This window comes from Seriola aureovittata, chromosome 21, assembly GCF_021018895.1.
Source record: "Seriola aureovittata isolate HTS-2021-v1 ecotype China chromosome 21, ASM2101889v1, whole genome shotgun sequence".
NCBI lineage: Eukaryota > Metazoa > Chordata > Actinopteri > Carangiformes > Carangidae > Seriola > Seriola aureovittata.
This window is the reverse complement of record NC_079384.1, coordinates 5,443,690-5,557,410: the sequence shown is the minus strand read 5'-3', so window position 1 is coordinate 5,557,410 and position 113,721 is coordinate 5,443,690. Positions and strand designations below refer to the sequence as shown.

Genomic DNA, 113,721 nt, shown 5'->3' with positions numbered 1-113,721 from the left:
TAGGAGAAAACACTTGGTTTTGGCTGCAAGAGGCACATTCCTCCAGCGGAGCAAAGAGGATTTGCACCCATGTTTCCTCTCTAATTAGCAGATCAAGGGAGGAACCTTTGTTCATTAATCACAAATCACTGGGAATAAATCCAAGTTCCTGTGTTACATGCTCGTATGTGCTATTTTCCATTTGAACAGCCTCCTGATGACAGTTTGCTTAATGAATGGGCCCTCTTACTGATTCTACCATATGTTCAGCAGAGCCAGTTCAATAAGGTTTGGAATTGTGTCGCATCCAAGATGTTTGGTGGTTCAGTCATTTAACGTTCGGGAAAAGAAGGAGACGGAGAAAGTGGAGAAACAGCCAGGAGAAAAGATAAAAAAAAAGCTGGATTTAATAAGCTTTGTTAATGCTGTTAGAGAACAGGTTGTCTTTCAATATAAAAAAGATGCTGAGTTAAGAAAAAAAAAACAGGGTGGACAGCAGAGTAGATAACTTGCCCTCAGGGAGGGTCATTAACACCTAATGAAGCCGACCCCACAGTGGGTATCTATGGCTGCCCTTTGACCCTTAAAGTGCATGTCGAGTTCCCCAAACACGCAAATTCTTAGAGACAGGCTAGTAGTCCTTCTGGGATTATGCAGTTATTTTTGATAATGAACTATTAATCATGAATAATTTATTGCTAATTATTCATGATTATGTAAAATTGTAGAATAATTGCATGAAAAACAAAGTAAAAAAATCATTTTTAAAAAAGATAATAAGGCTATTCTCTATGATATGTTTAACATACTGTACATAAAAGAAAATGTTCACAGTCTGAAACCAAAACCATAAAAAAACAACAAAAAACAAAAATAGTGTTAACCTAATATTATTTTAAGTATTAACTTAAGTTTTGTTAAAGAGATAATTGATAATTAATTGATTTAATTGTTAGAATTTATTGAGAAAAAATAATTTTGTTGATTCTTTCATTTTGATTAATTTGATTACATTTTAAATACATTATTAAAGTTCTTATGTTCTCTTTTGGAGTAAACATCAGAATTAAAATTGACCCTAAACTTTAGTTTGCTCAGTGTTCATTCGCTGCTGTGTCGGTGTGTGACTCCGTGTGAGGGACCTGCCATCGAACAGCTGTTTCTGGATCCTGTGCTCTGACAAACCAACAGCCTGCGCGCTTCACTTCACTCTACAAACAACCTGGGAGATTCATTCATTTCTTTTAGTCAGTACACACACAGCAAAATGCACTCATGTTGTAATCTGTGGTATTTCATTCGTTGCATGTTATTAATTTGACAGGATCCTTGGTGCCAAGTGCTCATTGCATTTGAGATTCTGCACTGCAGATCTGACTGTGTGGGCTACACTGTGATGACTTGTCTTTGAATGTATGATCTGTTGCTGACGTTTTCTTCTTTTTCTCTGTGCAATCATGGTATTAGCTCTGTCAGTATTTCTTGTCAAATATGATTTAAAAAGTGCATCACTTCCTGTGCGGTTTAAATCACTATTTGCCTTCATTTATATGTAAAAAAAAAATGTCACAGACAGATGTGACTGCATGTATTAGGCAGAAGCGAAAATAGATAAACACACACAAACTTCAACCTTAATTCTATACTTCCCTTCCATCTCCCTCCCTCCCTCTCAGCCTTTGTTTTCCCCTCTGCACCAAAAGGTAAATTAGATGCCATTCCACATAACAGATGTCTGGGGAGTAGTGTATACTAGAGTCCCCCTTAGGTCAGATGGAGTTTCTTCATGCTCCCGCTGAGGTGAAGGAGGACGTCTTCAGGGACCCGATCGTCTTTCAGCTGCGAGGGGGAGAGAGGAAAAGCAGAAACTTATGGTCATATGGAAACAACAAATAGCGTTTTATTCGACCTACTCATCAATATTATTGCTGCTGCTGTGGCTGTTGTTTAGTTCTTTTTAGTTTATTGGACAAGCGATCCGTGATTTGCAACTTTTTCTTCATGTAATGAAGCTGAGTGTGAGGTAATCTAAGCAACATGTTTGTCCTGGCAGGTCACAGTACTGCAGACTGTGGTTAGACAGATATATTAGTTTGCCGATACTGCTCTTCTTCTTTTTTTCAGTGTTTAATATCCACAGTACATTAAAGGTTATGTTATAACCTAGAAAATATCTGAGATCCAACAGTAAATGCGATTAAATAACAGTTAACTGTTTTTGCTGGGCGGGTTTTGTTGTTGTATTTGTTTTATTATTTTCACTAAATATGTTTGTATAAAACTTTTTTTTTTTTAATTATTATTAATGATTTTTTATTTTATTTATTCATTTTTTGTTTCAGTGGATGGATTTGGATTAATGCTGACAAGCCCCAAAACTGAGAGAATCTATTAAAGAATTAAAATGGAGATTAAAGAAGAAGCAGGTTACAAGGGAAAAGAAATTAGCTTTAAACTCCAATGTGATATTTTCCCCCCTAATTTAAAAAAAAAAATTTTATTAATTTTTAACAGCAGTGGACCAGTCGAGGGGAGCGTGTGGTCAGATGGCTGAGTGGAAACACCACTCTAGCTAAAAGCAGTTAGCATTAGCTTTTTCAGCTTTTAGCTGAAGCTAACTTGTCATAAAACTGCACCAACCAGTGCATTTAATGTTAATCATCTATATAATATCTTTACTGCTGTTGTAGCGTCAGTTCATACATTCTTTCACAGTAGCTTTAACAGTAGCTAAAGCTTTTATGCCATATATACGTTAGCTTGCTTGGTCTAAGCAAATATTATCCATCAGTATGAGAAAAGATCATCAAGCTTTATTATCTCCAGTGATTACCCGAGCACATTGGAGACAGTGTCCTCTTCCTGTGTACTGCTGGGAGCCAGGCTACAGTTAATTCCCACTATGGAGCCAGAGATGGGAACAATATCACATCTCATCCCTCGCGGGGGTCTGACAGAGGACCAGATCACCTCCCCGACTCTCATTATTTAATATCAGAGCGCTTTACTCAGAGGCTGCGAGGAGGTCAGAGATTTATGGTCAGTGTTCAACGAGAAGCATGTCACACAAATGAGAAAACACAAACACACACACACACACACACACACACACACACACACGCCAGCCTAGGATTTACAGACACTGGTTTTGCTGCAGAGAGTGGAAAGAGATACGGAGGTAAAGAGACAGATTGATGCAGATTCAGAAAGGACAGATGGGTAAAGGCTGATGGGGAAAGAGAGGGAGAGCAAAAAGATGAAATGAGGGTGATTAGACAAGGATGGAGACAGAAGGAATGAGTCCAGTGTGCAGGTCAGGCCTTCAACGCCGGGGAGAGAAATGAGACGAGAAGTCCCAAGAAAAATAGAAATCGCTGGCCACACACATTTTCCATATTTCTTTTCCCTTTCGCTTCATGATAGGAAACACACAAGAACATCACCAGCCATAACTACAAACAGATGTAGTTATCATTCACAATTTAAATCATCAATAAAAATTATATGGTATGTATGCACTGACAATAAAAGTCATAATTACTCTTCATCTCCTGCGAAATGTCACATTGTTCTCTGACCATAATGGCCCTACTGTGAGGTTTTGCTATTTCTGTCACTCCGAGGTAGGTGCTCAGACATCGGGCTGACATCCTTTGGTTTGGGGGCTAAGACAAACCAGACATTATCGAAAAAGAAAAATTACATGTCCATTATTTTTGCCATTAGTACCAATGACTTTAAGTAGCGCTCGGTAGATGAGAGAATGTTGGAAAGACAAACATTACTACTGATCATTAGTTTTTAATTTTATGAAATGACTGATGTTACTGATGTTCCTCATGGTCAACTCGGACAACTAATTCATCAGTAGGCCCATTGCACTGTCTAGAATTTTTAAATAGGGGTAATATAATCACTAATACAGCTGAACATGCTCCACAATGAAGGTTCATTTTCGTACTCGAAGATAAGTAATTGATGTAAGAGTCTGGCATCATCCCGAGGTGAACTTTCACTTCTTGGCAACAGACGATAAGCTATGCAGGAGTGGACTGAAATACCACACCAATATTGGACCTTTTAATAAAAACTGAAGTCACTGTTATTCCTCACTGATGAGAGTAGGTTAAGATTTTGTTTTCCTCATTCAGCTTCTTGGATCCATGAAGCACTCACTCTGTCAGGAGTTATCCAAAATAAAGAATTTAATCTACACAGTCTGGTTTCAGTGAACAGTTGTCAAACATAATGTTCAGAGGTTGTTCCACATTGTAATATGTACTTTCTACCATTTTATTAGTGTGACGGGATACTAAGTGCAAAGTGTACGGTTATGTTCTCTATGTAGGGCCCTGAAGCCATGAAAAACATGTAGCATTGATGCTAGCAATGTCAGTTGGCTGGTCGGTCCACTACTTTCATCAAGTTGAAATATCACACTGGATAAAACGTTGTGACGTTCATGGTCCCCAGCAGACGAACCTGGCTTTTCATCAAGTGCCATCATTTTCGGGTTCTTACGAAAATGACGTCTCAACAACTGCTGGATGGATTACCGTGAAATCTGGTGTTCAACTTCATGTTCCCGCGCAGGATGAATTATAATCACTTTGGTAGTAACCCAACATTTCATGTAGCACCATCACCAGCTCCTACTTTTAGTTCAGGTTAGGTCGTTTTTTTTCAACCCTCTGATATGACTGTTTTGTGAAAGTTAGCATGCTAAGAAGCTAAACAAAGGTGGTTAACATAGTGAATTTTAATTGTAAACAGGTTAGCATGCTGACATATATGGACACATGAAGCTGCAACTGTCAGTGATGGTGCAAAACAACAGTGATTATAAGTGTCTAAAATTGTAATTTACAGCTCGCTATTGAGTATTTGTGTGAATAGCGAATGAGCTAACAAGGGAGTAATTTTGGACACAGATATAATCTGTGTTGTTTTTGGTATTGTAATGGATAATTTAAAACATACTAGATATTAGAATTGAATACCGCCTTAACTACAAAACCATCACTTTCAGTATTTTAGTAACCTTTTGGAAATCCATACTGTTCAAAACCTAATCCATACATTCTATCCAGGCCACCATGACGTGCTCCATATGCCATAAGGCTGAGACAGAGACACTTCACATGCCCAGAGATCAATAGGCAGCATGGGCAACCATAATCCCCCCACTCCCCCAACCCTCCCATGATGCACAGTCAATCCCACCTCCTTGATGTGAGAAGCCGACACTAACGCACAGGTAATAGAGCACATCGTAACCAGAGCATGAACAACCACTGCAGGCATGATCAATAGGCAGCTAAAGGAACAGGTAATATGATATTGATGGAGCCACATTTACAAGGACGGTGAGCAGATGCATGTGATTTTATGTCCGTGTGCATGTGTGTGTGTCTGCAACCGCCCATGCACGCATGTGTGCCTGAGTTAATGTATCTTTTTTTAACGCAAATGTATCTTCGGCCAACTTGACATGCCTTTGCATTCGTAGCAGCCACTCTCCAGGCCGCAGCTCGCCGGCTTTGCTCAGTCTGACGCAGCGGAGCAGTCGTGAGGCCTAAAGGAAATCAATTACACAGAGACTATTTTATTAATATCAGGACTGCATTGGCACTTATTCATGAATGAGTCCCCATTTACACATTTATCAAGTGTTATTGAAAAATAAACAAGCAGGGAAATTTCCCAGATGATGTTTTAAAGATGAATTAGCTTTCAAGTCATTAATATGAGGAAATAACCCTTTTTATATGACCATCTATGACTATTACTATAATCTATGACTATGCCTGTAAATCATCCGTATCATTTTATTAAACAGCGTGCAGTAGCATTTGAGTTAACCAATGCCGCTGACAGAAATGAGCAGCAATGAGTTCTTTCAGTGAAAATCCTTCTAGATGTAATTATTCCTACATATAGGTATGTAAATCTGACGCTAGAGTGAAATACCAGAAGTCCAACTCCGGTGGTCCAGAGTATAACGTCACTGACAGTAAAGGGGAAAACGACTTAGAGGTCAAAATAAATGTCCCAAAAAGAGAGCAGCGGAGCGAATCGGGCGAGCTGGTGTCTTCTAATCCAAATATAACAGACGTCTATGTAGGTTCAATAAAACAGACCTGTTTTAAAGACAGACAGAGACGGTGAGCTGGCATGGAGGTCAGTATCAAGTCACCAAACACAGTCAAAGGGTGAAGGAGCCAGAAGCAAAACAGTTGAATTTAAGCTCCAATATAACCTAAAGGCCAGACGGTCACTGGCCAAGCATAAGTCTGCTGCCTTCACAGACTTAATCACGGGCAGATGCTGATACAGTGTCATACAGGTCAAATTCACAGGATGAAATATAACATACAGACAGTACACTCGTCCTGATGGAGCCATTAGGATTCGCTCCGTGCTGTAGGTCTGAACTAACCTGTCATCTCCTGCGCTGGCAGCTGATCTAAGGACAGACATGTCACCGCATACAGGGCTGAAGGTTAGGGCCGGGTCTGCCCACCCACGAAGCACCAGCACCCACTTTCACTGCCAACTGCTCCGCTCGTGTCTTCGTCTGCTCCGTCAGTCTCTTAATCAGGCCTGATTGACTTCTCACATTTACATAAATAGACAAGAGGCAATACGGTCATCAAGACGGCGATCGCAGGGGTTAAACTCCGAGGTGGTCTCAGCGGGGGTTGAGACCCCCATGAAAAGGTGAAATATCAGGGTGAGGTTCCCCGTAAGTGTCAAAGACAACTATGTCAAATAAAATGAAATGAATTAACGATTATGTCCAGAACGAGCCACCTGACATTACTGTATATCACAGTGAGAAATGCAGCTGCATGAGCCATATTATGTCGAATGTTGCAGTATGTCAGCTGTAATAGATGTCTGACTTTCACCTTTTTAATTTGAGTTTTCAAGCTGCTGTAAGACAGTAGTAGTAAGTACAAAGATGCCAGATATTTATCACTGTCATAATTTGCTAAATTAACTTGTCTTATACGGACAGCGCCTCATAAATCATGATAAAATGTTGCGAACAACATGTGGAAAACTGCAATAGTCACATGACAGAGTGGTTACATGTAGACTTTTACCTAACACAAATGAAATGCAATTAACAACAATTACGTTTTAATACCACAAACTAGATTTACTAAACGGGTATTTACTGCATGGCTTTTTAATTATATTGTGGGATGTTTCCAATTATTTTGTCTACCTCACTTGTGAGTAGCCAAACTGCCATATAAAGCTTTTTTTATTCAGATGTCACAGTATTATTTTATTTTACCAATAAGTAGGGCAAGCACTCTCAATTTTACTTCATGCATTTTTCTTTTTATTAAAAAAACAAAACAGCAACAGTCCTCTTACACATAGAGACGAGGAAGCAACACACACTGAGGAAGGCAGAGCAAGGAACATCTGTGTGTCTAAGTGGACTAGAAAACTTGCGAGTGCTTGTCCTACTTACGTGTGACTTAAAATAATTCTTAAAGATGTGAATATGTATGTTCCTGTCCCATTTTTTGAGTGAAAGTGGATTGTTGCTGTTGATTTAGTCAAGAAAATTGTGAGATGAAGTTTTTGTTCTCACCTTACTGCAGTTGTATGTGAATTTATTTAACCCTCACAGCAGCGCTAAGCAGTGGTTTTCAACATTTTATGCAATATCTACATATCATTATCATCACATGTTTAGCAGCTTTTATTAAAGGTTCCCTGTAAGTTTTATTCTTACCACTGGGCCCCGGTTTTGTTTGAATTGTGCATGTTTATGAGAAGCACATGCCCCCCCACACATGATTCGCATCCTGTTATTGGCTTCACACTGTTCCCACAATAAATATTTGGTGGCAGAAATTCACCAAGACAACAAAGGCGAGGAAGAAGATTGCTAACAAACAAAAATGGATGTAAACAAAGCAGACTTGCCAATGTTCCTATGGTAACTGTGTGTAATGTTAACATAACTTGTGTTATGTTATGCACACCTTAAACCAAGTAATTTTCTCCTTTGGAACTGTTAAATTTGAATAATTTTTAGAGGTGAAAAAAGGTGGAACTAGGCTTTATTTTTTGCTGATAATATAGAAAATTCTGAAATAAATGAATTTTGTGTTGTAGAGCATTTTTGCTCAACACCACAGATTGGGCGTCGCTGTTCTAAAAGACTTTATTTTGAGTCACTAACTTTAGGAATCATTCAGTAAGTCAATCATTCGCCTTCAGTCTAATTTCTCTCGTCTCCACTGTTAAATCCTCAAAGCTCTCCATCTCTCTATTATCCTCTCATTCTCAGTGGCTTCTTCCCTGTTAAATCCCCACAGACTCCCTGCATTCCCATTTATTCACTTATTTAGCTGAGCTTGACATATTCTTACTTCCACTCTAATCAGGACTCGGCTTGACGTCCTTTGTCAAACTGCAGTTGACGTCCCATTACGTCCCTCTGCAGAGCCGCAGCCTTCCTCTCTATACATCTCTTTTTTGTGCTCCCCCTTCTGTCCCACAGCATCGAAACCCAAGAGCTGGGCTGGTTACTGCTGGGAAGCTTGGCCCTTTACCCACTCACATTCCCCCCTTCTCTCTCTGTCATCCCTCCCAGTCTCTGCTGGTCTGGACTGGCTGCCGAGGCCCCGCTAATGCGCTTCAGAACATGATGGCCCTGGCTGGGATGGGGCCATAATTCGTTCCATTCCTTTTTATTAAACCCATAGCCACACTGTTATTAGTTCTTGGTGAGGAGAGCTGCTCTGTAAAAGCATGATGTCTTCCATATGTGATGTTACTACCATCCCATGGAGAGAGGACTGGGAGAGACAGATGAGACGGAGCCTTTTCCCTCTAATGGCAGTTTGGTTTGAAGAAGGCCTAAGTGACATCCAATAGGGTTTAGAGGGGCATGGCTCGCTCTTACAGGCGTCTAATGCATCAGTGAAGCACTGCAATGCAGGATTCATTATGGTCATTTCTGCCACGGTATTGTAGAAAGCCTTTGATACATTTCTCCTGCATCTGCCTTATAACTGTGTTGAATACAATTTGTTCTTCAGTATTAGCAAAACAGAACCGCCTCCCAGCGTCTCGATAACTCGCTCCTACAGAATCTATTACAGCATCTGGTGGCTTTTCCCTGTTACTTCTTTTAGTAGGGGAGATTTTCATACTGTCTGTGGGGGGAAAAAAATTACAAGCAGCCATTGATCAAACAGTAAAAATCAAAGAGTTTGATTAGAAGATCGATAAGACTCTCATGTCTGTATGCTAAATATGAAGCTACAGCCAGCAGCTGGTTAGCCTAGCATAAATTCACTTTCACTTTCTTACAGAGAGTTAGCAGAGAAGATCAATACCACTCACGTTATGGTCCCCTGAATATGAAACTACAGCCAGCAGAGGGTTGTTCTGTCTTAGCTTAAAGACTGGGTGCAGGGGGGACAGCTGGCCATACATATACATCATTGTGACGATCTGAACAAAAAACAAAGCGTAAAGGCAACAAGTTGTGGTTTTATAGTGGCTTATGTGGGACACTAGCAAGAGGTGTTTATCCTCTAAACTTGACAAGAGAGTGAAAAAAATGATTTCCCAAAATGTCAAACTGTTCATTTATTATTTCATTCTCTTTTAATCCATTGTCCTGTGGTGACTTTTCAGAGGGTCACTTGAGATTGGAGAGAATAATCTCAGGAAATACAAATCAGATTTGTATGGGCGGGGATGATTGTGGTAGATTAATGAGTTTCTGTGTGAGAAAGCAACAGAGAAACTTCACGACCCTTCTCAAAAATCCTCAGAGAGCAGAGATCTCCTGTTAATGAGCTGAATAACCTTGAGATCATGAGAAATCCCAGCAACAATGGCTCTGGTTGTCTCTGTTATTCTGCATATTAAACCCTTCAGTAAACAGATCATAACTACAGTAAGTAAAAGGGAAAGAGCAAGGAAGAGAAAAACAGAGACACTTACAACCACACGAGGAGCATAAATAATGGATAGCTATGCATCGAAATACAGATCTGATATTAATTTAATATTGTTACACTGAGATTCTTCAACCTCCACTGAGCATTTCTAACCATAGAAAATTCCAGTGTGTTCGTTCTTGGAGGGGGGGGGGGGGGGGGTTACAAATGATTCATGACTATTCATGCTATAAGATCAATAATACACCATAATGAGTTTCAGATTCGAAACAGTAAGTATTTTTACTAGACTTGATGTCACTGTTATTCGAACACGGCATATTTAACTCGCTAATGAAACTCTCCTGACGTTATATTCCATTGTGAATGATAGAACAGCAGTTTGTCTGCATATGTGGAGGCCATACAGATGCTGTTTTACACAGACCATCAGTCCCACATGCCGTAAAATCAGCACCTTAACAAAGCAACACTGAACAATCAGTTCATAAATGCCATTATTGTCATATAGCGTGAAACTGTGTCCTGCTTTGTACCATTTTTAGGGCCCGATGCTCCAGAATATAATGATTTCATTGTTCGGCCGAACACATGCGGCAAAGAAATGAAAGCTTCTGTTTCATATATCACTCAGTTATAATTGAAGAAATGTGTTTCTCCCCTCATTTGGGGGAAAGAAAAAAAACACTTCAAGGATTTTTTTTTTTTCTTAATTTGGAAAAAATACACTTGGGGTTGAGATATTTTTGTCAGCGCTTGTCAGAGGGGAACTACCTAACCAGTGGATGCAGTGAAGACGTTTGTGATAGACTGGGACAGCGAGATAGACTTTGATGTAGCTGAAATACAACCCTGGGTCTTTCCACAGTTAAAATGATGAATGGATGAAAATGTCTCTGGGTAACATTAAATCGACAGTGGCAGTATATCAGGAGGGATTTTTGTCCTAGCGGATAAAAAGTTTTAAACTGAGTGATGCTTGATAGTAAAAACCATGTATAGATACACACACACAGACACATTTAAATACACAGTGGATGACCGAACGCACACACACACTACAAATCATACAACTTGCACACAGAATATCAAATTCAGGATGCATAAAACAATAGTCCACTGTTGTCCATACTAAAATATCTCATACCAGACATCATGTATCTTCCAAAGTCCGATCAGAAAGTTATATATGGGGAGCAGATGAGTATGTGTGTGTGCATGTAGAAAGTATATGAAAAAAACAAGAGCCACAGTTTTTAGCTAAAAGCTCTGGGGATGGTAATGCTGTGTGTCTTGGTTGGTCGCTTCCACCACTTTGGTCCAGACCGAAGCATTTCAACATCTATTGGATGGATTACCATGAAGTCTGGTGCACACATTCATCTTCCCCTTGGAAAGATTTATAATCGCTTTGGTATTCCCAAGACTTTTTATCTGGTGTCGTCATGAGGTTAAAATTTCAATTTGTCCAATAATTAGGTTTATGATCAAATACTTCCAAAACTAATGTCATCAATAAGCTACCATCCTCAGCTCTACTTTGTGTTTAGTGCCATTAAGGGAATGTTAGCATGCTAACATGCTCAAGATGGTAAACATCGTACATTTTGCATGCTTAACATCATCATGTTAGCTTTGTCATTAGCCAAGTTTCCGCTCAGCTGTAGCACAGATTTGAACAGAAATTCAAGAAAAGACGAATTACACAAATACAGATATTAGGAGTTGGTTTATCAAGAAACATGTGGTGGTGCTAATTTTCCAGTCAGGTGCCATTAAACTATTATAAAAGCAGATGGCGCAAAGAGGTGACGTAAAGAAAAGAGCGCTGGTCACACTTCAAACACAGAACAATAAAGTAAAAATGTGATGGAATAAAGGCATTTCTGTTTGTTTCATGTACTGAGGAAGTTTCCAGTCTCCTCATCACCCCACACAGATCTGATATTTAATTTTATCTTTCTGTCATTATCTTAGCAAACCCCATACACAACTCCACCTCCATGATGGCACCACCAATGCCTGGAGGGGGATTTGTGAGGCTAACTGCATTCCTCCAACAATCCCCTGTAGGCGAGCGCTCCACACATTTGGATTAAGGCCAAATCCAGAGAGCATGAAGATAGACAACATGCTGGGTGTGTGTAGCTGGTGGTACCTGTTTTGTGTAGAAGGTGACATAAAAGCATCCAAACTGCAGCTGAATCAAAACAAGATGTATGTTTAACGTTCAGTAACAGCATGGAAATATTCACTGGAAAAACACTGCGAATGAAAAGACTTTATGTTTCAGTTTCCCCCTTATTTTCTTTTCATTTCTTAATGTCATGTAATGTAATGTTTCCGGTCTAAACAAGAGTTTCGTGGAGTTTGAGCTGCAAAAAAAAAAGAGAAGTCTTTAAAACAGCTAATAGCACATCAAACAGTCAGTCATAGCAAAAACATGACCATTGCGACAGTGTTCCTCCCATTACCTCAACATGGTGGCATAATGATGGGAGCTGACATCATGCATGCCACTGATTTCTTCCTCCGTGCTGCTTTTCAACAGCACGTTATTAACATCATTTAAGGTTTCCTCCACAGCCATATACCCCCGTCTCACTGGACACGGGGATGAAGAGACAGAGTGCATTGTTCCACCAGAGCCCAGCTGGATTCAGTGGCTGTGAGCAGTGCTGCAGCAGCTACAGTATATTCAGTCACACAGGTGGCAGGGAAATTACAGTGTACACATACTTGTAGTTTGGACGTCTTCCACTTCTGGAAGCCAATAAAGACTGCTCAGGCTGCTGCCAGTGACTGCAAAAGCTATCCTTGGATGTAGATGCTTGGGCCATGCCAAGATATTGCTCACGTCCATGCACGGCGCACACGGCACAATATGTTTTAATGATCAGATTCAATAAAATAATGATGATTGGTTCCATTAGATCCCGACAGAATATCTCTTTCAGGAGTTGGTGCACTGAAACAACTTATTTCATTCTTAACAATAGCTCTATTGTCTTTGCATACGTGCACCATGCATATGTGTGCCTGCTTGCATGTGAACTTCAACCCTTTTGGTTCACCAAGCTAAATGCTACAACTTGTCTACCCACATCCTGTGCAGCCTTTTACATCGACATCTATACAGATATAGAGAAAACATCAGTTCATAGACTTCCTGATCACAAATAGTAATTTAGATCAAACCAGGAGTCTGCACAGTTCCGTTGTTAGACAAAGAACACACAGACAACTTCAGAGGATGTATGCAGCTGTCACATACTTGCAATTCATCCAGCCCTTAAAGGACTTGGGTTTGGGTTTGGGTTTGTGTTGTCTTTGTGCTGCCGTGCCTCTGAGCAGTCGCTGGTGTCTTTACTTCCACCTCTGTTCTCATGTTTTATACAGATTGAGCAGTTTAACCACAAATCTCCTGTCTGGTGCCATCGTGGAGGTCCAGTGGACAGCTGCGAAATTAGAACAGTGGTGGAATAAAATATTCTGATCTTTTACTTTAGTAAAAGTACCATATTGTAAAAATACTCAATACAAAATGTACTTAAAGTCTGGTGGCCGATACAGAATGGCTCCTGTCAGTGTTTATAGTTTCATATCATATTATTGGAGTATTACGTGGTTTTACTGCTGATGTATGACACTGATGTATTTTAATGTTGTAGCTGGTTAGGGTGGAGTTAATATGGCTATTCATAGAGTTATATAGCTGCTTAGTTGTTAAATGTTATATATAAGAATGAATCATGTTTTATATGCTCATATTTTGCAAAGTAATTAGCAGATATAGCTGTTAACCAATAAATAAAGTACAATATTTGCTCCAGTGTCTTTACATACAGTGTTTGAGTAAATATGAATATGAATGGGCAGGAAAAAGAGAAAAAAATCCTGTAAAACTGAGCTTTTTAGTGTGTGTGTGTGTGTGTGTGTGTGTGTGTGTGTGTGCGCGTTATACTTGCTTTCTATCAACCAGATTGAAAATGTGAAGAAAAAAAAAAGACAAGACCTCTGGAGCCCACTCCTCATCTCTGCTTGAGGCTAGAGACCTGCGGCTACATTAGCCACTACTAGCATGACACACCTGTAACTGAAGTGTCAGCGGTGGAGTTGCATTGTGGGTAATGTATGCACCTAAGATATGTTTTGCCAATTTCAACTAAAAAGCATTAGAAAAAAGTTAAATACTCTTTTTGAACAGCCCTGTGTTCATTGCGCATTTCTGGCAGTAAATATGGTAGATATACACGCGACACAACCCTACTGTATGCAGTCATGCATGCAGAGGAAACAACACACACACACACACACACACACACACACACACACACACACACAAACACAAAGAGTGAGATGATAGATTAATAGTGGAGGAGTGGTCAGACGGCTGCAGACCCTCCAGGGAGCCGACCTGAGGCAGAGAGGCCACCCAATCACAGCACATTCCTGCAGCCACTGTGTTTGCAGCCCTGCAGATGCTCTGCCCTGAACAAAGTCATGATGCCATCAGAAGCGACAAGCAACCCTCACATGACTGCTAATCATAAAGACATTCAAATAGTTATTAAAATCACTTCAAAAGATCCCACTGAATATTGGATCAAAGTATGATTGATGACAGATTAACAGAGACTATGAATTCATTATGAATAAATCATTGAACCAAAAGCAAGTTTCACTTGATTTATCTGATGGTGCTTTACAGTGCCGCTGTGATTAATGGACTCACAAACTGTAGTCTGAAAAACCTAATGAAATTAGAATTTGAAATTTTGTTTCATTTGAATAGCCAGCCACTGGTGTGAATTGCAAATCGATTCCTCTGCGTAGGTAAATGTTCAATGTATTTAATCAGTCCAGTTTTACATTATACAACATTATAAATCCATCAATACATTGATGAAACATAAAACATCAGGCTGTCTGCTAAAAAGTCATCTCACCATGTTGTGTTATTGTTTTCTAAAATGCCTTTATGTCTGCTACTATACGTTGTTTTTGTCAGAGATTAAGAACTGTAGAATCACATCACCAGACATATTACAGCCCGAAAATCAACATTAGTCACAGGGAGGAGACATATCTGATCCAAAAGCCCGACCATGAGGATTAGTCACTGTGGTAGAGGAACAAGGCTGCGTGCAGCTGAATGAGGGTTTAATGTTTCACCTTTTGATTCCTGCTTAAGTGCATAAGACAGTATCACATGTCAAATTCAGCTTTGTGCTATCAAAACAAAACCAGGAAACTGTCAAATTCATCTCAGCAAAGCTGTCTGAGAGCAAATCCCACGCTGTGTATGATGACTGAGATGGATTACCAAGGCAATATCAAAGTCTGAGATGCAGGGATACCTTTCACAGTGGAGACTTTTGAAGACATGACTCATACAGTGTACAAATAAATGTGTGTGTGAAAGTGTGTATAACTGAAAGCTTCCAGTCAATTGATCCGACCCACTGTATTGTTCAGTCCCATTTCACTGCATGTTTGCTCAGCTATAGATGTTTACTGTGCTGAAAGTGTGTTGAAACTGTAGATTTCATCCAAGGAAACATCATTAAACTCTATCTCAACATCAGGTGAATAGACCCAGGTCTCTATTCATAACAGCCCTGTGTAAAATGTGTAATTAAACGAAGCTTTTTGTTGATCACAGTTAGTAAAATTCAAATATTTTTGAGCAAATGAGGAATCAATGAAGTGGGCGTTTTAAACTGAATATATTTATTTGATATTCTTATCAGGATGTGATTGCAAGTGTGAAATTATTCTTTAAGGGGGATAAATATAATAATATAATATAATATAATTTACCTTTTCATACAAGGGAATATTACCAAATACAACAAAATATTTTCTCCTTTAAGATGAACATCAAAAAAGGGTGGCACACACAGACATGTTGCATTGTAACCTTCAAGTGCTACTCGTAAATTTCTTAATCCATGACTGAACATCAGCACGCAGCTTGAACAATAAGGAACTGGAGGTGAATGTTTTATTTTACTGTTGTCTAAAAAAAAGATTTGTTTTTCTGATTGTCTATCTGATATGTATTTTATATATAAAAGAAACGGTGTACAGTAGTTGAATAAATTTACCAGGCAGTTGAATTATTTTTGACCTGTTATTTTCGGTAGAAGGTGTTTTTTCTGATATTTCCGACTGCATGTGAAGGCAGCACTTCAGTGTTGTCTCGTTAAAAAGAAAAAACTTTGCCGCGAAAAAACGTTTTAAACGGTCAGGAAAACAGACCCAGGTAAAGAAAATACTCATTAAAACAGCAAAATGTCTGAGGTATACCTGAAATTAGGCTGTTGTTATCAAATTAGGCGAAATGAGAAAAGTTAAAAAATAAAAACAGCGAACAAGTGACAGTGGGCCTGTTCCCCTGTTAGCTAATGTTAGCTAGTTAACCAGCAATTAACTCTTATTTATTAGTTTTATGCTAATGTTTCTGCTATAAGCTGGTGTTACAAAAATGGGAAATTCTTATATATATATATATAATTTTTTTTTTATCCCAGTGTAATTTAAAATATGTTCCCTTATTGTTTTATTTGTTTTACTTTATTTCAAAGAGTCTGTAAATGTGATGAAACTGAACTGGACTGGGTGTATGAATAACAAAATGGCTGCTGAGACAATCATTGCCATCTCTGAGCTGCATCCCAATTTTTCTCATCCGGTGAGTTCAGATGCCTTTCAACCAATTACAGCAATTTAATATCTCTCTGTTGTAGCAACAGCCCTTGAACAAAATCAGCAAGAACTTGTCAATTCAATGATTGATTTTGTTGTGAAGTTGTGTTGAACTGTTAAAATAAACAAGTCTACACCATGTAATTACCCTAGTAATGTTTTGTTTTCCCAGAAAGTGGCCGGAATCATCATTGGGAAAACTGATGTAAAAAGCTTCCCTGACAGAAAAAGTTGGTATCTTCTTTATATTAGTGCATTGTTTATTTTTAAAGACACATTCTTCTAAAAGCACCGTACCTTAGTTTGTTGTACACCAGCCCCCTCTTCTGGATAGATGAATAAATATCTTTTTTTTTCTTTCACTCTTTTTCAGTGAACTGCAACACTAACCGAACCTATATGTCTGAATTTCAGATATTGGCACAGACAGATTCACTTTCAGCTTCACCATTAGAGACTCACCTGACTTCTTCATTAATGTGACATCCTGGGGAAATGGCGGCTACATCAACGGGCTCTCCAACAGCTTCAGCATTGGAGACTGTGGTGAGGATGTTACTCTTCCTGTTAAAGTTTCCATAAGCCTTAAAAATACTTTTTGTAAAAATAAATATTTTTTCATTAGTTATACGAAATGCATCAGAGGTGCTTAAAGTTTTTTAAATCAATGTGTAGTTTCCAATTTCATCAAAATAGTTGTAATAGTCATGTCCAGCTTTGACTAGTGTCTTATTTACTCCAAAACCTGCTAATTTCAAGGCTAGAAAGTCAAAGCTCCTTATTGTTAAATTATTGATAAATTATTGAGTAGAATGAAAATCAAGCATTACAAGAACAAAATTATTGCAACCATATTTTTTTTTTTTTAAATAAAAGTTAAATACTTATCCATAGAAATTAGAACATGTACACAGTGAAATGTCTATGAACAAAATAGTTTATTATTTTTTCCAGTCACCATTGAAAATTCTTTGGTTACCAACAAAGACCCAGAGAAAGGCGACCGATTCTGTCCTACAACACCGAGGTAATTAACGCGTAACTCTTAGTCATATTCTTCGTGTGGTGTTTTTAAGAAGCTGGAGGATGAGAACGTCGCTAGGCTGTAATGCTGTGTAAAATATGATGTAACAGTGTGTAAAGCCTCACTGGTTCAGAGGCCTGTATCTGCTGTCTCAGCCACTACAGGCTGCTGGTGACAGAGGCTCATTCCCAGGTGAATCTGTGTGCTGACACGGACACCGTCGACAGGTTGCTGCCAATGATTCACCTGCCGGTGAAGGACTCAACAGATTTCTACTCTCTGGGGGACATAGAGGCCAATGGCCAGCGCCTGGACGGCTCAGTGATAAATATACTGGCTGCAGTGAAATCGGTAAAGCCACAGTCTTTCAAAAGTTCACTTTTACATGCCCTCTCTCTTTATATATCAGTTTAGGAATTACTTTTTATATTGACATTGCGTTATTTATTTATTTTATTAACTTGTTTGGTGTGCCACATTTCCATCAACCTGCCTCATGGACTTCTGCTTATGCTATTAATTAACTTCTTTTCCCATAATGCTTTTTAGTATTACATGGAAAGAGTGGAATGATGGTTAGAAAAATGCCAGTGTTTTTCCAGTGAAGTAAAATGTAAAAGTCTGAGACAGTAAAGAGGATCTCTTGCCAAGAGTTAGATGAAAAGTCTGATGCCATTTTCTTGTCCGTCTGTTAAATATTAAGTTACCACCAGTAGCTTATTATTTCGAATGCCACTCTTGGTGGAAAGTCACACTTGATGGAGAAAAAGGCATCTGCTTTTCTTCTGTAACTGTTTTAATTAACTGAAAAAATAAATCACAAAAAAGTGGTGCGTGTACTTTGATCCAGAAGGACTGACAAGGTTGATAGGAGGTGGAGTAAGTAATATAAATCATGTTACTTTGTTCATGTTTGGCCTATAAATGATCAGAATATGGCTGAAAGCTGCCTCTTTTTTAGGGTGGATGTTTCCTTTAAGAACATGTGAACTGAGATCATCAGTTTGAATCCTGGGAAGGGAAGGTCGTAATGTGCTCTCAAAATAAGTGTTTGTTGTTGAATCAATCACAGTTCAAACTGCTCATGAAATTTTTGGGATATTACTAATTTTTTAGAGTTGTTTTCTAGGGAATATGTGGGGTATTAATATTCCACATTAAATTCAAATAATATTGTAAATTTTTTTACTAATAATTCACTCTACAGGAATAAAGAGGAATGTATTTTCCAACGTTTTCCACACACTGATTGCATTAGATTGTGGTTTTACAGCTGTCTTTTTCTCCAGCTCAACTATGGTGGAAAATAGGCTGTTAAAGTTTCCTGAGCTGAAAAACAACGTTAACAAGGAGGGAAGGGTTGTTAAAGAGTGCCCCGATGTAACCTTATGAAAGTCGGTCGTGGAAAAGTCATGGAACCTGTCACTGAGGCCGCGGTGGGGTGCCTGATAAGCTTGATTCAGGACATTTTTGACATTGATCGAAGATGCTGAGCAAATAATAACAAGTTTGAAAATGAGACAGGTGAAAATTTTCAAAATTTGCTGAATTCATATCTTATAAATTGCCTAATAGACAACACTGTGTCAGTTTTGTCTTCATGGTTACATGGTAGTATCCTTGTTGTTTGCTTGGAACATACCAACTTACCATAATGGCTCTGAAGATGAGTTCACAAAAAGGCCAGATGCTGTATGTAATATCACTATATTCTTTTTCATGGAGGGAAGATAATGTGATAGGAACTTCAGATGATTCTGTTTACTTTTTCAGATCGGAGAGCCAAAGCAGTTCACCACTTCAGATGGTCGCAAAGGGCAGAGACTGGAAGTGAAGCTCTTTGATGACTCTGTCTCTTCCTTCCCCCTCGTCTGGTGCGTCATCACCATTTAGTAATCTGGAAAATGAATAAATATTTATTACTTATGGTGCTTTTGTGCCATATTCCATCTTATTGGCCGCTGTGTATCTTTAAATTTACTGTGGTGACATGAAGCTTTAGATTAACCCGCTGAACTGCATGTGTGTTTGATTTTCACTGTGCTCTCCCTGACCTCTGTTTCACTCACAGCTGGGACAGAGAAGTCATTCAGCTTGTGCAAACTTGGATACCCAAGGAGACGGGTAGGTTGACGGCTGCTGCTCATTCTCAGCCACAAAAGGAATCTTTATTGAACTGTTATTCCAGCCTGTCATGTCCTATTAACATACTTTACTGAAGAGAAACATGGAAGTGGATATCTGAGATGTGATTGTGTGTTTGTGTTTAAGATAACTTACTGTTATTTTAACTTTTATTCTTCATTCAAAGTTCTCTTCATAGCTGATGCAAAGATTGGCTTTGACAGCTTTCGCAGTTGCATGGCAGCAACCGTTAACTCGAAAACCATTATCACTGTCAACCCTGGTAAGATATTACATTTATACAACAGAGGATCTGATACAACCATTCATTGTGCAATTCAACAAAAAGACAACTGAAACACTGTTTTGGAAAACCAACCAACCAGCTCTGGCGTACATTTTCTTGCTGCTGTGTAGAATATTTTCAGTGAGGACTACATGTCAAAGTCAATCATAATTTGCTCTCAGACACCAGGGAGGCCAGCCTGCTGTTCAGCTATGCTAAACAAGTGTCTGAGTCTGGAGCTCTGGATCAAGATGAGAAGCCAGAGGATGTACCTGGTGGGTTATAGTGAAGAACTCCCCTCACTCCGATGCTGTCAGTTTTATAATGAGTCTCTCTGGACCATGATGTAAAATGCTCTTTCTATTTCAGGTCTCAGCTTTTATTTCTCATACTTTTTCTTTTCTTCCTCTCTTTTAAAGTTATTCTTGGATTATACTTTAATAGAAAGTGCTATATATAATAAAATTGCACTCCTTGACGCAGGTTACTTGTAAAAACTGTAAAAAAAAAAGTAAGTGTACAAATCTGACCACACTACATACGTAATGATCAAGTTCTGAGCCCAAACTGGCAGAGATCATATTTTTGTGCTTTAAAAGGATAGGTCTTGTGATATTCTATGTTTTTCTTACCGCCATCAAATCTGAGGAGAAGACCAAAACTAACAGTGAATTGACCCTACGACAAGTTCTGCCTGTGTGGCCTGTGTAGCCTATTCCTCTGTTCCATGGACCTCCATTATAGTCCAAAAACAATGAGCCTCACTGTTGCACAGGCTGACATGTCTCTTCTTGAAAATGAACACAAGGAGTTTTAAAAGGGCTACGCATTTGAATTTCTTCACTGTCCAGATGTTTTCGTTTATTACTAAAAATTTTATATAAATGAAATTATATATTAGTGAGCCATTTTAAGTAGAATAAGACATTGTTGGATTTGGTCTTTTTTCATGGGTTTTATTGACAATGACAAAGATATAGTATAACACCACCCTGTCGTTTATTTTCTCCTATTGTAAATCATCAAACTATCAGTAGTCAAGTACAGCCTCTGTCACTGGCTGTTTTCCAATGAGAGAGGCCGCAGACATGGATATGTGGTGCTGCTACTGTCTCTGCAGTGGATTCCATCAACGATGTGTACACGGTGAGCCAGCTGAAGCAGAAGGCCTGGGAGAATCCTGAGGCTTTCTTTGGCATCACATACAGCTTCATCTCCAGACTCGACCTCGATTCCTCTGTTTCAAAAGTTATCAGGACACAGTGGTGAGTTCAACACACGTGGATGGAATGGGTGAATTGTTAAAATAATGATCTGTATGCCACTCCAGTCAATAAACAATTCCTGGGTTGGTCCTGGGTTTCTCTTCTGCCTCAGCTCCAGGTGTAAGATACAGGTGAGTGAGGACGCGCAGAGCTGCGTCAACGAGCTGTGTCCAGGGAGGGATCAGGCCTTGTCAACCACCACAGGCTTCTACCTGCTGGTGGACTTCACGGACCACACCGGCACCCTGCATGCCTGCACCCTCAGGAGTCCAGTGGCAGAGAAGACACTTGGCTGCACAGTCAGTACCACTTTACAGAAAGATGATTATTCATCCTCAATAATAAATGTATCAGCCCCTATATTCGGCAATTAAGGAACATAAGAATAGAGATATGGATACTGGGACATGTTAAAAATGTATTCTGTTTGTCTCCAACTAAGCTGTTTTTGAAATTCAGTGCGGGTTGGGAAAGTCAGGAAATATTTGCTGTTGGCTGAATTTATTAATTCCACCACATCAAACGTTTAGCATCTGTGCTTCAGCAGAGATGAACAGCATTTCCATTTCATCTGTTGCAGACAGACGAGTTCACCAGTTTGACTGATGACGAGCGAACTATGATGAAGTGGAAATTTCTTTTGGAGAGATGCAAAATATACGTGAAGGTACTGAAGCCGTTGGTTCAATGCTTTGTCCATAAGTTATAAAAACAAATAACATGTTTGAAAATTCTTACAATATGTTGCAGATCCTCCCTTCCACTAAGATGAGGAGTGGGATCAGGGGGGTGGTCATGGCCTGCTCCCTGGCTGACCCAGGGGAGGTGAAACAGCACATGTCTGCCCTGTTGTAGTGCCTGTGATCAGCACACACACCAACCAAGCAAGCAGGAAAACACATGTTGCAGTCACAGTTGTCTGCTGGTATTGTTCTAATTAAGATGTTAACAAGCAAAATTTACACATGTGCTTTATTTTTTTGCAGATAGAGATTCTCTGCATTATTTATTTATTTAACTTATTTATTTAAATATATATATATATTTATCTAAGAATGTACTGTTGTTTGTTTAAAGCTGTTGAATAAACTTACTTTAAAAAAAACAGTTATATGTCCATATGTAATGTGTCAAGCATGTAAAGCAACTGATATTGTTCCATTATTGAAATGTAATGAGCAACCAGAGTTTAAAAACAAACTCACAGGTAACACTATTCTCTAATTGAAGTTTTGTAATTAAAGTATATTTTGACTAAAATAAGGACTTACGCAATGTTGGCGCCATGTCTCCATTGATAAACTGGATTTAAATAAACAGCTTTTTACGTTTACTGTCGTCCGCTCTTCTTGCCATGACCAAAAGCAGGTTTGGTCAGTAGATGGCAGCACTGCGCTGGTGCTGAAGAACACGGAACGTTCAAAACACAATCGTATGTTTCTAGGGGACACATTGTAGGGACGTACAGACATCAACACAAACAACTGAAGGTAATCATAACGTTTCGTATTTCTTCTGATAAGAGGTTGAAACTGTTATAAATGAAGTCCTACAGTGAAATGACGTCACAACCGCAGGGCGTTAGTGTGTAGCAGAAACGTTAGCTAACTGTCTGAATTGCATAGCCTTTAAACCAAGCTAGGCTACTTTTTGCTAACGTTAGCCTGCACGTTTCAAAATAAATGTTTGTTTTTTTTTTCCCCACAGTGTGACAATAACTGAACCTTGTTCCTGTAAACACGTGACTTGTAACGATATTAAGAAAACTACAGCAGCTAGCTGACCTCCTACATTTCCATACAGTGTCATACTCGCTTCAGTCCGAGCGGTGACGAGCACCAGTCAAGCATGAATGTGAACCAGGGGACGGTGGGCAGCGACCCGGTCATTCTGGCCACGGCTGGATACGACCACACCGTCCGTTTCTGGCAGGCCCACAGCGGGATCTGCACCAGGACAGTCCAGCACCAGGACTCTGTATCCTTTACTCTGACTGGCATGCTGTGAAAGATATTTATAATATCATAATTGAGCTGACATTTGATCATTTGACTTTTGCATTTGAGTTGATCAAACGACTGCTATTACCAGTACACCTGTGTTTAACATGTTCTACTGACCCATATCTCAGTCAAACCAACATGTTTCTGTCAGAAGCTGTTCATTGTGTTTGAAGCAGCTCCAGGATTTGTCTGTGGATGAGATCTTCACAGCGGTGTGTCCCCTCTGCTTTAGAGAAACTTGTTCAACTTCACAAATCAGAACCTTGCTGTAAAATGTTATAGACATGACCCAAACAAACCACTTCCTTAACGTTTGCTTCCAGCAAGTAAATTCACTTGAGGTCACACCTGACAGGAGTATGATTGCGGCTGCAGGTTGGTAAATCCTTTGCTTCATTAGTCAATTAATATCATGCTGGGACTGCAAAATTAAACTCATCTCTGCTATATTTCACATTAAGTTTGCACTCTGCTTTCTAGGTTATCAGCACATCCGCATGTACGACCTGAATTCCAACAACCCCAACCCGGTGATCAACTATGACGGAGTTAGCAAGAACATCACGTCTGTGGGCTTTCATGAAGATGGACGCTGGATGTACACAGGAGGAGAGGACTGCATGGCTCGCATCTGGGATCTGAGGTACTGCAGGGCAAGCTCACCGACCTGTGTTATATTTACTTTGTGATCAACAAACTAAACTTTTATCCTTGCTCCTCTTACAGGTCAAGAAATCTGCAGTGTCAGAGGATTTTCCAAGTCAATGCTCCAATCAACTGTGTGTGCCTGCACCCTAACCAGGTAAGTGGTTTATTAATATTGGTTGCTTGTTATTTTGGTGGTGCAAGATATGTCTGTTTAATCTAATGTTACTGTAGGTCAATTACAGTGTGTGCTTACTGCCTGCAAATGTCAGTAAACGATCAGTATTGTTTTTCAGGCAGAGCTGATTGTTGGAGACCAGAGTGGAGTGATTCATATCTGGGATCTGAAGACTGACCACAATGAACAGCTGATTCCTGAGCCAGAGGTCTCAATCAACTCAGTTCACATTGACCCAGATGCAAGTTACATGGCAGCAGTCAACAGCTCGGTCGGTACCCAAACAGTCTGGAAAGCGCCGATACTGTGTTGAGTGTTAAGTTAAATTCTACGACTAAAACAGCCTCCTTTGTTCTCCTTGACAGGGAAACTGTTATGTGTGGAACCTCGCTGGAGGCATTGGAGATGAAGTGACTCAGCTCATTCCCAAAACTAAGATCCCTGCCCACAACCGCTACTCTCTCCGCTGCAAGTTCAGCCCAGATTCAACGTGAGTGACCTTCTCCTCTACAAAACCTAATCTGTCCAATAACAAATAATGCTACTGTAGCTTGGAAAACGTACAGTCGATTTTAAACATGTCTGCCCTGTTGGATACTGTTGGATACTTTAATGAGATGCTGTTGTGCTCTAAAAATCTGATTTGCAAATTGAAGTTTCCATTTGGGATGTTTTGAAGTTGAAGATAATGACTTTTTTGTGTCTGTCGTCATCTGCAGACTTTTGGCCACATGCTCAGCAGATCAGACCTGTAAGATCTGGAGAACGACCAACTTCTCACTTATGACTGAACTCAGCATCAAGAGCAACAATCCTGGAGAGACGTCGAGAGGTTGGATGTGGGACTGTGCCTTCTCTGGAGACTCCCAGTATATTGTAACTGGTCAGTACATGAGCCCTGGTAGCACTTTTTTGAGTTGGTAATTCATGTGTTCTGTCACGTTTTACACTATCAGTTTTGTTTATCCTGGTCGCACTGTGTAGTATTCATAACAAAAGAAGCTACAATTCCTTTTTACGGAGAAAATCCACCGATTCTGTTCTCTAGAAAAGATTTAAAAACCTATGAAAGATCTGCGATGTTCCCTGAGATACCACACCTCAAAACAAAAAGAAAAACTACTAGTTGTGTGTGATTCAAATGCATTTTTGAATTTGTGAGGGTGACATATGTTGAAGCTAAAACTGAGTGATTAAGATTTAATTTGCCTTGCGGTGAATTTAAGGTTGTGTTTTCTATCACAGCGTCCTCTGACAACCTGGCTCGCCTGTGGTGTGTGGAAACCGGCGAGATCAAGAGGGAATACAGCGGCCACCAGAAGGCCGTGGTGTGTCTGGCCTTCAATGACAGTGTGCTGGGCTGAGGAGGAGGAGGAGGAGGAGGGGGAAGAAAGAGATGAAGATGAAGTGAAAAGAGGTGGCGGTCAGTCACTGCAAAGGAAGCATAAGGACTCTTAAGAAGATGTGAGTGAATTCTCAGAGGGTGTGTGTCCGTCGGCGTCAGTGGGAATTTTTTAAAAGTTTAAAAGTTCTCCCTGAAATTATAATCTTGAGAAAGCAGAGGCTTGTGTTTGAACATAATGACGGTTCTTCTGCCAGATGCCTGTAAGTATTCAAATATAGAAATAAGTCTGAGTTGAATGAAAATACATGGTAGTGTTTATAAACTACCCTACACAGTTTTAACTTCATCATTCTGTGCACAAACCAGACCAATTTCAAGTCTTCGTTTTTATAGTACACCATATTTATTGTACGAAAAGGACCACGTTATTTACAGTAACTTTGTGTTTGGACGGGCCATGGAATTGATTAACCTCTCATGTGTGATTTATGTATGATTCATTTGATACTCTTCATTCAGAGTCGAGTTGTAAGGTGTACTATTCTTAATGACCCTGTGTGGATTAGAGAGTAAATGAAGGTTGAGATTCCACAGTAAAGACAAGTCTGTACTCTGTGAGTTCTGTCAGTCTCCTTTCAATTTTCACTCTGATGAAGAAAAATCAGACAAAAATACCCAACAGTCTTTTATTGGGCAGATCAAAACACTCACATCGCAACAGGAATGGTTACACATAATTACACTGCAGTAGTGGGTTACAGGAAATACAATTAGAGGTGTATACAAAAAAAAAAAAAGGGATCTTTCTTCTGTAATCTCTGAAGTGTGCCACCAGAGGGTATTAGACATGAAGGGAGTGACGATGGGGCTTTGGCGATAACCGTGACAGTCTGTCTCCATCTCTTCTCTCTCGGAAGGATGGAAACAGACTGGAAGGACTGGCTGCTTCACTGGTTAACTGGCGGCTGTATGGCACAAAGGAAACAGTCAAAGCTGTTTTTTTTTCTTGTAGAAGGAGAGCTATAAAGATAACTTTGCTTCCCTGATCTTTTGCCGGGAGGAGAAGAATTGAATACACACAGTCACTCTGGCAGGTAGTAGAAACAGACAGACACGCAGATGTTGCTGGGGAAGCAGATGTCGATGCAGAAGTAGACCAGCCTCTGTTTGCCCGGGCCTGAGAAACAGGGAGAGAGAGAGAGAGAGAGAGAGAGAGAGAGAGAGAGAGAGAGAGGGTGACGCATTAAAATACATGACAAAGCTGTTTAGAGCCTTTATAATGGAGACGGATCAGAACTCTCCTGGCATTGAACCAGTCACGAAATAGGTCACTGTCACAAACAGTCGATGGTTTAAAAGCAGCCTGATAAGTGTGTGATATTTACACTACTAAAGATATGTCAAATGTGCCAGCAGCACGACAGGTACTAGGTTGTTGAGTGACTATGCAGTTAAGTACGTAGTGTTTTTTTTTTTTCAGCCTGCCATTTACGGCCACAGTGGAAAGGTCACTGCGAGTAGATCGGGGGTTGAGTTTCAGCCTGACACTTTGCTTCGTCATGGAGTTGCCGGCTGACTAATTTTAAATACTGCCCGTGCACAGCCTCTGTGAGTCCTGACAAATGTATCCTGAACTCAGCTTGTGTACTTTGCTGATTTTTTTAAGCTAACATCTTAATTGACTCTATTAGCAAATAATGGCAACGTTTCAGTGAAGTTTTTGATCTATTTTGATAATTGATTAACCACAAATGCCAAAAAATAGTTTAGTTTCAGCTTCTAAAATGTGAGGAATTGTTGCTTTTCTTTGTCATTTACGGCAGTAATCATTGGGTTTTGGACAAAGACAAATATGAAGATGTCATCCTGGGCTCTGGGAGATTATATAATATTATTTCACTATTTCCTGACATTTCACTGACAAAACAATGAATCAAGGAAATAATCGTCAGGATTACTCGGTTGTCTGTCGGCAGGGGAAATTCTGGATTCATAAATCAGTAGTTAAGCTGAAACCACATGTGGTTTCCTTAATTTATTGTAAGCCCAGGATTTAAAGGTTCAGGCTGGAGTAATCTATATTTTTGCGTTGATAAATCGTGTGAAAAATCCAGAACCAACAATCTTCTCTGACTTGTCTTCCGTGTCTGCAGAGTGAGTCTGATGCCCATTCATTTCTCCTAAATCTTCTGGGCGCTGTAGTTTATAGCAAATGTTACTCAAACAGGATCCCACCAGTGAAAGACACATGACATCATTTGATGTTTATGTAAAAACAATCCTTTGGTTTCTAAAGTTTGACTGTTCTGACCTTTGGCCCTCTTGGTCCAGTGGACAGACCTGTCCCGACACAGAGCCTGCAGAGGCTCCTCAAGCGTGGACACGTCCACCTGATTGGCTGCCAGCACCCCCAGGAACTCTGTGTGCCTCTGGGTCTCATTCCCAGACAGCTGGAAGTGACTCTGCGGAGGACAGTATCACAGTATCTCAACAGAAAACCCACAACGGACAAAGAGTTTTGTCCTCTGCAGAAAGGAGTATAAAACTCCCGAGCTGGAGCGTCATTCAGTTGCTATCACAGTGTCAAGGTCGTTTGAATACATTTGAGAGAAAGCGGTGGAGATATGAAGAGGGAAACCAAGGCTGAAACTCGAGCCGCTATTAGGCCGATATCTTCGCCGATGAGGTCAACGCGGCTGCACATTCACGCTCTTCTTCGCCGCAAAGGCTCTGTGTAATTGCACCACTTACTCCTCCGATAGTGAACCACTCGGACTACTGTCATGCTTGAGTGGGTCACATAACAACCACTTTTCCTCTGCTGCATGAGACCAAGACGACCATTGTGCCTCAACACAGAGACGAACCACATCCACTCTCCATCCAAACGAGCCTTTCCCGCCTATCATAGATTAAATGACGACGATCAACAGCTAGGTTTGAATGCGGAGGGGCAGTGTGAGACATGTGACACCACAAAAATGCTCAGAGACTCAACTGCAGCTTTTGATGCGTGGAAATGGGCTATTGTGCAAGAAGATAAGGCAGAGAACCAGAATTTGCTCTCAGTTTACCTGCAAGGTCCCATTTACCTACAGCATGGCCATTCACCTGCTCATATTGTCACATTACAATTAGGATTCACATGGTTCCCTACAAATCATATGAGGGCAACAGGGCTGAATTCACAGTGACAGTCAGGCGTCAAGGTTGTGTACCAGTCAGGTATTTGCCACCGGGCAGATACACATGGCCCTCCCCTGACTACCCAGTGCATCAGGCTGTATTTTAATCCAAGAGGAGTCTTAAAAGCTAAAGAGCCCTCACACAGAGCGGCCATTGTGCCCCGCTCCAGGGCTTGGGCTCGCTCCCGTAGCCTCCTGTAAGAAGATCCAGGGCGCGCTGAGGGGGCTGGAGGGATCAGATGTGCTGAGGAATTCAGCCGTGGAGGCGAGAGAGGGAGACTCTTATGGGCTCTTCAAGGCCCTTGTATGCTTCACATCTTTCTCTGTACGGAGTGGCGAGGAAGTCATGCAAAACAAATGAAACCCAGCGGGTCCTGGCTCAGTGGATAAAGCTATGAGTCGCAGACAGAAATGCCAGTTCACACATTAGTGAGGCTGATACTTCAGAAACAGCTGGCAGAGCTAAAAGGGCAGCCCCCGGCTTTCTTTTTCTTAATAAGCGTTTTGCAGTCTCACATATCCTGAACGCAGCGAGGGAAATCCTGTTATATAACTCGACTGTTCAGTTCTCACGTGTTGAAATGTCACTGCCTGTTACCTTGTGTGTTGACTCATGAAGGAGGGAGTGCACGTTGTCATAATCGGACGGCTCCATCTTTCGCAGGAGGCAGCTGTCCTGCTCGACTGGTTTGTAACAAATCAAACCCTGCAACACAACAGCAGACAGTCGGCCGCTTGCATTACTTTCCATTTCTCTCAGCTGGAATGTAAATCACATTGTGAACACTGTCAGGAAAAGGAAGGAAAAAAAAAAAAAAAAAAGCCAAATGTGTGAATGACAACAATGCAAATCATCTGTACGCACATGTTTGATATCAAACAGCACAGTGGACGTCTGATTTGCTGGTGAGGTCACGGAAAAGGTCACCAGGTCGTTCTGCTGGTCCACAACGGCCGACTGATTGATCAGAGCTCCAGTCTGATCTGGAGCTGCGATTCTCACAATCTGTAAAGACTGCAGAAACACGTTCTGATTATTGGAGGTAGAAAAACAAACAAACAAACAAAAATAAAAAACCCCAGTGGGACAACATGGAGGTTACGGTGGGTGAGGTGTGCGTCATACCTGAGAGTGGGGTTGCGACATCCCGAGGTACCCCGTCAAACCGAGGGTAATGACAACCAGGAGCAGAGAGGCTGAGAGGCTGACCCAGAATGCCTTGTGTGGGAAGTGGGACTGGGGGGACGCAGCAGAGCCCCCATCCTGAAGAGATGTCACCGCACACAAGAAACAATGACGAGCTATTTCAAAAAGTACTCGACATCTCGGTACAGGGCCATAAACCACCAGCCGTATTCATGTGATTGTTACTGTTTTGCTGCTGAAATTTGGAGTTAAATGAACATCTGGAAGTCCCATCCTCCTCTACAAATGATTCTTGCTGGTAATGTAGAAAAGTGGTAAAATCTTTCCTCAGTCAATATGGAATAAATGTCTTCTACTTACCGTGCACTGTGCTTCCTCCAAACGGTTTTCTGAATGTTTCCAGCACCTCACCATCCTGTGTCCCTTGACGGCTCCTCACTCAGTCTGCTCCCTTCTCGTGGCTATCGGCATGGAGCTGTGGTCATGACCAGCGCTGACTGAGACTCGCTTCACCTGGCCAGCTTCTCTTTGTCCCCACAGACCTCAGACCTCCCCTCTTCTTCTTCCTCCTCCTCCTCCTCCTCCTCCTTTGGTCTCACTGTTTCCCTCCCAAAACAGTCACCCACTTTCACACAAAGCTCTGCATCTTGCCAGTTTTCAAGTTTGGTCTTCCTGCAATTTCCTCCCTTTTTTTTTAATGTCTTCCCTGTCTGATATGACTTAATATGCCGCTCTTAACATTATCCATCTTTGTACCTACTCTGCCCCCCACCCCCCTCATTCAAACATACACTTACAGGAGAGGAATTGGCCGCCCTCCCCGGGCCACACAAAGGACAAAGAGGTGAGGCAGGCGCAGGTTGGAAAGTCTCTCTCATCAGGTGAGAGGTGATATGCGCTTCTAACTGCTGCTGCTGCATCCAGCCGCTGACAGCCCAAGGTGACTTTAAGCGCAGTATTCAGAGGGAAGTTTGCTGTGTTCACTTTGAACTTAAAGCCACAGAGAGCAGAGGCTGATTTAGTGAAGATAGTTTTATGTTTTATTACAGACTTCAGCATTGCTTTGGAGGCAGAAGTGATGCTGTTACTGAAGACAAGTCAGAAAGTGGATGGTAAAAGGAAGATTGAAATACATCTGAAACATTAATGTCATTCTGTTTCAATAATAGTTCACGTAACAGACATAAACGACAGGACTGGATATCATTGCACCTTCCCATGAGTCTTAATTGCAGATATGAGAACATTCTGTTGAGGTGTTAAAATACACAAAGAAACACAAAGCTCAAATACCCGTTTTGTGCAATTTAGCCCCATTCTCTGCCTCTACCTGAACACACATATATTACCAAACTGTTGACTGTCTTTTTGTGTGCTTATTTCCCCTCTTGAGTTTGACTACTTGTTGCTTAAGGGGCGATTGCACCACAGACAGGATAAGCCCTTTAAAGTAAACTCACCTCTTACTCAAAAAAAGGAACATACACTCCTCTGCTTTAGCCACACTCTTTAACACTTAAATTACATTGAAACAATACTGGAAATTGTTGTTCTTGTGTTAATAATCAAACATTTAAATCATTTAAAATAAGCAGGTTTTAATAATGGTTTAGTATAAGACAAAAGTGCTGATAAAATCTGGATAGTGTCTCTAGAGTCTTTGTGTCCTCTATCACACGACAGCTGTGACTTTGTTATAGAGATGATTTGAATCTTTGTGAAAATATTCCCTTTTTAGAAGACAGTGAACCCTGGCATGTGACAGGCTACCCAAATTCCTCAGGTTTACAGTAGCTAGGCTATCACGTAGCTACTCTTCAGTCTCATCCCTGCAGAGCTGGAAGGAGGTCTGCGATGCTCTCCACGTAATAATCCGGCACCATCCCCTGCTTTTCCGCGCAACCGCTCTTCTGATGAGCCTCAGCATCCGCCACGGTGCTGACCCCCGTGAGGGTGAGGAGGGTCTTCAGACCGCAGTTGGAGCCCAGCATGATGTCCGTGTCGAGGCGGTCGCCCACCATCAGGCAGCGCTCGCGGTCCACGCCGAACTGCGAGGCCACGCAGTCGAACATGAAGTGGTTGGGTTTGCCCACCGTCTGGGCCTGGCGCTGGGCGGCTGTCTCGACGGCCTGCAGCAGGCAGCCTGTACCTGAGGGGGAGTTGAGGTGACCTTTTACTTAATGCCACTACAGATCACAGCAAATCTATTTAATTCCCTGTGCCATCAACTGATAATTTAGCTCGACAAAGGAAAGCGAGAGTTCCTGTGGCCCTTGCAGCTCATTGAAGGAGCACTCCAGCATCTGAGCCTTAAACTTCCATTAAAAAAAGGATAGTCAAAATAAAAGCTGTAGTATGATGACTTTAAGTCCTAGAGTCCAATCCAATCCATCATTAGAGTTATTTTTCTAAGACTTGACGAAGCTCATCCAGAGCCACAGAACACATGAAACAACTGTGCCCCTTTTTAAAAAAAATCTGTAAATTTGGTTATTGCTTGTTTTTTTCTTGAGGTCGCAGCATCTGCACCAGCTTTTTGACAAAGTTCCCACTCTTAACTCAACTCTTAAAAATGTATGGGTAATGTACAGTCTGGCTTTGTTTTACAGTTAAAGTGTCTAAAGAGAGTATTTCAATACTTCTGGCATTTGATGGACTTCAGAGCAGATGGGAGGAACAGGGTCAGACAGGTATGAGCCAAAACCTCTATTATATTTGCATACCTACCACAGGCCTTTACACATAACTGTGTGTCCTGGACTTTCCAGGAAGTAGACTTTTTTACATACACATAAGAACATTAAAGTTCTGCATCTTTCATGTGTGTTATTTTAAGCATGATTCAGTATCCAGCACGTTTCTCTTGAGAATGTATAGGTCTGTGAGTGATAAGTCTCTTTTTTTACTGACATGAAAAATGTATGTCAAGACCTGTCAAATTCAAAAAATGAAGCCTTATTTTCACCACACAAAACAAAAATTGTGTGAGTGTGAGAGCTCAACGTGTGTCAACAGCTTCACTTTGTGTGTTAATCTGCTCTAAGCCTCTTTAATGTGTCCGGTGTAGTATCCCTACCTGGCACAGCCTTGCCCCCCTCCAGGGGCAGCCTGGTGTCCCTGTTGGTTCCCACAAACAGACAGTCCTGCTGGGTCAGGTACTGCAAGGCTCTGTTCAGCTTCATGTAACTGAAATGTTCGTCAAAGCCGACCACCACCGCCTTCACCTCGGGGTCCAGAGGCACGTTGGCCCAGTCGATCTGCTTCCCGGAGATGTGGTCTGGTCCCACCCCGGTCTGCTGGATCCCCACGGCCTCCAGCTCCTGCTTCATCGCGTTGCTGCCTATCAGGTACACTTTGCCCTCCAGCTTGCAGACATTCTTCAGGTACATGGCGGAGCAGTACGCCGTCCCAAACACCTCGTCTTCCGTCACGTTGAACCCCAGCGTTGTCATTTTATCGGCGTACATCTTCCTCGTCTTGCTGCTGTTGTTGGTGACGAAGAAAACCTTCTTCCCATTTTTCTTGAGCAGGTTTATGACTTCAGCGGCGCCGGGGATGGCCTGGTCCCCCCGCCAGATGACCCCGTCGCAGTCAAACAGGACGCTGTCCACCGACTCCAGCACTTGTTTCACCAGCGCTCCGCTCAGCCGTGTGCATTTGGACCCAGACATCGCGGAGGACGGGAGTGATACCGAACCGTTACTCGCTGGCTGGTTTAAAATGAAACGCCTCAGATCTCTGGTAGCGTAGTTACCGCACTTTGCTTTCCCCGCACCGACCGAAGTCACGGACGTTACGGCATAAACTTCTGCAGCACAGTATGTAAAAAAAAAAAAAAAAAAACGCCCAGTTTTGTCTTTGTGTTGAGTAATAAACTGGTTTGGTTTTAAAAGCGTAATATTAAAACTCACGAGAGAGGAGATCTGACCGGACCTGACCTTCTTCCTCTGAGCGTTGCTTCAATTCTGCGAGTTACTTCCGCACCGGCTTAAAGGGGCAGGAACAACACGCGAAGAAGTCCAGCCCCGCTTCCGGTTCAGTCCTAGTTTGTGTCAGTCAGGGCTGAAACTAAATTTTCATAAACAAAACTTGTAATAATATACTTTAATAATATAAATATTATTCCCATGATTAATAGATTATAATAATAAGCATTAGAAAATCATAATATATCATATATAGTGCACACGAGATGCACAAGATCATACATGTCTTGCATTGTCCAACAGTCCAAAACCCCCAAATATTAAGTTTAATATAAGATAAGGTCAACCTAAATTCTTAGGAATCATCAAATGTTTGACATGTTTGCTTAATAATAACTATCAAGGAAACAATTAATTGATTACCAAAAGAGTTGCAGATTAATTTCCATTCAATCAACTGATCGATCAATCATTGCAGCTCTGATTACCATTACATCGAAGACACAGAGTTAAGCATCAGACTCTCTGAAAAATGGAAACTGCTGTCTTTGAAAAACTCAAGATGTTATTTTAACACCAGACAGACACCAGAAGCCATGCAGAAATCATTAACGTAAACTTTATTTCTCCAGTCAGAAGGCGTTCTTAGAAACAGTAAATGTGAACGAACGAACAGTAAATGCAGCATAACAAAACAAGGGCAATATCATTTTTCAGTTGTCTTTTTTCTGAACAGGTTTTGGAGGGAAGAAAATCTCCCCCAGGTTTTTGAGAGGCCCTCGGCTGTAGTAGTATCTTTTAGAGTGGTCTGGCGCGGGGCTACAGAGATGGTCTGCTGTTGTAGTTGGGTGACAATGCTGACAAACATAACCTCGACTTTTGTACCACTCGTTGGAGGTCTGGTTGACCAGAGCCAGGTAGGAATGGAACAGGGCATAACCCGCCAGCAGGAAGAAGACGAAGACCAGAAAGCCCAACATGAAGATGACTCGGGGGAAGGTCAGGAACAGATGCTGGAGGGACAGAGGGAAAAAGAAAATGATTCGACTTGGAAATAAACATGGCTGTAACATATGTTTAGAAAGGGGTCAGCAGTACTGAGACTTGCCTGTACGACAAACAGAGGCCCCGCCGGCTGCTGCTCGCCATATTCATCTATATAACTGGCCCTCAGAAGTCCTGAGTGCAGTACGGCATGAAGCAGCATGTCTGCTGTTAGTAAGGCCATGTCGCCTGCCATGGCACAGACGCTGAAGAGGTAAAGCAGGAAGTAACGTGTGTTCTGAGCACCGATACAGTTGTTCACCCAGACACAGTGGTGGTCGAAACGCTGGACACACCTGTTGCAGACCCCTGAAATACAGACAGGTGTTAACGGTCAGCACTAAATGAGATTTCTATTTCCTTTTTAGCCCGGAGGGAAAAGAACAGCACGAGTCTATAACACAGTACTCACTGCAATGTTTGGAGCGAGCTGGTTTGACAAGCTGGCAGGTCGGACAGGAGACCCCCGGGTGAAACAATCTCCTGTCATACGGATAGATGTGCAGCTGGGCGGCGACTTTCCTCTTTGTCACCGTGCCTGGCAGATGGAGAGTCAAGAGGAGGAGAGTGTAATAATCCTACAACTACTCTGTGATTTTCTCTGGCTATTCTTGTAAAAACACCGGCTAAAATTAGCTAAATGAGGCCTTAAAACCAGTGGTAAGGTAGAGCAGCATCACTCTTTAGGACCAGATAGAATGAACAGAGAATGATCCTTTAGGAACAATGAAATTTCAAAATAGTGCATCCAAGAGGGTTTGGTGACAAGACATGGACCCACATGAGGATGCGGTATTTTTGCCTGTTTTACTGCACTAAGGGTGATGCTGTGTAGCCAGTCCCTTGATTACCAAACTCCCTAAGAAAACAGATTTACCCTCCAGATTACAAAATGAAATTACTGATGTATGTAATTACCAACCTCCTAGTTATTACACATAAGAAGACATAATTTGTCAGCACACTGATAAAGAATGAATCTCTGTCATGTTGGGAAGTGTTAAGGTTAGCTTGTCAGTTGCACTTCCTCTGCAACATACAGCAGCTAATAGAAAATTAACCTGGGTCTCTCTTGATGCAGAGGTAGAAAAAGAAGGTCTTGACGGCCAGCAGGATGTAAGGCACAGACAGGCTGGTCAGAGTGGTGTCCATCTCCCTGCAGAAGCCAAACACCTCGAAGGTGAACTCTGCGTACACAGCGCACTCCAGAAGGACATGCAGATAGATGAACATGTTGTTCCTGCAGTTAAAAGCAGACAGCACAAACTGAAGGCTACAGAATTGCTTCACACAAAAACGAAAGGCAGAATTTGGCTGATAAGACCCAATCAAATATATTATGAGAACAGATTTTTACATGAGGACATTATTACTACAAACCTTTGATGAAACAGCCTGTGCATGGTCCACTGTGAAAACCTCTGGAGCCATTTTGGTGTAATTGGAGCAACTACCTGTGAAGATTATTGGCAACAGTTCTAAACGCAGTAGGCATGTCATTGCACTTCAAGATAATAGTGCAACAGCGCCACCAAGTGTCCGTTTATGAGAATAACAGTTAGTTTCAAGGCTATTCCTTCTTACCTTTACCACAGAGTTGAACAGTATGTTAAAGGGAGTTTGCTGCTGCCCTGAGTATTTGCAGACCAGGACTATACATGTCAGCACCACGACGACGTAGATAGCGAACAGAGTGAGGAAATCCATGTCTCACCTGGCTGCTTCACAGAGACAAAACAACAGGTGCTTATAGTACAAACTGACCACCAACAGGTAGCAAACTCAACAAGACGCTATAGCCATGTCACTGTTAAGTTTTTGTTGTTTATTTTTGTTCAAACATGGGTGAGACTTGTAGACGAAATAAAGCAGGGCGTGTCTTCTGAAATTAAAAGCACGTTCCTGCAAAAACCGACTCGGATGAGTTTACGTTAGCATGCTAACCTGCGTCAGTACCTGACGTTAGCGAACCAGCATATCGATTCTCTAAAGCCGTTAAATAATTAATTTCTCCCTTACCTTCTCGTCTAATCACACATAGCTGCCTCTCAGTGTTTTATCTCACGTCAACATAGCTGGTTTGGCTTTCACTATGGCCACCAGCTTCACTTTTGGTCCATGCTCATGTTACTGTAAACAATGCTATTTCCTTAGCATCGATGTAGCTAACTTCCAAGCTAGTAGCTGACCCGCTGAGGCTGATGGTGCTGAATAAGGTGGGCTGTCTGCTGATATAAATGTGAACTTTGTCCACATATTCATAGTTTGCCGTCTACATATTGTTAATAAAATGATAAAATCTAAAGCTTAATATTAAATATAGTCGACATTCAAATAAGAACATAACTTTAAACTCAAAATAAAAATACATCATTACAAGTAAAAGTCCTGCATTCAAAGTGTAAGAGTAAAAGTATGTAAGCACAATCAAGAAAATGTATTTAAAATATTAAAAGTTAAAGCACTCAAGCAGACAAATCCCCTTAGCTGTGAGTGTTATAGTATTATATATTATATTATTATTAATCAGGAATTCATGTGTAAGCACCATCTTAATGTTGCTGCATGTGTGGAGCTAATCTGAACTATTATGTATGGGACTGCAACTAATGATTATTTTCATTATTGATCATTCTGCAGATTATTTTCTTGTTTAATTGATTGGTTTATAAAAACGTTAGCAAAAGTTAATGTTAGCAAAAGCGAAATTTAGCAATTAATCTTCTGTCAATCGACTATTTTATTTATTAATTGTATCAGCTAAACTTTAACATATTATTAGCAGTTTAATAAGAGAGCATCATAATTTGTAAAGTTAATAGTAAGAAAAGATAGTAAAAGTAAAGTTAAAAGTATAAATTTGTCTCTGAAATGTTGAGGAATAGAAGTATCAGCAAATAGAAATACTCAAAGTAAAGTACAAGTACCTCAAAATTGTACTTAAGTACAGTACTTAATTAAATGGCAAGGAGAACATTCCTTCTTCAAAGTCAGACTCCGAATTAAGATGTTTTATTCCAGTGCTTACATAAATAACTAACTCAGAGTTACTTAGTATTGTTATCTCTCTCTTACTGTCATCCAGTGCTCCACACAACAACAACAACAAGGCATAACAAGACACCTGTTGGATCTGGTTGCGGACATGGCCCAACACTCATGTTACAGCTCACAGTGCTGGAGAGGGGAGTCTTACTCAGGAGCTGTGTGTGCGCGTCTATGGATGTTGTTTAAAAAGGTAAGGGATGTGTGGTTGTGCTGGACTTTTGATGTGCTGTTCTGGTGTGTTTGTCACTTTGAATGTTTCTGATAATAGATAAGTAATCAGTCACAATGCACTGAATGTATTTGCAGTTATAGTTTAGGGTCGAGAAGTCTTTCTTAGTATTTTCCGCGCCATTTATGACTTGACTAATGACTCCCAGTTTTGTTTGTCTTAAAGATAAATCCGTTGCCTTGTATCTTAAGACAAAAACAAAACTTAAAGTATAATATAGACATGCTCAAATGTATGATTTCAGTGAAGAAGAATGTGTTACAGCTGTACTCACTGGACAGTTTTATCAGACTCAGTTGCCTGTAAAATGTCAGTTTTCTCATTATGTTGTCACACACGAGGGAACGGCCTTGGCTGTGGTGTAAGATGGGAGTTTGATTGAAGCAAACAATATGTGTTTGCAGATATAAGCCACTTGTGTTTAATTATTCATTTTGTACTGGACTGCCTGTTCCTTACTGTGTGCTTTGCCTCTAATGCCAGTTCACACTCCAATAGGAACCACCTGTACTCTCTCATCAGCTGTAATGAATTCTCATTTTAATGTTTTCTCTGCAACTTGTTAACTGCTATGGGTTATTGACACACCAGCTAATGACTTAATGTCAGATAATAACAGTATCTGAGGTGCCCTATCAATGATATTGAATAATATGATAACCTCTTTTATATATCTCCCCTATCTACATAATCTCTCACATTCAAGGGTGGAAGCAAGTAATTACATTTACTCCTGTTATTGTAGTTGAATATCTTTTGTGTATTTTGTACCAGTCAGTTGTGTTCTTTGTTGCTGCTTATGACTTCGCCCACGTGCATTTCTGAAAGCTCTGCACACCCTGTGTGGGTGTTTTCATTTGACACCGATTGGACCTCTGCTCATGTTGAAGTTGGGCAGAGCGATGCCAAACTCACTTAGGAATTTTGTCTTTATGAGAAGCACTTGTGTAAGTAATTCACATTACATTCAGCTACTTCAGGTCTTTTTGTTATTGATAATCTGCTGATTATTATCTCAATTAATCAATCTTTCTGTTGGTCTATAAAATAAAAAAAAATAGAAGATTGTAGGTGCTATTTGTAGGATGTGAAGTATCAAAAAAAAGAGAAAAACTGTGGCAGACAGCAGTGCACGCCCAGCTCAGACCAGCCCACCGATTGGACCAGACGACACAGAATGAATGGGCTGAAAGTGACAGAGACTGCACCAGTTTTCACTTTCACGTCTCATTGTTCCACAAATAAATCTATGGCTTCAGGATCATTTAAAGGACGATATAATCAAATAAAAAATTCCACACGCACAGTGGCTTTAAGATTATCGGACTATTTCACCTGCTCTGTACTAGCAGTCAAAAGCCTGCATTGTCAGATACAGACTGTGTCTTGACACTGCAGTGTTTTGTCATATGTTCTGATTTACCACCTGATAACACCTGTCCTAAGGCATGCATGTTGCCTATATGATTCCACTACAGTCAGTGTACGTGTTCGTCATGGGAGGGGAGCATGTGTTCCTTCAGTATTAATGACAAAGGGCTGGAGGAGTGCTGAAGATTCAGCTCATAATCCAGCTAATCCTACAGGCTAAAGTCTTAAATTGCCCCTGCTCCTTCTCAATGGACTGAACATTTCAGTGTGCTCACACACACGGACACGCAGAATTCCAGGCAAGCAGACGCTCCAATTAGTACTCATCAGGCTTTCTTGCATCGACGCAGAGTGATTCTGGGCCAGGAGCGGTCCCTCGGAGAGCCACCTAGCCAAGAGAGGAGGAGAAGGAAAAAGACACACTGGTGTATTTATAGAAAAATGAGGCCTCACAATACCCTTTTTGGAGAGAGAATTATTAAGGAGCCGAGGTGCGCGGGTGTACGCGTCCCAGTTTTCTGATTAACACTGTGCAAGCAGACTGGCCCAAGGATGAATCAGGGATGAGACGCAGGACTAACTCCTTGACACACTCACAAAGAGACTGCACTGGCTTTTCATGCACACTCACCCTTTGCTCATGAGGAGGCTGCTGTGGTTTCAGGGTGGATGAATGGGGCTATATTTTGAGTTTGTCACGCTCTCTGTTTGACTTTGGGTTGTGGGGTGGTCAGGGGGGAGGTTGTTTTTTTTTAATTATTTTTTTTACATTATATTTGAGAGGACAGATTGGATATTAGCCTGCTAGCAGGCCACCTTGACATTCAAGATGAAGAAGTTTTTGCAAAACAAAAAAGGCAGATACTCTTTTCGGCAGAGCAAACGGGGCTCTCGGTGTCCATCTAAAGATTTCTGTAAGTCTTACCAGTTTTGTCCATTGTGTGAATCCTGCTGTGCTGTGGTATTAGAGGCTGTGGAGCACATCATTAGCCTCCAGCTGAGCGAGAGGGTTTATAGTAGATTATATTTAGCAAACACCAACATGTCAATTTTTGTAATTATGTATTTTTCATATTAGAGGTGTTTTTGAAAACTGTCAAATATGGGTTAATTCATTCTGATTTTAATATTTCAATCCAAAATTGAGCCTTTCTATTTGCCATTTTGCCTTATTTATTTGTTATTTGCTGTTTTCTATCTCCTTCATGCTTAAAACTCATCAGTGCAGTCAGTGGTGTGCTCTCTTACTTTGCTGCCTAATTACCGTTCAACAGGCAAGACTTGCATGTGCACTGAGTAAAATAAAAAAATTAGCTGGAGGAACTTTTGTCTCTCAAGCTAATTAAGGTCACAATCTCTGCGACGCCTTAATTTGATTGGCTGCTATGGAGTTTGTGAACCAGGTCAGGGACCGCTGAGTGTGTCATGGCTCAGGGTAGAGGGTTACAGAGCCGTTCACGATAGTACAACTTGAGACACGGGAGACAGCAGGAGGAAGGAGACGGGGAACAACTGCGTCAGTGCAAAGGATTGTTTGATCTAAGCGTGTGTTTGCAATGTCGATAGACTTGGGTGTATTGGCCACTGTGGGTAAGTGTGTTTGAATGTGTGTGCATCTTTTACTTTCTTTCTCAACTCTTCTCTTCCACCTCCACCTTTTCTCTCGCTCTCCCTCTCCTCCCGTAAGTCCTCAGCATGCCGTCGTCCAACCAGGGCTGGCCTGAGGATTTTGGCTTCCAGCTCGGTGGGAATGGGCCCAGCTACATCCTCTCTGTGGAGGAAGGCAGCAGCGCCCACCTTGCAGGGTTGCAGGCGGGGGACCAGGTCCTGGAGATCGAGGGCCATAATGTGTCGACACTGGGTCCGCAAGCCGTCATCGCCATCGCCCAGACTCAGAAGAACATCCCTCCCAGTATCGGAGTGGTGTCCCGCATACAGCAGGTCTGACGGCCTTTGAATCCATCACAGCGATACTGCGACTGTGGATTAATGTCTGTGGAATTACATGACATAGTAAAGTAACCTGTAGATCTGGTGTTTTTGGGGTGATGTTCTGGGGTCAAACACTGAGGCAAATTCTTAAATTATACATATTCTTTTCACCCATTACAGATGGACATCGTACCAGGTCCGGATGGTCGTTTCGGGTTCACCATCGTAGGGGACTGCCCCCTGCTGGTGGAGGACTGCTCGCCTTGCTCTCCGGCTGGCCGCGCGGGTCTGAGGGCCGGTGACTACGTCATGGAGGTCAACGGCATCCCCGTCAGGCAGCACGAGACGGCCGCGGCGCTGATCAAGGCCTCCCAGGGGAGGACGCTCCGGCTGGGGGTGCTGTGCCTCGGCCCCAGGCAGAAACACAGCGTCAGCATAGATGACAGTCAGATGGGTGGAGAGGGGGCAAGACTGGACCGTAAACATAAAGCTCTGGAGTTCAACAGGAAGGTACGTTGAAATACATACACTCACAGCTGAGTCCGGGTTAGCTCCTACACCTGGTCCAGTTGAGTTGTAGAGTTTAAATTAGATTCTCACTGTGATCAATGGAGTCCTACATGAAGCCAAAGTTAGAACAGTTTGGTTGTTTCACAGGAGGGATTTGTGTGTTAATGGTCTTTTTTTTGTGTGTACTTTCCTCACTGGTTTAAAGTGGATGGAGTAAATTTGGAAAAAGGTGATGTCGTGCATTTCTGTGCACCAATCAGAATTGAGCAATACTGTTGTTGTATCTGATCAAACCATGCCCACACAATCCTGATGAAGTAGTTTAGCTGAGTTTTACATGTGCACAAGTTTTAATAAATAACACCGAATAATGTTTTCTTTCATTACTGCTTATTCAGGTTGTAATATTTAATATAATGATTTAATAATAGAAATATTTATGGTTGTAAGTATGAAAAAAATGTTATAGTGATGCTAAATCCTTTAACGTCCAACAAATGTATGTGTGGAATTCCATCCAATGCACAAGTCTTTAAATAATTTATAGTGCAAGAAAAAAACTAAAACAAATAGAGGCACACAAGTGTTGTCATGGTAACAATCTAGCACTGTGTGAAACTATGAGGTGACAGCATCTCGTCCTGAAACTACTCCCTGCTTCTGACATCACTGTGCAATCTCCATCAGGTTGACCAGATTTTAGGTGACGAACCCGAAGTGAAAGAGAAACTCTTCACGGTGCTGAAGCAGTATGCAGCAGAGAAGAGAGTGGAGTGGTTGGCCTCCGTCCTGCCAGAGGTACTCACCACTGACGAGCATCGACAGCTCATCTCCAACATCAGGTAAGAGCCAGAGTGTTTCAATCTCATTTATCTCACGTGGTATAGAATAAATGATGGTAGAAAAGTACAGAAAGTATTTGTAATATGGCAGCGAGTTCAGTGGAAACCTACCGCTTTAGTCCAGCAGCAGAAACAGTGTGTTAATACTGACAATGTGGGCGATAACTGATGACAAAATGTGTTATCCATAGGCATCCAGGACAGGCTGAGACATGTATCATGCCACAAAGACATCCTGATTTGTGTCCGGTTAGCGAACCCTTATCAGATGTTACTCTCTTCTGTTTACCCCAATGTTTCCTTTACGTTCTGTGCAGGTCAAACTGTCCATTAAACCCCAATGTTCTCCCCATAAAAGCCTAAAAAATATATTATTATATATTAAGTACACAAGATTGATTCTTGACAGTCAGTATTGCAGTTTGTGCTACTGCAAAACTTCCACTGTTGTTTAGTTATTACAGTCTCTCTCGGCACACTTGTCATTTTCAAGTCCCAGTGAAAAGTAAAATAATCTGCAGGGATTTGATTCATAATAACCACATAAACAGGCTTTTCCTGTTGCTCATTCTGTCACAGGATGGATTAGAGGGGGTCCCGCCCAGCCATTATAAAGCTTCACTTTAGGTTTAGGTGGGCCCCATCTGGCGCCCGGGGTTTAATCCACAGTGACCCTTCAAGTCGCTTAAAGTCTCATCATCTGTGTTAGTGAAACTGAGAGACTACACTGACTTGGAGGGACCCGAGCTTAGGGTTTTCAGCAGTAAACGAGAATTGGCAACGTGAAGTGAATTCACAGCATGGAGGCGTCTGTGATGAAGAGCCACAGACCGATTTAGTTGAGTACTCGCTTTATGGGAAACATCTTTCAGTACTTGTGGCCATGCTGTTCTGTATCTGCTGTTCATTTTACAAAAAACAAACAAACAAACAAACAAACAAAAAAAAAACTGGATCTACACCCAACAGGTTTTTTGATGGTGTGTTGAAGTGTGTGTCCCTGAGATGGAATAACGCCAGGTAACTGAATGTGAAAAACCATTCAGACGGCCAGAATTACCTGGTTGTCTTCGTGCCAGTATGACCAGCGTCCCTGCCTCTCTCTAAATCCCTGCACAGTTTGTCCACAGATTGCACTTTTTCCACAAGTTGAGCCAATCAAACCTTTTATTCTCTTACTACAGTGGCTTCCTCCACTACTACTACACCACTTTCAGCTCTGTTTAGTGGTATTAATACACTGTAAGAAGGGTTTCCAGCAGTGCGGGATCAGTGTGGAGGTAGTTGCATCGTTTCCCTACCTGAAATGATGTGAGGCAACGGGATTTTTCTCTCTTAAATTGGTCATGAATAATTCAAACACCGTCGGCTGAGAACTCCTCATTGGTATTTGTGTAATGAAGGACACTCCTGTTTGCTTGAGCACCAATAATAACACTGAAGCCATCTCTCTGTGGTTTTTCCATCCCCCACTCATCTCACAACTCTCTTACCTCTCTCCCCATCTCTCTCCCTCTCCCTCTCTCTCTCTCTCTCTCTCTCTCTCTGAGGGGATTTTTTATGTTTTGTTCTGATGGATTTTCTTACTATTGTGCTGAGAGCTCAGGCACTTCCCTGCTCTGTCTGTGTGGTGACTATTTTCCCTTGACACTTGGGTAGAGGCAGCCTCCTGCTTGCACCAAAGGTCCCACCATGTCTTTTATCCTCCTCAGCCAAGGATCACTGTAGCAGTGGGTGTGTCTGCTGTTCTGATCACTACTGCCATAGGTGGTGCAACTCGTGTTTAGATTTGTTTTATTTTGGAGCTATGGGTGACATTTAAAACGATGAATTGCCTGGGGTGAGTACATCTCATTCTTTTCACACGAAGGTTTTATGAAATGTGGTTGTGGTTGGTTGGTTGTTTGCTTTTGAGGGAATTTTTTTTTTTTAAAAACTGCATTTTTATCAGCTTATTCTGTGAATTTTCTTCTATGTGAAGTGGGAGGGGAGTGAATATTTAATGCAATCTGACACAGGACATGGCGATGGCTGCTGATGTTGGTTCTGTTCATTCTCCAGCTTCTTTCTAAGGTCTCTCCAAGGCAATTTACCACAGAGCTTTAAATATATGATTTATTAATTCTAGTGAAAACTCAACAGCATACTCATGCAGTTTGATGTGATGTGACAGCACTTGGATGGATGGACACTGCTTGTTGAAACAGTTAACAATACACAGACCTGCTGCTGCTGTGCCTGTCTCTAAGTGACTGAAGTCATCAGGATGAGTGATGCGCTGCTTTTAGGATGTAATCTCATGACACGTGTTTGGGTGGGTGGGGGTCTGTGTGTGTGTGTGTGTGTGTGTGTGTGTGTTTGAGCGGTGGATGCTTTTGAGCATCATGTTGACTTGCAGATTACATAAATATTACTTTTTAAATTTCATCTGCCTGTATTATACCGAGTGTGTGTGTGTGTGTGTGTGTGTGTGTGTGTGTACATTAGAACATTAGATGTGTTTAAAAGCAGATGTGCTTATCGAGCTAAATAAGTCTTTTACAACTCTAACTAATCATCCAAACCATGTTACTGTCTCTTACTGTGGTGGTAGTGGTGCCTAATATAATATATATATATATATATATATATATATAATATATAATGGTTGGTCCTGACCAGTCACAATAATGCAGTTACCAGCTCCTCCAGATCTGCTCTACACTACATGCACAAAGCTTTCTTTTTCAGTAGCGTTGATAATGATGGTGTTTAATCTTAACTACAGGATCCAGTAGCTGGAGCCAGTTCTAAGCTGCTGCACTGCACCAGATGAGAAACATTAGTGGCTCCCAAGTACCTTAAAGCTGTTTTTATTAAAGTTGGTGATGAACACAAACAGACAATGAAAGCAACGCATTCATAACTTGCTTATTTCCAATATAAACACAGTCCATTTATCTTTAGAAAGAATGGGAGAATTGCTTACCGCCTTGTTCAGGCTGAAGGAAGAACAAACGCCCTTATAGACCATTAAGAACTGGACATAAAAATATGTTGTGTTCAAGATAAAACGTGTCAGAGTGAGATCACTGTAGGAAATAATAAGTCAAACCAAATTCTCTTCCTCAGGTTTATAAAAAACTGTTCAAATGAAACTGTCTGAGAAGCCAAAATCACTCCTCAACTGAACCGGTCAAACCTCGAGGACATGTCGATGTGGCTTCACACTGCAGGATCATCAGCAAAAACAGCTGGGGACCACTGATCTGACCAGCTCCACTCAGGTCCGGTGTTTGGTCCATTTTGAACTGATCCTCAGTGGAGCTACTATCACAGAGATCTGTGTAATTCTGTAGCGCCATCATCAATTAAACCATTAATAATTACCAAATAGATTCAGTATAATGGACGTGAATGAGGTATAGGCATCACATGTGGGATAAGTGTGTGTACAGTATATGTATGTATATCTATATATACAGCCTTCAGTCCTGTCTGAACCTGGAACCTCTGCATACTGTAAGTTATGTAACATATTATTAATATTTCCCATTGTTTTCTTTGCTTGTTTTCTGTTTTTATTATTTAGGTTTTTTCAGGATCCCTTTTATAAACAGGGGTTCACTTTGATCACACATATTTTTAACATGTCTGAGCGGTGGATCAGATGCGGCTGACCTTTCCCACTACCACAATCTGTAAATATCCTGGACACAGACCAGAAACTCACCGATGCTCGTATAAGTCTTTTTTTAATTCCACAGCTTTTTATCCCTAAATTTATCCCTTTTTTGTCAGTGTTAAAAAGAAGGAGGGCAAAAAAAGATCATTTAAGGAGAAGTCCTCCATCACACTGCTTCCATTATTTTCGAGGACACACGTTGTTATGTCACATCTGCATGTGTTTAGACACGGCAACAAAGCGCACAGTTAAAGACTCACTTACCTGCACTGGAGCCACATCTGGACACTTGAAATGAAATGAGGTCTCCTCTTTGTAGTTTTCTGCTTGTCATTCCTCCCTTTTGAGAAATCTGTCCCTTCCTCCCTGCTTGCTTCCTCCTCCACAACCCTCCTTCAGATAATTATAGATCTCTGTTCTTTATAAATGAGGTCAAATCAGAGCACTCACTTAGTTTCCAAGAGTTGACGCGGAAAACTTTTTGTGATGAGGCGGCTGTTTCAACAGATGGCATTTCATTCTGAGGTGGATCAACATCTGCATTTATAAAAACATAATGCTGATAGCAGCAGCTGCACACAAACACACACACACACACACACACACACACACACACACACACCCTGACACAGACAGGTTGCTGTATGTGTGTGAGAGACGGAGACGAATTAGTGCTGTGATATGAATAGATGACAAATAGCAGGGAAGCGCGAATAGCAAACAGAGGGACTGTGTGGGCTGCTACACCTACATCACTACAGAACATTTATTTATATCTCTGGAGTTTGCTTGTTGTAGCCGGTAGTCTGTGCTCAGTCAACAGCGTCTCAGACTGCAGTCAGATGCAAGTACATCTCAAACCTGATCACAATCTGCAGCGACAGTGACAGCAGGCTAAGAATATGTGGCCTATATATTTTACTGAAAAGATTTTGTCCCAAAAATGAGACTCCCACCATTTGTTAAAAGTGGCAGCTGAGCTAAAACGAGTCATAGCAAACACATTTAAATAAATAGTGTGCGTTTTAGGATCGCAGGTAACTTAAAGCTGCTATGTGTAGATTTTTATTCCCTTATAACATCTTTCAAATGATTCAATTCTGCTGCTAAACATGGAAAATTGGGTGAAGATAAGACGCCTTTGGAAATATAATTGTTATTTTTCACACAAGGGGTAAAAAAATGTTTTAAAATTTAAAATAAATAAAATTGCCCTACATTAAAATTGAACCGCTCATCCCAAAGATCCTACACCTCCAATCATCATAACTTGATACTGTTATACATAAACCGCTCCCCACCTGAACGCTCAGGTCTCTCAGACTCCACACTAACAATTTCTAACACAAGGCTTTCTGTTAAAGTTGTCTCAATAAAAAATGCCAAATGTGAGATAAACTTGATGACAGGCTCAGCAGTTCTAAATTGATCTTCGAAAGCGTTTAATTGGCTGTTTTAATCACATGGCTGTAAAACTGCAGCTGCTGTGAGCCATTAAAAAATCGCGTAATAAACACGATAATTCAAGCAGGAGCAAAATGACAGGCTGCTGCGTCGCTGCTCTTTTGTCGTTGTGTTGTTGTTGTTGTCGTTGTGTTGTTGTTGTGGTTGTTGTTGTTGTTGTTGTTGTTGTTGTGGTGGTGCTGAACGGAGAGCTCCTGTGAAGAGAGCAGCAGCGTGTTGTTCATTCATTCTGCCACTGGGGGGAAAAAAACTAATGTCAGATTTTTTAGGTTTGGAATATTAAACCTTTTCACTCAACAGATCCGTGATGTAGAACTTTGCACGGGACTGTATCTGATTACTTTCAGTATGTAGCAGTAGACTTCAGCTCACCTGCAGTGTGTTGTGTCTATTTTTATTACAGACTAACCTTTTGGCAGCGCCTACAACACACGATGAGATTAGTTCCCCAGAAGTTTGATAAAAATAAAAAAAAAAGTTAACTATCTTTAAAAATCAAAAAGTAATGAATAGTGTTTTTTTTGTTTTTACCTGGTTAGCAAAATATGAACACAGATTAAATGTAGAGTAGCATGAGATCTGAAACTGACAAGAAATTGCTGTGCAGAAACACCAAAGGTCAGTGGAGAACAGCGCTGCCATTACACAGTTGTTGCATCGTTGTTGAAGTTTTTAAACTGCCAGTTATCTGAACTGGTATCGGCCTTATAGAGAGAGAATGGATCAGGATCTATTTGATTCTCTTCTATTTCAATTAACCCCCTGAAACAGTGCACATCTGATGCGCAGTTTTTTTTTTCCCTTCATACATGTGACTCGTGTCATTGTGACCTTTTGGGTTCCACACATCCAGATTTATTTTTGCTATAAACTATAAAAACAGCACAGGGCTGAAGGTTTTCTGTATTTACTCAGATACCTTTTAATAAAAATGCAAGAAATAGTAAACAAGTCTGGATAATGAAATGAGCAGCAGGCAGGCCTCACGTTTGTTGTGAAGTTGTTTTTTTCTGTCTCTCTCCTTCTCGCTGTACAATAAGTGTGTCCTAATTGCCTTATTTAGCTGTCATAGTTGTTTTTACGCAGCTTAATTAGCTTCTTGTGGACACGTACAGTGGTAGCTGTTGTCTCTCTCTCTCTCTCTCTCTCTCTCTCTCTCTCTCTCTCGGCGCGTGTGTCGCTAATTACTCGCCTGGTGCTGTTGTGCACAGACCGCGCTGCCGCCTGTCTGCTGGTGGCTGATTCATCTGATCAGCAGATCAGCGGCAGATCAGCCAGTCAGATCACAACAGACTGGTGTAGGCGGGAATCAAAAAACGCTTGTTTGTGCGAATCTGTGCTCGAGCTCAGCTCTCAGTTGGATCTTATCGTCGCTGTGATTCAACAAACATGGAATCAAATAATTAACTTCTGCCTCGCCTGACACGTCGGGTTGGTTAAACAGTGCAGTATGAATTTTCTACATTTCCTTTGGGTCCGGTTTTGGAAAAAGACGTGGTGTTAACATATGTGACATGCTGTGTGTTTATACTGTGTATTCTCCTGTAGGCTCTTGTTTCTTCCCTCTGATGAGAACATATTCATTGTTGTCACAATAAAGCCTCCAAAATAAAAAATAAGATGATCTTGGCCAGTTGGCTCATAGTACTGTTACAGTGTGAATATCCCCACAGGTATAGTTTTAGAAAGTGTGTGTGCGAATTAAAACCAGTAACTGGTTTTAATGTTAATGTGGTTTAATGGTGTGTGTGTGTGTGTGTGTGTGTGTGTGTGTGTGTGTGTGGAGGGGTGGACAGCACAGCATGTACAGAACACACTTATCTCTTAGCAAGATTATTGTGCCATGAAACGTATGTTTGTAGTCTACAGTTCAACATGGAACCTCACTGCTTTTCCCCATACAGACTAAAACGTGTTTGTAGCAGCGAGTACTGAAAACCGTCAAGTCAGATTTTTTCTTAAAATCTTCTTTAATCAGATCGTTTTCGGAGTTGAATCAGTCAGATTTATTTTGGTAAAGTTTTTCATGAGGCTGTTTGTGTTTAACGTTAAAACTTTGGCTTCTGTTGTTAAAATAAAGAAAGCGTAAGATCTGAGAAATGTGGCGTTTGAATGAAAATTGAGTGAAAACAGCTTCATCTGAACAGGATAAAGCTGCCTGTTTATTGTTCTTCACAACTGAAAAGAGAATGATTAATATAGTAAAAACCTATCCACCTACTCAGTGCTGTTTTTCATTCGGTTAATGATGCCTCTCTCTCATAAAGCTGGAAAACTTTAAAGTATTAAAATGTGAAAATTGTTAAGGTCCGAGGTCGAGTAGATGATGCCAGCTTCCTGCTCAGTGCTCACTCTGACAAAGTGACACAGAGGTGAGGCGTGGACGGAAGTGTAGGAGAGCGAGAGAGTGAGATACTGTAGAGAGAGAGAGAGAGAGAGAGAGAGAGTGAGAGAGAGAGAGAGCAGAGGAGAAATCCCATGCTCGCTCACTCCCACACCTTTTTTCTCCTGCTGTATTCTGGCTCTGAAACCTCACGCTGCAGCAGTGAGACTCCAGCGAGCAGCGAGTGATGCCAAGGTTTCCTCACTGTCTCTCCTCAGAGCAAGATCTTTTTCTCTCTGGCTTCCCATTTAACTTCTCTTCTTATCTCCTCTCTGGGGACAGCAGTCTCCTCCACGTCATCCGTCCATCACAAGCGTTTTTTTTCCTTTTCTTGTCTTTGAGTCTGAGTGCTGAAGGAGGAAGCCTGTTGATTTGAATTTGGCGTGGACTTGGATTGTGAAGATTATCTCGGTAGAAATCGATGATGATGCTGGATGTTTGATTTATTTCACTGGAAATCCAAGATTTTTGATTATGGACTGTGCGCTTTCAGAATGGGTCGAGGTGGATCTGTGATGTAGATCCATCCTCTTTCCTGCTCTTTTCTTTTTTTGTTTTTTTAATTCTGAGGCAACTCTTGTGGACAGACGAACTTATATCACCCCTCATTTATTTCCCTCACATGCCACCATGTTTGCCAGGATCTTCATCCCGAAGAAGCACCGGCAGCGCTTCGACGAGGCTGTCTCCCAGAACGTGATCAACCGGCTGTGCCGCAGCAAGAGCATCAGCGAGCCTCACGGCAGAGTGCGGCGCAGTCGGAGCGAGGATCACTCCGAGCGCCGCCACGGGTCCAAACGGGCCAGCTCCGTGCCCAGGGATGGAGGAGAACCCGGAGGGAGGGGTGAGGGAGAAAGAGACAGGGGCTTAAGGAAGTCCGTCTCTGGGGTACCAGCACATCCCCCCATTGGACCGAATCAGAGGTGAGCAGACGTGTGTGTGATGGGAATTCAGGCTGCCAACAGGTTAATCTCAACACATAATGCAACAGCCGATGATTCACTTCCTTATTCAGATATTTAGAGTAGTTTTGAAAACATATAAGAATCAGGGGACAAGGTATTCTCTCATACAGTGTCTGAACTTAAGAAATGCAAAATCTATGTGTATAAGAATCATGTTTTTATAGCGTACAGTGTAAGTCAGAGACAGTGTTCAGATGTACAGTATTTCTATTTCTGCCACCTCCAACTATTCAACATGTTAAATCTGCATCGTTTCAGAGCCCCTGACCGCTCCACCTCTCCGGCTCAGCCTCCACCCACCAACACACTGATTACACGACTGTCCAATTAATAACAGCACAAATGGGTTTAGTGCAGGATTACACGGGGTGGCAGTGCACTCCCACACTCCCACACTAAGCCAGCCAACTAAATCCCAAGATCTGTCTTCATCCACATGGGAGAGAAAATAATGTGAGGCTGAACATGTCAAGTGTGAACATATTGACAGGTCACACAACAAGAGACAAACTGATTGTGTTGAGGGGGAGAGATTTCGTCGTATGGTTAAAGTGGCACAGTCACAATAAGAAAGTGTAGCTGCATGCATCCCTGAGTAACCCCCCCCCCACTCCCACCCCAAGAGTGTTGTGTAACTCTGTTGTGTCTCCACAGTAACTAGATAGATAGATAAGTTTTAATCATTTTCAAATAAATAGATATAACTTTTTATTTTAATGACTCCTCCCACAGATGTGATTGTTTTACTACAACTACAAACAGCCTATTGATGAAGATAATCAAAATCAATCACTATAGATTGGCAATTGTCTCCTCAGGTCAATATTGAAGCTGGTGCACAATGTGCTGGTTGCTGATGTCCCAGTGGATTTCATTCAGCAGTGGCTGATTGATTCTCTTTGGGTTGTTATGTAATATTTTTTTGCGTGCTCACTGACTTCATGTGACATCATGTAAAAGTGTGAAGCGCAGCTGGTGTTGACTTGGTGAGAGGCAGGAGAGGCCTTGAGGAGCCCGATAGTCATATAGACGCAGTTTGTCAAGTGTGCTCAAGGTTGATGCTGCTCTCCGCAACACCCTCCTCACACACACACACACACACACACACACACACACACACACACAGCACAGAATGCACCCATCTGCATTTAGTTTATCTTACATAACAGTAACAGCAGCTATCAAACAATACATTGGTCTGTTTTCTCTGCCCCCCTCGTTTTTGTCTTTTTTCACCCCCCCCCTGTTTACATATCAAGGCAGTGTTGCCTTGAGTCGTTTCCATGGCAACGTGCTGCAAGTGTGCCTCATCTTTGATGTAATGGGTGGCTCCAGTGTGTGTTCCTCCACTGGGGGGGGGGGGTGAATGAGAGTGAAGTGCCACCATCAGCAAAATGTCAGCGCTTGTTTTCTATATGGAGAGTGTCCTGAAAGATTTTTTTAATTTAGCGCCAGAAGCTGCAGTAAAACACACAGAGAGATGTGTGGAGTGATGTGGAGACGAGGTGGAAGCTGCACTAAATCACTAAGTTGGATTGCAGGGAGAAAAAAAAAAAAAAAAAAGAGCATCATGTCTCCACTTGTTCAGACTCCCACCAACAGGAAGTGACAAACCAAAACAAAAGTGAAGCACAAACAGCCTCGTAAACAGCAGTGAGTGAGCGCTCCCTCCAGAGACAGCTGTGCTGCCCGTCCATTCACAGGAAGGCTGTTATGCATCAGCGTGGTTAAATGATTGACAATTAAAACGATTAACTGGTTAGTGGGTTGACAACAGCTGTAATAACTAATTCATCGTTTCATCAACGACATACCAAAAATCAGAGGTAGCTGAAGCCAAAGAAAGACACTGGAGATACTTGAGATTACACAGAAGCAGCTTTTAAATGTTGGATTGTTTTTCTAATGTGATGTATTTCTACTTGAAACAGGAAGTTTAGGAATGACTTGAGACTGCCACTTTGCACATGAATTAACACAAAACAACATCTTCAGGTTGTTTTTGTCGTCGTTGACCAACTCTCCACAACTCAAATTCAATTTACATTTAAATAAAACAGAGAAGAAGAAGAAGAAGAACAGCTGGAGCTTCAAATGTTTGACTTCCAGCTGGAAAAATCACTTAAACAAATAAATATAATAATAATAATCAACCTTTTTTAAGATAGAATTAATTGTTTCAGCGCTGCACTGAACCGTGTGTTTTGTGTCACCGTGAAAAAGAAACTGCAGTATTGTTCTGAATGGAGAGGTGTGGAGTAAATGTATTCTTCAGTTAAAGGTCATATGATTGTGGCATAACAGGCTTTTTTTTTTTTCCATTAGTGATGCAAAAGAGGTACATAATGATATCAGCTCAACGTATTTTTATTTCAGTGTGAAGGAAATTGAATTAGTGTCATGACTCCGTAAATCAGATGTTCACTCTTTCATCTCACGACCCATTTACGTCTCTCCCTCAGGATCGTTCGTGTCTACAGGGGCAAGAAGAACTTTGGCTTCACGCTGCGAGGTCACGCTCCCGTCTGCATCGACTCCGTTATCCCAGGTACCGCTCCTCTATTAAAAACCAGCACGGCCCTGAGAGACGCCTCCTCACTCTGTGTGGTGGTTTGAACAAAACATTGTCCTGTGTCGGCTGGCGGAGGGAGGGAGGGAGGGAGGGAGGGGAGGATGTATTTTATGTGGGTGAGTCTGTTGTGGTGCCAGCCGCTGGGGGTTGAAGGTGATCAGGAGGTGGTTTGTGTGTGTGACTATGAGTGTACCAGGAAGTGGATTTGTCTGACTCACCAATAAAATGTTAAGAGGAAAACACTCAGAACAGGCTGTGCTGTGCTGTGCTGTGCTGTGCTGTGCTGTAACACACACTTACAGTTGTCAGTGATGTTACATTCAGGGATTTTACACTGATTTCTCTCTGGAGTTGGAGCTTTTTACATCCTGCTTTCATGTTGTCTTTTTTCTCGGCGAACGCTCGGCTCCAGAGTTTGGGAATATATTAGTCGTGTTGATTTCTAGGCGCAAAAAATGTAAAACCTCTTGCAAATGAGTTCTAAAATAATGAAGGGCTTCTTTAAGCATCACATAGTTTTATCACAATTTCATACTAAATACTTTTGCCAGGTAAAAATCTGCTGTAACAGAATCCCAGAAACGCTTCCTTGTTTTCAGATTGACTTCTTTTCATTTCTTCAGTTTTACCTAATGGACGCCACAGAGGAGCATGAACTGTATGTTCTCTGTAATGTAAACCTCATTTCACAACAAACAACCAAGGTGTGACAACAGCTGCCATTATAGAGAAGAATCCAAATAATGTCTCTCAGAAGTAAAGTTTGATGTTTTGGGACGTTCCCTTCTTCACTTTCTTGCTGAGAGTCAGATGAGAAGATTGATACCTCTCTCACATCAGTTTGATAAATATGACGCTACAGACGAGGAGATATCTTTTCATAAAGACTGGGAACAGCTGGCTCTGTCCAGAGGTGATTAATCCACCAGCACCACTAAAGCTCACTAATAAACACGTTGTATTTTGTTTGTTTAATTCATAAATATCAGCTTCCCTCAGGTGTGTCTCAGCAATGCAGAACTTTATATTGCTTAAATTCTTAAGTAGTAAGCTCAGTTTAACTGTAGTCCATATAACATATGACTTACTGCTTTACAATTATTACTGTGATAATCAAACTTTGGGGGGTCATTTCTACAAATAGCCTCTGGTGAACATTTTAATTACTTTAATTTACTTTTTTTTTTTTTTTTTTTAATTTCCAGCAGTTAAAGGTTATTTAATTAACTGTTATTGCTTTGTGAAATAAAAGTAGGAGACAAGAGAAGCTGTGAAGTTGCTCTTGAGGGAATTGGCTAGATTCCTCGGTGTAGAGGGAGGTGTGTGTGTATGTGAGTGTGTGTGTGTGTGTGTGTGTGTGTGTGTGTGTGTGTGTGTGTGTGTGTGTGTGTGTGTGTGTACAGTACGTGTGTGTATTTGATGATGACGGCACCGTTCCCGCCCACCATCATCTCCCACCATCATGTGCTGAAGCGGCCAGAGCGGGCTGACTCAGTGGGCCTTATGGAGGTTGATGTGGAGATGGTGGGGGTGGACAGCATGTGTCTCATCGTGATCTGAACACAGATCCTGTATCGATAACCAGGAAAACCACAAGCTCCACGATATGAAGTCTTTTTCTTGTGGCCTGCGAATGCGCCCAAACCTGCACACACACACACACTACATCATCCCATTAGGAGTTTGTTACATCCAAACTTTGGTTTTAAAAAAAAAATAAAAAAAGATAAAAATAAAAAAAGATGACATGGCATTCACTGTGAGGGAAAGCGAGCAGCGAGTTGACAGATGAGGAGGCGACGGCGGACGGGTGCAGCGCAGTCAGAACAGATTCTACCGGAGATTGTTTTGACAGCACTGTTTCCTTACGTAATAAGATTTAGCACGGTGATCATCTCATCTGTTGATGGGCTTTGTTGGGTGTCACACGCAGATTGACGGCATCGCATTAGTCACCATCTCTCCCTGTGGAGCCCGTATGCTCGCTGCACCTTGTTAGCTGCTGCCAGGGTTTGGTTTGTCACTCTCTGATTGATGTGTGTTTGTCTTCCATCTTTTGTCTCCCTCTCAGATAGTCCTGCTGAGGAATGTGGACTGAAACCAGGCGATCGTATCCTCTTCCTCAATGGACTGGACATGAGGTTCGTCTTTAATGGATAACATAGTTATTATTATCATCATTATTATTGTTATTATTATTATTAGCAGCAGTAGTAGTGGTATTTTGTCTTTGCCCACTGTCCAAGTTCTTGAACTTAGGATATCAGGGCTTGTTTGTCTCCAGGAGAAACCATCTGCTGCCAGTATAAAAACATCTCTCACAGTGCCAGATTACAGACATTACAGAGCACATGAAGCTTTTATTAGATTTTTTTCATAGTTCCTCTGTCATCGTTTTTTCACTGTTTCTTAGCTGAGTTTTGAAACAGTCTGTACGTTGCGCTCTGCTTCCTGTCAGTCCCTCTCAGGAGGAAATGGAAGACTCAGGCCCGAATTAAACCCTCAAAAATATGTTGCTTTACAAAATTTATGATCACATCGAAGTCTTCTTTGTTGTGGCAGTGGAAAGAGCCAGAATGGATGGAAGTTTTCACTGTAGAGACAAATACAATTTACAAACAGTCTACAGCCGCACTAGCTGCTGTGTGAGGCTGTACCTAGGCACAGCAGTGCTTTGAGGTAAATACTAACATTAGCATGCTAACATGCTCACAACTGCAGTGCTAACAGTTTACAATGCTCCCCATCTTAGTAAATACAGTAGCACCAGACACAAAGCTCAGTAATCACACAGCAGGTGGGAATGCCAGTGGTTTGGCAGGTATTTGGTCGTGTGTCAAACCAAAGTATCAGACATAGAAAGTTTGACCTGTTGGTGGCGCTACAGGAAAAACAGTCAACAGTTTAAGAGAGATTAAAATTCATCATGAAACTTTAAGTACATGGATGGAAATTGCAATGGATATTTATAAAATGGAGAAGATAACAGCAATTTTTGCACTACAATGTTAATTTAAATAAAAAGATTTCCTCATTAAGGGAACACACAAATGCAAGCGAGATTTTAATGGCACATTCATCCAGCAGTTATATAAACGATAGTCCGGACAGTCCGACAGACGTAGCCATCCCTACAGCGGTGCTGCTAGCGTGGCTAAAGCCTGACGTACAGTAGACGATGTACTGAACAGGAAACTGATCCGGAAGGAAATCTAACGTATGAACAGATACGTTAGATTTCAGATCAATAGGCGAGAACACTACATGACACTGGCTTTAATTAACCTTTCTCTGCACGTGTCTCTGCAGGTACGACGTGTGTGTGAACACAAGCTTTTATGTAAACTGAACTTTTCTTGTAGGAGTCGTGGTAGTTTTTTTTTTTTTACGTGGACTTCGCAACTTCTTAACCTTCAGCCTCTGGATTTTCAGAGAGCGAGTGTGGGAGTGCAGATAAGAAATTCATCATGGGTGAAATTGAATGGTACCTTTCCAGGCTCAGCAAATGGAGTCTACCAACCAGCGTATCAGCCAACATATCCAATGCTGCGTGAAGAAACAGTATTACTCACCCTGCCACCTTGATAGCCATGTGATAGAGGAATTGCAGAGCTGTTCCCATGGCTGCCTGATGTACTGATTTGATTGGCGCTGTATAATGTCGCTGCTCCCCCTGATAACACGGTGCTGCAGCAGTAGGAGGTGATCAGAAAAACAGTGGGAGTTGTTCACCGGAGAGAGGAAGAAAATAAAGTACATGATATGTGGGAGCTGTTTACAAAGTGAACATATGGTCTATGACATCTACTGAAATGTGCAAAACGAGATAGTTACGATATTGATTGAAGCACTTTGTACAGTCCTCACCTCAGGTGTATTAAAACCTGAAAATGATATCTTCTATCCCAACAGTCGCGTTGTGGCTGGGACTATGTCGACTGTAGATGATGTAAAGAATAAGATGACTTAGTTTTTGTCCCATGGTGTAACAGTAAGTGCGGACTGCAGCTCACAGAGACTCCTGCAGCAGTCGACACATTGCGGGGCAGATTTAATCGAAGGAAGCAAAACATTTCACAGCCTGACTTTGTTGTTATTTGTTCCTTTATTAATATTTAGTTCTCTGTGGTGATGACAAGTGATTATGTGTCTTTTCCATGATTTCATAGGATTCTCTGAAAATTAATTATTTTCTCATTATCCGTCTCATTTAGGAAATCTTGTTTGTTTGTTTGTTTTTTATTGCACAGTGAAACAGTTTATAATTACAGCACAGATCGTTTCCGCTCAAAGGTCCTTTCAGAACTTTTAACAGCATCTCGCAGTCTTCATTAGTGTGAGACTTTGGTCACAAGATCACAGTTATACAGTTACATTTTAAGTGACTATAAATATTCATAGTATATTATTATGAGGCATGGGAGCTGTATCAACACTTTGCGTGGGAGGATGTTTTTTTTCCAGTTGGGACCCCCACAGTGAGTCGCAGAACAAATGCGAGGGGTCACAGGATGATTAGCAGGATAGGAGAGTAAAAAAATACACTGCTGCTGCACAAAGTTCTGTTTATTTTTGTAATATTTGCCTTTTTTTATTGGAAATTACTGGATGATTTTACGTCTTTACAATTATTTAGATAAAAAGAAATCATGGTTTATTAGTTACAACCTTCACTCACATTGTCTTCTCTCTCTGTAGGAACTGTTCCCATGAGAAGGTGGTGTCCATGCTGCAGGGCAGCGGGGCGATGCCCACTCTGGTGGTGGAGGAGGGTCCGTCAGATTACTCTTCAGACCAGACCGACCCCGAGGAGTCTCCTGGCCTGGCCCCCGCCACGTTACCACGCTCTAGGTCAGTGCACACCGACAAACCTGACATTTTGAACTGGCATTTCCACGTGTCCTCAGCTGCTGAAACAAAGAACCTAACATCAGACTCCTCTTGGCAACAACACTGACACTTTTAAATACATGAAGTGTGAATGTATACATGGAAAACAAGGTGATGATATCCCACTGTTTCGGCTGTCCAGGTCTCCGGCCCTCAGCTCTTTGCAGTGGGTGGCCGAGATTCTTCCACCAAGCATCAAAGTCCACGGGCGGACCTTCAGCCAGCAGCTGGAGCACCTGCTGACCATCCAGGAGAGGTACACAGTCTGCAAGGCCCTGGAGACTTTCTTCCAGCACAGGTCAGTGGGATGGAGGGATGAGGGGTCTGTACATGGAAGTAGACAAAGAGGATGAAGGGATCCACGTGGAGTCAGAGACGTGTTGGACTCCAGCCTGCACTAATGCGATGGAAGTGAAACAGATGGAACAGAGCAGAGGGATGGGAATGAGGAGAGAAGCAGCTGCTTGAGGGTGTATTTCTTTCTTCCAGAGGTTTCTGAAAAGTTAGAAATTCATAGCATTATTTTTCAGCATGTTTGGTTATTATTATAATCACCATCTTCACTTGGGAGCATCAGCTCTCGTGGAGGTTGGCAGGTCCAAGCAGTAAGTGCAGAACGTGGCTTTAAGTTCAGTTCTCGGCATCTGTTACACTTCGTGTGTGCGGTAATACTGAAAGAAAACTAGCTGTTAAGGATGTTCTTAATGCAGGAAGAAGACAGAGATAGAAACAGAGATTGATGCATGTAGAGCGGACAAGCAATGAAGACACAGATGCGCAGAGCTGAGCGGGAAGCAGGGATAACATTTCCTCGAGTATGAAAGGATGAAGAGAAGAGACGGATGGTGATTTAGCTCTGCAGATGATGCAAACGTGATGCACCAGGGTTATAAGGAGAAAAAAAAAAAGCAACTGAATTCTACTGTACATGCATACAGTATAAACACCCAGAGGCGAGAATCCTAGCGTAACTGACATCTCTGTTATCCTCCTACCTTTTTTATAATCTGTTTTCATCCTCAGCTATATGTGTCCTCACAGATGCAAAGGATATAGATCTAAGCCAAATCCTTACATCAAATGACAGTCAATTACCCAGCAGCACATGTGTTACATAAGGATTACATGTATGGGTGTGTGTGTGTGTGTGTGTGTGTGTGTGTGTGTGTGTGTGTGTGTATGCAGGAACGTGGACACCCTTATAGTAGACGTGTTTCCAGTGTTGGACACTCCAGCCAAACAGCTGATCTGGCAGTTCATCTACCAGCTACTGACCTACGACGAACAGGAGCGCTGCCAGGGCAAACTGTCACGCTTCCTGGGTTTCAAGAGCAGTGGTGAGTTAGAACATCCAATATGGAGATTATCTGCACTCGTTAAAAATATGAATATATATATATATATGAGCAGGCAATCACTTAAAGATGGTTGATGAAATTAAAAAATTAAACTTTTATAATGCATTTTAATGTTTTTTTCTTTTTATCGTTAAAGCGGACACAAAGGAGCAGCTGTGCATAATAATCTTAAAATATAAATAAATAAAGTGTCGCTGAGTGTGTGTTTGTGTGTGTTTTGCAGCAGTGTTAGAGCCCGACGCAGGTCCGGAGCACCACCGGCGGAGCAGCTCCATGCGCGTGACGGGGACGTCGTACCGCGGCATCGTCCGAGAGAGGAGCTCTGACGACTGCATCATCGGGACTCACCTGGGAATGGGTACGCTGCCTAAACATCCAAAGCAAGAGCATTTCCTTCCTGACGAGCAAGGTTTTATTGATCTGTAGCACAGAACTATTATCATCCATCTCCAGGGGGAAGTTTAGTCCAACATTTCAGTAGCTTTCCAGCTTTTTCTCTGGATTAAAAACTTCCCACCAAAATGGAAATTTAAGACACTCCCACCTGAACTGAGTCTTTTTGCTCTGACGCGTCATCATCTCTTTTTTCCCTCTGCGTCTCTTAAAATCCAACCTGACATAACAGTATTTGCCGGTGAATATAAAATCTTCAACAAACCGCACTTTCGTTGGCGGTGGTGGGTTTTTTTTTTTTTTTTTTCATCCTCTACTCTAAGATAAAAAAAGATTTTATTGATCCCAGAGCAGAAATGTACATGTTACACAAGCGACTGGCTGAGGGATAAGAAAATAAAAATAATGTATACACACAAACTATAAAATAATAATAGAGTACTGTTATTATATAATAGCTATTATATATAACAGAAATTGAAAAGAATCCTATAATGTGTAATATAGTATATAGCATAGTATTATAGTAATAAAGTTTGCATTGCATATGCATATGAAAGCTTATCTATGTCTATTGAAATCCCCTTCTTATTATTAATTCAGTGTTCAGTGTTGTTGCGTCCTTCTTTGTGTTGGAATCCCAGGACATATAATAGGAGTAAACTCGAGGTAGAGCCAGTAAGTGAGTAACACAGCCTCTCCTTTCCTGTACTGGTAATATTCCCTTGAGCAAGGCATCTAGCCCCCACCGGCTCCGGCTGAACCGCTCAGAACTCAGTAATAAGAGCTGAGTTTGCACTGGTCAGCTCCCAGGTGAGACTGTGTGTAACAGTGAGAACAGACCGTGCAGCAGGATGTTGCTGAAAAACAAGCGTTCTCAGCAAATCCTCTGCAGATACTCGAAGGCATCGCCGGTTCATACATTAACTCCACATCTCAGCTGTCTTTGTTTTCCATAAGCGCCCCCAAAAACTATTAATTCGAAAGCACATATTTCTATCCATCTGAGGCTGTTGTAGGCTTCGAGTATTTCATTCATAGTTCCCCCTGTTTTCCATTACCATTGCTAACTCGTGCTCCAGGAGCCCAGCTTTTGGCCTCGTGCTCCTCCACGCTCTCCTGCTCTGCTTCATCCTCTCTCCTCTCTCTTGGCTGGAGGTTTGACGGATGGAGGAGGCTTTTCGTTCCATGTGTCACTGTTCATGCTTTATTGTGCTTCAGGAATTCATGTCGATGAATCTGGGAGCCCGGAGGAGAGGCAGTCAGGAGATGGAACCTCCTTCCCCGAGTCCCCTGACCTCAGTCATGTAGGTATAACCGCTGCTGGTCGTGTTACCTGTGCTCTCTGGTCTCACGTTGTTTGAAGGTCCGCTTGTGATATGAAATTTGATTTTCTTAAAATGCTTAAAAGCAGCAGACCTTCAAAGCAAATGTACTGTGTGCTAACCAGCTGGTCATGCCTCCATTCATAGATGACAGGTGTGTACACGGAGCTGGAGAACGTGTACGCAGGGAAGAGTGTGTCTCCACTGCAGGGAGGCTCCTCAGCAGAGCCCGAGAGGCCGGGACAGACTGAGGCCTTCGGGCGCTCACTCTCCCCCCTTACACTCCCCCCTCTCACAGGTACTCTGGGGCTGACACACACACACACACCCGCCCAAACACTCACCTACATACAAGAATCAACACACACACACATGCTGTCAGACACGCTTTCATCAATGACTCCCAGCCATCTGCCGTCAAGGTCCAAGATTTTGCACAATTAGAAAAGTTCAAAAAATCAGCTGAAATGAAACCTGTGTGATTCTGGGCCTCGGCGGTACATGACTGATGCCATGTTCATGTCATGTTAGATTTAATCACACAATGGTTGAAGCAACAACTTTTATAAATCATGCTGTGAACATGGCATAAGAAGCTCTGATTTTTGAATGTGTTCGAGACAGAACTCATTCAAATCCCACAATCTGTATGTGTAGATAAGCCTGCAGTTTATCTTTTTGTTGCCATGGTTCCCTCCCAGAAGAAAATGATCCCCAAGGCGACATCATGGCCAAGAATGTCACAGATTATTTCTGGAAGGAATAAGTTGCATCATATATTGTACAAGCCAAGTCATGTAAAGTATGAAAAAAAAAGTCTCGGCACCAGACGGCGTGAGCACGTGCGGTGTAAGTGTCAAAACGTTGCCGACGCCAGCAGCAGCAGCAGCAGCAGCAGCAATCTTTGATTTCCTTTCTTTACAGGTAGCCGTAAATCCGGCCTGTCCCTGTCCTGGAAGGAGCCTCTCCCCACCCCTGTGTATGAGATCCACCACCAGAGCAGCGTGGACTCCAACCCCTACGTCAGCCTGGAGAGCCCCCCCGCCTCCCCGCAGCACTTGGACAGCGACCCCAACACGCTCACCCGCCGCAAGAAGCTGTTCACCTTTTCCCGCCCGCCCCGCAGCCGGGACACCGACAAGTTCCTGGACGCCCTGAGCGAGCAGCTCGGCCACCGGGTCACTCTGGTGGACGACTTCGTGCCCGGGGAGAACGACTATGAGGAGGTGAGCGAGACCTACCTCCATTCAACCACATCACCATCTGTATTATGCACACACAGCACATGCCTGTTTTCATGCCATTTTAAGCTTTTAGTTGTTAGTATTTTTAATATGTTGATATGTTAAACTAAGCAGCTCAATTTTTGGTTATTCCTTTCATTGAACTGGCGACTCTGAGAGTTAGCGGTATGCTACGGGGTTCTTCCCTCCTCTTGGAGCTTTTTTTTAGGAACATAATGAAGTGGAAACACAGTCTGACACATTTCACACAGAACAACGTTATCACATCTCTGCCTTCTACTCCCGAGCGATGGGAGGACCCCATGAAGAAGTGGCTTTGGATACCTGTAACAAACTTAAGGCAGCTTCGTGTTAGCTAAATTCAATTTAATTTTTATTAATATAGCGCCAAATCTTAGCAGAAGTTATCTCAGGGCACTTCTCTGACTTGACGAGGACAGGCGGCTTTCTGCCTCGACCGGTTGGGTTGAGGAGTTGCAGCAGGATCGTAGAGAACATAACATGGTGCAGCTTCTACATAAAGATGTGTCAAGTGTTACAGATTTCAGGGACGTGTCACTTTTTGTAGCTCCTCCTACAAACAAGCTAAACGAAATATATTTGTTAAACATGAGTGTAAATAAGAGAAGACAAATCCTGAAGAACTGATTGTAGCTTATCAGCTCACTGATGTTAGCAACAGAATCTATAAAGTAGCTAAATATGCTACTGAGCGTTACCTGAGGCCACCTGTGATCCCAGTTTCCCTAGCCGTTAGCAGTAGCATGCTACTAACTCTCCCAGGCGCTGGTTCAGTGAAACCAACAATTCACACAAGGAATCATGGGGGAAGGAATAACTTAGACGCTAATCTGTGTTTCCATTTTAAATGTAAAGCTGCTGAATCCATCATATACAAATAAGTCATTTTTAAATTAGATAAATGTGATGCCTCAGTAAAACTCACCGTAAACATTTGAGATTATGTATAAAACCACTGGCGGTCTCTATTTCATGCCAGTAAAACTTTAAACGTCATGATTTCTGTGTTTGCCGCTGTACAGCAGTGGCCCAGGTCTGCCATGCAGCCTGACCCACATGATGTGAGATGCACTGTAAAACCCTGTAGAGACTGTCATGGTCTCACAGTCACTGCGATGATGATGATGATGATGATGATGATGCTAAAATGTTGTATATAATTATAAGTGTGTTTATCAGTTTATGATATTTACATACAGCATCAATAAGAGAGAATCTTACTGTTTGTGCATTTGCTTATTAATCAAACACTGAGCAGATTCACATCTACGTTGTAGTAACTGTAGTAATTACGTTGTAGTGCATAGCTGCATGTTTACATTAGAGCAACTCTAATGTGCGCTACAATGAACACTTGTGTCACATGAACAGATATTTGAAGGTGATTGTCATGGTTTCAGAAGAAGAGGTGTGACTGTAAGTAAAACATGATACTCAGTTATACAGTTATAGAGTCTGATTATATCTGAATATCTCTGAATAGAAATCTAAGGTTATTAATAAGGTGCTGGCTGATGTTAAATCATGAGACAAACATTAGAGATGTGTTACACCTTTGTCTTTGTTTTGATGAATACATATTGTACATAAGTTACTGGGTTGCATTCATTTGAAAACTGATCTTTTTTTTTTATTGTTTTCATTATTTTTACTTTTCATTATTACATTGTAATTTTTGATTCTATTTAAGTGCATGTGTTTTAAAATCTTGTAGATCAGCACCTTTTGTATTTTGTTTCATTCTGTTTTGTTGCTTTTCTGCCCCATAAGAAGGTTAAAAAAAGAAAATAAGAAAGAAATAATATGTGAATTTAAAGGATTTAGCAGTTAATATAACAAAACTTTTATAATTGAAATATTTAGCTGACATTTATTTGTCATTTGTTATAGGAGCAACAATAGAGTAAGTTTCTGCTTCAGAACCTAAATGAGCCTAAAAATGTCCATTTCCTCTGAATCACAGCAGAATCATAAGCAGGACTATAAATCTAAAAGAGCTACAATGCATTTTTTAATTTTTTATTTGAGCTGTGCATTAGTGTGTATGGAGGTGAGAGCTGTGACTGTCAGGTCTGATGGTGCTCTTCTCCTCCCGACAGATGAGTTTCCTGGAGGACCAGGACCTGGGCTTCATGCCCCGGCAGCTGAGCAGCGGCAGCAGTGAGGATCACAGTAGCAGCGATGAGGCCTCCTCTCCCTCCTACTCCTCTGGATCTGAACCGATCCCACCTCCTCCCACCCAGAGTCCTCCACCTCCGCCGCCCTTCCAGTCTCTGATACCCCCTCCTGTCCAGTTTATCGACCCTGTCCCACCCGTTCGCTTCTCCCCCGAGCACATCCCCCGCAGCCGGATGCCCTTCCAGCCACACCACCCCATCATCCCTCCACCTCCGCCCCCTCCGAGGACGCTCCTGTCCAGCCGCTCTCCTCTACACAAAGTGCTCCCGACCAGAGACGAAGCAGAGAACACTCACCAGCGCTTCCAGGCCACCTCCACCCGTCTGTCACACGGCCACACCACCACGCTGCGCTCCTCCCAGCCGTCCCGCCCCAGCTACCTCCCGCGCCAGCTCAGCCAACCCCAGCCTATCCGCCAGCCGTCCCCGCAGCCCTCCCCTCAGGTGCTGAGACCGAGCCAGCTCGTCCTCCAGAGGCACCACCAGCTCCACCACCAACACAGCTACCAGGGCCCGCTGCCACCGTCCCTCCAGGAGCTCAGCACCTCCCAGACTACGAGCCAAGGCCCCGCAGGCTCCTCCCTGCTCTCCCAGCCTCCAGCGTCTCACTCCACCCTCCCCAGTCACACTAAGACTTATGAGACCACACGACAGGAGAACCAGTCACAGCAGGTAACTCGTCTTTACAGTTGGTCAATTAATAATCAGGCATCCAACTGATATAACAGTATGCATCATGCCAGTATTAAAATATAATCACACGCTCTAAACTTTAGTTTCTACTTTGTTATATCTTGGCTTTTTGACACCGTGGTGGAAAGTACTTCACTACATCTGTCTGACAGCTGTACTACCTACTTTCAGATTTTTAGATTTATGTCAGATTAAGATTTTATATTAAAAAAACAAAAACATATGGTTTCATATTATGTGCTTTTTCGGCTTGTGATCCCTTACAGAAAAAGCAGTGTGTAGTTTGGGACCTTTGTCATGTTTCAGATGTCTGTGACTTATTAGCAGTTACATCAAAGAGCAACTGTAAATAACTGTTCAAGAAAAAAATAAATTAATTAAACAGGTAAATTTAGGAAAATAGATAATAAATAAATAAATAAAAAGGTGACTAAAATAGGGCATTTTAATAGTTGTTGTTCTTATTCATTTCTCCTTCCTCCCTCTTCCCCCTTCCTCTCCTCCTCTATCACTTCTCTTTCTCTCCCTCTTCCCTTTTTTCCTTCTTCCCTTTTATCCAATATTTCACACAACCACTGGACTAAACTGCTTAACTGTATACGGCATAAAATGGTTAAAACTAGCTCCACATCAACCAGCTACAACAATAAAATCCATCTACAAATTGATGCATCATCATTAACAATCTAATGCTATAATGATATATCAATCACATGAGCTATTTATTCTGAACAAATACTTTTAACGATGTTGTACTGCTTGTATTTACTAAAATAAAGGATCTTAGCACTTGAGAGACACATGAGAGATATTCATTCATTCATAAAAAATGACAGGGTGCAGGGTGGTGCAAGGTGGTGCAGGGTGGTGCAGGGTGGTGCAGGGTGGTGCAGTGCAGCAGTGCCACTGCAATGAGCACCTAGCAACAAAAATGTCACAGGAAGAAAAAAAAAAGAAAAAGACAAGAGTTGGAGGCACCGCTCTAAAGATCTGTTGCTGTCTTTGAAATTATACAGAGCTCACACATAAATAGAAGACTTTGTTGAGATTTGACAGAAGAGACAACATGCTGCATCTGCTGGCGGTTCACTCACTGTGTTCCTGTCACACATCTCAAGAAAGACACAATAAAAGCACGAGAAAGGCAAACAAAATATGTCTTGTTTCTAAAAGGCGTGCAACAAAAAGAAGGTAAATGTAAAGCAAGCGTCAGTTCGTCACAGTGCAGCTGGTTGTCTTAGGTCCGAGCCTAATTGAACATTCTCTCAATTAAATTAAATTAAATATAATAATAAAAAATAAATAAATTTTATCTCGAAGGCTCCACCGCCTCCGCCTCCGCCCCTGCCCCCACCCTGTGATCCGCCTCCACTGCCCAAGCCAGGCCACCACGCCTCGGACACCAACCACATGAGTGTGAAGAGGCTGCGCTGGGAGCAGGTGGAGAACTCCGAGGGAACCATCTGGGGTCAGGTGAGTGTCGAGCTCTTATTCCAATCACATTACACTTTGGTGAAGTCGCTGTCTCAGGCTGTGGCTCTTGTTTTTATTTCTTAAATGCAGTAAACAACAATCTTCCCACTTTGGCTGTGAGTTTTCTCACTCCTCCTACATCTCTCTTCCCGTTTTTGGAAAAACCTACTCATCTCCTCTGTGGTGTCTCTGATGAGTCATGGTGGCATCAAAGCAGAAGTCTTGTTTTTGTAACTAGAATTCATGCTGGGTTTCTCTGCTCTTTTTTAGACTTTTTCTGTTCATCTCCGCCACCCTGTCAGACATGGATTAAGTCTGATGTCTGGGTTTAAAGAAACAAAACCGCGACTGTGTCTTTAGAGAGTACAGAGTGTGTTGTCCTTGTCTGTGTTTAGCTGGGCGAGGACTCGGACTACGACAAGCTCACTGACATGGTGAAGTACTTGGACCTTGATCTGCACTTTGGGACCCAGCGTAGATCCAGTAAGTTGTTCTGTGCTTCTGGTCGGCGTTGATCACACTCCGTCATCATCGATAACATTTCATATCTTCATTTACATCATGATTAATGACATACAAATTACAATAATCCATAAAATTCATTATCGGGGTGTTTGTGTACAGTCAAAGTGAATCTGTGTGTTTATCTATTGACATCTTCTGTTTTGTTTGTACCTTCACAGTTATGATGTTCTGCTGCTCCGTTCATCTGCTCATCATGTTCATTCTCCATAAGGCACCATACACCCCCCCTCTCTTCTTTTCTTCTTCTCTGTAATAACACGGCGCTGCCAGAGGAGAAACACACCTCACCTGTATCTATTGAAGAAACGTGAAGGAGCATTTTGGCCTCCAGCAATCCAAATGGCAGAGCTGTGTTATTAACCCATCAACCTCCCTCATTCATCCACTGTGTGTGTGTGTGTGTGTGTGTGTGTGTGTGTGTGTGTGTGTTGACCCCCCGGTGCCTGGAGAACACATCCTCACACTGTTGTTAAAATTATCAGTCTCTCCTCCAGAGCCAGCCTTCGTTCCTGAGAACTTTAAAAAGAAAGACGTGGTGGAGATTCTGTCTCATAAGAAAGCCTACAACGCCTGTGAGTACCACACACACACACACACACACACACACACACACGCCTGAGAGTATTTTAGAATCGCATTAGCTCAATTTTCGTTTTAATTTGCAAAACAGAATCACTAAATTCTCACCTTTAAGCACAAAATTCTGACTTTAAATATAAAGTGCAAAACACTGAGGGACAATTTGACTGAGAACCACGGGGCAACACCAAAGTGAGCTGCAGTCCTCAGTGAATTTAACTCTTTTGACCCCAGGCTTTGTTGAGGACATGTCGTACAGAAAGAAAATAAAAGAGAAGGAGTCTTTGCACACATGTAAACTGACAAGAGAAAAAAGCAATAGTACAAAACAAAAAAATCAACTCCCACACACTGTCTGCACTCATGGTGAATTTATCTTTTATTTATCAACATCTTTGTTTTGGTCAAGCAACATTAAAATACCTGATGAAGGAGTTTGACTGAAACGGTTGTTTAATAAAATGTAATAGTTTCGATAAAGAAATAAAAAAAAAAGAAGAGATTTAATACCAATTTTTTGCCAACGATGTCTGAAGATCACAACTGCAAATGCATAACTCATAATGATTTCTGGCTCTTTTTACACATTGAAAATGTGCTTTGCAAATACAGACACTGATTTCACCTGAGAGTCCTCTGCTCGCAATCTTTTCAGTCTTGTTCCTCATGAAGAGACATCTGCTTCTGTGCTGTCGGCTCATCCACTGTGTGAGAATACCAAGAAGTAGAAAACGTTTGATCGTGTAATCAGGCTTAAGTCCAACGTGCTTCAAAAAAGAAATAAAAGAGAGAAGGAAAAGGAGCTGTGATGAAGAGGTGCGGGAATGAAAGACATCCAGTTGTGCAGATTTTCAGGAGAGATTCTCGAGCTCATCCACCAACAACAAAATAATTAACAGGATTATTTCATCCTGATAACAGCGTGTTGCTCTAAATTAGATAAGACACATCTGAAGAACGGGCGCTGGCGGGAGAGACTTATGTAAATACATGATCAGCAAAATCAAAAGAAGAAAATTAGGGAGAAAAACTTTCACAAATCATCACAAGGGGATGAAAGGTTTTGTGTGATCCTCTTTGTAACGTAAATCCTCCACGTCCTCGCGCCCGCTCCCCTCTTCCTCCTCCTCCTCATCCTCCTCCTCTCTGCAGCCATCCTCATCGCCCATCTGAAGCTCTCCCCCGCCGAGCTTCGTCAGGTCTTGATGAACATGACCACCAACAGGCTGGAGCCGGCCCACATCAAGCAGCTGCTGCTCTACGCCCCGGACGACGAGGAGGTAAAACAGTACGAGCGGTTTGACCAGGACCCGGCCAAACTAAGCGAGCCCGACCAGTTCATTTTCCAGGTGCAACCACACACACACACACACACACACACACACACAAAAAATCCAACAAGCAAAGGACAAAGCAAAGGAATGGTGTATATAAATGAGAGTGGTTTGGTGTGTTTCAGATGCTGATGGTGCCTGAGTATAAGACTCGTCTGCGGAGCCTCCACTTCAAGACGACCCTGCAGGAGAGGACGGAGGAGATGAAGGTTGCGTACGATTACATCTACAAAGCTTCAGTGGAGCTGAAGAGTAGCAAGAAACTGGCCAAAATCCTGGAGGTGAACATCCAGAGCAGAGAACATGGATGTAAAGACGCCGGTCGACATGTTGACGGCTGTAATTGAGTGTTTTTTTCTTGCCCACAGTTTGTTCTTGCGATGGGGAATTACCTGAACAATGGGCAGCCGAAGGGCAACAGGACAACCAGTTTTAAGATCAACTTCCTAACTGAGGTACAGCGCGGTCACCTGTGCTTTAACCACGTTGTGTATATCTTGATTTTAGTTTGGACTCCCTGGACCGTCGTGTCTCATTCTTTCCCTTTATGTCTTGCAGCTGAGCACGACCAAAACAGTAGACGGAAAATCCACCTTTCTCCACATTCTGGCCAAGTCTCTGTGCCAACACTTCCCTGAGCTGCTCAACTTTTCCAGAGACCTTACAACAGTTCCTCTGGCAGCCAAGGGTACGATGACGTTACAGCAGCATAGCTCTTCAAATCTGCTTTCCTTCCTTTAGTAGTACTTCATTTAGTAGCTGAATGTAGTTGTTCCAGCCTGTAAAACGCTAATTCGGATACAGCACACTGTGTGCCGGACGTCACTGCAGGGCTGAAAGCCTTCACTGAAAACATCTGAATTCATGCAGATTTATGCCTTGTTTGTTCAAATTGCAGCTTTATGTTAAGTTGCTATGTTAATGACGAGGTAATAGTTTGCATATTTTTATTTGACATTTTGAAGCTGTTCAGTAAGTCTGCCGGTTGTCTGATTTGCTCTCTGTTATAGGCAGCATGTTTGAGTGTGTTGGTAACTCTGCACGTCTTTTGTCCAGTGAACCAGAGGGCCATCACAGCAGAGCTGAGTGACCTTCACACGACCATCCAGGACATCAGGTCAGCCTGTCTGAAGATCCCACCCACCTCTGAGGACCACTTTGCTTCTGTCATGAGCGTACGTTATTATATTATACACATCAAACATACAGAAATGTGTGGGTTGTTGTTGTTGTTGTTGTTCCATATTCTTTTTCATGGAAGCTACTGTTTGCTGACATTTTGTGTCATTAAAGGAAAAGTATGCTTATTTGCTTTCTTGCCAAGAGTTCGATGACAAGATTGATATGAAGCTGGAGGCAGCAACCTGTTAGCTAACCTCCGCTCCTCCAGTTCATAACACAGGCTTTCTGTTGTTGTCTCCAAGCCCCAGCTGAGACAACCCTGATGACATCATGGTGACATCATCCGGATTATTTTCTCAGACTTTGGAAAACCTCTCCAGATCCACAGATGACATCATTTAACTGTTTGCACGGGTTGATTTTTGCCCCCTCATGACCAATGCCCTTTAACGTTTGACCCTGTGCACCCACAGAGCTTCCTGGAGAACAGCCACCCTGCGATCCAGTCTCTGGAGTCTCTGCAGACCCGGGCGATGGAAGAGTTCTCCAAGGTGGCCTTGTACTTCGGAGAGGACAGCAAGTCCACCAGCACAGAGGCCTTCTTTGGCATCTTTGCAGAGTTCATGTCCAAGTTTGAGGTGAGTTGCTGAGCTGTGCTCATATTTTGATTTATGCAGCAGGTGTTTGTCAGAGTCAAACCCCCAAAACATTTAGGTATTTAGTTCGCGCTAACACAGACTGACAGCCTGCAGCTAGACAGTGGTTATTCAGCAACGCGCTGCAGTCTGTGGAATAACCAAATGTGTTCTAAATCTGAAAATAATATGGCAAAATAACTATAAATCAGATGAGATTATGGGTTTTGTTTTGCAGAGGGCTCTCAGTGAGACCCAGACTCCAGAAAACCCCAGAAGCCCCAGACTGTCTTCCCCTCTGGCCTGGTAGAAGCAACGAATGCGGGCAGACGTCGGGCCAAACCAACAAGGCCAGTTGGCTCCATTTTCACTCTGCTCTCCACAACCAAAGTGCCAAGATCACACACAGAGACACTCAAACCAATGGGAACAGAGACCACATCATCTATAGCAAATGGAAAGAGACAAAAAAAAAAAAATGGAAATATACTGTAACTATGTGTAGATAATCATAATGAGTGCCCCGTGTGCAGCAGTGCTGTTATTTCAGGTGCTGGGTAGAGCAGGAACATTCAGGTGTCCACAGGTCAACAGGAACTCACCACACACTGAAGACTCAAACTAGTCTTTACATTACTTACATCTCCCTTTAATATACAATACATGTTAGATAAAAGACACATTAGAGAAACCATCCATGCACATTTGGTTGCTTCACTTCATCTTGATGCTGCATTAAAATGAGATGTAAGCAATGAAAACAACTGGTCTGGATATTTACAGATTACTTGTTTATTATATGACTATACAAAGTTTATATTTTCTATCAGCTCATATTTGAAAATTGTATTAAAAAAAATTAAGCGTAGATGTAGACCGAGACAGTTATCTGGAATCAAGATGATTCCCCAATGTAGTGTTTGTAGTGTGTACAGAGCCGTGCTGCACGGATCAGACTGTTTGATCAGACAGCTCATACAGCAGTGAACTCACTGCCTCCCAGACAGCAGGATTTCATTTAAAGGTTTAAAAATAGTACATATTTGGAGTTTTTACAACAACATGTATCCCCACATCGCCGATTACAGGAGTGGCCGTTTTCATGTAATTGACTGTGATTTTAAGGGGCATCTTTTGCAAGAAATTACATTTTCTTCTCCTCATGCAGTGAGTTAAAGTCAAAGTCATCCACCCCTGAGCTCTGGGTCACTTTACGTTTCCAAACTGCTGATAAGGATCAGATGACCATTTCCAGTGGAAGCAAAACAAGTCCATAAAGATGAACCACTACTGAATTCTTAATGTTGAAACTGAAATGAATTTCATAGAACTGAAATATTACCATCTGTCTGAATTTAAAAGTTTTCACTTCACCCCTTTGAATTTTCCAGTTGGCAATTTCAAGTTGTGCAACTTGATTAGGTCAAATTCAACTGGTTATTTTTGGATTTAAGCAACTGATCATGAATGGAATTGATAAGATCTCTGTTTACAGACTCTCAGTCACGTGATCCAACAAATAAAAACGAGGGACTGGAAATCCTGCATGACTGAATTTTTTACCTGAATTTGTGAAACTTGAAAAGAAAAAGTTTTAGAAATTGCAAAAAATCTGAAATATCCAAGAGGAGAATTCAAGCAAAATAAATTCACTGTTTCAGTCATTTAAAATTCAGTGGTATTTAAACTTAAACAAGTATTCAGAAGTGATTACATTTCACACATTCAGCTGCTTTTAAAATTTTAATTATTTTGCACAGCTTCTATAATTTTCAGCAATGGGTGCTTTTACATGACAGTGAACCATGTTAGTCACTTAGCTTCTCCTTTACACATGATCAAAGACATTTTTGGAAGACGTTACCTCTCTGCATGAGTGGCTAGAACTGTTTTTAAACCACATCCCTTCGTGTCCCAGTTGGACTCAGTCCTGAACTGAAATCCATCCAATCAGGCCAGTTTGCAGCGAACAAACTAGGAAACTTCTAAACATAAACATTTGGAGTCCTTCACTATCAACCATTCAGCATGAGTATTATGACTGTTCTTCCCTAATCACATCCAGATTCATTCAGTAAATACCCTAATTTCTTTACCCATGTTGCACCTTTTATAGTGAGGTAACACTGACTCCATCAGCACATGAAATTTGGCTCGTCTGTTTCATAGAGCGTGTGGGTGGAATAATGAATCTTTTTCAACAGTTAGTGTCCTTTGTTTTTCAGTAACAGGAAGATAAAAGCCAGCTTTAATGTGAAGGCTGAGCTGTGTGCTTCTGGCAGAGAGGACAGCTGATGGTTCTGCACTTTGCCACGTGTCTGCTTGAGTGTTTTGAACGCAGTCCTGCTTAATCAAGTGGGTGGCTGCTGAATGAATGAACGTCAAACGTGTGGAAAAAATAAAAGTCACCCTACTGTAAATGGTTACTTCCTGCTTCTCTGGTCGTTATGGTGATCTCATGACTCATCTACAGTACAGTGTACCTGTAGCTGTCTTGTATTCATGTTGATGGACTATTGTTGAGATTGTAAATTTACTGTTTTTGCTATGCACTGCTCTTCATTCTAATTTTGTATTGTATGCTTGTGTCCAAAGTCCTAGTTTACTTTCTTTTTTCAAGAGTCTCATTTCATTTCTTCTTCATGCACAGCTTTAGTCAGGCTTACGAGGTGAGCGCCATCTCGTAAAAATGCAATCCTAGCTGGTACGAGTGTATTGACCGTGTTTCTTGTCCCAATCAATTGCATGTTGGTGCAGTTAATGTATTAAGATGTGCAGCTGGTAGCATTTACCCTCCCTGGATATTTAGGTTTAACATGAAATACATTTTTGTTAGTCTGGTTAGGTTTATTCATCGGTTGCCTAAAGGTTCCCTTTTATAACTGTTTTATATGTTTTCATGGGTAATTGCTCATGTTTTGTGCTTGTTTTACCTTTATGTTTGGTTCAGTGCTTTCAAATAAAGAATATGTTTTTGATCTATAAAAATATCATGCTTGAAAGTAAAAATTGCCTGACTTATCTGTGCCTCCTGATGAAAAAATGTAATTCCAACTTTGATACATGCATTATTTAACCCGACATATCAGCTTGTTAAATTGGTGCTGTGGTGCAGTGTTTTTATTAGTGGGCCTCTTGTTTGTATTTTTCACCAACTTTTGTTTGTTTACAGTAAAACTCACAGGGCACCTTTAAAACTCGTATTTTTTAGATGTGAAAGTGTTTAATTTTAGTTTACAGCCAGAACACATCAACTCAAATGCAAAAGAAGACAGTATCAGCCTTTAAAAACCTTTTTCAAATGAACTATTTTCAGATATTTTGCTTCAACTTTGTCATATTTGAATGTATTATGAAAAACTTTTCCTTCTCTGGTCAACTGTGATTCATTGGTTTTATGAGTAAAATTAGAACTTAAGAGGCTGCAGGTTTTTCTTCTAAAAGTGAGTCCAACTTACAGTATACAGCATAAATGAGTACACCCTCTCTTATACCTAACAAATTCAGTGCTTTCTCTTTACAAGTAAGACGTATTTGTGGTTTCCATATGATGTAATATTTCGGGAACTCTCCTACATCAGTTACCAATGATATATGTCAATACTAAACAGGAAAATATGATTTGGTGGAATGGTTAATGGTCATGTTGCAGAAATGAGTACACCCTCCTGAAAGTCCCACTTTGCCAAGTCCCATACTGACAAAGGTGGAGACTTTTGGGAATCTATACTCTGGTCTAATGAGACCCAAGTCAATGTCTTTGGATCTGATGGCATCCGAAATGTATGGAATTGCAAGGGGGAGGAGTGCAGTAAGTGCATGGTTCCAACACTAAATTAAGGCAGTGGTAAAGTTCTTATATGGGGATGTATGAGTGCTGAAGGTGTTGGGACCCTATTGACCCGAAACATTCTTCCAAGGCAACTGCTGCATTCTTAAGAAAGAACTAGGTGAGAGTACTGCAGTGGACTAGTATATCACCAGTAAGGCATAAAAAAGCATTGAATAGTAAAGCATAAAAATGTCATTAAAACATCATAGCATAGTTAGGAATAAAAACGTCATAGCATTATAAGGTATAAATGTAAAAAATGTCATAGTATAGTAAGGCATAAAAAAGCATTGAATAGTAGAGCATAAAAATGTCATTAAAACATCATAGCATAGTTAGGAATAAAAACGTCATAGCATTATAAGGTATAAATGTCAAAAAACTTCATAGTATAGTGAGATATAAAACGTTAAAGCATAGTCAGGCATAAAAAATGTCTAAAAATGTCATAGTATAGTAAGGCATAAAAAATATCAAAAAATGTCATAGTATAGTAAGGCATAAAAAATGTCATAAAATGTCATAGTATAGTAAGGCATAAAAATATCATAAAACGTCATAGTATAGTAAGGCATAAAAAATATAAAACGTCATAGTATAGTAAGGCATATAAAATGACAAATATGTCATTTTATAATAAGGCACAAAAAATATCATAAAAATGTCATAGTATAGTAAGGCATAAAAAATGTCAAGGATGTCATAGTATAATAAGGCATAAAACATGTCAGTATAGTAAGGCATAAAAAATATCAAAAAACGTCATAGTATGATAAGGCATAAAAAATGTCAGTATAGTAAGGCATAAAAAATGTCAGTATAGTAAGGCATAACAAATATCAACAAACGTCATAGTATAGTAAGGCATAAAAAATATCAACAAACGTCATAGTATAGTAAGGCATAAAAAATGTCAAAAATGTCATAGTATAATAAGGCATAAAAAATGTCATATAAACGTCATAATATAGTAAGGCATAAAAAATATCATAAAACGTCATAGTATAGTAAAGCATAAAAAATATCAAAAAATGTCATAGTATAGTAAGGCATAAAAAATGTCAAAAATGTCATAGTATAATAAGGCATAAAAAATGTCAGTATTATAAGGCATATAAAATGTCAAAAAACGTCATAGTAGAGTAAGGCATAAAAAATATCAAAAATGTCATTGTATAATAAGGCATAAAAAATGTCAGTATAGTAAGGCATAAAGAATATCAACAAACGTCATAGTATAGTAAGGCATAAAAAATATCAAAAAATGTCATACTATAGTAAGGCATAAAAAATGTCATAAAATGTCATAGTATAGTAAGGCATAAAAAATGTCTAAAAATGTCATAGTATAATAAGGCATAAAAAATGTCAGTATAGTAAGGCATAAAAAATATCAAAAAATGTCATAGTATAGTAAGGCATAAAAAATGTCATAAAATGTCATAGTATAGTAAGGCATAAAAAATGTCTAAAAATGTCATAGTATAGTAAGGCATAAAAAATATCATAAAACGTCATAGTATAGTAAGGCATAAAAAATATCATAAAACGTCATAGTATAGTAAGGCATATAAAATGACAAATATGTCATTTTATAATAAGGCACAAAAAATATCATAAAAATGTCATAGTATAGTAAGGCATAAAAAATGTCAAAGATGTCATAGTATAATAAGGCATAAAATATGTCAGTATAGTAAGGCATAAAAAATATCAAAAAACGTCATAGTATAGTAAGGCATAAAAAATATCAAAAAATGTCATAGTATAGTAAGGCATAAAAAATGTCAAAAATGTCATAGTATAATAAGGCATAAAAAATGTCAGTATTGTAAGGCATAAAAAATGTCAAAAATGTCATAGTATAAATTAGATTAGATTAGATTAGATTAACCTTATTTATCCCACAACTGGGAAATTAATTTACCACAGCAGAAAATGAAAATAATAAGGCATAAAAAATGTCAGTATAGTAAGGCATAACAAATATCATAAAACATCATAGTATAGTAAGGCATAAAAAATATCATAAAATGTCATAGTATAGTAAGGCATATAAAATGTCAAATATGGCATTTTATAATAAGGCACAAAAAATATCATAAAAATGTCGTAGTATAGTAAGGCATAAAAAATGTCAAAAATGTCACAGTATAGTAAGGCATAAAAAATGTCATAAAATGTCATAGTATAGTAAGGCATATAAAATGTCAAATATGGCATTTTATAATAAGGCACAAAAAATATCATAAAAATGTCGTAGTATAGTAAGGCATAAAAAATGTCATAAAATGTCATAGTATAATAAGGCATAAAAAATGTCAGTATAGTAAAGCATAAAAAATATCAAAATCGTCATAGTATAGTAAGGCATAAAAAATGTCAAAATGTCATAGTATAGTAAGGCATAGAAAATGTAAAAAATGTAATAGTATAATAAGGCATAAAAAATGTCAGTATAGTAAGGCATAAAAAATATCAACAAACGTCATAGCATAGTAAGGCATAAAAAATATCAGAATGTCATAGTATAGTAAGGCATAAAAAATGTCATAAAATGTCATAGTATAGTAAGGCATAAAAAATGTCAAAAATGTAATAGTATAGTAAGGCATAAAAAATGTCAAAAATGTCATAGTATAATAAGGCATAAAAAATGTAAAAAATGTCATAGTATAATAAGGCATAAAAAATGTCATATAAACGTCATAATATAGTAAGGCATAAAAAATGTAAAAAATGTCATAGTATAATAAGGCATAAAGAATATAAAAAAATGTCATAGTATAGTAAGGCATAAAAATTTCATTAAAACGTCATAGTATAGTAAGGCATAAAAATGTCATAAAATGTCATAGTATAGTAAGGCATATAAAATGTCAAATATGTCATTTTATAATAAGGCACAAAAATATCATAGAAATGTCATAGTATAATAAGGCATAAAAAATATCAAAAAATGTCATAGTATAGTAAGGCATAAAAATGTCATAAAATGTCATAGTATAGTAAGGCATAAATATATCATAAAACGTCATAGTATAGTAAGGCATAAAAAATGTCAGAAAATGTCATAGTATAGTAAGGCATAAAAAATATCATAAAACGTCATAGTATAGTAAGGCATAAAAAATGTCAGAAAATGTCATAGTAAGGCATAAAAAATTTCAAAAATGTCATAGTATAATAAGGCATAAAAAATGTCAGTATAGTAAGGCATAAAAATATCAAAAAATGTCATAGTATAGTAAGGCATAAAAAATGTCATAAAATGTCATAGTATAGTAAGGCATAAAAATATCATAAAACGTCATAGTATAGTAAGGCATATAAAATGTCAAATATGTCATTTTATAATAAGGCACAAAAATATCATAGAAATGTCATAGTATAATAAGGCATAAAAAATATCAAAAAATGTCATAGTATAGTAAGGCATAAAAATGTCATAAAATGTCATAGTATAGTAAGGCATAAAAAATATCATAAAACGTCATAGTATAGTAAGGCATAAAAAATGTCATAAAATGTCATAGTATAGTAAGGCATAAAAAATATAAAACGTCATAGTATAGTAAGGCATAAAAAATATCATAAAACGTCATAGTATAGTCAGGCATAAAACATGTTAAAAATGTCATAGTATAGTAAGGCATAAAAAATGTCAAAAATGTCATAGTATAATAAGGCATAAAAAATGTCAGTATAGTAAGGCATAAAGAATATCAACAAACGTCATAGTATAGTAAGGCATAAAAAATATCAAAAAATGTCATACTATAGTAAGGCATAAAAAATGTCATAAAATATCATAGTATAGTAAGGCATAAAAAATATCTAAAAATTTCATAGTATAGTAAGGCATAAAAAATGTCAGTATAGTAAGGCATAAAAAATGTCAAAAATGTCATAGTATAATAAGGCACAAAAAATATCATAAAAATGTCATAGTATAGTAAGGCATAAAAAATGTCAAAAATGTCATAGTATAATAAGGCATAAAAAATGTCATATAAACGTCATAGTATAGTAAGGCATAAAAAATATCATAAAACGTCATAGTATAGTAAGGCATAAAAAATATCATAAAACGTCATAGTATAGTAAGGCATAAAAAATATCATAAAACGTCATAGTATAGTAAGGCATATAAAATGTCAAATATGTCATTTTATAACAAGGCACAAAAAATATAAAAACCTCATGGTATAGTAAGGCTTAAAAAATGTCAGAAATGTCAGAGTATGATAAGGCATAAAAAATGTCATAGTATAGTAAGGCATAAAAAATGTCATAAAACGTCATAGTATAGTAAGGCATATAAAATGTCAAATATGGCATTTTATAATAAGGCACAAAAAATATCATAAAAATGTCGTAGTATAGTAAGGCATAAAAAATGTCATAAAATGTCATAGTATAATAAGGCATAAAAAATGTCAGTATAGTAAAGCATAAAAAATATCAAAAAACGTCATAGTATAGTAAGGCATAAAAAATATCATAAAACGTCATAGTATAGTAAGGCATATAAAATGTCAAATATGGCATTTTATAATAAGGCACAAAAAATATCATAAAAATGTCGTAGTATAGTAAGGCATAAAAAATGTAAAAAATGTAATAGTATAATAAGGCATAAAAAATGTCAGTATAGTAAGGCATAAAAAATATCAACAAACGTCATAGCATAGTAAGGCATAAAAAATATCAGAATGTCATAGTATAGTAAGGCATAAAAAATGTCATAAAATGTCATAGTATAGTAAGGCATAAAAATGTCATAGTAAGGCATAAAAAATGTCAAAAATGTAATAGTATAGTAAGGCATAAAAAATGTCAAAAATGTCATAGTATAATAAGGCATAAAAAATGTAAAAAATGTCATAGTATAATAAGGCATAAAAAATGTCATATAAACGTCATAATATAGTAAGGCATAAAAAATGTCAAAAATGTCATAGTATAATAAGGCATAAAAAATGTAAAAAATGTCAGTATAATAAGGCATAAAGAATATAAAAAAATGTCATAGTATAGTAAGGCATAAAAATTTCATTAAAACGTTATAGTATAGTAAGGCATAAAAATGTCATAAAATGTCATAGTATAGTAAGGCATAAAAAATATCATAAAACGTCATAGTATAATAAGGCATAAAAAATGTCATAAAATGTCATAGTATAGTAAGGCATAAAAAATTCAAAAATGTCATAGTATAATAAGGCATAAAAAATGTCAGTACAGTAAGGCATAAAAAATATCAACAAACGTCATAGTATAGTAAGGCATAAAAAATATCAAAAAATGTCATAGTATAGTAAGGCATAAAAAATGTCATAAAATGTCATAGTATAGTAAGGCATAAAAATATCATAAAACGTCATAGTATAGTAAGGCATAAAAATGTCATAAAATGTCATAGTATAGTAAGGCATAAAAAATATCATAAAACGTCATAGTATAGTAAGGCATAAAAAATGTCAGAAAATGTCATAGTAAGGCATAAAAAAATTTCAAAAATGTCATAGTATAATAAGGCATAAAAAATGTCAGTATAGTAAGGCATAAAAATATCAAAAAATGTCATAAAATGTCATAGTATAGTAAGGCATAAAAATGTCATAAAATGTCATAGTATAGTAAGGCATAAAAAATATCATAAAACGTCATAGTATAGTAAGGCATAAAAAATGTCATAAAATGTCATAGTATAGTAAGGCATAAAAAATATCATAAAACGTCATAGTATAGTAAGGCATAAAAATGTCATAAAATGTCATAGTATAGTAAGGCATAAAAAATATAAAACGTCATAGTATAGTAAGGCATAAAAAATATCATAAAACGTCATAGTATAGTCAGGCATAAAACATGTTAAAAATGTCATAGTATAGTAAGGCATAAAAAATGTCAAAAATGTCATAGTATAGTAAGGCATAAAAAATGTCAAAAATGTCATAGTATAGTAAGGCATATAAAATGTCAAATATGTCATTTTACAATAAGGCACAAAAAATATAAAAACCTCATAGTATAGTAAGGCATAAAAAATATAAAACGTCATAGTATAGTAAGGCATAAAAAATATCATAAAACGTCATAGTATAGTCAGGCATAAAACATGTTAAAAATGTCATAGTATAGTAAGGCATAAAAATGTCAAAAATGTCATAGTATAATAAGGCATAAAAATGTCAGTATAGTAAGGCATAAAGAATATCAACAAACGTCATAGTATAGTAAGGCATAAAAAATATCAAAAAATGTCATACTATAGTAAGGCAAAAAAATATCATAAAATGTCATAGTATAGTAAGGCATAAAAAATGTCTAAAAATTTCATAGTATAGTAAGGCATAAAAAATGTCAGTATAGTAAGGCATAAAAAATGTCAAAAATGTCATAGTATAGTAAGGCATAAAAAATATCAAAAAATGTCATAGTATAGTAAGGCATAAAAAATGTCTAAAAATGTCATAGTATAGTAAGGCATAAAAAATATCATAAAACGTCATAGTATAGTAAAGCATAAAAAATATCATAAAACGTCATAGTATAGTAAGGCATATAAAATGTCAAATATGTCATTTTATAATAAGGCACAAAAATATCATAGAAATGTCATAGTATAGTAAGGCATAAAAATGTCATAAAATGTCATAGTATAATAAGGCATAAAAATGTCATAAAACGTCATAGTATAGTAAGGCATAAAAAATATCATAAAACGTCATAGTATAGTAAGGCATAAAAAATATCATAAAACGTCATAGTATAGTAAGGCATAAAAAATATCATAAAACGTCATAGTATAGTAAGGCATATAAAATGTCAAATATGTCATTTTATAATAAGGCACAAAAAATATAAAAACCTCATAGTATAGTAAGGCTTAAAAAATGTCAGAAATGTCATAGTATGATAAGGCATAAAAAATGTCATAGTATAGTAAGGCATAAAAAATGTCATAAAACGTCATAGTATAGTAAGGCATAAAAAATATCATAAAACGTCATAGTATAGTAAGGCATATAAAATGTCAAATATGTCATTTTATAATAAGGCACAAAAAATATCATAAAAATGTCATAGTAAGTAAGGCATAAAAAATATAAAACGTCATAGTATAGTAAGGCATAAAAAATATCATAAAACGACATAGTATAGTAAGGCATAAAAAATGTTAAAAATATCATAGTATAGTAAGGCATAAAAAATGTCATAAAATGTCATAGTATAGTAAGGCATAAAAAATGTCAAAAATGTCATAGTATAGTAAGGCATATAAAATGTCAAATATGTCATTTTACAATAGGGCACAAAAAATATAAAAACCTCATAGTATAGTAAGGCATAAAAAATATAAAACGTCATAGTATAGTAAGGCATAAAAAATATCATAAAACGTCATAGTATAGTCAGGCATAAAACATGTTAAAAATGTCATAGTATAGTAAGGCATAAAAAATGTCAAAAATGTCATAGTATAATAAGGCATAAAAAATGTCAGTATAGTAAGGCATAAAGAATATCAACAAACGTCATAGTATAGTAAGGCATAAAAAATATCAAAAAATGTCATACTATAGTAAGGCATAAAAAATGTCATAAAATATCATAGTATAGTAAGGCATAAAAAATGTCTAAAAATTTCATAGTATAGTAAGGCATAAAAAATGTCAGTATAGTAAGGCATAAAAAATATCAAAAAATGTCATAGTATAGTAAGGCATAAAAAATGTCATAAAATGTCATAGTATAGTAAGGCATAAAAAATGTCTAAAAATGTCATAGTATAGTAAGGCATAAAAATATCATAAAACGTCATAGTATAGTAAGGCATAAAAAATATCATAAAACGTCATAGTATAGTAAGGCATATAAAATGTCAAATATGTCATTTTATAATAAGGCACAAAAAATATCATAAAAATGTCATAGTATAGTAAGGCATAAAAAATGTCAAAAATGTCATAGTATAATCAGGCATAAAAAATGTCATATAAACGTCATAGTATAGTAAGGCATAAAAAATATCATAAAACGTCATAGTATAGTAAGGCATAAAAAATATCATAAAACGTCATAGTATAGTAAGGCATAAAAAATATCATAAAACGTCATAGTATAGTAAGGCATATAAAATGTCAAATATGTCATTTTATAATAAGGCACAAAAAATATCATAAAAATGTCATAGTATAGTAAGGCTTAAAAAATGTCAGAAATGTCATAGTATGATAAGGCATAAAAAATGTCATAGTATAGTAAGGCATAAAAAATGTCATAAAACGTCATATTATAGTAAGGCATAAAAAATATCATAAAACGTCATAGTATAGTAAGGCATATAAAATGTCAAATATGTCATTTTATAATAAGGCACAAAAAATATCATAAAAATGTCATAGTAAGTAAGGCATAAAAAATATAAAACGTCATAGTATAGTAAGGCATAAAAAATATCATAAAACGACATAGTATAGTAAGGCATAAAAAATGTTAAAAATATCATAGTATAGTAAGGCATAAAAAATGTCATAAAATGTCATAGTATAGTAAGGCATAAAAAATGTCAAAAATGTCATAATATAGTAAAGCATAAAAAATGTTAAAAATGTCATAGTATAGTAAGGCATAAAAAATATAAAAACCTCATAGTATAGTAAGGCATAAAAAATGTTAAAAATGTCATAGTATAGTAAGGCATAAAAAATGTCAAAAATGTCATAGTATAGTAAGGCATATAAAATGTCAAATATGTCATTTTACAATAAGGCACAAAAAATATAAAAACCTCATAGTATAGTAAGGCATAAAAAATGTCATAAAATGTCATAGTATAGTAAGGCATAAAAAATGTAAAAAATGTCATAGTATCATAAGGCATAACAAATGTCAGTATAGTAAGGCATAAAAAATATCAAAAAATGTCATAGTATAGTAAGGCATAAAAAATGTCATAAAATGTCATAGTATAGTAAGGCATAAAAAATGTCTAAAAATGTCATAGTATAGTAAGGCATAAAAAATGTCAAAAATGTCTTAGTATAATAAGGCATAAAAAATGTCAGTATAGTAAGCCATAAAGAATATCAAAAAACATCATAGTATAGTAAGGTATAAAAAATATCAAAAAACGTCATAGTATAGTAAGGCATAAAAAATGTCATAAAATGTCATAGTATAGTAAGGCATAAAAATATCATAAAACGTCATAGTATAGTAAGGCATAAAAAATATCATAAAACGTCATAGTATAGTAAGGCATATAAAATGTCAAATATGTAATTTTATAATAAGGCACAAAAAATATCATAAAAATGTCATAGTATAGTAAGGCATAAAAAATGTCAAAAATGTCATAGTATAATAAGGCATAAAAAATGTCATATAAACGTCATAGTATAGTAAGGCATAAAAAATGTCAAAAATGTCATAGTATAATAAGGCATAAAAAATGTCATATAAACGTCATAGTATAGTAAGGCATAAAAAATGTCAAAGAACTTCATAGTATAGTGATGTATAAAATGTTTAAGCATAGTCAGGCATAAAAATGTTAAAAACGTCATAGTATAGTGAGGCATAAAATGTCATAAAAACATCATGGTATAGAAAGGCATAACAAAGTCATAGTATAGTAAGTATAGTAATTATGGACAGACAAGGACAGATTTAAATAGTTTCTTCATATACTTTATTTTCTTTGGAAAGGGGGTACAACCAAGCATTCATATTACATGTTTTTATTCAACATTTGAGCTCACCAGACAGCATACATACAAAAGGAGCTTAAAAACGCAGCATTATCATTTCTAGTTTAATGGCATTTGTTTGTCTTAAAGAGCCTTGAGATACCAAGCTCTGTTGATGCACAGGGATAAGGCAGCAAGGTACAGGAGCAAAGAGAGAAAGGAGGGGATAATAATGCTCGATTGTCTCTGAAAAACACCACTCGTTTTCAGGGCAACTGCAACATCTGACACTCTCTCCATTGGTACCATATTAAGTCAGTCCTGTAGGAACCAAACTCTGCATTATATCTGAGGCCAAAAAAAGCAAAGCGTACATAGAAAATACAACAAAGCCATTTTTAAAAAATATTTTGACCTGGCAAAATCTAACACCACATCACTACTGAGGTTTCACAGCAGCGTGTTCTCAGCTCAGTGGGAAAGACTGAAAAAAAAAAAAATCCTAAGCTAGGAAACCACTCATTGGCCTGCGCTCAAGTGCAATATCAGCTGTTTATGCGTCTTTCTGTTCAGGATCAAGAGGCTGGTAAAAAAAACAACAACTGTCCTTTCACTACATTCACTCACACACAGCCTGTTGTGTGTAATGCTCCGGCAAAAACACCAGAGAAAACACAACGATGAAGAAAAACAGAAAGGCAAAAATACTGACTGCGTTCAGGCTGGGAGGGTAAATCACCCTGCTACTTCAGCTTAGAAAAACCCAAAGAAATCAACACATTTAAATACACAACTTTTGTGGAATAATACAGAACCATACACGTCTTCTATTGCAGAGGGTCAAATCACCTTCCTTACATCCCTGAAACGTAACTGTTGCCAAGACAGCTTCTTGGAAATACTGTAGTACTAGGAGACAAGTATATCCTCCGTACAGTAAATATATAATGCTTATTGTATGGTTCTGGGAGGAACCGATAAGGCATGATTTACATTTAAAGACTGCATTAATTATGTCAAGCCACAGGGAATGTGTGTTTTTAACTTGGTAAATAAATACAAGAGTGAGGGTGGGGTTGAAAGAATGGGGTTTCCATACAAAAAAAGGGGGGGGGGGGAGATCAAGTGTTTGAGGCGACTGGAAACCTGCAGTCACCAGCTACACCTTAAGCAACAGTTTTGGTTTCTACTTCACCGGCTGACCTTTTGCCCCGTCCTCCCCCCTGTGCTGCAGAAATACCTCATCTTTTTTTCAGTTCTTCTTCTAAGGCCATTTTTCAACAGTAAAAAATACAAAAACACCTCACACCAAATTCCACACAGGTCTCATCAGTCCATATTTTTTTTTTTGGCTTTCCCCATGACCCCCCCCCTCCCTCCCCCCTCACAACAGTCAGTACCCACACTTTATATTGCTATGCATCATCGTTAGCACAGTTGTCTGACGGTGTTACAGGCGAATCTCCGGTCCTCACGCTCTGCTGTTTGTTGCTGATTGTCTGGAGCTTGTTCTGCAGGAAGCGCAGTATGAAGATAGAGATGGTGGTGCCGTGTATGTGTGTGTGTGTGTGTGTTGCAGTGTAGAGTCTTTGTGTCACAAGTCTCCTCGCAACCACATCTGGAACCATCATGGAGGTCAGGAGGACCCTCTGTAAGTAAATAATGGCTAATAACAGCTTTAAGGCTGGAGATGAGATGGTGGGTGTGTGAGAAGAGATCGGTTCTGTTTGACTGTGAGTGAACTAAATTATCTAATATGGTAATTTTCCCTATGAGGTTACAACAAAAAAAATATTTTCATGGCAGATATTTTCTCAATTTATCATTTAATGCCAAAAAAGTAAGGAAAATGCAAATTATTTTAGGTTTACACATTCAGGTTGCTTGTTTTGTCCAAGTAAAACCCAAAGATATTCCTCTTACTGTCACAAAACAAGCAAATATTCACATTTGAGAAGCAGGAACCAGTGAATTCTTGGCATTTTGCTTAAAACTGGTTCTTCGATTATGAAAATTGTTGCTGAATCATTGACTTTCAGCTCCAACTCTGACATATTACAAGTGACATCATGTGTAATATAAAGATAATTTACTGTTTTTTTTTGGATTCCAACTAATCCAACTAATGTGCATCAGTAATATTAAAAGTAAGTGATGTTCACGCGCAGCAGCTACATCGGTTAATCAATCAAATGTGCTCACAACAAGATGATACTTTGGTTTCTCATAAACCGTTATTTATTTTGACATTAACCGCGCCTATTCAACACAATCTACTATCATAGCCTTTATTCACCCAGAGCTCTGTAACCTCCATCATGGCTGCCAGAAGCTGCATTATGTCACATTAAAGTCCTTCATTTACACTGGACTGGGAGAAGATAACAGCAGAGGTCGAGGGCTGCAGATATGAGCTGGGACTAAAACAGAAGGAGACTAAATGAGGTGTGTGTCTGATGAGAGGAGGAGCGTGGGCGCACTGGAGCGGCGCGCGTGTCCTCGTCTCCTCATGTCCTCTTTATAGGACAGTGCTCTCGGTGTCCAGGTCACAGTCTTTGGGAAGAGGCAGGGCGGAGGCCGTCGCTGGCTGCTGGTCTACAGCGAGCTCAGGGACCAAAGCACGACTCAGCCCTTTGAAAGACATCGCCGGGTCTGGAGGGCGAGACACAAGATGGGAGACAAAGAAATGACAGTGAGGAGACGGCGAAGAGCAGAAGCTTTAAACAGAAAATAAATAACTACGACAAAATCAATCAGAAAAGATCCTGTCTGTCACCACTTGTGTTAGTTAGTAACACGTTTCCATGCATGCAGACATTCACACAGAACATCCTGCAAACATAAACAGACTATCCATGCCCACATTAGAAGAACAATGGCCATAATCACAACCATGTGCAGCTTCATCCTGCAGTATGAAAACATTTAAAGCTGGTGTAAGTATGCCATCCAATGAGCCTGTGTAATATTTTCCATAGCTAAAACAGCAGCAGAGGCTCGGCAGCGGCTCAGTGCCACAGCAGGGGGCGGTGTTTGCTCAGAGACTGTGAGCCGCAGAGCAACGGGCAGATGGAAAAAGTGAAGTGTGTGTAATCTGAAGCAGGAGTAGTGAAGCAAGTTTGAAATTAATCTGTTTGACCAGAGCTGTGGAGAAAATAGTGCAGGAAATCCCCAGGTTACATCTGAATGCAATGATTGATATGAAGAGCTGAGTGCGACATCTGCAGCTATATTAGTGAGAAGACAAGAACAGTCCATTTATAAACATGCAAACATGCACGTCAGGGTTACACACTGGTTTCAAAACGCCACAACAATACCTACGATGAGAAACAATATACAATACTTCACATTTAAAAAAAAACAAAAAAAACAACACAATCTGTCGACTGAGGGTTTGAAAATGACCACAGTTTGTAAAATCAGCCTTGGTACGAACACATCAGTTTCAAACCCTTACATACTCGTATATCGCATTTCAGTGACTGGAGATGAAGATGAGTGACTCATGATAAATGAGAGCCCTGATGCGAGGCTGTCATGATTAAAAAAAGGGCACCATATGTAATGTCGCTCTCATCTCTGGCATTTACTCCTCATGAGGTTCGACTGCTGGAAATACGAAGCCATAGGAGGAAACAAGAACTCGCCAGTGACTTTGAAAGGACGATGTAAAAGCAACAAAAAAGATGAGTTACAATGATGGGATGTTGCTAATTTCATTAAACTCGATCAATTCATGTGGAGATACTAATTGGTTTTGATGATTTCTTCTTCTTCTTCCCCGCTCACCAGCTGTCAGCACTGCACACTGACTTGGACAACCGGCAGTTCACCTTCCCTCCTGTGGCTTTGTTCTCTCGTCCCTTTGTTCAATGCATATACTTTGATACACAGTTCGACAGTCGAGCATCAGGGCTGAAGTAAATGAGATCTGACGGAGGCGGCAGGCAGAACTAAATGTCCACGGTGAGGAGCGACACAAAAAGTGCAAGTGCTGCTAGTGAAAAGGTCAATTAATAACAAACCTCTCACAGGTGCCTCTTTAACCTGTGGAGGTATTACAACGCAAGACTATTAGCAAGAGTGCACATTAGTGTTCAGCAGTGACATTCATATACAAACTAAAGCAAAGTATTTACATGCTGTCATTATTTGAGAGGCAACACTCACCCATCATCTTGTAAGCAGTGGCACAGATCCCATTAGTATCATTGGTCAGTGTGGTGGGTTGGGGTGGCGGCGGGACGCTCGGTCTGTTCCGGGGTTTGGGGACGGGTCGCGGCCGCGGAAGAGAGCCCGACTGATAGGGAGACGGGGACGGAGGAGCAGCTACATCCTGGGTGGCAGTGGAGGGCGGAGGGGTGTCTGGAGGGGTCGGGGTGCTTGGAGGCGAGGGGTCCGCGCTCTGCTGGTCCCCGCCGGACTGACCGAGTGATGAGAGCTGTGTCGGAGGGCTGGCCTGCGTCGGGGGCTCTGGGGGCGGATGGCTGGGCGCCTGGATCGGCGGCTGGTTGCTGGAGTGGCGTCTGGGTGTGGCACATGGCTGGGAGGTGGGAGAGGTGGGTGAGGTGGGGGAGTGGCTGGACAGGGGTCTGGGAGTCGGGCTGAGGGACTGGGATGAGCCTGAGGAGGAGGTGTGGTTCACTGAATTGCAGGGCTGGCAGGGAGGAGGGTTTGTCGGCTTGGGAGGGGCAGGAGCCTGTTTCTTGGTACCTGTAAGTTGATAATTATTGGTGGAAAAGAATATCAAATATATATATCCTGACAGAAAAATTGTTTCCACTGAAAAAGGTAAAAGAATACGATTTGGCCAACAATAAAAGCTGAGAAAACGCCAAATATCTGTTAACAATATTATAGAAATATGTCTATTTGTACCAGATGAGAGTGCAGACTCTTACCTCTGCGCATCATATGAGGACTGGGCCCCATGGATCCTGCCCCGGGGGTCCCGGTGCCCAGCTGTCCTGCAGCTTGGCCGCCTCCTCCAGAGCCATTCCTCTGGAGCAGGGGGGTCGGGGCGGTCGTGGAGTCACGAAGCTTTGGGTTGCTTTGGAGAAGACGGAAAAAGAAAGGTTTTTTAAAAAATCCTTCAAATTTTAACCCAGAATTCTGAAATTCTGGATACTGCTCATACAGCAGCATTCACTGCTGAATGTTTTCTTTTTTTTTTTTTTAATGAAGGTTAGAGCTATTAGAGCAGATACAGCATTATTTAAAAGCAAACTCGTCTGCAGGGTCAAGTGTTGTAAAGGACGAAAAAGAATGCTGAGCTGAATAGTGTTATCTGTCTGGAAATGAATGTTGTCCTTTCACCAACTAAATCAAAGACACCCTTCAGCCGTTGCGTAACAGGCACCAATGTCCAGGCTTCTCAAAGCAGTTTGAGCCAGTTAGTGTGAAGTTCCTGCTGATTCCAGTGATTTGGGGAGGAAAGCAGAGGGATGGGAAGTCGAGAGGCCCTGAGAGTGACTGTTAGCGGAATGACAGCAGCCATTGTTGTGCTGTTTCAGTGGGCTGACCTCAGACAAGTCTGGTCTGCATAGCTGGAAGTGGCAGTGGTGTAAGAAAACTTGTGGTTTTTCTAGAGAAACAACAAGCTGAACCAAAGTGACAAAGTGAGGTGTCCGCAAGCTACCGGTGAAACATGCATTATTAATCCATTACATTTTAAAAAGGCCAGACAGACTGACCTCATCACTTCACAGAGAAGTACATGAAAGTGTAAAAGTCTGTCTGTCTGTTTGTCTGTCTGCATGGCATGCTGTGTCATTCTCCACCAGCAGCAGAGATGCAGGAAAGCAGCCCTTACCTGAGCTCTTCTGTGTGCTGGGCTAGAAGCTGCTGAGCGGCTGCAAGAGCTGCCAAACCCTGCGCCAAGCTATGCTGGGCTGTGTCAGACCCTGAACCCCCCGGAGGAGCTTGCGGCTGGGGCTGGGGCTGGGGCTCGGCCGCGGGCTGGGGGACCTGCCCGGCCCCGTGCCCCTGCCCTGGAGCCTCCACAGGGGGTAAAGGAGGCTGGAAGGCAGGTGAAGTGTGCTGCTTTCTACCTAAGGTGTTACTGCCTCTACGAAGGGTGTGGTCCGAGTGCTTGTTAGGGGTGCTACACGGGGAGAGCAGGGACACAGTGAGAGAGAAAAACAGAAAACAGAGCAGGACAGAGAATCACCAAAACCCCAGAGCTCTGAGAGAAGTCAGTAAAACTGTTAAGATTATATATTGATTATAAGGATCCAATTTAGCCCAAACTTTACTAGAAGCAAAAGACAGGGACAAGAAAAAGCAACTGGATTACAGGCAAAATTATTTCCAAAGTATTAACTGGAGTAAGTCATGAATGCTGTGGGACAGGAGGTACAAAGCATCTCCGGGGTGATTACTTGTCTTTGCGTGTTGTGTCGTTCTCTGGTACCACCATACTGCCAGGCCTCTTCCTCTCAATGGTGCCACAGTCATAATCTAGGTGGTTGTTGTGGTTGGATGCAGGTATGGGCATTGAAAACATGCCGGACACGTTGAACTCCACCTCTGCAGGAGGAGAGAGGGCTGGATTTACCAACACAGACTGGTATACATCTAGTTTGAACTTGTGCTACTGAAGCCAATGGACAACAGGATGATATTTTCATCCCTCTCTGTATGTGTACAGGCGATGGTCAGTTATGGTGAAATTCAGTCAATTTATCTTAAAATACACAGATTAAAAGGCAAATTGGCTTTGACTCCGACCAAGACAGAATTGTTTTGGAACAAAGTGAAGGTGTCTTTTACAGCCAAAGATAAAAAGATAGATAAATAGTGGAAAATAACCTAAAAAGGCCTCTTCTGGTCAAAAAATGTGTAATGTAGAACTATATTTGTATTTGTATTCACCTCATTTGCTTTGCTGTATGTTTAACTTAACACAAGCTGTATTAAGGGAATATGTAACATCTGTTTTCATCAACCTTCACTCTGACCTCCAGAGTACATATCTTACTAGGCAGTTAAGTTTCCTTCACTGATGCAACGGTGGGCTGTGATTGGCTGCAAGTAAAGGAGAGAAGGTCAGACTGCAAAGCAACAGCTGGACAGGGATCCAGAGCTTACCCTCAGGAAAGAACCAGTCAGCATGCTGGATGATGGGCTCCACGATGGCCACCACGTGCACAGAGGTAGCTGCAGCCATCTCAGCCAGAGTCCTGGGTGTATACATACAGATGAGCAGAAATTAGATGCTTTCACCATAACGAGTGGCACTCTAAGCTAAAAATAACAGACTCCAAGACTAGAATTATGCCTTTCAAGATTGTCTCATTTTTTAAAACACGACAAACACTGTAGCTACTTTCTTCTTCGTCATCAGTATGATCCCCTCCCTCAATCCCCTCTCACCCCTCAGTCTTGGCCCAGAGCAGATTGGGTCCCAGGACTATAGCAATGTTGCTGGGAGTCATTTTGTTCACCTCGCTGTCCTGAGCCAGTTTGGCTAAAAACTTCACCAGATACCTGCATGAAAACACGGGAGTAACGTGGGTGAAAACATGCAACAGAAAAACATGAAAGTGTGACGAGCTTTCTTGTGAAAATAACTAACCTCAGGTTGGTTCTGTTGTTCTTTGGTAGCTGATCACAAACAACCCAGAGTGCCTGGAGCCTCTTGTCTGGGTCTGACACACTAGAAAGATAGAAAAACAAATATGATTGAAAGCGAGCACGTACTTAGTTCCAGTCTACAAAAGGCTCAATGGCTCAAATATCCTTCCCTATTTGCACATTTCATTTTCAGTGAGAATGTTATGAGCCTTGCCTGGACGCCTGGATCCACTCATCATAAAGCTGGTAGGTCATTAGAGGTTCAGGCAGCTCCCTCAGGTAGGACTTCAGTGCTCCTGAAAACACACATCCACTGATAGTTTAAAATTCTTCAGCCACTTTATAAAAGCCACAGAAAAGACCACGTAGAGGTTGTAACAGAGAAGGCACGGAGACACAAATACGAACTATTCAATAAATGTAAATTACCTCAAGTGACACACCTTTCTTTGTTCATGGATTTTGATTTAAGTTTTATATTAAAAAAAATTGGCCTTGGTTTGGGACGTACCAGCGACAGCGTGGGGGTCGGAGTAGAACTCCTCCAGTTGTGAAGTGGAACAGTCCAGTGCCGCCTTTAGCTTCTTGAGCTTGGATGCCCCGGCTGCGATTCTGAACAGACCCTGACACACAAACACACAAAAGACAAATAAACCACAGTAACATTGCCAGCAAACAAAGATACACGCAGGCATCCAATGTGCACACAACACTCTGATGCACACACAATATCTTAACAGTCAATTACAGATAGACTGTGTATAACCCCACTACATAAACTCCCCCTGCCAGCTGCACATAATGAGACCTTAACGCAGGCAAACAAACACGCCCTCACAGCACAGCAAGCTCTTTACTTTGACACATAAACAAAGCCCGTCTTCACACCATAATGACACACACAGGGAATGAATAGGGCCACAAATAAAGCCCTTTGCAGTTAACACTTGCACTGTCTTAAGCTCTTTTTTTTTAGTACATGCACAAAGAGATCTGATTTATGGACGGGAGACAAGTGGATTCTATTGTATTCTATATTTGTTTCGGGAAAAGGACATCTCAAACATTTCATAAATCATCACTGTAGCATAACGGCCGACAGCGTCTCTGGAACAACATTACGGAGACACAGGAGTTTCCCCTGTTTACAGTTCGTCCGTCCAGTCATCTCCATCAGTCTTAAGATGTTCATGTGAACAAACAACTTAAAGCTTGGTTTCAATTATGTCAGTGACCAGCAGAGCCACTAATCACAGCCACAGCTTCATGTGACTTTTAACAAGCTGTGACCGCTCTCTTTATTCTTACATGTGAAACAAGGAGAACAAAGGAGCAATCGACCAGATGAGCAAACAAAATCATATTGATGTTATTAAACACTGCAGAGGGAAATCAGCCCAGAGGAAGATATATAGCAATGTCTGAATCACAGCTGACTGCTGCTGGTCACTTCTACTTAAAGTTGTATTCATCAGTTTTTGGCAATTAGCATAAAGTCGAAAACAAGCTGACAGACACACAGCAATGAGACATTATTTCCATTTAATTAAAGCTGTCATGCGAGCAAACAATTGCCTCCTTGGATGTCACAGCAGGATTGTGACTGAATGTGAGTTTCTCTTCTCGTTTGTTGCTCTGTTCTGGTCTCTCACCACTTTCTAAGGTTCCTTTCCGGTGACACTTTGACACGTCTTCAGCGATGAACCCGGGGTCATAACTAAACATATATTTTTTTTACTTTGATCACTGCTTATTTAGTTATGAATATTCATCAGTATAGACGATCACTTAACTTTCTGAAGGCAGGTTTTCAGGAGCTTTAATATAAAAAAAAATCTTAAGAGTGCAACTTTAAGTCTGTAAAGGCAGTGGAGATGTGAGGTGTATCCACATGAGACCACACTACAGCAAACGCACTTTTAAATTATATTTGTCAGTTGAGTTACCCCTTGAGCCTCATAGTCCAAAAATATAGCAAGCGCCTCCTCGGGGTCACGCTGCTTCTAACGTGACAGACACTTCCCTTTCACTTCTTATTACAGTCTCTCTTTGCACACATCTTACAGAAGGAGAGGACGATCCATACCAATGTGATTCCACTCCCCCCACAGCCTCCCTCTCTGTCTTCACTTCCTCACCTCTTCCTTCATGCCAGTCTCCAGAAGCATCATAACACAGGCTTCTATTGGCAGGGCGATCTCCCTTCCGCTCCTTTTCAGATGTTCATCCAGCCCCGTGCCGAACGCAGGCTTCTCTGTCCACGAGTCTAATCACGAAAGGGAAGATTGACAGTGAAGAGTGAGACGCAGTGATGCAAGACACATTGTTTCAAATCTGAGGAGACAAAAGAAACCAAAAAAAGTAGCTTCGTATGACCCGTCTGTCATTCTGCAATAAAAATCATTTCAGCACTGAGACAGGACTTGGTGCGAACCAGCCTGTTGCTGGTCTGGACGGCAGATTTCTGGGTCAGTGACGCTCCCTCGGGCCAGTTCCAAACCAGTCTTCCTCACTCTCCCCACAGGGTGCTGTCAAATAATAACCACATGCTCCCAGCCAGCAGGAGTGACTGTTCGGCTGTCTCTCTGTATTTACGTGCGTATGTGTGAGCTAATGTGCGAGCGAACAGGGAGGCAGAGGAGTGAAGTGGTGAGGGTAGGGGGTGGAGGGGGCCTGCAAAAACCCAGGTGGGTGTGATGTGAGAAGAGGTGGGGGGTGTGTGTGTGTGGAGTTCGTGAGTCATCACCACATGCTGGGAGACCAGGCTTGTCCGGTTTAGACCACATGTATTTAGCGCAGAAAAAAACAAGCTCCTTGAACAAGACAGCTTTAATAAGAAACATTATGTTGGTAAAAAGGGAAAAATAGATTATTTCTGGAGCAAAGCAGTGAAAACAAAAGACTATTCTTTAATAGAACCCAAAGTGATGTCACCTAAAGGTGCAGTAGCTGGTCGATTTCTTAAGCCAGAAAGGGGAATAAGGAACACACCTTCTTAAATGTGTATGAGGGAAAAGGTTTAAAAGTGACACCAAACAACACAGACACCAAAGAAAAACATGCGCATTCTCCAGGAAACATGTAAAAAGGCACCATATTATGGGCCGCACAGAGCCTTCTTGTGTGTACTTCCTACAACAGCGCTGCACTGTTTCGTGTTAACTGGGTGTGTGTGAAGAGGCATGTTTGAGTGCATTATACCTTGCTGAGCCTGGATGGTTGGCAAGACGCTCTCCAGAAGAGTGAGAGACTTTCTGTGGTAATCAGCTTGAGCTTCTAAGAGCTACAGAAACAAAAGAGAGAGGAATAGATGGTGAGTAGAAGAAGACAAACAGTAAAAGTACATGATAGAAAAGTAAATAAAAATCGCTGGCCAAGTCTGTGTTCCCCTGTTACTCTGCAGCTGTGAACATTCCCACAGAAACTCAGGCAAACACATTTTTGACTCGCTGTGCTCACCGTTACAAAGAAGCAGGCATAGTCGCCTTCCTTTGAGAAAAAACTGTACATGTCTGCAGCCAGTTGATCCTGTGGAGGAAAGACAGGAAGTTTAACAGGAGAATTAAGAACAATATTCTTAATATTACTCATATAGTACTTTTCTAAACCAAGTCAAAAAGTGCAGTCAAGAATACAAACGAGTAACAAGAAAGGGGAAGAGTAGTTTTATTGTAATAAACCATTATTAATCTATTAAAGAACTCCATCTCCACAACAGAGTGTCATCAGTCAAAAGACTGGATACTTCAGGTGGCGTCAGTGGTCAGCTAAGCACCACGCGAGTCATAAATCCTCCTGCTCCTGGCAGGACTCAGAGAGACTGGGAGGGAGGGCTGGTGAAGGGGAAACACAAGGCCCTGCGCTTCCTGGACAGAAAACCTGACACAACATGCAGCCACGACGCACTAGAACTCACCAGTGACTCAACTCAATTGATGCAAGTACACACAAACACACACACGCGCGCGCACACACACACGCGCGCGTGCACACACACACGCGCGCGTGCGCACACACACACACACACACCACACACACACACACACACACACACACACACACACACACACACACACACACACACACACACACACACACACACACACACACACACACACAGAGCTGACGGGGCATTTTCAGCCATTTGTTTTGCGTCAGCAAACTGGGTCAGAGGGCCCGAGGGTCTTGGACTGTCCAGTCGTTATACGGTGATGATTTTATGGCTAGGACTATTTCCAGTTTCTTTTACTCAGTCCACTAAGACCATAAATGACCTTTAGCCTTTCTATTCATTCAGGATCAAAGACACTAGGCTGCTATGAACCCGATACACAAGACTACAATGAAGCGATAGGTCATCTACATGCATGCTGGATACCTTGCAAAGCTCCACTTTGTTCATGGCCTCATCCACCTCCTCCTTGAGTAGGTCAGCTTTGGCCGTCAGTGCTTGTGTATTTGTTCCTGAGATTATTGACTTGGTTGCCTGCAACCATCTGAGGTTGGAGAGACAAAGGGAAAATTGGAAAACAGGATGAGACTATTTCTGTGACACAGAACCACAATGTGATATTCAGAAGCTCTAATGTGGACTCGGTTTCATTTCTTGTGCTCGCAGGATGCATCAATATGGATAAAGCGATGAGACAGACCTTGCTCTGGCAGAATCGTAGTCCAGCACTAGTTTGGCCAGCTGTTTCCTCTGCTTCAGGATGTTGGGGATGTCGACCTACAAAAATTAGATCCAAAACACACCAATATATGAAAGCCTAAAAAGTTATTCGATGACAAAGACCTGGCAAATATTAGTTTTGCTCTTCCTGGATGACTATACTAAGATCTTACTGCTGATTAGTCTTTTTAACAGGAAAATAATAGAAAAACCTGCAACAGTGTGCAATACTCTTATTTCACATTTTATACTTAAATGGCACAAATTTGTCACACCAAGACCCCTGTAAATGGCTCCTGGCCCCCTCCAAACCAAAACAGTAGCAAAGCTTTTCAGGAGGGACAATTGTAATGAACCAAACTAAAATGCGAGGTTTCTGGGTAGAAAGATATAGATGTCTGGTGGCTCAACAGTTACTCGCGTTAGGGGAAACTTGGTATAACAAAGTGGACAGATGGCAAACCACAGTCAAAGTCCATTATGTTTAGCTAATGTTGCGAGGGCTGGAATCAGCTTTGTTTTGACTTTTTCTTCTCCTACCTCACAGGATCACATTACCAAAACTAGCCAATATGGTATGTGGTATGTGAGTCCATGTGACTTTGGCTCAAAAGCTCTATTTTATTTGCAACTGGGCAGTGTACAACAAAAAGACAGGGTTGGGGATGATATTTTAAACAAGCAAAGAGATATAAAAGGTTTATTTTTAAATATTTAAACTTGTGTTCAACTGTTGCTGTGTCCAGGAGATGTGAGGTCTCTGACCTCTGCTAGCTGGCTGAGGGGATCCAGAACATCCTTCTCTATCTGCAGCTCATGTTGCATCAATTCTGATGCCAGACGATTTTCTGCCTCGCCGCACACTTCCATCATCTTCCTGTTAATGCACACGCCAGCACAGAGAGCGAGCGAGAGAGAGAGAGAGAGAGGGAGAGAAAAGAGCTTTCAAATCGGAACACATTCAGATTCATGCATCATTATCACTACCGGGTGAGGATGTGAGGTCTTCTGAAAACAGTGTAATGACACGTCAATTTATTCACATTACAACACAGACGGATTACAATCTGTGCCACTAGCACAGAACATAATCCTCTGTTTCAGTCAATAACTGAAAGCAAAAACAGGTCAACATAATGTCATCATTTCTAGCTCAGAACCAGGAGCACACACACGGTGGCTTGGTGACTGTCGACCTACAATAATGAGTCATTGTTCTGGGCCACAGTGTTTCATGCAATGAATTCCCTGAACCTTAAAAAACAAAAAAACAAAAAAACAAAAACAGTGTAGCTGACAGTTGACATAAATCATAATTACTAGCAGACTGACTGATGTACTTTCTCTTCCTCATTATTTCCAGACAGACACACGGCTGCTGCAGAGACTTGGAGACATTCACTTTCTAGATCCTCAACTACAAACTGTCTGGTCCTGTTTTAAATGTGTCTCTCAGTTACGACGAGTGATTTCATCCTCACGTAAAGGAACTGTTGAAAGTCCTGTCAACACAAAACAAAACTGGGCAGGTTGGTTGCCCTGAATGCGTGGCCTCATATTTCACACTCTCTGGGGTGCATCTGCTCCATATAGCAACAGTTGCCAGGGAGGAGGATGGGGCAATGTGGTATGTCAATCAATCACCGTACTCACCCTATCAAGGAGTCCTCTCCCAGTTGGTTTCCACCTTCCACCATCGCTTGGGATAATGCTGTCAGAGGAAGCTTTTTCTGTGGTGTGTGTGACAGATGCAGACAGCGATTAGACTCACACTGAGACATAAACTATGTCCTACTATGTAGATGCTCAGAAGTACCTATATCTATACAGTCGCTTCATTATTAGACGTTCAAAGCAATGGAAAGTTCATCAAGGACTTTCCACTGAGCAGCTCGACAGTAAATTCACACAGTCAGGAAGAGGAAGAGAGATTTCCGAGCACAGGAGGAAAATACAGATGTTAAACGGGATTTAAGATGCAAACTAAGGAAGTAAGACATCTATCAAATGACAATGCTGAAGCTTTTTTTTTTTTTTTTACACTTACACACTTTATATTTGTGCAAAAACATTTACGAGTCTTCAACATCCTGTTTGTTCTTTACCAGAGAATCCCAAAGGCAAAAGTGTCATGCATAGTGAATAAAGATGACAGATGTCTGAGTGGGAAATGGAGCAAGTGCTGCTGAGGACCAGAGAATGGAATAAATAATCAGTGTTTTTACCTGCCCATTTCCTGTATAGAGGCGTGGTACGGACTGTAGTGCATATTTGGGTAGTGTGGGGTAGAAAACACAAAAGAGAAATCATGGACTGTTGGCCTACTGTGGATAATTGTAGTCAGTTCAACTAAAAACAGTGAGAACTCAAAATTTGTGTGGGAAGTGATGCTAAAAATTAAGCTAGTACACATCCTGCAACAACTGATTGATGAAGTTAGTGTGTCAAAGGTAAACTGGAGCTATAACAGAGGTGTCATTGGAACATGCTTCGTGTCTTACATGTCTCTTCTCTGCATCTGCACCAATGTGTCCCTGCAGACATGACACCATCCTCTTGTGTGTGTTGTGGGACACCACACGCACCAACTCCATGCGCCGTTCGATCTGCGTGTAAGATGAAAATGTGCAAGAGGAGATCTTTAGCAATTGTCCTTTGTGGACAGTGTCATACATCAAGTCATCCAAGAGCACGGTGGAAGACTTTCTGTAGTTTAGGTGAGAAGATTTTTGGATTGTTGGATTCATTTAAAATCAATTTTGGTAAACTTAAGTATTGGACTACATCCTGTCATGATTGTTCCAGTATAAGTGTCTTTATTACTATTACTGTTACTTATTCATAAAAAAGAAGAATATCATACTGCATTTCTACCAATAGATACTCCCAAAATCCTACACACTGCTCCTTTAATCTCTTCAACAGTATTAACTTGTCTCCATAAACCAAAACGACAGTGTGTCTGCACAGTGCACACTTAATGGCTAATGAGGTCCAGTTCCACGCAGAGATTTGATTTGCAGCGGCCTCCGGGGAGTCAGGGGTCAAAGTATAAACATGATTGATAAGGCTTGTCCCTGCTGAACAACACTGGAATGTTATCTTTGAAACACATGACTCATCGGAAGTGTCTCTATAGCAACGGCCACCGAGCTGTGACCGAGAGCGAGGGGTTCTTTGGCTTTAAAAAGACCTTTTTGATTACACAGGCTTTCTCCTGTCTACGAGGCCCGACTGCACAGATCCACTCTGTGCTTTTAGTGTGACAAGATATAATACTGTCATTGATGGGAAGCACAGCTATTCTGGCTTAAGGACAGAGGCCGACTGAAGTCCTGCAGGATGACTATTCACTGTCCTTGTCGTGCCAGGTGCCTGACAGGGACAGTCAGTGTCAACATTAGACTGACTGTCACCAGCCCATGAAAAGAACTGATGATTGCAAGTTACTGTTCAAGTCTACTTAAAAGTCTGGCCAGCAGAGTCTGATGATGCAAAGAACTGCTTTACACTGGCAACGCTTGTACTTTCCCACAAGTGGCAGGCTGCGTGTAACAGAGCAGGTGTGTCTTCTGTTTGAAAAAAAAAATAAAGAAAATAAAACTCTCAAAAGGGACAAACATGAACTCAAGAGCTGGGACAAACAATGTTGTAAATAGTGGGAACACTGGGGTCCAGAGGCCAAAGCGAGCAGAGATGGAGAGAGACTAGCGCAGAGGGAGGATCAACCAAATACCAGACAATTGTGTTCCAAAAACAGAACGGAGTCGGAACTCAGGAATTCCACAGCAGATATCCGCCTCCGTACATCGTCCTCCCCTCTCGCCTTTTCCCTCCCTCTGTTCTCGCGGTCTTACGTCATTCCTGACCCGTGGTGGCCCCCGGCATTCCCAAAACAGCTGGGTCAAATCCAAACTTACTGAACACACACACAGAGCTTCCATAGGCTATAGGTTTGGAAACACTGCTTAGACTCAGTCTAGTGAGTACCTGGCACAAAACAAGCGGGGGATTCCCCCTCCCTGTGCTCTAGGGGCGAAGTTCCTGTGTGGGTGTATTGGAAGTGTTTTGGTTGCATGGCACTGGGAGTACTGCAGTCTTCTTCCTTTCATTGTATCAAAATGGGGGTGAGACACAATGCCATGCACTCAAAAAAAAAAAAAATACTAGATGCGGAGGAGTGGGAGAACCTAAGCAGAACCATTGGGAGCCAAAAGGAAGATGGGTGTGTTTTTCCTCTTGCTGTGTGATGAGGTCAACAGCTGGTCAATCCCATGACGCATCAAGGAAGCAGGGAATCCCAGTACAAAGTGGGACAGACGGGGAGAAAAATACAGAGAAGGTGTACGTCTGTGTGCCAGTGTTTGTTTATTGGTTCCTAAGAGAAATGATATTAACATGTCTGGACAAGTCCAGAATGAACAAAAATAACACCATATGACGCATTAAGGGTGGAATTACTCAAGTGAGCCACTGATGAACAAAATATTCTTTGTTTCCAAAAGTGATAAATAAGTGTTTAAAGCTACCGTAAAAAATGCCCTCAACACTTTATTTTTAGTATTTCTGTGGTAACCTCTGCTAAACAGAAGAGCAGCAAGGACTGGACAGCTGGGACAAGAATGCTGGGTGGCTCACTGGCACACCCCGGGCAGGACGGGGTATTGGGGGACAAGACTGAAGATGCATCGGTCACAGAGCTGCTGTTGCACCCGGCCACCTCTCACCACAGAGGTCAGCAGCTGTTATGACATGAGCTAAAACTCAGATGATTCAAATAGTTGCTTTTTATGGTCACTTTCAATTCTTTGTAGTGAGAAGTGATAAAAAGAAAAGTGAACTGTGAAAATACCACTAAAACTAAGTCTGTTTGATTGTGGATTGTATGGGGGGAATTAACAGAAAATCCCTGAATGCTGTAGAAGAAGAAGTGGGAGGCTAGAAAAAGAAGTAGGAGGCTGAGCGAAAGTGAATGCACCAAATTTAAATTAAATGTTTAATTGAAAGAAACTCAAGTCAACATTTCACAAATAATAAAGGATTTTTTTCAGTAATTAAGGGATAAAAAGAGAATTTCTGTTTTTATGTGAAACAGCCATCTCAGGAATGAAAGGGGTCAAGTGATTTCCGTGTCTCCATCCCTCACTCCCTTTTCCTTTATCAGACAGAAACGTCCCTGTGAAGTGAGAACCAGAGCCCACAGAGTCACAGCGGCTGACTTCCAGACAGGGGCAGAACAATCGTGTCTTTGAGGAACAGTGAAAGTCAATTGTCAGATATAATACAACATCCTCTCCTCAGTGGAAAGCACCCCGAGAGGTTAGTCACCGCCGTCCGCTTGTCCACTTGTATTACACTCGTGCTTGCTTTAAATACAACACTGATGTTCTAGCTGTCACTCAGATGTGTTTCTTGTCCATATACGACCCATTTTATTTTCACACCACCTAACGAAGGAATTTAAAGATCCGTCAGTGCTGTTTGTTTATGCACCGGTTACAAAAGAGGGTGGGGAGAAGAATAATAAGAATAGAGGCTTTCAGACATTGTGGCTGTCCTCAAGGCATAACACAAAGCCAGCTGAGTTTGTTTGTACATCTATGATGCCTCCCATTCACACACAAAGACAATCTTCATCGCTGGAATGTCTTTGCTGAGCAGCCAGTATTTTGTCCCAACCCCACCTGCTGTCTGTCTCAGAGGGCCTCAGGGAGTGGAAATAGTTTTCCCCCTGGGAAATACCTGCACCAGCAGTTTTCATACACAGTGCATCTCAACTGTGTCAGCAACAGTCCCATGAGTTTACAGGTCTTATTTTGAACAAAGCACGACTCCAGCTGAATGCACTGATTAGCAATCTTCAACCAGAGAGCAAGAACTAATAAATGATATCAGCTGCTGCTTGGTTTGCATGAATACTTGCATACTTTTGGGCTTCGTCAGCACATGATTCAACTACTCTTTAAGCTACAACCAGACTATTTTCTGTCTAAGTCAGTAATGAAATAGAAACGAAATTCTGCATCTACTGTTACAAGTGGTCATTATTTTGGTATTCTGTGTCCAGTACTGGCCTCTCACATGCTAATATTAAAGACAAGTTAATGTAGACTTAGAGAAGATGAGTGTCCTGGGAATGAAGAAAAGCAACAGGGAACTAAAAGGCCTTTGAGAGCCAAGTTGGGGCTGAATCGCTGGTGCATGAATCAGTAACCAAATAGAAAAATTGTGTTTAATTATATGTCTGAAGTTGCAGATCACTAAGGGAAAAAATGCAACCATGTGTAATGGAGAGTGACATTCTACAAGGTTGTCACTGTAATTATAAACTGCACCAAGGCTAATCAATGATTAACACACCTACAAGACAAGGGGAGGGACTAATAAGGCAAATTACTCTATTTGAGCTTTGAAATTGTTGAGGTGGAACAAAGAGGAACAGACTTGAGCTCTCAATGGCACATGAGGCTAACGTGAGAGAAAGTGAGCTGAAGTTGAGCACCAACAACAGTCAGTGTCTACACAACAGGAAGACTGTTTGATTGTGCATATAAGAAAGTTAAACATTATTTAAACAGAAATAAACTGAAACTAGAGCTGGTATTTGTATCAAATTCAAACTCTTGGCACCATGATTACACCAGTATCAACAGGTCTACACAGACTGACAAACACCAACTTTAAAATATGGATGTCCTACAACATCCTCTCTGTAAAGTCAATCGAGCAGGTTCATCAGCAGGGTCATGTGATCCTGCACAGGCATGGGGAGATAAACAGAGGGCTCACCTTCTATTCAATACCTGCAGTGTATAATGTGAAAAAACAGTGGCTACAAAACAATAATATTGTGCTTAATGCATGCCCATCTTTTTCCCCAGTTTGCCCATGGTGGACTATTTTTAAACAAAAACTGTTTTTGTCAAATGAACCGTTTTTAACTCCAGAGGGACAAAAACTGCAGCCACTGCCTAACAGATGCTAACAGTGTTATGAGCCGGTCAGAGCTCGACAGTCAGATTAATGATTTACCTGCAGGAGGTCATCGCTGAGGACTTCTGTTTTCTCCGCTCTGTGGATGAGAAGAGACAACAGAGAGCATTCAGATTAGCACAGGCAGACAATTATTCAAGATAAGAATTTGTACTTCAATGCTGCTCTGTTTAGTCACTGTGGAAATGTCTGTCACACAGCTCCTGACAGACTGGTTTCTACGCTGTGCTTCCAACGTTAAAATAGTGTCAGGTATTGACAGCGGCATCCGTGGGAATGCTTCAGGAGAGGGTGGGTGTATTGGGTTTGTTGCCACTGCTCATCAAGGCTGGTATCTAGGCTGGAGGCCAAGGCAAAACCTGACACTCGTCAGACTACAGCTGCTGCAGCTGCATGATCCTTTTTCAAAACTCATGAACTGTGACAAGCTTGAATTATATCTGATAATAAAAAGATTCTGTTAAACTCAGTGAGAACCAAACAGAAGGTGCCTCTCTGTTGCTCGACACACTTTGATTTTCCTTAAGCCAAAGCTAGCCGTGCTCAGGGTGTCGTGCGTGGGGCAGCCACACAGCCTTGCTCCTTAGTCTATTAATAGTAAACTAATAGTTGGACGTGAAGAGGTCAGACGGATTAGATTCACTTAAAAGGAGAAGGCTGGGAAACACGGACGCAGCTCAAACTGCTTGTCAACACCATCACACAGGCTGGTGGCATCTGTGACTACAGGGAGGAAAAGGCAACACTACAGTCAAAGGGTCAATGGCAGGAGACAGGTTGGGTGCTATGACATGCAACTGTAAGAGACTCAATTTAGCAAAACTGCAGTATACTTACAGAAGGACACTAACACCTGCTGTATTGTTAATTTTTTTCAGGTGCAGAAGTTATATTATGAAGCAAACACATCAATGCTTTGATCTATATGAGTTTTAATAAGGTAAAGAATGTTTTTATTGGCATGTTACTGATACCTCAACAGACAGCCACTGCCAGTGCATGTAACTGATCCAATACCAGTGCTCTCAAAATCTTTTTTTATGTAAAGTAAAATGAGGCCATGGGCTACTGTAGAGCTAAAAACTGGGTCAATAACCAGCCATGATGTAATGACTCACTTTAACACTGAATTTTATTATGTTATTGATGAAGAAACTATTTACAGTGGATTGGTCATGTCTGGTCAATACTCTGTCCACCTGAAAAGGTCTGTACTGGCCTTGACATCTCGGTGCATCCATGCAGCTAAAGAAGAATATTAGGCGCTAGTATGTCAATTTGCATGCTCTAGCTAGGGGGTTTCAGTGACACACAATTTGGTTAATCCAGAACTAGCGTGGGAATTTATAATCATTAAACAAACTTTGAAAACGTTAAAATTTGACCATGGTCAGTTAAGTGTCTGCTCTACCAACAACCAGTCAGGTAACTGTTAACATATGAAGACTTCATGCTTTTAGTACGGCTGACAGAAAATGAAATAAGCCGAAACGTTTGACAACTGATTCATTGTTTAAGTAAAATTTTTAAGTAAAAATGCCAATAACTCACCGGTTCTAGTTTCCCAGATGTAATTTTTTTCTCTCGTCTCTTTCACCTTTTACAATAGCAAATGGAATATGTTTGGGTTTTGGAGTGTGGAATATAAGACAATACATTTAAAGACATCACCTTAGACTTCGGGAATGTGTAACAGGCATTTTCAGACATTTTCAGCCTAAATGATTAATCAGTTAATGTTAATGCCACACTTTCTGTTTCTTTACTTTCACCCAAGATTATGACAGGTAACACTGGTTGTGTTGTGTCTAGTCAAGTGTAAGCTCACCCTTCTAAATGAAGGGACCTGTAGACAGTGGCTTGCCTGCATTTAGGGTAACTGGAGCTCTAAATGAAGCCTGGGCCCTCCTCCAAAAACTGCTTTCTATGAACTATAGTAACCTTGTCACAGCTGCTTTCAATTACAACACAGAGGCAGGGAGCAGGGAGAAACAGAGAGAGACTGACAGAGATGGGATGATGATCGTATGGGGGTTAGAAGGAAAGAAATACAAATGCAGAGATTTTGGGGGTGGGGTTAAAGACTCTTAAAAGTGCCAAACCAGAATAATCTAGAAGCTTGAGATGAATGGAAAGAGTTTCTCTTCGCCGGAGGAGAGCCATAGCCAAGCTGGTGAGGTCACACAAGCAGAGTGAGGACTCACAGAAACCTACAGACAAGACTTCCAGCTCGCTGCAGGAAAAATGTGAGCCGCATGCACACACAACGTGATTATGAAGCCACAGTATGGAATCCATGTTCTGGTGTAGCCTACATGCTGAAGAGCTCTTTATGTGGTCCTGTTGAAAAACCACTGTGTTCATCAAGTAGACTCATCCCTTCATGAATACCTGCCTATAGATCACAAACATCGCCTGTAAAAACAGGTTATTAAGTATGTTTATATGCACACTTAATTTCCACTATAAATTCTGCTTGCTAGTTGGCTTAATGTCCAGAGGGACTGTAATATCGTACTTTATGCTTGGCACATAGGAATGTGCCAAGAAAATGGAGGTAGAACTTAATATTTTTCAGAAGTGATGAGTCTCCACAGCAGGACCACCAAATCTCTGCATGCTGCAGTGTGAGACTTGCACTTTAAAAGTGGTTTTGCTGTGGCTGCAAAAAAACATTTACTGTTTTTCCCACCACAACTAATGCTGTTCAAACACCGCTTTACATCTGGTCCACTTAATGACCTCTGTAGCTCATGAGCTGAATTTAATCAAAACACCAGAGGAAACCAGACTAAACTGTATACATGCCAAGAGTAATACAAAAGCTTGATGAGTGATCCAGCTCTATTAACTGAGTTCTGCTTACTGAAGCTGATGTGAGCAAGAGAACCTGGTGAGAGTGGGGTTTACATGATATTTGCAAACGTTGCCCTAACTTGGTTGCAACTGAATGATCAGTGCATGTGAAGATACTTGGAGTCGTTAGCTTGTATAATAGCAACGTTTGTGTGAACCAACTCCAAAAAGCACTGTGTCACAGAGGCAAAAATAGGCTGTGTGCAGGCTGAGCAGAGGACAAACAACAACAAACAAAACAACAATTGTTTTGCCGGCATCAGCTGACCTACAGCGAATAGCGCTGACCCCATCGTGCCTCACTGAAGCAGGAGCCTTTGGAGGAAAGTGTGTCACTGCATGCTGCATGTGACTTCTTAACAACCAGAGATCCTCCTTGCACAGCCGTGGCCACTGGTTCAGAATGGTAACCATGACGATCTACTATCAAAATGGAAAAGGGTGGTAAGAAAATACTGCAGCCATAAGCACAATAGAGCGGCTGTTGCAGGCCACTCAACACAATCAGCAGGCTGAGGAGCAGGGAGGGTCCACCTCTTACGGCTGCAACAGTTGGCAGCTTAAGGCATAAAGTAATGGATACTGGACCCAGATGAAAGGAACTGGGAGAATAAGTGACTGACTCAGCCCATACAACCTGCCTAATGTAGCTGATTATGTGAGCTGTTACACTCACATTAGACTTGAGCTGGAGAGTGAGCATAATAACATGGAGCTGTAAACTGAAACGATCATAGCTCAAGGCTAAGCTAACCTATATATCATGACAGGGCAGGATGCTTCCTTCCTGTCAGATTTTTATATTGCGTTATTGTAACAATTAATAACTACCAGCAAATATTCAATATTATTGCTTGAAACTGACGCAAATGAATAAATGGATTATCAAAATTGTTGCAGATTAATTCTTTCTTGATCAATTTACTGATTAAACAACTAATCATTTCAGCTGTGGTATTGTTACTCTACCTTTTAAGCCGAGCGTTAGTCAAAAATCTTTAGCTGTTAACATCAGACCTGTGTTTAGTTTGTCACTTGAGGATACGTTGGCTTTAGACTAAGTCAAGTCAAAACCACCCAACAGTCAGCATTACTTGAAGTGATTATAATTAAACGATGCACAGTCATGCCGATTACGTTTTTCTCTTTGCAATCAATAATCTGGATGACAGCAGACATTACTTTGACAAACAAACCGAGCCAGGACCTTGTAGGTCTAGTTTATCACTAGCAGTTGCACACATACCTGATGTGGGAGTTACCTGTCCTGGTTAATTCAGCAATGACATTTTGTTAATCCCTGTGGGGAAAAAGTCATTTCATCTTGACTCTGTATTAAAGAAGGACTTTCATACAATACAACAGAGCTGCATTAGATTGCGTAACACTGAGCCGGTAGGACTATTGTTGTTGTTAGATATGGTATCAAAGAGGATTATACAATATAGCGGTTTATAATGCCAGTGAATGATTCACTGTGACTGAGGAGAAAAGCTCTGATAAAAATCTGTATACGTTCTGTCACAGTGCATGGGGGGAAATTTTAAACATCTGTGATTTTGTTGACCCGACTTCAGGAAGCTCTGAGCCTCAGAACAGGGCACTGGTAGTTAAAAAAAGACTCCTGATTCAGTCATTTGTGATAAACTAATCATTGACTGACTGAAGTTACTCTGGTGTAGCAAAGCAACTACCTCACCAATCCAGAAAAACTGAAAGTGATGCAGCAATTACACTAATGTGTTGTGTGACATATATGCGAGTGACTTCTGCTGGCTGCTAGTGGCTGAAATCCCTTGAGGAGCCTAAGATAATGAACCAAGCTAAAAGGGCAATTTTCTAGCTCAGGTGCCTAAATAATAAACTGAGATATGTGTTTTACAGGTTCACTTTCATGTCTCAGGTCACACAGATTTAAGGCCTATTCCTTCACTGTACAATACCCTTTACCTTTGAACCGTCCCTTATTAGCAGCCTCTGTGCTCACGCCTTGATTGAACCACATCATGTGACTGACAAACTTATCTAAGTCTGATTTCCTGAAATTTACAGGTGATGTAATTATCGCAAGCAAAACAGAGAAAATGTAAACTCTTAAAAAAATCAGCTGAACGGTGACGAATTCAGTCCTCCCCCTGGATCTGCGGAGCAGGACTGTTAGCTTATCTTTACTCAGATAGTGGTTATAGCCTGTAACACTGTATTCATGGGTTATCTCCCTGAAAGGTGTTACTATCTTTCAAATTAACCTGCAGCAAACGTGCATGTAAAGTGCCAGGGAGCTCAAAGATAGCGCACAGAAATAAACTTCTACAAGGAGATCCCAAGAATCTTCACCATGTTCCCTGGAATGAATAACTTGCTCTTTTTCCCCCTCCACCTCAGTTTCACTCTCTGCTCCTACATCAATTTTCCAAGCTCTCTCTCTCTTTCTCTTTCTCTCCTACTCTTCTCTAGAAAGCACTAGAATGTCTCTGGGAGGCAGTTTCCTGTTTGTAGAAGAAGAAGGAGAGATTTCCTCAGAGCGGCTGCTTTCTGGACACTGTGTTCTACCTTCACACAATCACAGGAACCCAGGGGGCAGCGGAGAGGGCCTTTTGCACTCCAACATTTTTGCAGATGTAGATACACAGGCAGGTTCAAACTTAATGGACAAAGCAAAAAGCAAAGGTTGCTTCCTACTCCAACCACTGACAAGATCTCTCATTCAGAAGCGCATGTATATGAAAGCACAGGGGATCCACCCTACACGTGCATACAAATGAGCAAGCTACTGCAATCACGCTCACACACACACACGCAACACACACAGACACACACACACGTGTCTGTTTTCTGCATTACATTCTCTCCAGTTTTAATTTACTGCTGTACAGTTCAGTGAGGAAATTATGAGTATTCCAGCTGCCCTGCTGCTTCTGGTCTCAAGTCCTGGCTGTAGGAACATTATTAGGGCAGATTCTCTTTGTAGAGTCTGCTGATTTAGTTTCCATCAAATAAACATTACAGGGATGGCGAGACGGTAATTAATGTTTACTGCATCTCTGTCAAAGATTCTACTTCTGACTGTCTAATGACAACTCCCTCTGGTTTGTCTGCTTACCTGTGATTATTTTCAATTTCAGATCATCTATCGTATCATCATATTAAAGTAGGCAACATATAATTTAGACTATAATATGACAAAAATAATGACTCATGTTCATTAAAAGTTATGAAAACATAATATATAATGGATAAACAGAGCTGTATTTTTCGGAGGATACAATATGAATTACTAAAATGTGTGTGTGGTACTGGTCCGATAGCCCATATCTGCATTGACTGATAAGAAGCATAACAAGCCTCTTCTATTCTTCTATTAAAATCTTTAACTTTTTAGCGCATAAATACTGCGACAGAAAATCAATCTGCAGCTAATTTCATAAATGATTAATCATATTTCAAGTAACAAAATTCAATACACTTGCTGGTTCCAGTTCCTCACATTTGAGCATCTGCAGCCTTTCATTGTCTTTTATAATGAAATAATGAAATATCTTTGGGTTGTGAACCGTTGGTTGGACAAAACAAGACATCTGCATATGTTATTTTTGGCCCTGGCAAATGTAAAGTGCATTTTTTACTACTTTTTCACATTTTCGACAGAAAATATTAAGTTGTTCCACACTTTTATATATATGGATTCAATTTCAGTCTGTTTTTTTTTTCTTTATTTAAATGTAGGAAATAAAAACTGCCAGTCTATTTTAAAAAGACACATTATCGTTCCCAGGCTGTCAGTGATGTCCAGTGCTTGGTGCACTCGCTGTCCGCCTGAGGTGCCAAACATTGTTGATTCCCACATGCTAACAACCACTAAACACACACACAAAATGCCAGAAAAAATGAGCGTCAACCTCCCATGATGAACACGGCCTGTGTGACGTGTCTCACCCTCTTGTCCTCCCAAGGCCGGGCCACAGCCAGTGCTACTTTAGATATCCAGTTACACGGGGACACTGTTTGTCATTGCACAACAGCACTAAACACAGCAGAACACATTGTCATTGTTGGGATTTGTGCTCTTTTTCTAAAAGTGGATCCATTCACTTATTAGCTTAGACACTGGCACATGCCTCAAGTTTAGAGGAAATGAATGCTTTAAGTGGAGACAGAGAGATACTTCCATCACTTAAACACATTAATCTGTTTTTTTTATGCTTCAAGTTTGATGTCTGGTTGAAGCTGAACATCTAGTGTTTCACTAATGGAGAAGCTGTTTCTATCACTTTATCAGCACAGACTGAAAGTGAATCTTGCTGTAGTGCAGAGTATAAAGCAAATCATCCACTGCCTTACCATATTAGCCCCATCTCACTCGGTTCTCATCTTTTTCCTTTAAGATGATATCTGAACTCTGCTGCACAGGAGAATGTAAGACCAGACAATGACATCAGCAAAGGCCTGACCCCTGGCTAGGGACACACCAACATATCGTCATAATATGGTATCTGTATGGGGATACTGGCTTTGTAACCTTCACTATTATTAGCCCAGTAATATTTCTACCTGTCCATATCTGACCAGTTGCGCAGCTACCGTTTTTACTTTTACTTAACTTTTTATGTGTATGGGAAACAAACTCAACCAACAATAGGCACGTCTGAAATATTCAACCTCTTCTGCATCTCCATTTATACAAAGACTCCCCCAAAAAAAAAAAACTCAAAAATGCAGTCTGGCATGGGTTGATTTTGGTGGGAAAATGTCTGTTATCCACAACAGCTTCAAAAGTGACTATTAATGCATCACTAAACCTGTCCAGCAATGCTCAATGTTTTTCACAATTTCACAACACACATCTGCTATTTTACCCTGCAGGGAAACTGGACTCGTGGCTGGTGTTTATTTCCCACTATATCAGATAGTGCTATTGCTAACACTGCGTAGATAGCTGATTCATTCTTTAAAGAGGGACATCTGGTTGGGTTTAGAGAGCAGTGTGGACGCTTGCACACATCAAGGAAAGCCTTTAACACTCCCCCATCCAGTTTTTATTAACAGTACCATGTCTTTAAGCCTTGTTGTCAGCTATTAAAAGCAAATTAGTCATTCATAACAGACTAACCTTGTCAACACTGACCAGGTTTGTTTGTATTAGTTCGTGTAATTTCCCTTTTTGAGCAACATTTCAATGCCATAACTGCTGGAGGGCAAGTTAAGGAAAAGTACAGTGAATGGTTAAAGTTAAATTAAATGGACAAGCCCTGGAAGTCACCCAAAGAAAGTGTGTTTGCTGGTGAGCTTCAAATCAGTAAACAACTTCAGTACTTGCCTGCCAACTGTTTGATTGGCGAGCTGTTTCATCCGATTGAACTGCTTCTTCATTTTCGGTCCTTTGCCAGTCTAGTCTTCCGAAGTAACGCTTCAAAGCCGGGCTTTGGTTTGTCATGAAGTTTCTCAGGGCCTCTCCCCGTTTTAATTTCCCAAGCTGTCGCTATGACAGGGAAAAACAAGCGAGAGCCATTGAGCCCAAAGCCAATTAAAAATAGTTTGTAGCCTCGCTAGCCCCTGAGCTAGCCTTTCCCAAGTGGAAATACTAGAGAAAACTCCCCGTTGGGGGCGACGGCATGATCCGCAAACGTCCTTTTTTGTTTATTTCCATACATTAACGTCCCGAAGTAAGCCGTGACTAACTTTCACTGGCTCCGGCGGCTTTTCATGGCGCTTCTCGGTGTCTGTCTTGACCGTTAGCCGACGAGCTAACGTTACCGAGCTGGATAATCCGTCGGCCGCTTTTTCCCAGCGCAGAGCAGGGAGCCGAGTGAACAGCGGCGGCGACTCACCTCTGCCACTGCCAGCACACACACAGAGGGAGCGGGAGGGAGGGAGGGGGGGGGGGGGGGGGGAGGGAGGGAGGGGGGGGGGGGGGGAGGGAGGGAGGGAGGGAGGGAGCAGCAGGAAATAACGTTAGCGCACCGCAGCATCTGCCAGACAGCACCACCACTCATATATGGAGTACTGCTGTGATGAGAAACACTTTACTACAGTAAAAAAAGAAAACTGTCATGAAATACTCAAACTAAATCTAGAAATCCTGCATTCATATTTTGCTCAAGAGTGCTGTTTATTTATTAGTACTCATGCAGGAGGGAATAACTTCTTAGTGCATAGCCTGACCTAACTTCTAGCAAAGCAGTGTATTATAGGTTTTGCATATAGAAACCCATGATACGCAGATTTTCTACAGCAATTAGATCATGTGCAGGGTAAAACATATTTTGCATTGATATTGAAATAACTACATTAAAGTGTCCCCACCCAAAAAAAAATTGTCTTTGTACCTGCAATTGTACTTTATATCCAATTCAAAATCTGGATGAGACCACAACACAACTGTAGACTATGGGGTTACTGAGGTAATTTAGTGGCTCAAAGTCATTTCAGCTAACTTCAGTTGTCTGACTGATTAAAGCAAACCTTTGCCTTTTTTAGAATTGCAAAACAAGTCTATATTTCCAGAGTCTGTTTCTGCTGTATTACTCTTAGTGT

At 40.6% G+C, this 113,721-nt stretch overlaps 7 protein-coding genes across 18 annotated transcripts; 3 read left to right on the top strand and 4 right to left on the bottom strand.

The window, feature by feature from the left end:
- The first annotated feature begins 16,110 nt into the window (after window positions 1–16,110).
- meiob (meiosis specific with OB-fold) lies at window positions 16,111–22,417 on the top strand. Of its 2 annotated transcripts, none has more exons than XR_008826289.1 (14): window positions 16,111–16,191; window positions 16,514–16,620; window positions 16,807–16,864; window positions 17,049–17,180; window positions 17,589–17,661; window positions 17,814–18,009; window positions 19,432–19,532; window positions 19,730–19,782; window positions 19,970–20,065; window positions 20,251–20,343; window positions 21,189–21,333; window positions 21,446–21,632; window positions 21,918–22,000; window positions 22,084–22,218. XR_008826289.1 is itself a non-coding variant. In XM_056366373.1 (14 exons), exons 2-14 carry the CDS (start codon window positions 16,528–16,530, stop codon window positions 22,186–22,188), a joined length of 1,419 nt encoding a protein of 472 aa, XP_056222348.1. In that variant the 5' UTR covers window positions 16,111–16,191; window positions 16,514–16,527; the 3' UTR covers window positions 22,189–22,417. The 2 variants fall into 2 exon arrangements, 1 of the variants encoding a protein (XP_056222348.1); XM_056366373.1 differs by having other exon boundaries at window positions 21,914–22,000; window positions 22,084–22,417.
- A 289-nt stretch (window positions 22,418–22,706) lies between these two features.
- Window positions 22,707–26,122, top strand: mlst8 (MTOR associated protein, LST8 homolog (S. cerevisiae)). Of its 2 annotated transcripts, none has more exons than XM_056366374.1 (9): window positions 22,707–22,823; window positions 23,137–23,310; window positions 23,660–23,711; window positions 23,817–23,979; window positions 24,063–24,138; window positions 24,278–24,430; window positions 24,525–24,649; window positions 24,879–25,042; window positions 25,405–26,122. In XM_056366374.1, the coding sequence occupies exons 2-9, from the start codon at window positions 23,182–23,184 to the stop codon at window positions 25,521–25,523; spliced, it is 981 nt and encodes a 326-aa protein (XP_056222349.1). In that variant the 5' UTR covers window positions 22,707–22,823; window positions 23,137–23,181; the 3' UTR covers window positions 25,524–26,122. The 2 variants fall into 2 exon arrangements, with proteins under 2 accessions (XP_056222349.1, XP_056222350.1); XM_056366375.1 differs by having other exon boundaries at window positions 22,746–22,823; window positions 23,041–23,310.
- Window positions 26,123–26,211: 89 nt separating this feature from the next.
- On the bottom strand, window positions 26,212–30,772 carry bricd5 (BRICHOS domain containing 5). Of its 2 annotated transcripts, XM_056366378.1 has the most exons (6): window positions 30,197–30,772; window positions 29,816–29,953; window positions 29,555–29,704; window positions 29,288–29,395; window positions 27,816–27,966; window positions 26,455–26,681 (listed from the first exon to the last, which is right to left on the bottom strand). In XM_056366378.1, the coding sequence occupies exons 1-6, from the start codon at window positions 30,248–30,250 to the stop codon at window positions 26,587–26,589; spliced, it is 696 nt and encodes a 231-aa protein (XP_056222353.1). In that variant the 5' UTR covers window positions 30,251–30,772; the 3' UTR covers window positions 26,455–26,586. The 2 variants fall into 2 exon arrangements, with proteins under 2 accessions (XP_056222352.1, XP_056222353.1); XM_056366377.1 differs by lacking the exon at window positions 27,816–27,966 and having other exon boundaries at window positions 26,212–26,681.
- Window positions 30,773–30,853: 81 nt separating this feature from the next.
- pgp (phosphoglycolate phosphatase) lies at window positions 30,854–33,802 on the bottom strand. The gene is made up of 2 exons (XM_056366376.1): window positions 32,913–33,802; window positions 30,854–31,985 (listed from the first exon to the last, which is right to left on the bottom strand). The coding sequence occupies exons 1-2, from the start codon at window positions 33,505–33,507 to the stop codon at window positions 31,660–31,662; spliced, it is 921 nt and encodes a 306-aa protein (XP_056222351.1). The 5' UTR covers window positions 33,508–33,802; the 3' UTR covers window positions 30,854–31,659.
- Window positions 33,803–34,365: 563 nt separating this feature from the next.
- Window positions 34,366–36,523, bottom strand: zdhhc4 (zinc finger DHHC-type palmitoyltransferase 4). Its single transcript, XM_056366329.1, has 6 exons — window positions 36,391–36,523; window positions 36,187–36,260; window positions 35,868–36,046; window positions 35,219–35,344; window positions 34,871–35,115; window positions 34,366–34,775 (listed from the first exon to the last, which is right to left on the bottom strand). The coding sequence occupies exons 1-6, from the start codon at window positions 36,511–36,513 to the stop codon at window positions 34,476–34,478; spliced, it is 1,047 nt and encodes a 348-aa protein (XP_056222304.1). The 5' UTR covers window positions 36,514–36,523; the 3' UTR covers window positions 34,366–34,475.
- grid2ipb (glutamate receptor, ionotropic, delta 2 (Grid2) interacting protein, b) lies at window positions 36,413–74,980 on the top strand. Of its 4 annotated transcripts, none has more exons than XM_056366327.1 (26): window positions 36,413–36,549; window positions 37,892–38,044; window positions 41,142–41,395; window positions 41,567–41,896; window positions 42,584–42,738; window positions 50,891–51,172; window positions 53,677–53,762; window positions 55,858–55,927; window positions 58,485–58,637; window positions 58,819–58,974; window positions 59,862–60,013; window positions 60,258–60,392; window positions 61,649–61,734; window positions 61,900–62,050; window positions 62,677–62,978; window positions 65,117–65,866; window positions 67,208–67,360; window positions 67,756–67,843; window positions 68,380–68,457; window positions 69,617–69,813; window positions 69,924–70,079; window positions 70,167–70,253; window positions 70,357–70,486; window positions 70,855–70,973; window positions 71,394–71,558; window positions 71,794–74,980. In XM_056366327.1, the coding sequence occupies exons 3-26, from the start codon at window positions 41,150–41,152 to the stop codon at window positions 71,863–71,865; spliced, it is 4,299 nt and encodes a 1,432-aa protein (XP_056222302.1). In that variant the 5' UTR covers window positions 36,413–36,549; window positions 37,892–38,044; window positions 41,142–41,149; the 3' UTR covers window positions 71,866–74,980. The 4 variants fall into 4 exon arrangements, with proteins under 4 accessions (XP_056222302.1, XP_056222299.1, XP_056222300.1 ...); XM_056366324.1 differs by having other exon boundaries at window positions 68,368–68,457; XM_056366325.1 differs by having other exon boundaries at window positions 36,494–36,579; window positions 68,368–68,457.
- A 10,093-nt stretch (window positions 74,981–85,073) lies between these two features.
- arhgap17a (Rho GTPase activating protein 17a) lies at window positions 85,074–113,016 on the bottom strand. Of its 6 annotated transcripts, none has more exons than XM_056365906.1 (22): window positions 107,460–107,476; window positions 105,883–105,928; window positions 104,371–104,410; window positions 99,840–99,944; window positions 99,564–99,596; window positions 98,992–99,068; window positions 98,104–98,215; window positions 97,319–97,395; window positions 97,045–97,162; window positions 96,126–96,194; window positions 95,868–95,949; window positions 94,805–94,932; window positions 93,178–93,289; window positions 92,881–92,962; window positions 92,668–92,748; window positions 92,466–92,579; window positions 92,181–92,272; window positions 91,472–91,619; window positions 90,904–91,194; window positions 89,993–90,141; window positions 89,262–89,804; window positions 85,074–87,740 (listed from the first exon to the last, which is right to left on the bottom strand). In XM_056365906.1, the coding sequence occupies exons 4-22, from the start codon at window positions 99,930–99,932 to the stop codon at window positions 87,607–87,609; spliced, it is 2,535 nt and encodes an 844-aa protein (XP_056221881.1). In that variant the 5' UTR covers window positions 99,933–99,944; window positions 104,371–104,410; window positions 105,883–105,928; window positions 107,460–107,476; the 3' UTR covers window positions 85,074–87,606. The 6 variants fall into 6 exon arrangements, with proteins under 6 accessions (XP_056221881.1, XP_056221879.1, XP_056221883.1 ...); XM_056365907.1 differs by lacking the exons at window positions 105,883–105,928; window positions 107,460–107,476 and adding exons at window positions 89,117–89,138; window positions 112,505–113,016 and having other exon boundaries at window positions 87,603–87,740; XM_056365904.1 differs by lacking the exons at window positions 105,883–105,928; window positions 107,460–107,476 and adding an exon at window positions 112,505–113,016.
- Between the last annotated feature and the right edge of the window lie 705 nt (window positions 113,017–113,721).

Excerpts from the sequence above, each read along its gene's own strand:
- mlst8 (XM_056366374.1), top strand. The coding sequence starts at position 23,182 with ATGAATGTGAACCAGGGGACGGTGGGCAGCGACCCGGTCATTCTGGCC. Across the intron at positions 23,712-23,816 it reads GAGTATGATTGCGGCTGCAG|GTTATCAGCACATCCGCATG; the intron begins GTTGGTAAATCC and ends TCTGCTTTCTAG. Across the intron at positions 25,043-25,404 it reads CTCCCAGTATATTGTAACTG|CGTCCTCTGACAACCTGGCT; the intron begins GTCAGTACATGA and ends TTTCTATCACAG.
- grid2ipb (XM_056366324.1), top strand. The coding sequence starts at position 41,150 with ATGCCGTCGTCCAACCAGGGCTGGCCTGAGGATTTTGGCTTCCAGCTC. Across the intron at positions 62,979-65,116 it reads GGGAGAACGACTATGAGGAG|ATGAGTTTCCTGGAGGACCA; the intron begins GTGAGCGAGACC and ends TCCTCCCGACAG. Across the intron at positions 71,559-71,793 it reads AGTTCATGTCCAAGTTTGAG|AGGGCTCTCAGTGAGACCCA; the intron begins GTGAGTTGCTGA and ends TTTGTTTTGCAG.
- zdhhc4 (XM_056366329.1), bottom strand. The coding sequence starts at position 36,513 with ATGGATTTCCTCACTCTGTTCGCTATCTACGTCGTCGTGGTGCTGACA. Across the intron at positions 35,345-35,867 it reads CTGCATCAAGAGAGACCCAG|GCACGGTGACAAAGAGGAAA; the intron begins GTTAATTTTCTA and ends TCCATCTGCCAG. Across the intron at positions 35,116-35,218 it reads AGCTCGCTCCAAACATTGCA|GGGTCTGCAACAGGTGTGTC; the intron begins GTGAGTACTGTG and ends TCTGTATTTCAG.
- arhgap17a (XM_056365904.1), bottom strand. The coding sequence starts at position 112,557 with ATGAAGAAGCAGTTCAATCGGATGAAACAGCTCGCCAATCAAACAGTT. Across the intron at positions 94,933-95,867 it reads AACCATCCAGGCTCAGCAAG|ACTCGTGGACAGAGAAGCCT; the intron begins GTATAATGCACT and ends TTTCGTGATTAG. Across the intron at positions 91,620-92,180 it reads TGACTGGTTCTTTCCTGAGG|AGGTGGAGTTCAACGTGTCC; the intron begins GTAAGCTCTGGA and ends CTCCTCCTGCAG.
- bricd5 (XM_056366377.1), bottom strand. The coding sequence starts at position 30,250 with ATGGTGAGGTGCTGGAAACATTCAGAAAACCGTTTGGAGGAAGCACAG. Across the intron at positions 29,954-30,196 it reads TGGAGGAAGCACAGTGCACG|GATGGGGGCTCTGCTGCGTC; the intron begins GTAAGTAGAAGA and ends ACATCTCTTCAG. Across the intron at positions 29,705-29,815 it reads TGTCGCAACCCCACTCTCAG|TCTTTACAGATTGTGAGAAT; the intron begins GTATGACGCACA and ends GTGTTTCTGCAG.
- pgp (XM_056366376.1), bottom strand. The coding sequence starts at position 33,507 with ATGTCTGGGTCCAAATGCACACGGCTGAGCGGAGCGCTGGTGAAACAA. Across the intron at positions 31,986-32,912 it reads GGGGGGCAAGGCTGTGCCAG|GTACAGGCTGCCTGCTGCAG; the intron begins GTAGGGATACTA and ends ACTCCCCCTCAG.
- meiob (XM_056366373.1), top strand. The coding sequence starts at position 16,528 with ATGAAACTGAACTGGACTGGGTGTATGAATAACAAAATGGCTGCTGAG. Across the intron at positions 16,621-16,806 it reads ATCCCAATTTTTCTCATCCG|AAAGTGGCCGGAATCATCAT; the intron begins GTGAGTTCAGAT and ends TTGTTTTCCCAG. Across the intron at positions 20,066-20,250 it reads CATTATCACTGTCAACCCTG|ACACCAGGGAGGCCAGCCTG; the intron begins GTAAGATATTAC and ends ATTTGCTCTCAG.